General features: G+C 42.8%; 1 protein-coding gene across 1 annotated transcript; it reads left to right on the top strand.

Annotated features, from left to right (window-relative positions):
- Nucleotides 1–15,424: 15,424 nt before the first annotated feature.
- Nucleotides 15,425–116,067, top strand: Usp5 (ubiquitin specific protease 5). The gene is made up of 15 exons (XM_068385738.1): nucleotides 15,425–15,601; nucleotides 30,853–30,978; nucleotides 40,671–40,850; nucleotides 41,173–41,319; nucleotides 41,451–41,598; nucleotides 42,655–42,767; nucleotides 43,362–43,509; nucleotides 54,695–54,881; nucleotides 66,003–66,222; nucleotides 66,379–66,542; nucleotides 76,248–76,410; nucleotides 85,185–85,344; nucleotides 97,612–97,794; nucleotides 99,250–99,478; nucleotides 113,504–116,067. Exons 1-15 carry the CDS (start codon nucleotides 15,506–15,508, stop codon nucleotides 113,679–113,681), a joined length of 2,442 nt encoding a protein of 813 aa, XP_068241839.1. The 5' UTR covers nucleotides 15,425–15,505; the 3' UTR covers nucleotides 113,682–116,067.
- Nucleotides 116,068–125,000: the final 8,933 nt, after the last annotated feature.

The following is a 125,000-nucleotide window of genomic DNA, read 5'->3' as shown; positions in this document are numbered from 1 at the left end:
CAATCGTTTCTAGTACAGTGCAGGACAAAGGCCTCAGACATTTCTTGGTCATGTCTGAGGTTTGTCCATTTTTATCACTACGTCGGCTAATGCGGATTGGTGATAGTGGGAGACTTTGGTCAGCTCGCTCACAGCAAACCAACCTATTGATCATGGCCATACATGAACATTACCACTGCGTATTTTATGTCCCTAGAGATTACAAAAGAAGCAGGGGGAGGAAGAGAAGACGATAGATTGACAAACTAAGAAAATTGACGGAAACTGAATGATATAAAAAGACCATAAACAGGCGTGAGTGGAAGGACATGTCTGAGGCCTTATTCTGCTGTTATATATATATATATATATATATATATATATATATATATATATATATATATATATATATATATATATATATATATATATATATATATAAGTGTGTATATATATGAAGAGAGAGAGAGAGAGAGAGAGAGAGAGAGAGAGGTTATTCACCAATGCGGATTGCCTTTGTATAGGTAGTAGGTTGGCCAGGGCACCAGCCACCCGTTGAGATACTACCGCGAGAGAGTTATGGGGTCCTTTGACTGGCCAGACAGTACTACATTGGATTAATCTCTGGTTACGATTCATTTTCCTTTTGCCTACACAAACACTGAATAGTCTGGTCTATGCTTTTTCCTCTGTCCTCATACACATGACAACACTGACATTACCAAACAATTCTTCTTCACCCAAGGGGTTAACTACTGCAATGTAATTGTTCAGTGGTTACTTTCCTCTTGGTAAGGGTAGAAGAGACTCTTTAGCTATGGTAAGCAGCTCTTCCAGGACACTCCAAAATCAAACCTTTGTTCTCTAGTCTTGGGTAGTGCCATAATCTCTGTACCATGGTCTTCCACTGTCTTGGGTTAGATTTCTCTTACTTGAGGGTACACTCGGGCACACTATTCTATCTTATTTCTCTTCGTCTTGTTTTGTTAAAGTTTATATACTTTCCATAGGAGATATTTATTTCAATGTTGTTACTCTTCTTAAAATATTTTATTTTTCCTCTTTTCCCTTCCTCATTGGCTATTTTCCCTATTGGAGCCCCTGAGCTTATAGCATCCTACTTTTCCAACTAGGGTTGTGGTTTAGCAAGTAATAATAATAATAATAATAATGATAATAATAATAATAATAATAATAATAATAATAATAATAATAATAATAATAATACTCAACAGAATTCTTATCATCCGTATATGGAGCACCTCTAAACATTAATTACTTTTCTAGGTCTACTTTTAAAATACTCCTGAAATAGGCCTACACTCCCTACAAAGGCCTAAAATAACAATCTTCTTAGACAACGAGAGGAATGCACCCAGACCCTTACATGCTACATTTGAACACATGGACTAGTGGCTTTCTAGGCCTAGGCTACCATTTTGTCTATTTTAGTTTCCATAAGACAATCAACTATTAAGCTTCATTATTATTATTATTATTATTATTATTATTATTATTATTATTATTATTATTATTATTAATATTACTTGCTAAGCTACAACCCTAGTTGGAAAAGTAGGGGCTAGGCTCCAACAGGGAAAATAGCCCAGTGAGGAAAGGAAACAAGGAAAAATTTAATTTTTGAGAAGAGTAACAACATTGAAATAAATATCCTATAACTATAAAAGAAAATAATGAAACAAGACAGAAAAGCGTGCCCGAGTGTACCCTCAAGCAAGAGAACTCTAATCTAAGACAGTGGAAGACCATGGTACAGAGGCTATGGCACTACCCAAGACTAGAGAACAATAGTTTGATTTTGGAGTGTCATCCTCCTAGAAGAGCTGGTGACCATAGCTAAAGAGTCTCTTCTACCCTTACCAAGAGGAAAGTGGCCACTGAACAATTATAGTGCAGTAACCTCTTGGGTAAAGAAGAATTGTTTGGTAATCTTTGTGTTGTCAGGTGTATGAGGACAGGGGAGAATGTGTAAAGAATAGGCCAGACTATTCGCTGTGTGTGTGTGTGTAGGAAAGGGAAAATGAATCGTAACCAGAGAGAAGGATCCAAGGTAGTACTGTCTAGCCAGTCAAAAGACCCCATAACTCTCTAGCGGTAGTATCTCAACGAGTGTCTGGTGCCCTGGCCAACCTACCACCTATTGATTTGTCAGAAGCAATAAAATATCTATTTTAAATTGTCCAGATCAAGAAACATGTCAGTAACTAGGACTAGTTTAGATGATATTGTTGAATTTCTGCAGTTGCTTTTGTAATTACAGGATCTATTCATTTCAGCTATTAAGGGTTTATAGATCCATGCTTGATACTGCACTCAAGCATCTATGATTGGATTTATCTCTGTGTCGAGCATTATTGCAGAAATCAGAGCAGGCTGTAGGCCTACCACTTTTTTTTCAGATTCCCTCTTTTAAAAAGGAAGTTAGGATTACATCGGAGATCTTTGCATTGGCAATCTCTCTCTCTCTCTCTCTCTCTCTCTCTCTCTCTCTCTCTCTCTCTCTCTCTCTCTCTCTCTCTCTCTCTCTTTATATATATATATATATATATATATATATATATATATATATATATATATATATATATATATATATATATATATATATATATACACATATATATATATATATATATATATATATATATATATATATATATATATATATATATATATATATATGTGTGTGTGTGTGTGTGTGTGTGTGTGTGTGTGTGTGTGTGCCTATATACAACTCATTTAAAATTCTAGGTGTGATCTTTTATTACAAATCTAATTTTGAGAAGTCTATTAAGTCTATTCCATAAATTGTAAAAAAAAAAAAAATGCTTATTGCGAAAGTCTATTTACAACAAACACATATAGCACAGCAGAAAGGGAGGGAAATAGGAGCGGTAAAAGAAAACAAAAAAGCTATTTGGTCGTCTGTTCGCCATTTAGAGGTATTTATGGGTAAACCAATTTTCGTTGACCTCTACTGGACGCATCCCATTTTTCATGAGGACCGACACGCGCCTCTCACGATAACTACAAAAAAAAAAAAAATAATAATAATAATAATGACATGTACTGTACGTGTAAGGTACGCACGTAATATTAACGTGAAGCAAAGCCCCATCCTGTTTGTTGCATTACTTATAGAATATTCTACTTGATAATTTAACAAATATATGGACAAACAATCAAGGTCTAGTATATAGGTCTAACAATCCTTGCAAGCAACCAAATACGTTCATAAGAAATCCAGGTCTCAGATTTACTATCTTGTAAAATATCAGATGTCCTCATTATGGGAATATGAAAATAAATAAATAATAGCGCAACTCCTCTTTGCTCCTATAATTGCGATACCAAGCAACAGTTAAACCAGCACACGAAGAGTGTTATAAAAAAAAAAAAAAAAGGTAAATATTGCTCATCACTCCCATGACACAACCCCCTACCACTCTCTCCTCCACCGATTATAGCATTTTATGATCACCCATTACCACTGAATCCCCCAGGGTCACCCCCCCCCCCTCTTGCTTGACCCCTGCAATCCCCCCACCCAAACAACATTCCATGCTCGTGTGAGAAAAAAAATAGCCAAACGACCAACTGATCAGTGTATGTGACAGTTGCACCGACAGAATCGTCGATGGGCAAATTATATAACATGAAAGCATTATGGGAAATAATTTGTTTGGAGGGCCACACCCAGCCAGCCACCTACTGTACTACTGGGCTGACACGGTGACGGGCAGGATTGCCAGGTTTTCTAAATGAGAAAAGGTCAATTTCTAATCAACAGAGGCTTTAAAAGGTCAATCCATTAATAGAAAAAGGTAAAAAATATAGTATTTAAGGCTCGGCTTTTTTCATATTACTAAAGGCCAACCTATTTAAATACAAAAGGTCAAATTTGAGTTTTTTTTTGGCCGGAAAAAAGGCCAAACTGGCAACCCTAGTGACGGGTGGCGTTCCCACGACTCATCCTTTTTTCGTGTGACGAGGATGGTGATGAACTGATGATCACGGCCACTCCGATTGTCTGCGCTGCCACCTGTACGTCTCTATAGGAAACGGGGTTCCCCGTATGTGGGGGGGGGAGGGGGTGTCTAAGTGAGGTTGGCGTCTGCCAGCTCTTCATTCTTTGCCTCTTTTTTGTGCGTTTATCGTCGAATTTTCGTTTATCCGCTGACTAGCGTAATCTGTATAGACCGTGTTTAGGACAACCATCAAACCGGTGCAACGGAGTGATCATGGCGTGAGTTCTGGGTCTTTTTCATAATTAGCCTTAAGCTCACGTACAGATTCTGATATGTTTATGAGCTTATTTAAGGGATTGATGGCTTGATGCATGTATTATATTCAATTGTTAATCGAAAACAGTTGTAGGCTACGTTTGATTTGGGTGTATCAACTTAGTGGACATGGTAACGAATCGTTTTCTTCCTTTACCCATTTCCCCACTGTTTCCTTTCAGCTCTTTCACACATGTCTCTTGAAGAGGAATTGCGATGAAACCCTCTCTAAAATAAGGTAAAGTTATTATCATACCATGTCAGGGCAGAAAAGTAACATATCAGCAATTTACTTCCTATCTGAAGAAATGTTTAAGAGCCTTTAGTACCAAATTCGCCATGCAGCTGGTCTCAGGTTCAGTGAATAGAAATCAAATGTAGTTATATTCAAACATGTTCCATGCACTTTTGTCGGGCATGGAAAGAAGTTTAGAACTGTTTAGTCTGTTGTTATTATTATTATTATTATTATTATTATTATTCCGCCAAGGAGATTATGCGATCGAGGCGGTATATTTATTTGTCTGTGTCTGTGGACAGGGTTCCTTCAAAACTGCCTGCCAGATTTTGATGAAATTTTCACCGAAGATAGACTTTGTGTCATGAACGACCCCATTGATTTTATTTTTGTAGCTGATCCGGATCCGGATTCCAGATCCGGATGTACATCTTTCGTGTGTCTGTGGACAGGATTGCGTCAAAGATATTAGACGGATTTTGACGAAATTTTCACCCCAAATAGATTTTAGGTCTTGGATTCCCCCATTATTTTTATTTTGGAGATAATCCGGATCCGGATTCTAGATCCGGATTTCCATTTTTCGCTATTTTAAAGATAACGCCAAAACTACTCGATGGATTTTGACGAAATTATCACCACAGATCTTAGATCATGGACGACCCCATTAAATTTTGGAGATGATCCAGATCCAGATTCTAGTTTATTTATCTATTTATCTGTCTGTGGATAGATCTTAGGTCATGGACGACCCCAGCGAGTTTTAGAGATGATCCGGATCCGGATTTGCATTTTTCGCCATTTTAAAGGTAGCGTCTAAACTGCTCAATAGATTTTGACAAAACTTTAACCAATGTTAGATCTTAGGCTATGGATGACTCTCATTGATATTCTTATTTTGGAGGTGACCCTGATCCAGATTCTAGATCCGGATTAGCATTTTTCGCCATTTTAAAGATAACGTCAAAATAACTCGACGGATTTTGACGAAATTTTGACCAAGGAGAGATCTTAGGTCATGGACGACCGCATTAAATTTTGGAGAGGATCCGGATCCAGATTCTAGTTTATTTATTTATTTATCTGTGTACAGGATTACCTCGAAACTACAGAACGGATTTTGACGAAAATTTCACTACAGATAAATCTTACGACATGGACGACCCCATTACATTTTGGAGACGATCCAGATCCGGATTAGCATTTTTCGCCATTTTAAAGGTAACGTCTAAACTGCTCAATAGATGTTGACAAAACTTTAACCAATGTTAGATCTTGGGCCATGGACGACTCTCATTGATATTCTTATTTTGGAGGTGATCCTGATGCTGACCCAGATTCTAGATCCGGATTAGCATTTTTCGCCATTTTAAAGCTAACGTCAAAACAACTCGGCGGATTTTGACGAAATTTTGACCAAGGAGGGATCTTAGGTCATGGACGACTCCCTTATATTTTGGAGATGATCCGGAGTCTTGTTTATCTATTAATTGTCTGTATCTGTGGACAGGATTACGTCAAAACTACTCGACGGATTTGGACAAAAGTTACACCAAGGATGGATTTAAGGTCATGGACATCCCCATTGAATATTAGAGATGATCCAGATCCGGTATTTGCATTTTTCCCAACTTTAAAGATAACTTCATAACAAATTGGCAGATTTTGACAAAATTTCCACCACAGATAGATCTAAGGCAATGGACGACTCCATTAACCATTAGAGGAAGTCAGGAATTTCTGATTGCTCTTATTATTATTATTATTATTATTATTATTATTATTATTATTGTTATTTTATTATTATTATCATTATTATGAGTATTATTATTATTATTATTATTATTATTATTATTGTTATTTTATTATTATTATCATTATTATGAGTATTATTATTATTATTATTATTATTATTATTATTATTATTATTATGTAGATTTGTACTTCTGTACCAAAGGATATTTCATCGTAAAAGAAATCCATTTTCTCTCCTTCCATAGTCAAATAATTTCATCTTTCTAACTGCATTCGTCCTTTACCCGATGACGTAGAGCTTGTACCTTATGCATCAAAGGATATTTTCATCCTCAAAAAAATCCTTTTTCTCTCCTTCTATCATAATCCATCACCTTGATCCTTCCAGCTGAGTCCACCTTTTATCCTATGATGTAGACCTTGTATTTCTGCATCAAAGGATATTTCCTACTAACAATTTTTTTTTTTTTTTTTTTTTTTTTTTTTTTTTTTTTTTTTTTTTTTTTTTTTTTTTTTCCCACAGTCCAACTTGATCCTTCCAGCTGAGTCCACCTTTTATCCTATGATGTGGACCTTATGCTTCTACATTAAAGGATATTTTCTGATATTTTTTTTCTCACCCTTCATAGTCTTTAAAGGTAGTATGTTGGCCGGGGCACCAACCACCCGTTGAAATACTACTGCTAGAGAGTTATTATTATTATTATTATTATTATTATTATTATTATTATTATTATTATTTGCTACGCTACAAGTATGCTATAATCCCAGGGCCCCAACAGGGAAAATAGCCCATTGAGGAAAGGACACAAGGAAACAAAATGTTTCAAGAACAGTAACAACATTGAAATAAATATTTCCTATATAAACTATAAAAACTTTAACAAAACAAGAGGAAGAGAAATTAGAATAATGTGCTTGAGTGTACCCTCAAGCAAGAGAACTCTAACCTAAAACAGTGGAAGACAATAGTACAGAGGCTATGGTACCATCCAAGACTAAAGAACAATGGTTTGATTTTGGAGTGTCCTCCTAGAAGAGGAAATAAGTTGAAATTATAAAAAAAAAACCTATGAAATTAGAAAAAAATCTATCCTGGTTTCCTCACTAAACGACCTGGAACTGACATCGTCAACATAGTTCGTGATGCCAGCATATGTGGACACCTTTGAGTAATTACTCCATTTTTAATTTATATATTTTGAATATATATCAAACGAAAGCTGGCATCACTAATTTCTGTTTGGTTGACTATGCTGACGTTGTCAGTTCCAGGTCGTTTAGTGAGGAAACCAGGCTATTTTTTTTTTTTTTTTATAATTCTATAGTTTTTTTATAATTTCATCTTTTCCAATGTGGTGAATTGTTTTAAACTATGAAAAATTAATAGAGGATAACAACAGTTTTGCATAATTTGGCAGTATATGGAGAGCGTGGTCATATAAACAAATACTTTGTATTTCTATTTTTTTTATCAATTTTTATGGTTTTTTTATTTTTTATTTTTTTTTCATTTTTTTAGATTTTCAAAGTCTGTCAACGTCATCCCTCCAAATGAGTCCATCCTTTACCTTTGCTGCGGTTTCTGTCTTTTTGGGGTGGTTTACTTTTTATATTTAATTTTTTTTAGTATTGATATTTTTTGTATTTTTTAGTTTTTATATTTTTATATTTTCTTCAATTTTTTTGTATTTTTTTTTTTTTTTTTTTTTTTTTTTTTTTTTTTTTTTTTTTTTTTTTTTTTTAGATTATCATAGTCTATCAACGCCATCCCTCCAACTGAGTCCATCCTTTACCTTTGCTGCGGTTTCTTTTTAGTTTGGGGGCTGGGGGTTAGTTTATTTTTTTATTTATATATATATATATATATATATATATATATATATATATATATATATATATATATATATATATATATATATATATATATATATATATATATATATATACATATATATATATATATATATATATATATATATATATATATATATATATATATATATATATATATATATGTGTGTGTGTGTGTGTGTGTGTGTGTGTGTGTGTATCTGTTTATGTGCTCCAATAAAGTTCTAAAATCTGTCTTTTGGTCCAAATCTGCTTTTTCTAGTCTTACTTGATATTTGATTATTCACTTACCAACACAAATACAATCTCAGGAGATGAGGGGTAAAATAAGCACCGTGTGGTTTCTTTTCTATACTAACATACTTGGAAATAATTTCTTAGAAATATAAGTATTTAAGAATAGGCTGCACTTAGGCAACAAAAACCAATTTAATTTGGGTGGGGAGAGTCCGTAGAGTTTCTAGTTTCTTCTTTGACCGGATCTTCGTTCCCTCTCTTGCTATACAGTAGTTCTATCGGGTTGGTTCTCTCTGTCCAAGGTTTCTTGTTTCTTCTTTGACCGGACCTCATGTTCTAAGCATCTAAGGGTTTAGTAAGGCTCTAAGCTTCTGATGCATAAGTTAATCCTGGCAAGACCATCCTATTAAATACTTTTTCTTTTCATTTGACTTTTCAGAATCTCATTTGTTTACCAAAAGTTCTCCATGCCATGCTTATCCTTCTTTTAATTTCGGTCTCGTGTACTGGGGAAATACTGTCTACCCTAAGTAGGCTACATATATTCATTGACAATCTCTAGATGTTCGTCCAAATCCCTTATTTATTTCTTTACATCATTATCTTAGTTTTACTCATATTCACTTTCAGTCCTACATTTCTACTTTCTCTTTTTTCAAATCTTCTGTCACCTTTTACAGTTCCTCCCATGATTCACTAAACAGAACTATGCCATCTGCAAATCTTAAGTTTTTAATACATATATATATATATATATATATATATATATATATATATATATATATATATATATATATATATATATATATGTGTGTGTGTGTGTGTGTGTATAAATATATATATATATATATATATATATATATATATATATATATATATATATATATATATATATATATATATATATATATATATATATATATATATATATATATATATATAATATGCATTAATATTGTATGTGTGTATGTTAAGAGAGAGAGAGAGAGAGAGAGAGAGAGAGAGAGAGAGAGAGAGAGAGAGAGAGAGAGAGAGAGATTGTACTCCCTTCAACATGTATGAATTGGTAGCCTACATTCGGTAACTCATAGCCTTTTAAGTCATCGTGAAAAAACTCACGATAAACATTGCCATCTCTCATTACCACTATATGACCCTCCCTCTAACTCTTATTGTTCTTTCATTGTTCGTAGCAGGTGTGGGGTTGCGATGTTCATTTGTCAATTTCGAGGGGTAAACGATGTGAAATGGAGAGAGTAAGAAGACAGAGGGGAAGCCAGGTAATGATACGCAGAGGAAAATGAACGAGTGTAAGCTGGGATCTTTGAAATCTGACAAGAAAAGAGAAAGATTTACAGATACGCATTAACAGTATAGACTCATAAACAACGTCTCTCTCTCTCTCTCTCTCTCTCTCTCTCTCTCTCTCTCTCTCTCTCTCTCTCTCTCTCTCTGCTGTGTACAAATTGCTTTAATGATTTACCAGATCATCCAACTGATTCCTCTTTGCCCATCGCCACCGTTACAACTTACGAGCAGTTGGTAAGTCGCGTGATTCGGGAAAATCGAGGTAGGGAGAGGTACTGTACTGGTGAGCTTACCTAGATTGAGGCTTTTATAATAAAGAAGATTTACGGGACGGATAGCAAAGTGCTCGCTTATCATTGTTATGATGGCCGCGTTGCTAGCAATTGTTGGCGATAGTTTTGTATCTACGATAGTTTTTTTTCTGTTTCATAAGTCCCAAATGAACATTTAAAAGATATATAAATAAGTATGAAGTGGCTAAAAACAAAATTAAATGATTGATCAATGTTAGGTCATATAATACCGTCAAATGACAGATTTTAGACAGACTTTGTCAGGAAAGAACGGCACTAAAGAGGGTCAATCGATGATCATGGTGCGTGCAATACATTATTCATCTTTGGTATTAATGGCACTTACCTTCCCCCTCATAATGATATTATGGATGTTTATGAAAAGGTTTCTAGAGTGGTTTATGCTTCAGTGCACCATACTACGGGAATTGGTCAGTAAAATACGATTTACATATTACAAGTTGACATCATCGTCCTCAAGCGTCAATGACCTCAGATGTCAGGATGCCTGAAAACTTTGAATCAATCAATCAATCAATCATCGTCCTCAAAATTTGAAAGTAGATAAATATAACAAATGAAAAATTGACAAGAAAATCCTTGATAAAATAATATGAAAATCTTGAATCCTATTTAATTCTTTGAGGATAAGAGGTCCTCATAAGATGCGTCCCCATGTTAGAAAATGTCGCTGCAGAGGTCATTTCGCCTAAAAGTTGTGATCAATCGAAACTCTGTAATAAGAATAGTTGACCATAGCATCAGATCAGTTAAGTCTCTTCAACATCAGTGAATGAATATCTTCAAGAAGAATTTATACAAAGGACCTGTTTCAAAAAGCAATCAACGTAATAAACAATTGACCATTTTATTCTGACCAACATTAAGATTAGACATATCTCCACACGAGCTACTGCTATTTTATAAGTTATTACCTGAAGATGAATGTAATACTTAAGGTTTTGCTAGTGTAAAGATACTGGATTATCATCATCATCATCATCATCTTCTTCTTCTTCTTCTTCTTCTTCTTCTTCTTCTTCTTCTTCTTCTTCTTCTATTAAACACAACATACTTAAGTCGCCGAAACGCAAGTATTATTAAATACTGGTATGTGTCGGATATAGGCATCGTATGCATTTCTTATGTATACTTTATACATACATATATATACCAAGGCACTTTCCCCAATTTTAGGGGTTAGCTGACATCAAAACAAATGAAAAAAGGGGACCTTTCCTCTCTACGTTCCTCCCAGCTTGACAAGGGACTCAACCGAGTTCGGCTGGTACTACTTTATACTTTACACTTTACATTTTCTAATTTTCTTTAAGTGGTCTTACTCCACCGAAGGTATGCTGCAGGACCCACAAACGTCTTTTTATTATTTACACATAAACTGATACCTTATATGAATCCTGCATTGCAGCCTATATTGATTGTTAATTCTACGCTATCATAACGGTAAAAAAAAGAAATAACTTGAGTTTTGAAGTCATGTTTTAACATCATTATCTTTAACATTACTAGTTTACTGAAATATGCAAAGGCTGATTACACTGGTAAACTAGAAAAGCCCTCTGAGGGTGAAGACCTCCACCACGGCAGCTTATTTCTCGAAACCAGCCTGCCTTTCCCAGAATCAATTTAGACCGTAGGCTATTTGAAGTCTGTGTGACAACCATGTGCGAACTTGGGGTTAAGGTTAGAGTTAACTCGGTTGACCTTTTGCTCGATCTTGGCCTTTGACCTAGGACTTTCAAAAATTTAATCAATTCTATGTCACAATATAACTAATTCCTGAAAGTTTCACTTTGAGTATATATAATTCTTGAATAGTTATTTAGTTACTTAGAAAGAATCGAAGCATTGTCAGATAACCTGTCAATATACTGACAATTATATTCTACGGAGACAGCTATTTGCTTTGTTGTAAATGACATGGAACAGAAATAAAATAAAAGGAAAAGAGAGTTTATGGTGGCTGGTAAAAAAAAAAAAAAAATCTTAAGAAACTGGGGTAACATCAAAATGAATATTGATAATAACTTGGTCCCGATAAAGTTCGTGACCTTGACTGTAATTTTATCTCAATTCTCAAATAAATAATGTCGTAAGCATCGCTGGATTTCATATTTGAAATATTTTGTAAAGAAGTTTCCGGATTAATTTTCTGTCAAGCGACTTGTGATAAACTGTGCTATTACCAGGATTGACTATTGTAACTTCATCCACTACAATCTACCCAAAGTGCAACTTGAGACATTACAAAACATAATAAACAGGAGCAAGATAGATAAAATGTCTCTGCTCGAGAGAGGATGAGTGTGCCCATAAACTAATTGAATTACAGTGGCTTCCCATTAAAGCTAAAATAGAGTTAAGATAGGTGCAATAACCCATCAAGCTAGAACCGGATGTCCAAAATATCTAAGAGAATTGCTGCAACATCGTGCAGCCAACAAATCGTGTCGACACGAGAATAGATACAGATGGTTTCAAATTATTGGAGCCAAGACGTATGTCTACTGTAGATTGTAGAGCTATCAAATAAGTGGCTCCAAGACAAGCTTCAACTATACATCCAAATGGTTAAAGATATTAAGGTTTTCAAGAAGAAACTGAAGACTTTCTTGTTTACTAAGTGCTTCGATAATAAGGATTAACAATAAACACGCAATATGCTTTGCGATACGCTAAATATCTAAGAATGTATACGACAATCAGGTCTGGTCGTCCCCTGTGTGATAAGACCAGGAAAATAGCCTGCAAACGAGAAACACATTAAATTCGCTCTGCCACTGGATCCCAGGCTCAGGACAATTCCTCTATTTGTGTATTTTTGTCCAACGAATATCACTCATATTAGTTGGTACATTAAAGGAGGAAAATTCTATTTTTGTATTGATGGTAATTTTCCTCTACAACTTCAAGTACAGCCTACTTCGCGAAGTACCGCAGTCTAGTACTGAAGATACATCATCATCATTATCATCTCCTACTTCCCGCTTCATAGCCCTCAGCCATATAGGCCTGGGTCTTCCAACTCTCCTAGTGCCTTGTGGAGCCCAGCTGAACGATTTGTGAACTAATCTCTCTTGGGGAGTACGAAGAGCATGCCCAAACCATCTCAATTTACCCATCACCATGATTTCTTCCACATATGGCACTCAAGTAATCTCTCTTACAGTTTCATTTCCAATCCTGTCCTGCCATTTAACTTCCAATATCCTTCTGAGGGTTTTGTTTTCAAATCAACTAAATCTATTGGAGATTGTTTCATTGCCATAGCATGACTCATGTCTATATAGTAACACAGATCTCACTAATCTAATATATAACCTGATTCTTATATGTAATTTCAGGTGATATGATTCACAAATTTTACTTAGCCTAGCCATTGTCTGATTTTTCTTTTTTTTTAATCTTTCACTAAACTCTAATTCTAAAGACCCTGTTTTGGAGCTCAAAGTTCCTAAATACTTAAATGATTCTACCTCATTAATCCTTTCTCCTTCCAGTGATATTTCATCTTCCATTGCATACTCCGTCCTCATCGTTTTTGTCATCCCTCTAGATATCATCAGCCTAACTTCGTGTGATATTCCATGCATTCTGGTAAGCAAGCATTGCAAATCCTGTGGTGTTCTGCTAACAAGGACAGTAACATCAGCATACTCTAGTTCTTCTAAATTCCTATCACCAATCCAGTCCAATCCTTCTCCACCATCTCTGACTATTCTACGCATTACAAAATCCATGAGGAGGATAAATAACTTTGGTGACAACACATTCCCTAGGAGTACTCCTCTGTTCACTGGAAACTCATTTGATAAGAGCCCTTTAATATTAACTTTGCACTTGCTATGCTCATGAGCAGACTTAATCAAATTCACATATTTATGAGGAATTCCATAATAACGCGTGACTCTCCACAAAATTGGCCGGGGCTTTTTCATAGTCCACAAATGCCATCAAAAGGAGATTTCTATATTCTACGCATTGCCGTACAACATGTCTCAAAATGAAAATCTGGTCAGTGAAACTTCTACCTTTTCTAAATCCTGCTTTTTCATCTCTCAGCTTTTCATCAATCTTTCTCTCCAGTCTCTTCAGAATAAGCATACTATATATTTTCATAACAACTGACGTAAGTGCTATGCTTCTGTAATCATTGCAATTAGTCAGGTCTCGCCCCCCCCCCCTTTTTTTTTTTTTTTTTTTTGCTATTTTCACCAACACTCCTAACTCCCATTCAGCAGGCTTTACCTCTTCGTGCCACATTCTACTAAATAATCTTGTAATTAGTCTGGGAGTCACTTCATTTTCAGCCAGTATCATCTCGGCAGTTATTCCATCGTATCCCGGGGCTTTCCATCTCTTTAGTCGTATTTTAGGATAGCTTCGACTTCAAACACACTGAATTCCTTCATGGACACCTCAAGGTTTTCATGAGCTTCAGGTATTTCAATAAAACTATTCCCTTCATATCTCCTATTCATAACCTCACTAAAATGTCCCATCTAACGTTTGTCTTTCGTCACATTCTATTGCTACAACAGAACCATCTCTCTTTTTGATGGGTATATGCTTCTTTGTCCCAGTCGAGATATCATTGATAATTCTATGAGCAATTCTTACAACATAGCCCCTTCCTGAATTCATAGCTTTGTCAGCCTCATCTTCTTTATTGTCTAAATATTCTCTCCAGTCATTCCTGGCTTTTCTTTTGACCTCATTGTCAATACTGGAATGAAAATTATAAGGTAGAGCGTGTTAAGGCACTCTCTACTTTCAGTATTGTAAATTGTATAAAAGAAATAATATTGAATATAGCTGTATTTAAAACATAACTAAGCTACAATGAAATAGTTTATATTTCATTTTTTCTCTCATCCACACCGTTCCATTAACTCACATGGGAGGCATTCCTTACACAGAAACACATAAGTATCTAATGTAACCATAAAAAACTTGTATATTTGATATAAAAATGATTTTATACATAAGAAGAATATTATATAAAGGATTTTTTAAAGTTATCTTACGGTAAAATTTTCACTGCTATAAGAAATTTATAAGAAACATTGCTACATAACTCCTTACGCGTTCCATCGAATTAGGGCTCGTGCGAGTTTTGCTTTATGCCAAAATATGTGAATCTTTGGCAAACGATATACAATAAATAGCATAGTAATAAAAATTAAATCCAAACTCAAAATGTAATGTATGAAATTTTTTATGCTCATATCTATATATCAAATTTGGGATAAAAAAGAACTTTTCTCTATACGATAATTTATAAGTCTACTCACGAATTTATATACAGAAGGAATATTGAATTGAATAGTATTTATGAACATAATATTGATACATATATATACTATTTTGTAAATATTTTAGGCAAAATATTCTAAAGTTGCAATATTATCATAGAAAACACTGCTACATAGCTCTTCTTGAACAGCGTTGCGAGTGGAGTTTTGTTTGTGTGTGTCATACTCATACAACCACAACAAGAAAACCTTTAGTACACTACCATGGAGAAGTTAAAGCAACATTTTAGTAAAATACGAGTCCCTATGGGAGGTGATAAAGTGTACAAAGATGAATGTATGTTTTCGTTTGACACCCCGGTAAGTATAATGACCAAAATGTGCAAAGGGGTGATTAATTTTTTAGGCGACTCTAGACTATCCCGCCTATCCTAGCCTGTTCCGTTATTACGTATTTTACCTGTTTTATTTTACGCATTTTGTCTAATATAGTCGGCTCTATGGCCATAATTTAACCTATTACCAAAAACTGGAAGGGATTAATTGTTCGGGTTTTAGCTATATCACATTGATAGCCTAGGTCAGGTTAGATGTTCCATTTTAAAGGCCGCTCATGAATGGCAGAGGTAAGGGACAATGACACTGCCTTAGCAGGACAATTCCCTTGAGACTGATTAGTGCCCAAGCCTCCTATCCACCTAAGCTATGACCAAGGAGGGCCAGGAAATGGCTGCCGATGACTCGGAATATAGACCTGTAGGCTACCCCAAACCCCCCATCCTTAGCTCACAATAATAGTGAGGTTGCAGACGCTACAGGAAACTATGGAGTTTAAGCGAGTCTTGAACCCCAGTCCAGCAGATCACAAGGCAGAGAATGTTCCAATAGGCTTTCATAACCATAGACTCCTATTCTGGGACATCAGATCCTAGTCTGGTGTATCCAAGGAAGGCTAGTTAGACGTATGATAGTCTGAATTATATATTAAGGGAAGCTGCAAGGTGTATGTATCATAGCGGCCACTGCAAATATGATTACGGTTAACTTGGAATACGGCAGTGTAACGGGGGTTGCAGGGCATCCCCCCCTTAGGTAAGTAGGTAAGGGCATGGCTTGTAGGTTAGGTTAGGGGGAAAGTTTAGGTTAGTTGATGTCCAATTTTAATCCACATGGGAGGAGCTGGCCGCTGATATACAAAGGCTCCGAAACTGCTTGCCTACCAGTCAAAATACCCACATTGTGGTAAACATTTATTGCATTACCTGTATCACAAGACCAAAGTTACCCAGGACCAGAAATTGGGAAAACATCAACTAGCATTTAGCACTAGTGTGAACAAACTTAAAACTGCATGTAGACTTCTTATACCACCTTTGTTCGGAATGTGGATCGAACTAGCGAATAACTTACCTGATTAAAGTCAAATGCTTCAATTTAATTGTTGTGTGAATTGAAAGATAAATTGTTTATTGATCATCAATTATATAATTATTTATAGCCTTGACAACTGCTTTTTTTGTTTTAGAAAGTGCAGGTAGAGGGAAGATACCTGTAGATAAATTGTTTAGCTTGTTTGCCTCTGCATTCTGTAAGGACAACTCTTATTAAAAAGAGGGCTACATGTAGTTTTCCGATTATCGATTTTTCAGAGGTATATTCAATTAGGCCTGTTAGTTCCAATTTCATAACAAATATTTTAAAACAGTTTTACCTCTTAGCTTAGAATGCCATGTCCCTGCACTTACCAGAACTGATTAGCATGCTGTGTTCTTATTCACTGAACATCTTAATATCTGAACGGAGGATGGATAAATATGTACCCACAAGGCTTGCTGATATACCAACGTCATAGTGGAAGATACAAATTTTTTTTAAGTGTTACGAAAAAAAAATTATTACTCCATATAGATCCTATAGGCTGAGATTTTTCATATTGTTTTTCAATTTCTTGCATCTTGAAGGTCTTATAGCCCTGTCCCAATGTTCTTCAAAGTGGAAAAATAGCTTACCCTTTAAAATGAAATAGGAAATCTCCATAAACAGATAAATTTCAGGCTTCAACATCTGTAATGTAAATAACATCTTTCCTCGCTTTATCTTATAGGAGGTGTAACCCTGTAATTTTGGACGTTTTGATTTTATGTTTTTACCTAGACACTTGTTTAATTTTTAGATGTCTGGTCACAATTGACAAATGTTTTTCTCCACCATATATTGCAGTTAGTCAAGAATTTTGAATAGGGCTACCTGTAGATTAGTTTGTTCTACTCGAATACCAACCTCCACCTGTTGATAGGATATTGATTCAAGTGCCGCTGGAACTTGGCAGTTGGAAACTTATTAATGAAGTGTCGGTAGTTACCGGCCAATGTTGGTAGTTACAGTACCGCCCGCCCACTACTGCCAGTACACTCGAGTCCCTTTGCCTCCTGCCGCTGAATAACACACACGTTAAATAGGCTTCTTTTAAAACTTGGCTTTTGAAATTTTCTTTCTTAACTCCTGAATAAGTATCTTGTTCCTGTTAACTACGCTGTGCTATGCCTTTTGACTTAATCCTTAGAAAGAGAATAAACTTAAGCTTCTCATGACATTGTCATTGGGTTTGAACTTGAGCGGCTGGCTAATATTCCGCCCTTGAGTCAGACTTCATTGATTGTGTAACCACTCCTTACGAATACGAAAGAAGATGGTTTCGGGAGGGAACAGTTCTTCTTAAAAAAAGAGACAATAGTCCTCCTATGTTTGGTGCATGCACTCGTGAGTAATATGTGTCCGAGCGCACAGGGGTCTTGGTCTCCGCACCGTCATTTACCCAGGAACACGCTGCTTCTCGCATGTAATTTTCTCCGACTAGATTGAAAAACCCTGCCTTGCCAGATCTTGTATGGCCTCAGCGCACTCCTGATAAGCACACACAACCAATCTCTCAATAAGCTCACACAACCACTCTCATACTAGCACCCTTAACATTAGCAAGCCTAGCGTCTGAATGCCGACAACACCCTAACATCTCACTACACCAAAAAAGGTAAAATGTAAAGAATGAACTGGGCAGTGGGCACCACCCCTTGATTTTGTACTGGGCAAGGTGACACAGCTAGTACCTTAGGATATCCTAATACTGTAATATATATTGAGTATACTATCTCACTTTCACTGGTACTCTGTACAGTACTGAGTTCTAAATAAATAAAGCAGTATACTTTCCAGGCAAGATTTTTTTTTCCCTGGATCAACATGGTGATCACTAGACTCTAACATTCACTGTCTAGTACAGTATTGCACAGGTTAACCATAACCTGATCCCTGCTGGGTGCAGGTTGCTGTTACTCTGTAAAAACAAAGAAAGGGGTTATGAGACAAAGGAGATGGACATGAGCTCAATAGGTTGCAGAAAATAAAAACAAAATTTTAAAAAAATACTTGAAATAATTTGTATTTCCCCTAACTATTTTTTTTCACAAGTGCGCGTTCAATGATTGCAAAGCTAGCGATGATGACTGGTGAGCATTTGAAATCCTGTACTCGTTTGGCCCCCTCTTATTCCCTTCCCAGATGGACAGAAGATAGACGATAAAAAAGCGCACTTGGGCGAAACTTCCTCTTGCATTTGGCCAAGATCATAATGCTTTTTCAATGAAAGGAAACTACTCTTGTACGTATGAGTGTTTGTTAATACCTCTAAGTGCACTCTGTCTAGGCACGTAGTCAGCTGACTTTGTACACTCTGCCGGTCAGAAGAAAACAGGGCTGCTGCTCTTCCTTTTTCCCTATTAGAAGATTAGTATTTGGTAGGAGTTTCATGAATTACTCCTACTGTTTCACTCCCTGTGGGAGAAACAGTGTTACCCAATCTTTCACCAAAGGCAAAGTAAGAGATGACAAGACCTCGCTACTTGCTACTTTTTAATCAAAGTTGTCTGTAATTGTGCTTTTTAGGAGAGTGCCACCACACATGCTTGCAATTGCTTATCCGCCGGAGCGCCATTTCACCTGTTTGCACGCCCATTGAAGCGATACAGAATTAGGCATTTACTAAGTGTGCACACACTCTTAAGAGAGCGCCATCTTACCTATTGGTGATCACATGACGTGGCCTTAACTGCCATTGGTCACGCACCATCTAACCTGCTTACAATCGATCGCAAACCATCTCGCTCGTCAGTGATGACGCACCATCTCACATTCTCGCAATTGATCACGCACCCACTCACCTGCTTGCTAAGCGCGCTCCTCTGGGAGCACCTCCACTGTCATTCTCATTTTTATTTTTGGTCTTATAGTAGGGAGATGGCCTATCTATTCACACTCATTCGTCTAAGTAGAACTGTCTCATACTGGTGCGTTCCTTTCGATTCGCTCACAAGCTTGCTTCTGGTCTCAATGTGCTCTCACCCCTTTATGAAACAAAGCCGTTGGAAACTCACCAATTCCGTACTCCTTGTCCTCGATGAGGGTGTTAACGACCTTGGCGAAGCCCCTAGACTGCTGATTAAAGGCAGGAAAGCGGCAATAAACTGGCTGTGCCGCACTCCCCATGGTTCAAGACAAATACTAAAACTCCTCTGATCTGAGCTGGCTAAGGAGGCATTCAACATGGTCGTTATGCAGGTTTGTTCCGTAACCGAAATAAAAACCATGCTATTTACATAGGGGTTACTTTCGGTGTTGCTGAAAATGACGAGCCATTAGATTTTAACGAGGGTTAACTACCCCCGCACTAGTTAGCAAGGGGGTAGGGGAAGGGGTAGCTTGCTACCCCTCCCCCCACACACCGGTGAATTGTCTCACTTCACTTTTAGCTCGGACGATGAGCAGACGTGTCTGTCGTTCGTCCTCGCTTTTGACAGCCTTAATTTGTAGTGAGTGCAGGGAGTGGTCTACCTCCCAGTGGGAGAGGTTTGCCCGGCGGCGTAAGAAGTCCAAGAGAGACCTTTCTCCTTCAAGGGCTGCCTTGAAGAAGGAAGGCTCCAAGGACTCTTTTTCTGCCGCCCAAACCTTCTCCGAAGCTCCCACACGGTCGGTCTCTCGTGAGAGGCCGTCGAGTGGTAGCGCAGGCCTTTGTTCTGTTTCCCGACCTCGGGATGCGGGAGAGGGCGTTGCCTCCCATAGCGGGGCAGCTCCCCCTCCTCCTCCGGGGGATGATTTTGATTCTCATTACGATGATGACCATGCTGTGTCTAATGATGATCTCTTTCAGCTTTGGGCTTCCTTGGGCTTAAGGGCTTGCCCTCCAAGGAAGCCCTGTTTGACCTGATCCAGTTGGGGGCTGCTGTCAAGCAATCGCCGGTAATAGCAGAGGTAGACCCTCTGTGTATTGTCGACGTGGTTGTGGCAGAGGCTTCCGACGGGTCTGGTCAAACCTCTGCTGCTGTTGCTGTTGCGGACGTTGCTGAAGGCTCAGCCTCCCCTTCCGAACATCCTTCGAGGGGGAAGTTGAGTCCCACGGTCTCTCCTGCGGGTGCGTCTCCTCCTCGGGGGAGCGCCTTCGCCGTAAGGCTCGTCCTCCTCTTCACCGTAGGGGCCTTCCTTCTCCCTACAAGGGAGTTAAGAGGTGCCTCTTCGGGTCGTCTTCGCCGCCTTCCCCTGCAGAGGATTCATCTCGTCGGGAGCAGACCGTAGCAGCCACGTCCTTGGACCTCTCCGCAGATCACTCATGATCTCCTACGCCTGCCAGACCTTCCTGTCCTTCTGGCCTACCTTCACCCCTGGATGCAGATGCGCAGCAGGCGCCTTCTCACCCCATCACCCGATGGGCACCGGTCCCTTCGGGGCATAGGGATGTCTCCCACGGTGTGGGTAAATCCCTTGCGCGTCAGGTTTCCCCTACGCGCTCAGCAGTAGCGCACATACGCTCTCCTGAGCTGCAGCCTTCAGACTCGCCTCGCCAGCGCTCTCCTGCTCACCAGCGCTTGCCTTCTCGCCAACTCTCTCCTGAGCGCCCATGATCTCCTGCTCGTCAACGCGCACCTGCGCACCTTGTTCCTGATGCGCGCCAACGCTCTCCCACGCGCCCTAGATCTTCGGATCTGGACGCAGGCAAGGACCTTACTCCTTCGCCTCGCTCTCGCGCTCCTGTGCACCCATGTTCACCTGTGCAACAGCACGCACGCACTCCGGTGCGCACTTCAAGAGTTCCTGTGCGCTCGCGCGCCCACGAGTCTTCTTCTGAGCCCGACCGCGAGCGTTCGCCCTTGCGCGTTTCCTCGCCATCTGATCCTGCGCCCCAGCTGACTGCACGTCGACACCCTCTTGCATGCTAACGATCTCCTAAGCGCCTGCGCGCCCATGACTCGGATCGTCACAGGTCTCCGACGCGCGCACGCGCTAAATCTCCTGCGCGCGGTCGATCACCTGCACGTACTACGCGCCATCGTTCGCCAACGCGCCATCGCTCGCCCACTCGCCATCGCTTGCCCACGCGTCATCGCTCGCCCACGCGCCATCGCTCGCCCACGCGCCATCGCTCGCCCACGCGCCATCGATCTCCAGTGCGCCGTCGATCTCCTGCGCTTCATCATTCTCCTGACCGATCTCCTCTACCCTCGCGCGCTCATTCACCTGCGCGCCCGTGTGCACCTTCACCTGCGCGCTGACGCGCCCGCGCTACAGCAGCCGCCCGCGCGCGCGACCCTCTGAATGCTCCATCGCGCGAGCGCCAGCGCGATCCCCGTTCTCGCCGGGTCCCGCAGCTCGTGCCTAACGACAAGGACGCATACTTCCAGATCGCCATCAGGATTGCCACTGCGCAAGCGCAGGGCTCTCACCCAGGACCAGGAAGAGTCACCGGAGAGGTCCAGGCAACATTCTTCCCTTTCTTCTTTTCAGGTAGGGCCCGTTGCGTCCACTCCAAAGAATCAGGAGATCCCCTTCCCTCCAGCGGGGATTACTGACACTGCGTCCGTCACTCGTCAGTCTTGGTTTGGTCACCTGATGAAAGCGGTGGTGCAGGATATGAAGCCGGCCCTCGCTGATCTGGGAGTCAGACCAAAGACAGACTCACCCCCGCTGAAGAGAAGGAGAGGAGTGGACTTCGTGGTGACTTCTCCCAGGGAGAAGTTGGCTCCTAAGAGGTCCGTCAGGAAGGCTCCATCTCTTTCGCAGTCGTTTTCTCCTTCTCCTGTGGACGAAACCTTTCCGTCCTCAGGAGAGTCCAGCGAGGTGAGGGCCTCTCCCACGGCACCAATGGGGGGAATCCCACCTCCAGGAAGAGAAACGTCTAACGTGGAAGGTACCTTCCAGACCTCTTTGCTGGAGTCCTGTATCCCGCCCAGGAGGGAACCCAAGGACTCAACGACGATTCCTTAGTCGTCTTCACGGATCCGTCCAGAGCCAACCAGACCCCGGGAGAACGTCCACTTGTCTCCCCAAGAAGAGCCTCTAGGGACGGGAGACTTAGCTGCCAGTCCACAGGGAGGAGAGCAGCATGAGTCTGAGCATGCCCTCTGGCAGGTCTTGAATCTGATGAGGCAACTCAACAGGTTCAAGGACCCGGAGATCGCCCCTCGCGAAGGCAAGGATACGGTCCTAGACCAAGTCTACGGTACCCAGAAAGCCCCAAGGGTCAGTGCAGCTTTGCCTTTGTCCCAGGGGGTGAAGAGTGCCAGAGACAAGGCCGAAGCCCAACTCTTGGAACTTGCCTCCTCCAGCCGTTCTTCTGCCGGGAACAAACTCCTCCCACCTCCTCGTTTACAGCAGAGGAGGTATTTTGAGATCATGGGGGAGTCCAGAGTAGCTCTTCCCCTCCACCACTCGGTGGAAGAGCTCACAAGGGGAACTCCTCTTGAGAAGCTCTCCTCCCGGCAGGTGACGTTCTCGGCTTCGGAGATCCTTAGCCAGGAGAAGGTCGCGAAGTGTGCCATTCAGGCCACTTCGTGGCTGGACGTCTGACTGGGTTCTCAGGGCATCCTATTGCGCTCCGAGGACTTGTCTAAGGAGAGCAATAGGAAGGCCCTGGAGACCTTCCTCCTCTCGGGCACTCGCTCCATCGAGTTCCTGGACCACTAGGTTACCAACCTGTGGGCCAACTCAATCTTAAAGCGACGCAATGCGGTGACCGAGAAGTTTCATCCGAAGGTCCCCGCCGTGGATGTCTGCAGGCTCAGACACTCCTCCATCCTTGGAGGAAGCTTGTTTGAGCCCAAGGATGTAGAACGCACAGCTGAGAGGTGGCGGAAGTCGAATCATGATTCGCTCCTCTAAAGAGCCCTCTCATCTCAGCCCTACAAGCCTCCAGCTCCACAACAGCATCAACAGCAGCCTCGCAGGACACCGAAGCAGGCTCCGGCAGCTAAGACGAAGGTGTCTAAGACCCAGCCCTTTCCTGTCAAGGACAAGAGGGGTGGAAAGTCCTCCAGGGGAGGCAGGAATCCTAGAGGGAGCGGCCGTGGCCGTAATTGCTAGGATTGGCAGTCCCCCTGCGTGTCCACCTGGGGGGGATGCCTAAAAAGTTGCGTGCACAGGTGGCAGCAACATGGGGCCGATTCCTGGACGGTCTCTGTGATCGGCCAAGGATATCGCGTCCCATTCACAACATCTCAACCTCCCCTGACAGCGAATCCAGTGGCATTGAGCTCCTATGCCATGGGATCGGCAAAGGGGCTAGCCCTTCGGGCAGAAGTCGAGACCATGCTCAAGAAGGATGCTCTCCAAGAGGTCGTCGACGGCTCCCCAGGCTTCTTCAGTCGACTCTTTCTTGTAAAGGAGGCGTCTGGAGGCTGGAGACCCGTCATCGATCTCTCAGCTCTGAACAAGTTTGTCAAACAAACTTCGTTCAGCATGGAGACAGCGGACACGGTCAGACTTGCAGTGAGACCACAAGACTTCATGTGCACACAAGACTTCATGTGCACACAAGACTTCATGTGCACACTGGATCTGAAGGATGCGTACTTCCAGATCCCAATCCATTCGTCTTTCAGGAAGTACTTGAGATTCAGCCTAGACAGCAAGACCTACCAGTTCAAGGTACTGTGCTTCAGTCTCTCCACAGCACCTCAGGTGTTCATCAGAGTGTTCACCCTGATTTTGTCGTGGGCGCACAGGAACGGTATCCGTCTCCTCCGATATCTGGACGACTGGCTGACCCTGGCAGACTCGAAGTCGACCCTTCTTCGACACTGAGACAGGCTTCTGGGACTTTGCCAAGATCTGGGGATCATGGTAAATCTCGAGAAGTCCTCTCTGCAGCCGACCTAACGACTGGTATATCTAGGCATGTTATTAGACACCAATCTCCACAAAGCCTTTCCATCAGACGACAGGATAGCAAGGCTGAGGAGGGTTGCAGAGCCCTTCCTCAGGCGGGAAGAGCTTCCATCCCAATCATGGTTACGTCTTTTAGCTCACTTAGCCTCCCTGGCCCGTCTGGTCCCGAACGGCCGTCTCAGGATGAGATCCCTGCAATGGCGGCTCAAGTCCCGGTGGAATCAGGGCACCGATTCCCCGGACTCTCTGGTCCCTATAGGACCCACGGAACAGGCGGACCTGTGGTGGTGGCTGATCGACGAAAACCTATGAAAGCGAGTGGATCTTCTCGTCCTTCCCCCGGATTTGACACTGTTCTCGAACGCGTCAAAAGAAGAATGGGGGGCCCACATTCTGAACCAGAGGGTCTCAGGCCTTTGGTCAGAATCAAAAAAGTACCCATACATTAACCGCTAGAGAGGAAGGCTGTGTATCTGGCCCTTCAACAGTTCCAACGGACCCTGGCGGGCCACTCCGGGGTGGTGATGAGCGACAACACCACGGTAGTGGCTTCTATCATCAAGCAGGGAGGTACCTTTTCACAACAGCTATCCCATCTTGCAGTAGAGATTCTGAGGTGGTCCGAAGTCCACTCGATAAGACTATCAGCTCACTTCATTCCTGGCAAGAGGAATGTGCTCGCCGACAATGTGAGCGGAGCTTCGCAGATAGTGAGTACCGAGTGGTCTTTGGATCCTCAGATAGCCAACTAAGTCCGGACTTTGTGGGGTTCCCCGACAGTGGACCTGTTCGCGACGGCCTTGAATTTCAAGCTGCCTCTGTACTGCTCCCCAGTCCCGGACCCCAAGGCTCTCTGGCAAGATGCCTTCCAACAACGGTGGGACAACATCAACGTGTACGCCTTCCCACCGTTTTGTCTGATGAGAAGGGTGCTCAACAGGACCAGACTATCGGTTAACCTGTCTTATGACCTTAGTAGCTCCGCTATGGCATCACGCGGAATGGTTCTTGGACCTTCTGCAACTCCTAACAGAACCTCCGAGAGAACTTCCCCCACGACACGAGCTACTCAGACAACCACATTGCAACATTTTCCACAAAGCCGTAGCCTCGCTTCAACTTCACGCCTGGAGACTATCCAGCGTCTCCTCACGGAGAGAGGCTTCTGTGGTTGGTGTCGTGGAAGGGGTATCTCCACTCGATGCCACTATTCCAGCAATAGCGGAGTTCCTCGTGTATTTGCGAGAGGAAATGCGCCTTTCTGTCTCGGCGGTGAAAGGCTATCGCTCAGCCTTAAGCCTGGCCTTTAGGCTGAAAGGAGTAGACATTTCTTCCTCGCTAGAACTCTTTTTACTCATACGTAGCTATGAGCTTACCTGCCCTCAGTCGGAAGTGAGACCACCTCCATGGAACGTGGTTCGGGTCCTCAGGGCTCTGAAGAGACCCCCCTTCGAACCATTACGCCAGACCTCTGATCGCCACCTGACTTGGAAGACGGCTTTCCTACTCGCGTTGGCCTCATCCAAACGTGTTAGTGAACTTCATGGTCTCTCATACGACATCGCCCATTCAAGGGGATGGGGGGAGGTAACGTTCAGGTTCGTCCCTGAGTTTGTTTCCAAGACTCAGAACACTGGAGTGCCGGACCCACGGTTCGACTCCTTGAGGGTCACGAGTCTCCGTTCCGTAACAAGTGACTCAGACCATCTGCTATTATGCCCAGTGAGGAGTCTGAGGCGTTACTTGAAGAGAACAGCTTCAGTTCGTCCCCGCGTGCAGGCGCTGTTCGTAAGCACGGGAAGGACTAAGAGGAGGGTCACCAAGAACACCATCTCGGCCTGGATTCGAAGGGTAATCCTTCGTTATCCATCACGCTTTGAATCCTGACCCTCCTCCGTCACGTCGCCCCAGAGCACACGACGTCAGGGGCATCGCTACGTCCCTGGCCTTTAAGAGAAACTTCTCTGTGACGCAGGTGCTACAAGCTGGGGTCTGGAAGCGTCAAACGACCTTCACAGCCCACTACCTGCAGGACGTGACCCACAGGAGCCTCGATACTTTTTCTATTGGCCCCGTGGTGGCTGCACAACAGCTGGTCTAACCTCAGGCTCCTTATTGGACAGGTAGCAGAAGGTTGAGGGCATTGTTACCCGGTCTCAGTCTGCGTGAATGAAAGAGTATATCTGGCCCTTACTTCTTTCTTCATCCTCCCCTCTCTTGGGGAAAGCAGCATCCTGGTCTCTGCATAGCTGACCTCAACCTCTGCAGGTAAACCATGCTCCCTTGTGTTCCTAGTATTAATTTAATACTGTCACGTCCCCCATACCCTGACGAGGATTGGGAACGTCCTAGCCTAGAATTCCATCTAAAGGACTCCAGGTCAACTTCCTAGGATGAGTCACACACTATTCCTCCACACATAAGCTTATGTAGGCCACATGTTCCTTGCAGAGCAAGGAACTTGTGAGGTGCAGGGACTCTTTTTCTCGAGTGCTGCTCGCTCGGATTCTGAGTCCCCGGGTAAAGCCAAAGCCAGTAAGGCTGGGGACTTTCCACCCTTCCTAAGGGGTAAGTCACCCTATGTAAATAGCGTGGTTTGTATTTCGGTTACGAAACAAATGACAAATTCGGAGACAATTTGTATTTTTCCTAACCATACAAACCTTAGCTATTTACACATATTTGCCCACCAGCCCTGTCCCCCAAGACAAGTCCTACCTCTAAGTGAAGTGAGAGAATTCACCGGTGTGTGGGGGGGAGGGGTAGCAAGCTACCCCTTCCCCTACCCCCTTGCTAACTAGCGCGGGGGTAGTTAACCCTCGTTAAAATCTAATGGCTCGTCATTTTCAGCTACGCCGAAAGTAAACCCCTATGTAAATAGCTAAGGTTTGTATTGTTAGGAAAAGTACAAATTATGTCCGAATTTGTCATATTAGTTCAAAAAGATTCCCTGAAAGCAGGCCAAACATCTAAAATCCTGTTACCAGTTTTTCCAGCTATTACATGACAAAGGACTTTTATCCATCTGTGCCCAACGCATATGTTCACGGCTTTGGAGGCCTGTATCCTGGAAGCCGCAGCATTGTCTACTCTGCACCATCCTCCTGGTTAGACCACTGATCATGTACCGTGGGATACTTGGCCTTGAACTCGGAAGTCTCCAATGCAGAGAAGAGGCAGTTAAAGACCTTGGAGCAGAACGTGTGAAATTTTGATTCACCAGAAAGTTACCCAGTTAACCAACTGGATTTTAAAGAAGCAAGACGCGGTTGCTTCCAAGTTCGCAAGGCAAATAGGCCAGAGGGAGTTACTGAATCATGGGAATTCCTCACTTAAGGGTCCTCTGTACCCCCTAGAAAAGTAGAACTGACTGTAGATAAATGGAATAAATCCAATTAGGATTCCCTTCCCTATGGGGCAGTGTTTACAACCGTACTAGCCACCTCCTCTGTCTAGTCAAGCTTCCAAGCTAGCCCCTAGAGCAGAGACACGTAGACATGACCCTCAGAAGCACACCATGGGCATCTCGAAAGCCCTCTGATTCTGATCAACCGTTTTGTCAACAAAGGGGTCATAACCAGAATCGCATAGGAAAACGTTGGCAAGTCCCTCGATCATGATAGGGTCGGAAATTCCCCCACTTGACTACCACACCAGTGGGAGCTATATCTAGCAGAGAAATGGATGAGTTGGTAGTTTCACAGGGAAGAGCAGTGGAGGGTGGACATGCTTCAATTCAGAATCCACCTACCGTTCACCAGTGGAGGCTGTTCATCAGCTCTCCCCTTCCCCTCATTCCAGCTTGTACAACGTGGTCTTACTATCAACCTAGAAGGGAGAAACCTTCCCCTCCAGTCAGAGGTGCAGACTATCCTCTAAAGGGAACAATTGAAATCCAAGACGAGTTTCAGGGCTTCTTTAACTGTCTGTTTCTGGTCAAAAAGTTTTCAGGGGATTGGAGACTAGTAATAGATCACTCAGCCCTGAATGATTTCATGCATTAGATTCAATTTAGGATGGAAATACCATGCACAGTCAGACACACTAAGGAAGAACGGCTTTATGATTTCATTCGGTCTCAGGGACACATACTTCCAGATCCCTGTAAATCATTCATCATGAAAGTATCTATGCTTTGTCATATGGAACAAAGTCTTCCAATTATAATTGCTTCACTTCGGTTTGTCCAAGAACCCCCAGGTCTTCATTAGTGTTCATTATATTGTTGGTACTGTTCCATGCCATTGGAATTTGTGTAATCCGGTACTTACGAGGATAAGACGGATATACTTGGTCATGGACATAGACACAGCAGTAGGGCAAGTCTATCTATCCCAAGACAGGGTAACCCAATTCCGGAAAGTGTCTCATCCCTTCTTTCATCAGGCAAAACTACTAGCACAACAATGGCTACAGCTACAAGGCTACTTGACCTCTCTAGAGAAACTTGTTCCTCACGGTCGCCTCTGCCTTCAATTATTACAATGGTGTCTAAAGTGACATTAGTCACAGACCACAGAATCCTTGCAATCCCCGGTACTGATCAAGCAAGACACCAAATACAACCTACTTCTGTGGCTAGATGAGGCAAATCTGATTCAGAGGCCTCCTTGATACCAGGATTTCCTTATTACAGATGTGTTAGAGACAGTATGAGGGCCCTTTCTCAAGAACCATCTGGCATCAGGACAGTAATCACTAGGGGACAAGTCACTGATGAGTAACAATGCAACCATACTGGCATATATCAATAAGGAAAGCATCACAGTCACAGCTCTGCCAGTTAGCTGTACAGTATTGATACACAATTGGGCAGTTTGCAACGCAGTAAACCTCTCAGCCTGGTTCATTCCCAACAAAAGGCATGTCATGACAGACAAGTTGAATTGCTGTGGTCAGATAGTTGGATCAGAATGGTCTTTACATCCCCAAGCAGTGATAAGGCTCAGGATTTTATGGGGTTCCCCTACAATACACGTAGACATGTTCGCCACAAGGGTCAACAGGAACTGCTAGTTCATTGATCACTAGAGCCAGACCTGGCAACAGCGCTCGAGGACGTGTTCCAGCATCCCTGGGAAGGCCTTAATGTTAATGCTTTTCCGCCTTTTTGCCTTCTGCGAATGCTGAAAAACCAAGTGTTATCATCCCTAGTAGCTCTGAAAGGGCCTCAATCACTAGGGTATCTTGCAGAGGTTTCACAACTCGATGAAGTCTTTCACTTTGTGGGTGGAGGTTATCCAGCACACACACACACACACACACACACACACACACACACACACACACACACAGAGAGAGAGAGAGAGAGAGAGAGAGAGAGACTCTCTCTCTCTACTCTTCTTTTAGGACTCTCTCTCTCTCTACTCTTCTTTTAGTGTTTTTTTCTGGTGTCCCAAGGAAAGGGAAAATGCCTCTCAGTCCCAGTGTAAAAGGGCATCATTGGGTCTTGAGGCAGGTGTGGAGACTGATAGGAGGGGATATTTCCTCTCTGTGGAATTATAAATGCTCATTAGAAGTATAGACCAGACCTGTCCTCATGAGTTTCAACCTCCGGCCTTGGATGTGACCATGGTATTGCGGTCCTTAAAAAGAGCTCCCTATGAACGCTTGAGACTAGCCTGAGATAGGGCTTATGTTTTTTTTTGTGTGTTTGCGTGGGTGTGTGTGTGTGTTTGTCAGTCACCAAAAGCACAATCTTCTTTTAACTGTTTTAGATAGTTGGGTTCCGGCTCCACTTGAATCGATCTTCTATTAAAGAACTCAGGTTTGTGAAGTTAGAAAAAAATACAAATTACTTTTAGAATTTGTGACATTTTGATAGGCATTTATGTGAATTCCATAAGTACTGTACGTATAACATTCCAGTAAGAATTGCTTGGTTAAGACCTCCTTTGTCTAAGAATAATAGGGGACCACAGTTATGTAATGTGGCATTGATATTAGGAAACCGGTGTTATTTTGGAGATGATGTGAAGAAATGTAGGATATGGGAAGGCCTCCTAGGCTAATGAAACCTAACTCAGGGGGCCCCATCAGAGCTGTTAACCCTCTCCAAGATAACCTGAGATAGGGTGCTGTAAATTATCCAGTGAAATATTGAGATACATCCTTGCTAATTTTCCCAATTCCTAACTGACAGGGAACACCACATCCCACCTTACAGTGGGTACATCTCATAGATGGCTGATAATCAGAAACTAAACAGCACTGTACTTGCCTTTAATTAATTGCTACCCCCCCCCCCTTATAAGAATGGGTAGCCCCTGCCCTCCTTTCTATAATCTGACCTCAAGGCCTGAGATACTGATAACCTAATCTTTATTACCTAACTTTTCATTGCAGTTCCAATTATCGATAGTATACTTAAGTGTGTTAAAATACCCTCTCTTTAATTGCAGGAAAGTGAATTGGGCCTCTATATTTGTCTTAATACATTCAGGGGATGGAGTAAGGAACATGTCGTGAAATACTCAGAGAAGACTGGAAATTGCGTCTTTTTGCATCAGAAACGGATAAAGAAGTTTGTAAGTTTCTCTATATTTTGATATATGATACTTCTTACTGTTTATGCATAAAATGTAACCTTTAATTTATTTTCTGTAGCTGTCATACATTAAAAATATTCAAGAAAAAAACTCGATGTACATTTTAGGCTATTCAATTTTTATAAGAGATTGTTTGAGTACTGTACCTGTATTGTTGAAATATTCAATTCTAAAAGTTTAACAATTATTAATAACATTACGATAACCTGTGTTCTTGTAATTTATAAACCCATGCACGCTACTTTTATGAAAACCTATGTGTCACTAAATATGGTTAGACATGGTGGTGAATACATAATGGTGAATGAGGAAAGTGATAGTTAGGTGATGGACAAGATCTCACTCTCTGAGGGAAGTATCTTTTCTATACGCCTGACTAAAAGCTCTTTCTTATTTTATTTTATTATTTTTATTGCTGCAAAGTAAATTTTTATCTTTTTTTCTCTACTGTACTTTCATTTGTTTTTTTTATTGTTAATATCCATTTATTTTTTAGTACAATAATCTTTGGCTCTTAAATTCTTAAATTAGTCATGTTCTACTGAAAACTTGCAATGCAGATGTTTGAGACTTTGAAAGGGTTTCATATTTTGTTAATGATGTGGCAGGCCTATTGATGGCACTTAAAGTTGCCCCATACTTCTGCCTATCACTTTGATGTCTATGTTACTTTTATACTCAGAACCTTAGGTCAATGAGTAATTGGACAGTCCATGCAATGAAAGTAATGTTCAGTCAGTGTTCTTATATGCTGTCTTAAAACTACTTGTCCATACAAAATCCATTGTTTGTAAAAACCTTTCCCTAAACCATTGTGTGCTTCAGTTTCCCAGGCTGAATCTCTCCTTAGTACTTTAAAGCTTTGGTTTTTGCTTTTATTTTTTATAATAGAAAATTTTTACTCGCACAAGTAATGTAAAGGGAAAAGTAGAATGAAATTTTTGTTCAAGCTTCCCAAGTCTACTTTCTTCTGTCCATAATTCCTCTACTGAAAGTTTTTCTAAAGAAATTTTTCATGTTTAAACCACAGTTTGGGAACCACTGGTCTACCCTAACTAAATTTGTTCCTACACAAATACAAAACCTCACCCTCCGTTACATAGGATAGAATATCAAAGAAACTAAAGTACAGTACACTGTAGTTAAGGTTTCATAATGAGGGGTAAACAGGTGGCCAGGAGCGATGAAGCCTCGTTCGCCTTCTTTTCACTGAGCACTCACTTTGAATTCAGCTGTCAGTGAGAACAATGTTCTCACCCTGGCTGGAGTATTTTGGCAAATTTCAATTTTATTTTTATTTTTCTCATTCCAGCATATAAGCGAGTGTTTTATGTGGTGATGCTTGCTGATATGAGGACTTGGCATGGGGGTGTCTGGACGACGTTGCGGCACCTTTATGAGAGTAAGGAAGAAGGATCCCCACATGTTGTGTCCTGCCTGCAGAAAAAACTCCTACTGAGAGGAATCTCCTTGTAAATAGTGTCGGTAGTAGTCACAATCTTAGTGGCTTACAAATGGTGGTAGGAGAAAGGTGAGGGCCAAAAGGGATTCTTTCCCCTCGGATTCATTCTTAACGTAGAAGGAATTCCGACCACTTCCTGATTCCCGGTATACCTCCCTCTGACCCTTCCAGGGTGGATCGCAATGCAGATATCACTTGAGAGAGAGATCATACGCATTCGAGCACTAGAGCGAGCCTCCCTCAAGCCTATGCTCAAGATCTTGATTTCTAGGTAGACTGCCCTTACCGACTGAGACGTGACCATCAAATTCAAGTCATTCATCTTGGTGACCCTTGTCTTTGAACCCATCATGGTTCTAGATCACCTATAGAGTAATATCATACATACAATAGACAACTATCAGCTGTCTCCCATTGAATTCGTTTCGACCTTATGCTCTCTCTCTCTCGACCTCATGCTCTTCCTCTCTTGTACATACAACTATCAGCTGTCTCCCATTGAATTCGTTCTCTCTCTCTCTCTCTCTCTCTCTCTCTCTCTCTCTCTCTCTCTCTCTCTCTCTCTCTCTCTCTCTCTCTCTCTCTCTTGTGGAAGAGTTCCCTATTGGAACATGTCCTGTCTTCTTCATAACGGAGCAAATTCTGTTCAGATTCTGTGTCTCCTGATGCCACAGAATATGTGAGCTTACTACTTAACCCCCTTTCACCTTTATCTGATGGCTCATGCCTCGGAGAAACCAAGGATCTTCTGTTCATACCTAAGAACAAGGCTCCCTATATCCCAGAAAAGAATCATTGAGCTTCCCGGGGAGTTCAAGACTCCATATCCAAACCTGATCCTAGAAGGGGTACTGTGAGCAGTCCCTCTCATTTTTAAGGAGAGGAGAGTGTTACCAAATTATCTCTCGACCCCTCCCTACATCGGGCGGGTACGGTGTCGAAGAGGGAAGACATTACCCCTGACCTGGAGTAGGAACAAATTCCAAGTTGGGATTTCCCTCCATCACCTATCCCCTAGAAAGTCCCGGCTGCAATAAAAGTGAGGGCTCTTCCTCTTGTTATTTTGAAGTGTTTATACTTTATATATGAAAGATTTATTTGTTCCAACACGAATACTTAACTCGAACTACTTTCTTAGGAGTTACATGTAATCTCCTCTCTACCGACCAGAGTTTTGTGTAGGATACCCTAAAACCCGTTTTCTATGGAGGGCTATCTCGGGCGTAAGAGAACGTGCCCTGAGGGTAGCTTTTGCGCTAGGTCGAGGTCCGCCTGGGTCGTGACCGTCAGTAAGTTCTCTGGTCGCGACGTGTCACCACGTCGCTCTCGTTCTCTCTCGACCCTTTGTGTGCGCCGCGTGTGTCCCACGTGTTTACCGCGTGGTAACTTGTGCTCATCCCTTATGTTCCTGGGTGTTCACTACCCGTCCTTGTGCTTCCCAAGTGTATTCCTTTGATTCCCTGCATTCCTGTGTCTCGTGTTTGTGCGTTATGGAGCAGATCCGCCGTTGTCCTGGGCCTAGAGCCGGAAAATCGTGTGGAGCGTTCCTCTCCAAGCCTGAAGTGGACCCTCACTCCCTTTGCTCTTCCTGTAGGGGCAAAGTTTGTTCGTCTTCGGATACATGCCTCGAGTGAGTTGGTTGCAGTGATATTCAGTGGGTGCGTTATGGCACGAAGAAGAAGAAAGCGTCGAAGCATTCACCCAGGAAAGCTAGTGTTTCTTCGCCGCTACCGTCTCCCAGTGAATGGTCCGACGGGGCTTCTGTCTCTCCTTCCCCTACCCAGAGTAGGGGACGAGGTAAGTCCATCGTGGGGAAAGAACCAAGCGTTCTTCCCCAGGAGCCTGGTGAATGTGAAGTGGGGGTTGCGGGGCCTTCTCGGGCTAGTGAGGAGCCCGGTAGTGCTGTGTCAGGGAGCTCTGGAGACTCAGCCCTTGTGCTTGGGGGGCACGTTTCCTCCGATGACCCCTTGTGGGGTAGCAATGTTGTTTCTGTGTCTTCACCCCCTTCGTGGGCCTGTGTTTCAGGTTCTTCGGCAGGCGGCGACAACCAGGGTAAGTTAGGTTCCGCAGGGAGTGATGCCTTCGGTTGGAAGCTTCCTAAGACACCAGGTAGGTCCCCTATGCGGATGGAAGAGGGCCTGGATTCCTGGTTCCCTAGTGTTGGGCACCAACCCTCGTTTCCAACCCCTCTCACGGAAGTCCCTGAAGCCTTCCTGCAACCCTCTACCTCGGGTACACAACAAGTCGCGAAGTCCCCCGCGGTCCCCGCTCCCGCCCGCCGTACGGTAGGTACAGTGACGTCGGGCTATTCGGAGGAGTCTTTCTCATCGGGAGAAGAAGCCAGAAGGAGACATCGGCGTTGGAGGGAGCGGTCCAGAAGCAGGCGTTTCCACTCAAGATCACGTTCCAGGTACAGCAGGAAGCGCTCCCGTTCTCCACGAAGGAAACACAGGAGGAGTAGGTCACCCGATGGCGATTGGGTTTTCGTACCCCGTGAATCGGAGATACAGTGTTCTCCGGACCGGCGGTCCAGGGAGTTCTCGCCAAGGAGACCATCCTCCAAGCATAGTTATGACCCTCGCAGGGAGAAACGCGAGAAGGACTCGGCAGGAAGGCATAAGACCGCGAAGCCGCCGGTTCACTCCGCCCAGCGGGGGGAACCGCGCTTCCTTACGGGCAGCCTGACCGAACCAGCCCAGCTGGTGCGGCCCTCGGACTTTAAGGAACGGTTCCCGCTGTCGGGTCAGCCCACGGGAGCCGCGTCCTCGTCCTCCAGGGAACTGGATCGGACACTAGTCCTCGCCGGTTCGGCGATGCCTGTCCTAACCCCCCCCCTGGTGCGGAGACCTCCGCCGGGGAGGACCAGTACCTCTGCAGGGGAGTTCCTGTTGTGCCAGAACCAAGGTGCCCGGTGGGGGTGCCCGGTGACCCGGCTCCCCGGGCTCAAGCCGAAGCTTCGGCCGACGGTAGAGAGGGTTCCCCGACGGAGGACTCGGCCTATAGAAGAGTGATTGGCCTAATCAGGAGGCATCACAAGATTGAAGAACCGGCAGCTACCGACGAGGACTATTGGAGGTCCAGCCTTATCCGGCTGATGCAGGCCCCTGCCCAGCCAAAAACCTCCCTGGCTCTTCCTGTAGCCCGGGATCTCGTCCTGGGACAGGAGCACGTGGATAGAGTGGTGGCAGGTAATGCCGAATCCCCCAAGACTCAGAGCTCTTCTAAGTTACTCCAGGGGCTCAAAACGCAGAGCAAGGTCTATGAACCAGAAGGACGACGGCCGGGAGCCTGCAAAGTAGAACCTTCTCTCGACATTCTGGGACAGGGCGTCTCGGAAGACAGAGCCTCTTCAGCCCCAGTCTGTTTTTCTCCATCGGAGGCTGCGATGATGGAGGAAATGTCTAGGGACCTGGTACTCGTCTCCTCTTGGCTAGACTGGTGGGCTTCAACCTTAGTAGGTGTGCAAGCTACCTTTGACCCCACAGACCCTGAACAGCAAAGCCTCCTGAGGGAACTTATCACCTCCGGGGGCAAGACTCTTTAAGTTCTTGACTTACTAGTCCCTAGCCCTGACCGCGAATTGGGTGCTTCGCAAGAGAGACACCATCCTGGCGAAGGTGTCCCGGAAGGTCCCAGACAGAGAGGCGCGGGCCATGAGGAGCCTTCCTTTGTGGGGTGACTCCTTGTTCCCCTTAAAGGACTTGGAAACGATCATGGAGAAAGTGTCCAAAAGGAAAGATTTAAACACTCCCAGGCCTACGCCAGTAAGGAGACCGCCCTACAAGAGGTCAGTCTCAGACAGTGCCGCGACGTCTCAGGCCTCTCCTAGCATGACGAAGCGAGAAGCTCCTTCTTCCTCCTGGGCCTCAGCGCCTCAGCCCCCCCGTAGAGGAGTCCCAGCAGCTTCAGCCTCCTTTAGAACATGTTATTCTTCCTCCAGGAGAGGCCATTCAGGCCGCTCCTCCAGGAGGAGATAGAGTGAGAGGCCCTCTATCCCTGCCCAAGCCACAGGTTGGGGGATGCCTCGGACTATATTGGCAAGCATGGAAAGCTCACGGAGCAGAGCCCTGGACAGTGTCCGTACTGAAGGAGGGCTACAGGCTACCGTTCTTAGCAGAACCCCCCCCCCTCTAATTCCGGCCAGCCGGTCGGAGTGGCTGGTTCCCAAGGATCCGTTGAAGAGAGCCGCCCTTCAAGAGGAGGTGTCCTCCATGTTGGAGAAGGGCGCCATGGAAGAGATCCTACACCCAGGTCCAGGTTTCTACAGTCGTCTGTTCCTGGTGGAAAAAGCGACAGGGGGGTGGAGGCCGGTTATAGATCTGTCGGCCCTCAACAAATTCGTAAGGAAGACAGACTTCAAAATGGACACCCCGAAGTCAGTCATGCTGTCTTGAGGGAGAAAGATTACATGATGACCATAGACCTCAAGGACGCTTACTTCCAAATTCCGGTCCACCCCTCGAGTCGAAAGTTTCTACGGGTGAAATGGGGTTCCCAGATCCTGCAATTCAAGACCCTTTGCTTCGGATTGTCAACAGCGCCCCAGGTATTCACGAGAGTCTTCACGACAGTCTCAGTGTGGGCTCACGAACGAGGCATTCGCCTCATCCGGTACCTGGACGACTGGTTGCTTCTTTCCTCCTCGAAGGACGTCTTGAAAGAGCAAGGGATGAAACTTCTCCAGTTTTGCAAGGATCTGGGTATCGTGATCAACCCGGAAAAATTGAACCTATCCCCCTCCACCAGAATGACCTATTTGGGGATGACACTAGATACCCTTCTGGGAAAAGCATTTCCTTCGGAAGACAGAATAAGCAATCTGAGGGAGATCCTTCGTCCGTTCCTGTAGGGGCAACCCAGGAGAGCGAAGGACTGGCAAAGACTAATAGGGCATCTGGTGTCGTTGGAGAAACTGGTTCCCCAGGGGAGAATCAGGCTCAGAGCCGTCCAATGAACCTGAAGAACCTCTGGCGCCAACTGGACTCGCAACAAGATCTAATCCCAGTCCTACCAAACACAATGCCCTCCCTGGAATGGTGGCATTGCCGATCGAACTCGCTCAAGGGGATGCCCTTCGCGAACGACCCTCCCGAGTTACTTCTGTTCACAGATGCCTCCAACCAGGGATGGGGAGCCCATCTCCTCGACGAGACAGCGAGAGGAACCTGGATGGACGGTGAAAAAAGCCTACACATCAATGTCCTAGAGTTGAAGGCAGTCCAGAAAGCTTGCCTACACTTCGTAGATCTACTAAGGGGAAACACTGTGGCGTTGATGTGCGACAACGCCACAGTGGTAACGTTCTTGAAGAAACAAGGAGGTTTGAAGTCAAGGGAATTGTGCGATCTCGCCCTAGAGATTCTAGATTGGGCAGAAACGAACCAGGTTGTGTCATTAGCAAGGTTCATCCCCGGGAAAAAGAACGTGCTGGCCGACGGTCTCAGCAGGATGGGTCAAATAGTAGGGACAGAATGGTCCCTCCTTCCAGAAGTAGCCAAGCTCATCATCCAACGTTGGGGTTCCCCGGTGTTGGACCTCTTTGCAACCTAACTGAACGCGCAACTTCCCGTGTATTGTTCTCCTGTCCCAGACCCGAAGGCAGCTTTGGAGGATGCCTTTCAGCACAGGGGGGACAACCTAGACATGTACGCTTTTTCCCCCTTCACGTTGATAAGGCAAGTACTCAACAGAGTAAGGACTGCCCAGAACTTAAGGATGACTTTGGTAGCGGCCTGGTGGCCGGAGAGAGAGTGGTTCGCAGACCTAAAAGACCTGGCGAGTCAACCTCCGTGGCCACTCCCCGACAGGGCAGACCTTCTACAACAACCGCATTTTCTCAGATTTCACGACAACCCACAGTCTCTGCGTCTTCACGCCTGGAGACTATCGAGCGACTCCTGAAGAATGAGGGGTATTCATCAGCTACTGCTAAGAGGATGTCACTATACCTGAGAAGGTCGTCGGCAGCGGTCTACCAAGCTAAGTGGGCCTCCTTCACGAAGTGGTGCGCTTCGAGGCTCATTAAACCCCTCAAAGCCTCGGTCCCAGACATAGCGGATTTTCTGGTATATCTCAGGGACAAAATAGGAATGTGGATCCCAGCCATAAAAGGAGTACGAGCCGCCTTGGGTCAAGTCTTCCTCCTGAAGGGCATCGACCTGGGTTCCTCTAGGCACATCTCGATGCTTATCAGGAACTTCGAGCAGTCCTGCCCCCCACAGGCAGTTAGGGTACCTCAGTGGGACTTAGCTAGGGGTCCTGAAGATGTTAAGTGGCCCCCCCTTCGAACCAATGAAAGATATCGTAGACAGGGATCTCACTCTCAAGACAGTCTTTTTGCTAGCCTTGGCTTCCGCTAAAAGAGTAGGGGAGATCCATGGGCTGTCTTATGACCTCTCTCATTCGAGGGGGTGGAAAGAAATATCTTTCAAGTTCGTTCCCTCTTTTGTGGCAAAGACCCAGAATCCAGCTGTCTGGGATCCTAAATTCGAAGGTTTCTCTCTGCCAGCCATCCCTAGGACGGGGAAGGCTGAGGATTTGAAATCATGCCCGGTCCGTGCCATTAGAAAATACCTTGAAAGGATGGCTCATCTCCGGCCAGGCATCAAGAGCCTTTTCGTCTCCACGGGTGTTACTAAGAAACAGGTATCCAAGAACACCATTTCCTTCTGGTTGAGACAAGTTATTGCCAGGGCCTACAGGGAAGAAGCTCTGGCCTTGCCAGGCGTCCCCAAACCCCATGACATCAGGGGTCTGAGTACGTCCGCAGCCTTTGAGAAAAACATGGCAGTGGGTCAGATTCTTCGAGCAGGTACCTGGTCTAACCAGTCAACCTTTACTGCCCATTACCTCAAGGACTACTCGAGGAAGTCCTTAGACGAGTTCTCCATTGGAACAGTCATCTCCGCTCTCCAAGTGGTTTAACGGTAAAAGCCCCAGGCTCAATCGTGGATAGCAAACCGGGAGACACAGGTTCGTTCCCTTTCACCCTATTCCCCGTTTTTCCCTATCCTTATCGGAGATAACCCTCTTGTAACCATTGGATAACACGTTTCTCCTCAACTACGTTACTGGATTCAACATCAGAAGAAGTTTTTCAAAGGGTGAGTACTTAAACACTAACGTGAGCTCTTTGTGTAGTTACCCTATCGTCCGTTTTCCTAGTATGTTTCGTTTATACCTAGGCCTCTTGGCTTCCGCTTACTGGGTCTGAAAGTCAGAAAGGCACTCCCGCCTCCTAAAGTGTAAGTCTCCCAAGAAAGTAGTTCGAGGTAAGTATTCGTGTTGGAACAAATCAAAAATTTTAAGTAATTTTTATTTTTCCTAACATACTTACCGAGAACTACTTTCGGGTAATGGCCCTCCCTTCCTTCCCCGAGTGCCTCTCTGCCCTTGCGAGTATTGTGCAACATCCAAAGAACTTACTGACGGTCACGACCCAGGCGGACCTCGACCTAGCGCAAAAGCTACCCTCGGGGCACGTTCTCTTACGCCCGAGATAGCCCTCCATAGAAAACGGGTTTTAGGGTATCCTACACAAAACTCTGGTCGGTAGAGAGGAGATTACAGGTAACTCCTAAGAAAGTAGTTCTCGGTAAGTATGTTAGGAAAAATAAAAATTACTTAAAATTTTTGATTTTTGTGTTATTTTTCTTCTTAAAATTCTCTTGTAGTTCATGTTATTTCTTTTCCTTACTGTACTATTTTCCCTGTTGGAGACCTTGGGCTTATAGCTTCCTGCTTTTCCAATTAGGCTTGTAGCTTGGCAAGTAATATTAATAATGATGATAATAATAATAATCAGTAAGAAATCAGTGTTGGGGGTGGGGGTGGGGCAGGACTTCCCCATTCCCAGCTGGCATCTACTGGCTACCTGATTACACTTCGTTATGAAAGTTTTACTAGTGTGTACTCCAGCTTCATTGATATTCTATCCTATGTAAAGGAATCAGGTTTGCATAGTTAGGGAAAATACAAATTACCTCCAAACAAGAGGTCCTTACATTTTGAAAAATTTATCAAGATATTACATGCCTTGAATTAAATGTTTTCTTTTGTTTTTCCTTAGTTATTCTCTGATTTTGTGTAAAAAAAATATTTTTTATGAATTTCACAAAGTTTGTATTTCAGCATTCAAACTTTTATAAGGTAAATAAAAGTTCTTGTATGTTATTCTTATGGTTATGAGTGCTCTTTCTTGGTGTTGCAGCTCCCACCAGAGAAAGAATTAGAGCCTGAAAAGAAGATAGCTCGTCTAGCAATTGGGATAGAAGGAGGATTCAATGTAGATGCAAACAAAAAGCGATATGAATTTGAAGAAACCAACTCTGTTGTCGTATTGCCGGCCTTCGATGTCATACCTTTCCCTAATGCAGATCTTCCAGAAATTGTAAGTTATTCTTTTACATGTATTGGTCTATCAGTGTATCGAAGCTAGTTTTTATTTCAGGGTAAGTAAAGTAGAAAAGATTTTGTTATTTCTTTGATTCCCTGAAAATATTTTTGTGAAGCAAAAATATCATCTTTTCAGTAATTTGGAATTTTCTGGATGAAAAGCTACTTGTAAATATATGATTTACTAGAAGTATTTATAACTGTTTTGATCTACAGCATAATGATGTATTCCTCCTTAGAGTCCACTAAGATTCTGCCGGTTCAGCTCTCATTTAGTTAAAGGGTTTTATAAAGATTTGCAATGATTTCTTTTGTAGGTGCGACAGTCTGTAGAGGGCATTTTAAAAGCCGAATCAGCTTTGCACTTGGCTGAAATAGAAGCTGCAGCTGGTGCTTGGGATGGAGAAGTACGTCAGGTGACAAAACATGCAGACACACTTCAGCAACTTGATAATGGAGTTAAGGTTAGAATATTTCCAAGTTACTGTAAAACTATAGGCAAAGTTTCATTATGAATTTGAACATAGCTGATTTCAAGTAGCTAAATGTTGCTGTCTTCTTTATAGTCTTTTATAGCCTTTTTGTTTTTTATTAGGTTCCACCAAGTGGTTGGAAATGTGAAGAATGTGACAAAACAGACAATTTATGGCTAAACCTGACTGATGGAAGAATTCTCTGTGGGCGAAGACAGTTGGCAGGATCTGGGGGCAATAATCATGCTGTTGAACATTACTACAAATCAAGTAAGTACTTAAGTAGATTTACTTGGAAGGAAAATACAGCATGTTGATCAAGTGTCAACGTAGAATATGTGATTACAGTATTGCTTGATCCTCATCAGTCAGGAAAGTTTAATGGTAACCTTTATTCTTGAGGGTACACTCGGGCACACTATTCTATGTTATTTCTCTTCCTCTGGTTTTGTTGATAGTTTGTATAGGGGATATTTGTTTTAATGTTACTGTTTTCAAAATATTTTATTTTTCCTTGTTTCCTTTCCTCACTGGGCTATTTTCCCTGTTGGAGCCCCTGGGGTTATAGTATTCTGCTTTTACAACTAGGGTTGCAGCTAGTAATTAATAATAATAATAATAAAAGAGTAAGAGAAAACAGATATAATAGTGTGCCTGAGTGTACCCTCAAGTAAGAGAACTCAAATCCATGACAGTGGAAGACCATAGTACAGAGGCTATGGCACTATCCAAGGCTCAAGGGACATTGGTTTGATTTTGGAGTGTTCTTGTAGATGAGAGGCATACTGTAGCTAAATAATTAATTCTACCCATAAGAAGGGGAAAGTAGGCACTGAACAATTACAGTAGTTAACCAATTGAGTGAAGAAGAATGTTGTGGTTTGTATGGTGTAGTCAAGTGTATGAGGAAAGAAGAGAATGTGTAAAGGATATATGAGATTATGTGGTATACTGTACATGAAGACAAAGGAAAGATGAGTCACATCTAGAGAGTGATCCAAGGTTCTATCATCTGGCTAGTCAAAGGACCCAATGATTCTCTAGTGGTAGTATTATAAAACTAGGAAAATCTTATTTAAACCGTATCAAAATTGCACTTTCGGGCCAAGGTTAAACTTCCGAAGTACTTCATTTTCCTCATGTGGCAATTTCCATTTAGTATGATTGGTGCCGATTTGGTGGATAAAAGTAGAAATGAATACAGGTGTGTATGTTATAAACTTTTAAGGAATTTTTTACGTTAGATTTTTCAGTTTTGATAACATTTTCACTTTAGTTAGCCATTTATGAGACGGTGACATTGATTTTCTTTTTTGAAATTTTCAGAGCATCCCCTGGCTGTGAAATTAGGTACCATCACTCAAGACGGCAATGCTGATGTCTACAGTTATGATGAAGATGATATGGTCATAGACCCTAATCTGGTTAAACATTTAGCTGTAAGTTGATTTGTTCAGAAGTTATTTTACTTTTATAATAACAGAACCTTACTATCTATGCAGTTGGATTGTGTATGTACAAATACAATTTTTTTTTATTGGGTAATAAATAGAAATACTGTAAAAGCAAAATGATGAGACCATGGTTTTTTCAAATGGTTATTAATATGTTTGTGTTACAAGAACACTTTCTCGTTACCAGAGTATATTGTGGGTAATTGAATGTTTGTCACTGCCAGCAGCCTAAGGAATACAGTACAGTATTTAAACAAAAAAAAATTGCGTATTGGGAATGTTAATTTTATTTGTTCAAAATCTAGATCTATTATTTTGAAAAAATCTCATTGACTTCAGTAGTGAGAATACAGTTTTATTAATGATATGTTGGTAGTTAAGTATTAGATTTTTTTTTTATATGACTTTTTTTTTACAATTTAGCTGCATAGGCTACAGTCTGGTGATTAGTTCGTAGTGGTTCAGTATTTAAGATTTAAATTGTACTATATCTCAAAGTGATTCACAAGTTACAGATGTAGCTACAGTATAACTGGATTATGCTTAATTTTTTAATGATTTTTTCTTTTTTTCAATTAGCATTTTGGAATTAACGTCAAAGTCATGGAGAAGACGGAAAAGACCATGCTGGAACTTGAGATTGACTGCAACCAGAGAGCTTGGGAATGGTCAAGATTGACCGAGTCAGGCAATAAACTCATCCCAAAATATGGTCCGGGTTATACAGGTATGAATTTCTTTTATCATAAAATTCTTATAGAGAATTCATATGGTGATAATTTGTAATAAAATCTTTACCTCTAATTATATCATCTGTTAAGGTAATTAACAGAAATCCTGGTTCCACAAGTTTTTTGTGGAATAGATTTTCATATGGAGTTTTCACTGACCTCTATAACCAAGGTAAATACGTTCGAAGACCCTGAGTGGTTGCGGAATTCCGTGGATAATAATCAAGATAAACTTAATGGTGGTTTGTGGTTTGAAAATTCCCTTTATAAAACAGATACAGTATTCTCTCTCTCTCTCTCTCTCTCTCTCTCTCTCTCTCTCTCTCTCTCTCTCTCTCTCTCTCTCTCTCTCTCTCTCTCTCTCTCTCATAGTACAGTACATTTATACTATACAGTAGTACAGTTGAAGTACACTAGTACTGTATTGTACATGTACAAATATTTGCAGTACACATAGCACTACATAGTAGTAACAACATAATGTATGCTTTATGCTTCTCAGGTATTCACCAATTGCTCCATTCTTTTTTTTTCAATGCTCCATAAACAATGACATTTTTCGAATGCTTTCACTGTTAAGATGAGGAGATTATGGCATAGGCATCACAGCAAGTTCTAATCACTTGATGAAACGGCATAAGGCTCACCTAGATTTGTGTCACTTGACTGAAGTTTGTAAGACATAGGTGGCAATGGAGACAAGTGGAAGCAAGTCAAGCAGAGACTTTTGGCATGACAGCAGATGACGTTGATGATGCTGGTTTGGCAGTAGACGATGTTAATGGTGATGAGTCCTTTTTTCTATCTTAGAGGAAAAAATGGTGGTTGACAACTGTTTTTGTTTGCTTTTTCATTTTGTCATTGGTCTGCTACAAAGGTAGTATTGCATCTGGTATTCCTCCAGTCGCCAAAATGGACTGTTCTTAATGTGAGTCATATTCTGTTGTTAAGGTTTTAATTCCCGGGATTTTAAAGACCTTGTCGAGTTTGTCCAAAGTCCAGTTTTAGAGCTTGAGTCGTCGTCATCATCCTCTTCTGTCAACAACTTAATGAGCTTATCTAAATCCTCATTTGTTATCTCTTCTTGATGCTCCTCTATTTTCAGTGATATACAAAATGTAAGCTATTCTATTGCCATAGAGCTGTGTAGCTGTTTCTGAAAGTTTTTCAACTTGCCCATCTATTGCTAGGAATCTAGTAAAGCTGTTAATGGCTGCTAACCAAACATTTTCCAGCATGCATTAACTAACTGTGGTTACAACTCGTCCATTGTGCCTTAAATGAACATAATGGTATTGGTGACTGTAAATGTCTTCCTGCAGTTCATTACCTTCATACTGAGTTCTGCATCCAAAACCATTTGTATTCTCACTGACACCTGTAAGTGGTAGATGGAATAAGAAATATATTTTTACACTGTACTATGAAACATTTGGTCAAAGTAGGATAACTGTCTATACTCATACATACAAACTAATCCAAGACAGCGGAAGACCATGGTACAGAGACTATGGCACTACCCAAGACTTACCAAGAGGAAAGTAGCCACTAAACAAATACAGTGCAGTAGTTAACCCTTAAGAGAAGCATTATTTGGTAATCTCAGTGCTGTCAGATGTATGTTATGTTTACAAATACGACATGCAACAAAAATCAACTTCCTACGGGCGTAGAAATGTATCCTCATCATAACCCAATGACCTACTTTATTGACAGAAAATAGGATGCCCATCTTTATTCTTCAAGGCGAGTAGATTCTTAGGCCAATAGAGAACCCTAGCCTTACCATATGATCCACTGCATTGCCACAGGATACCAGGTGGGCCAATCTTTCTATCCCTTGAACCGGATGCCTGTTTGGCATAAGATCTTTTTTTCTCATGATTGATTCCAAGTATTTCTCCCTTTGCTATCAGGAAAAACAACATATGAGCTCATTTAGCCTTTTGGCCAGAATTGGCTGAACTTTTAAACATATTTAGGTTTGTACATTACACAATCATGTGGTTACTTTGCTATCTCCGTACGAATAACGCCATGACACTCAAATTAAAAGCTGCAGCAGAAGACTGAGAATGATGCAGACTAAATAGCGGGTATCTCAACGCTGGGCTGGCAGAAGATGCTTAGTACGTGCATACACATTGAGCGGTGAGCAGATCAGCGGTTGGCTGTCTTGGTAGGCTATGCAGTTTTAAAAGTTTGCTTGGTGCTTCCAGTTTAGCGGCCCAGGTTAAAAGATGTTTCATAGTATATTTTTAGGAATGGTAATAAAGATTCAATTGTTATAGTCAAAATAGCAGTTGAGGAGGTTTGACTATAATGTATATACCTTTTATACAGCATTGTCAATGATGGGTAAATCAAATTTATAAATAGTATTTAATAAATACCGAGGAAGTATGACAAGAAAATATGGGGGTTAATCAGTGGAGTCCTATCAAATAAATTTCAGTGAACAGTGTGGTACTCCAAGGGAATGTGTTGTCACCTATGTTGTTTATTCTTTTTGTGGATTTTGTAATGCATAGAACAGTTGGAGATGATGGAGAAGAATTGAACTAGATTGTTAATAGGAAATTAGATGACCTAGAGTATGCTGATGATGCTGTCCTTATTAGCAGAGCACCACATGATTAGCAATGCTTGCTTACCAGAATGCATGAAATATCACAGGAGGTTGAGCTCAAGATAAACTGAAGAAAGTCAGAGGTGATGCAGATGGAATATTTAGTAGAAGATGAAATATCATTGGAAGGAGAAAGGATTAATGAGGTAGAATCATTTAAGTATTTAGGAACTATGATATCCAATACAGGGTCTTTTAGATTAGATTTTAGTGAAAGATTGAAAAAAGCAAATCATACAAGGCTAGGTTAAGTAAAATTTGGAAATAAAATCGCCTGAAATTACATATAAAATTCAGGCTATAAATCAGTTTAGTGAGATCTGTGTTACTGTATAGACATGAGTCATGGTATGACACTGAAACAATCTCCAACAGATTTAGTAGATTTGAGAACAAATCCCTCAGAAGAATATTGGAAGTTGAATGGCAGGACAGGATTTGAAATGAAAGTACTGTATAAGAAATTACTTGAGTGCCATATGTGGATGACATCATGTTGAGGGGTAGATGAAGATGGTTTGGATAGAACAGTTCCCCAAACATTCAACTGGGATCCTCAAGGTACTAGAAGAGGTGGAAGACCCAGTCCTCTATGGCTGAGGACTATGAAGCATGAAGTAGATGAATGGAGAAGTATTGAATTAAAAGCTCTAGATAAAGATGACTGGCAAAATCTAACCGAGGCCCTTTGCGTCAATAGGCATGGAAGGAGATGATGATGAATCAGTCAAGAAGTTATAACTTGCTGTAGCGATTATCATTGATAGGAAGGGGTTTATGTTGATTTGTGTATATAAAATAACACAAGCACTAAGTTATATGATTTTTTTTTTGTAAAAGGAAAGTTTAAAATTGTATCTAAACAAAATTGAATAGGTAGGAAGAGACAAAAGGAAACTGATGAGAAAATAAGGGCAAAAACTGATCTAAGAAAGTGTTCATGTTTAAAGTTTAAAAGCCGCTTATGAACGGCAGAGGCAAGGCACAGTAATATTGCCCTATCAAGCAGGACAATGCCATAAAAACGGACCATAATATACATATGATCAGTGCCCAAGCCCCCTTTCCACACAAGATAGGACTAAGGAGGGTCAGGCAGTGGCTACTGATAACTCAGCAGATAGATCTATAGGCTCTCCCAAACTCCCATCCTTAGCTCACAAGGGTGGTGAGGTTGTAACGACTAAAGGAGCTAACGAGTTTGAGCAGAACTCAAACTCCAGACTGGCAATCACCAGTCAGGGACGTTAATGTACAGTGTATTTTTTATCGTAAGACCATACAAAGTGCAAAGTATCCCAGAGACATTGTGCTTACTCTTAAATAAGAGATGTAACTTGCTGGTCTGATCAGCTTGATTTTTCAATATTTAACTTAGCCGGTGATTATAATAGCTGCAACTCTGTTGCTCGACAGACAAACTCTACGGAAAAATTCGCCAGCGATAGCTACACAGGTAGGGGGTGTACTCAACAGCGCCATCTGTCGTTCAGATACCCAGTACTCATTGTAAACAAAGAACTCAATTTTCTCTCTGTCGGGCTACCAGCAAGACCTACTAATTTGCTGTTGCTAACTGGATTTGTTTTCACAACTATTTGGTGAAGTACACTATTCTAGTTTTGAGCTTTCGCTATGCAGGTGTTTTATCTTCATCTTAAAATTTGAACTCGTTTTGGATAGATTTAATTATGGTGACAAAGAGAGTATGGACTTTCTTTCACTTTTAAATGGCTGACCCTTCCCTTAGACGGAAGTGTGTTTAGGCTTTTAGTAATTATCTTATCACGTTATAGATTTTCCTCTATATATTTTATATCTCTCCGCCTTTATTAGGCCCCTTCGATTAACTTTCCATTTTTTATAAACATATAAAAATAAATTTTAATGCTTTGTTTATATAGACCTTTCCTGAGAGTAGGCGGTCCTAACTTGGAAACCGAAGTTAATCAACGTTGAGCCCTTTATATCGTCTTTAGCTTTTAAAGAGCTAAGGATTTAAAACTTTTTAAATGTAATATTTTATGAAAGAATTTCTTTGATAGTCTTCGTACTGTTTTCAAAGATGAACTAACGTTTAGTTTTTTATGCTACGCAGTTGTTGACGTTCAGGACGTTCAACATGCGCTCTATCGTTACGATAGAGAGAGAGTGTATCACGGTTTCACTTTGCAGTAAGAGTAAATCGATTCTGACGTTTTGTTCATTCTTTCTTAGCTTAAATGTTTTAAATTCTAATTTAAAGGAACTTTTTATTTGAAAAACCTTTCAGTTTTTTCCTTTAGTCAAATAACATGTTTTTTTGACGATATATAATTGGGCTCTTCTCTTAGGTGCGAAATCAAGAGAGAAAGAGAGAGAGAGATAGAGACGGAGGGAGAGAGAGGAGAGTAAACGTTCCGTTCAAGCGGGTAACGTTGTTCTCGTGTTACTCACGTCCTTAGTCGCTGTACGGGGAGGAAGGATAAAACGTTTTTAGGTTTTTATTCTCGTCCCCAGGCTATGTGCGGTGAGAGATTGAAAACGTAGTTATATGAACTAGTGTTTAGTCTTTTTCCCAGCCACTGATTTTTCTTTTTATCTTAAAATATGTTTTCTGTTTTTTGCTGGTATTATGAGCTTGCATTATACGACTAATTTCGCAATTACTACCTTTTAATGAAGGGTAGAATTGCGTGTTTCAGGTAGAAACAGAAAATCGAAGTGATAAAGTGATATGCGCAAAGTGTTACAGTGTTGCGTCCGAGGCGCAAAGTGTTACAGTGTTGCGTCCGAGGGTTCGTCTGTTCGTGCCTGTCGTTCACCTAGTCCGGGACCTCTTACATGCTCCCAAGCCCAGGGGAGAAGTAATGTCAAACGACTTATGGGTTCGAGAGGCCTTGACCAACGAACAGATGTTTTCCCTCTATGGTATCGGGTGTATCTTACCAAGATCTCCCCTACCATAAGACGAGAGAGACTTTGTTTCTCCTCGCCATCCGTAGGCTTTTCGCATAAGAAACCTGTCACAAGGTTTCGAAGCCCTTAAGCGAAAGTCAGTCCTTTCAGGACAGGTCCAGCGTCCTGGTTACAGCCATTAGGACAGCTCTGACCCTATGCAGTCATCGGATAACTGCTCGCCGCCTAACAAAAGCGTAACACAGACTCCGAGAGTTTTTTTGTAGGCAAAGTGTTGCGGTCACAGACGTTACCCTCGTCTATTACCACAACCATTTCCGTTGATCCTTAAGGGGTTGTATGGCAAAACATGCAGTATATGCTTGCCTCCCTTATGGAAGACTATTCTGCCGATTAGTCCGTTGAGTCTAGCCGTTTATCTCATCGATATCCTGGCTTTCAGCCAACCTAACGTTCCTTTGTGCTTACTGTTGACGTTGGCGTAGCTAAGTCACGTCAGTCAGGTTGTTTAGAACCACACTCGATGCGGTCTCGTGTGGTTTTTCAGCCGCATTTGGACGTTAGGCCACTGGCTGATGCTCCTGTTGACGTTCAAGACGTTCACTAACAATCGGAGTTGACTTGTTTTGACGCTGTGCGTCAACCTCCGCATTCTAGAGTTGTTTTGACTGCTCAATCTAGGCAGTCAAAGCAGTCTCGAGTGGACGCTGTGCGTCCTCACGCACCTGTTGTGGTTGACAGTTCAGTTGTTGACAGTTCACAGACTGTCAAGCAGTTACATGACGTTGCGTTCTGGTCCGCTACTAATGCACCAGTGAGAGACTCAGCTTTTATCGGACAAGGTTCCTGTAGATGAGGAAGTTGCTGTTCTCCCTCCTACTGATATTCCCTTGAGGACTCTGTCAGATGGAGAGGAGCCTTAAGCTGCTTAGCCTCCTATGGACTTTAATTAAATCATGATGATTTTTTTAAGGATCTTCGTCCGGATCTTTTTGTAACTGCTGCTCCTCGTTTGCCTAAACGTCAGAGCTTACACTAGGCCTAGCTACTTCGAAGCCGTTGTTTTTAAGCTAGTGCTCTCTCGCTCTCCTAGAGAGCGTTACGTTGGCTAGGCGACTGGTTTTTCACCAGGAGGAGTTTGGGGGATACAGCCTTTGCTTTCCCTTCTTTTAAACTGGTTTATAGAGCGAGAGTCTGATATGACACGAGAGAAGTTCTCGGCTTGGGAGTTCATGCCTCTGCCCAGATAGACTTTTCAATTCTGGTAGACTCTCCCTGGCGCCTAGCCAGGAGACGCTCCAAGTTGTTTACAGGTCAACTTCACAGCTGTTGTCGAGCCTTTGAAGTTTTGCTGTACTATTATGTCACGCATAACAAGGCTTTCAGGGATGGTAAACGGTTCCGCCTCAGTCGCTAACCCCGTCTGTTGCCACACCTGCTCCCGTAGACCCTAAATGGGCTTTGCTGCAAGACATGCAGTCCAAGCTTGCGTCCTTGATAGAGGACTTAAATGCGGAGAAGAACCTTCTGGCCAACAACCTTCCAACCGGTCGGTTGTGCGCCCTGTTGACGCTGAGGTAACCTACTCGCGTCTGCCAGTTGAGGTGGTTCCTCCACCGATGCGACCCAGTGTGGGTTGCCAGCCGCACGTTGACGTTAAGCGACGCTCGGAGGTGGTTGTTGACGTTCAGGACGTTCAACAACCAGCAGAGGTGACTTGTTTTGACGCAGTGCGTCAACCTCAGCAACCCGGTAGGGTGTTGACTGCACAACCCAGACGGTCTAGACAGTCTCGGGTTGACGCTGTGCTTCCTCGCGCACCCATAGTTGTTGACAGTTCACAGACTGTGCAGCAGTTCCATGATATTGCGTCCGGCTCCGTCACGCATCCACCAGTGCGACCGGATTCAGCGAGCCAGACGTTGCCCACTCCGTTGCCGTTTCCTCATCAGTTTCGGATGAGGAAACCTCTGATAAGGACGTTGCTGAACAACAAGACGATCAGCCCCCAGCCCTGCTATCCATCCAGAAGATGCTGAAGAAGGAACGCTGCTCAGTCAGGCTGTGGATGAGTCTGGTAGGGACGCTGTCATCCGTGGATCAATTTGTGTCACTAGGAAGACTACACCTCCGTCCTCTTCAATACCATCTAGCTTTTCACTGGAAAAAGGACAAGACGCTAGAAGCGGTCTCGATCCCGGTTTCCGAAAAGATAAAGTCTTGTCTGACTTGGTGAAAGGACAATATCAACCTAAGAGAGGGTCTTCCCCTGGCTGTTCAGACTCCCAACCACGTTCTCTTCTCGGACGCATCGGACGTAGGCTGGGGTGCGACATTAGACGGTCGGGAATGCTCGGGAATATGGAACTCGAGTCAAAGGACAATGCATTTCAACTGCAAGGAGCTACTGGCACTACGTCTGGCCTGGAAAAGCTTCAGGTCTCTCCTTCAAGGCAAAGTGGTGGAGGTGAACTCGGACAACACCACGGCTTTGGCCTACATCTCCAAGCAAGGAGGGACCTACTCTCTGACGTTGTACGAGATCGCAAGGGACCTCCTCACCTGGTCAAAAGGTCTAAACATATCTCTAGTAACGAGGTTCATCCAAGGCAACTTGAATGTCATGGCAGATTGTCTCAGTCGGAAGGGACAAATAATTCCAACAGAATGGACTCTCCACAAGGATGTATGCAAGAGACTTTGGGCCACCTGGGGCCAGCCAACCATAGATCTCTTCGCAACCTCGATGACCAAGAGGCTCCCGATATTTTGCTCACCAATCCCGGACCCAGCAGCAGTTCATATAGATGCCTTTCTCCTAGATTGGTCACATCTAGATCTATATGCATTCCCTCCGTTCAAGATTGTCAACAAGGTACTGCAGAAGTTCGCCTCTCACGAAGGGACAAGGTTGACGCTAGTTGCTCCCCTCTGGCCCGCGAGAGAGTGGTTCACAGAGGTACTTCGATGGCTAGTAGACGTTCCCAGAACACTTCCCCTAAGGGTGGACCTTCTACGTCAGCCACACGTAAAGAAGGTACACCAAGGCCTCCACGCTCTTCGTCTGACTGCCTTCAGACTATCGAAAGACTCTCGAGAGCTAGAGGCTTTTCGAAGGAGGCAGCCAGAGCGATTGCTAGAGCAAGGAGAACATCCACCCTTAGAGTCTACCAATCGAAGTGGGAAATCTTCCGAAACTGGTGCAAGTCAGTATCCGTATCCTCGACCAGTACCTCTGTAACTCAAATAGCTGACTTCCTCTTATATCTGAGGAAAGAACGATCTCTTTCAGCTCCCACTATCAAGGGTTACAGAAGCATGTTGGCATCAGTCTTCCGTCACAGAGGCTTAGATCTTTCCAACAATAAAGATCTACAGGACCTCCTTAAGTCTTTTGAGACCACGAAGGAGCGTCGTTTGGTTACACCTGGTTGGAATTTAGACGTGGTACTAAGATTCCTTATGTCAGACAGGTTCGAGCCGCTACAATCAGCCTCCCCGAAAGATCTCACCTTAAAGACTCTTTTCCTGGTATGCTTAGCCACAGCTAAAAGAGTCAGTGAGATTCATGCCTTCAGCAAGAACATCGGATTCTCATCTGAAACGGCTACATGTTCTCTACAACTGGGTTTTCTAGCCAAAAACGAGCTGCCTTCTCGACCTTGGCCAAAATCGTTCGATATTCCAAGCTTATCGTATGGTTGGAAATGAACTAGAAAGAGTCTTATGCCCTGTAAGAGCTCTTAAGTTCTATTTAAAACGAACTAAACCTTTACGAGGCCCGTCTGAAGCTTTATGGTGTTCAGTTAAGAAACCATCTTTGCCTATGTCAAAGAATGCTTTATCCTATTTTATCAGACTGTTAATACGAGAAGCTCATTCCCATCTGAATGAGGAAGACCAAGCTTTGCTGAAGGTAAGGACACACGAAGTTAGAGCTGTCGCAACTTCCGTGGCCTTTAAACAAAGTAGATCTCTGCGAAGTATAATCGACGCAACCTATTGGAAAAGCAAGTCAGTGTTCGCGTCTTTTTATCTTAAGGATGTCCAGTCTCTTTACGAGACCTGCTACACTCTGGGACCATTCGTAGCAGCGAGTGCAGTAGTGGGTGAGGGCTCAACCACTACAATTCCCTAATTCCATAACCTTTTTAATCTTTCTCTTGAAATGTTTTTATTGTTGTTTTTGGGTTGTCCGGAAGGCTAAGAAGCCTTTCGCATCCTAGTTGATTTGGCGGGTGGTCAAAGTCATTTCTTGAGAAGCGCCTAGATTAGAGGTTTTGATGAGGTCCTGTTGTATGGGTTGCAACCCTTGATACTTCAGCTCCTAGGGGTCGCTCAGCATCCTAAGAGGATCGTGAGGCTCCGTGAGGAAGACGTACTTAAAAAGGCAGAGTAATTGTTCAAGTCGACTTCCTTACCAGGTACCTATTTATTTTGTTTAGTTATTTTGATAACTTCTAAAATGAAATAAAAATTCTTAGCTCATATGATGTAAACATATTTTGCTGGTCTCTACCCACCCCCCTGGGTGTGAATCAGCTTATATAATCACCGGCTAAGTTAAATATTGAAAAATGTTATTTTGATAATAAAATAAATTTTTGAATATACTTACCCGGTGATTATAAATTAAAGGACCCTCCCTTCCTCCCCAATAGAGACACAGTGGACCGAGGAGAAAATTGAGCTCTTTGTTTACAATGAGTACTGGGTATCTGAACGACAGATGGCGCTGTTGAGTACACCCCCTACCTGTGTAGCGATCGCTGGCGAATTTTTCCGTAGAGTTTTTCTGTCGAGCAACAGAGTTGCAGCTATTATAATCACCGGGTAAGTATATTCAAAAATTTATTTTATTATCAAAATAACATTTTATAAGGAACAAACATGTGTAATGCACTCTTACCTTGTAATATACAGTATGCTGCTTAAAGTATGCCTCTTGTGGTACAATGTACCTGTTTCCTTTACTCTTCTCAGTCAATGTTTTTAACTTAACTCTCTTCCATTTTCAAATCTCATTAAATACCAAGTCCTTTTAGAAAACTACATGGAAAACTACTTAAGTGACTCAGTGGTCTTGTTAATCGATAATTTAATTATAATTTTGAGGAAACATTTAAACAATGAAATATCAAGTCATTTGTAATTATTTTTTTTTTATGTTTGTGTTTTATAATGACATGATTATAAGTTGGACTGTGGTTTTTCTTTGGTAACACGAGTATAAACTGGACTGAGGAATTAAAATTTTCTTAATCTTTATTTGTTCCAACACGGAGTACTTACCTCGAACTACTTTCTTAGGAGTATCTGGGATCTCCTCCTAACCAACCAGAGTTTTGTGTAGTTTACCCTACTCCCGTTTTCTGTGAGGGTTAACCTCAGGCGGAGTGATACTCGCCCTAAGGCTAACCCCGGGTCAGGGAGCATGCTTTCTCAGGTCTCGACCTCCAGTAAGTTCTCTGGTCGCGTCGCGATAACATCTCGACAAAACTCTGGTCGGTTGGGAGGAGATCCCAGATACTCCTAAGAAAGTAGTTCGAGGTAAGTACTGTTAGGAAAAATACAAATTACTTAAAATTTGTGATTTTGCTAAGTAACATCCATATTAGTATATTGATGTACATCCAGTCACTTTTCTTTTCCAGGTCTAAAAAATCTTGGTAATTCCTGCTACATTAATTCAGTCATGCAAGTGCTGTTTACAATGCCCAGCTTTTTGGAGAGATACAGTCTGAGTGGACCAGGAATACTAGACAGCTATAGTAACGGTAATGTTGCTGAAGACTTCAATATACAGATGTCCAAGCTTGCTCATGGATTACTCTCAGGGAGGTAGGAATATTCTGTTACATTATAGCAATGGTTATCTTAATTCTTTCATATACAGTGCTAACATGAAGATTGCAAATAAGATCTGAATTTGATTATAGCAAAGTTTGATTTTATTCTTTCATATTCTAAAATAAAGATTACAAATAAAATCTGTATAACTTCTTTTGCGAGGTTTTATTTTAGCAATGTCACTTTAAAAAAAATGTTCTATATAATATATTACAAAGATCACCCCTTGGATTTGGATGATACATTTTGTGATGTAACTTATTGAAGAGCTAATCATAGATGTTTCATGTGTCAGTCCTTGAAATTAGGTGCCATATTATTGCCATGAAATTTACTTAACATTCATGTGTTATTTCTTATAAGAAGTAAGAGATTCGACAATCACTTGAAAAGTACAGGAAACTTTTCTCTTAATAGTTCAATAGCCTTGTGTTTCCAGTGGCAAGGTGAGTTGGTGTAAGAATCTGATGAGAACAAATGGATTGGCTTCATCTTAATTGCCATTAAAAGAATTTCATTTCTTTTGAATTTCAACTTTCAGGAAGTCAATTTATGTTTCTAGGTTTTTTTATTCAGTGTATGGAAATTAACATAGTGTGTTAAGTTGAATTAATGATGTATAGTTATACAGTATAATCTCACAATAACAGACCCTTTTACGGAAGATTATGGACGTAACAGACCAAATCCAAATAACCCAAGTCACATGTGGGTGGCGTTGTAAAGGTCACTTAAGAAGTACATTTATTCCAAGATATTTATATTTATTGACCCTGAATTTATTTATGTTAAGTGATAAAACCATTTTTACCTCTTTTATTTTTGGTATATTTTCATGATAAATTGTTATTCTTAATACAAGCTAAGCTACAACTCTAGTTCAAAAAGCAGATGGCTTTAAGCCCAAGGACTCCATTAAGGAAAAGTAGTACAGTTAGGAAAGGAAATAAACTATATATGAAGTAATGAATAAAGAATATAGACTATCTTAACATCAGTAACAACATTAAAAGTTACATCATATATAAACTATGAAGATATGAAGACAGACTCCTCTCAGCCTGTTCAAGATAAAGACATATGCTGCAAGTTTGAACTTTTGAAGTTCTACCGATTTCCTCAATCTGGAATAAAACTTCTAAAATACTGTGTATGATGGAGAAGACAAGACTGTTAGAACTAATTTCATATAGTACTATATACCGTATGGTACAGTCTGGGAAGATCCAAACGCAAAGGATGGTCAGAATTATGTAAAATCATATGCAAAATGCACAAAGAACTTACTGAACAATGGTACCAGAGATTAATGTCCATATGAATTAGTTATTTATGCATGTTGCATAAGATTTTTTATGATTCTTACCATCCTTTACATTCAGATCCTCCCAGACAGTCCCATCCTGTTCGTAATACTAGGCATGCTGTTAATTCTAATAGTCAGGCCTTCTCCATCATGAGGCTCAATACTACACAGCATTCTAGAAGTTTTATTTCAGCTGTGACCAAGTTGTGGAATGATCTAACTAATCGGGTAGTTGAATCAGTAGAACTTCAAAAGTTCAAACTTGCAGCAAATGTTTTTATGTTGAACAGGCTGACATAAGTCCTTTTATATGAAATCTGTTTTAATGTTTTTAAAATGTTTTATTTTATTTGTTCATTACTACTTATATTGTTTATTTATTTCCAAACCTCACTGGGCTATTTTTCCCTGTTGGAGCCCTTGGGCTTATAGCATCGTGCTTTTCTAACTTAGGTTGTAGCATAGCTAGTGATAATAATGATAATGATATCAGGAATAAGAAATTTGATGGACTGCAAGTTTTTTTTCCCCTAAATTAAGAGAGTCAGCCGCTGAAGACCAGACAGGAGAACAATACTCAAAACAAAGTATAATGAAAGAATTCCAAAATTTCTTCAGAATAAATTGATCACCAAAATTGTAAAAGACCTGCTCAATAAGCCAGTATTTAGTTCAACTGAAAAAAAAACACCATCTCAAAAGTAAATTTAAAATTAAAAATCTCACCATGAATTTTTCAATATTAAACTTAGCCGGTGATTATATAAGCTGCAACTCTGTTGCTCGACAGAAAACTCTACGTTAAAAATCCGCCAGCAATCGCTATACAGGTAGGGGGTGTACATCAACAGCGCCATCTGTCGGGCAGGTACTCAGTACTCAATGTAAACACAGAACTCAATTTTCTCTCTGTTGGGCTACCGGCAAGACCTACTAATTCGCTGTGCTAACTGGATTTGTTTTCACAACTATTGGTGAAGTACACTATTCTAGTTTTGAGCTTTCGCTATGCAGGTGTTTTATCTTCATCTCAAAACTTGAACTCGTTTTGGATAGATTTAATTATGGTGACAAAGATAATATGGACTTTCTTTCACTTTTAAATGGCCGACCCTTCCCTTAGACGGAAGTATGTTTAGGCTTTTAGTAATTATATCACGTTATAGATTTTCCTCTATATATTTTATATCTCTCCGCCTTTATTAGGCCTCTTCGATTAACTTTCCATTTATTATAAACATATAAAATAATTTTAATGTTTTGTTTATATAGACCTTTCCTGAGAGTAGGCGGTCCTAACTTGGAAACCGAAGTTAATCAACGTTGAGCCCTTTATATCGTAGTTAGCTTTTAAAGAGCTAAGGATTTAAAACTTTGTAAATGTAATATTTTATGAAAGATTTTCTTTGATAGTCTTTGTACTGTTTTCAAAGATGAACTAACGTTTAGTTTTTTATGCTACGCAGTTGTTGACGTTCAGGACGTTCAACATGCGCTCTATCGTTACGATAGAGAGAGAGTGTATCACGGTTTCACTTTGCAGTAAGAGTAAATCGATTCTGACGTTTTGTTCATTCTTTCTTAGCTTAAATGTTTTAAATTCTAATTTAAAGGAACTTTTTATTTGAAAATCCTTTCAGTTTTTTCCTTTAGTCAATTAACATGTTTTTTTTTTGACGATATATAATTGGGCTCTTCTCTTAGGTGCGAAATCAAGAGAGAAAGAGAGAGAGAGATAGAGACGGAGGGAGAGAGAGGAGAGTAAACGTTCCGTTCAAGCGGGTAACGTTGTTCTCGTGTTACTCTCGTCCCTAGTCTCTCCACGGGGAGGAAGAATAAAACGTTTTTAGGTTTTTATTCTCGTCCCCAGGCTATGTGCGGTGAGAGATTGAAAACGTAGTTATATGAACTAGTGTTTAGTCTCTTTCCCAGCCACGATTTTTCTTTTTATCTTAAATATGTTTTCTGTTTTTTGCTGGTATTATGAGCTTGCATTATACGACTAATTTTGCAATTACTACCTTTTAATAAAGGGTAGAATTGCGTGTTTCAGGTAGAAATAAGTGCAAAACAGAAAATTGAAGTGATAAAGTGATATACGCAAAGTGTTACAGTGTTGCGTCCGAGGCGCAAAGTGTTACAGTGTTGCGTCCGAGGGTTCGTCTGTTCGTGCCTGTCGTCATCCCAGTCCGGGACCTCTTGCAAGCTCCCAAGCCCAGGGGAGAAGCAATGTCGTACGACCAGAGGGTTCGAGAGGCTTTAATCAGCGAACAGACGTTCCCTCCGTGGTTTCGGGCGTATCTACCCAAGATCGCCCCACCCACACAAAGACGAGAGAGCCCATTTATTCCTTGTCTGCGGAAGAGGTTTCTCGTAAGAAACCATGGACCAAGGTCTCGCGGCCTCTTAAGCGCAAGTCGGTCCCTTCCGCGCAAGTCCAACGGCCCAGTTGTAGCCACTGGGTCAGTTCGGACTCGCTGCAGTCTTCCGACGACTGATCACCTCCTAAGAGAGGCAAAGCGGTACCGCATCAGGCAGTCACACCGTCTGTTGCCGCACCTGCTCCTGTAGACCCTAAGTGGTCTTTGCTGCAGACCATGCAGTCTCAGTTAACGTCATTGATGCAGGACTTTCGTGCGGAGAAGGTTGACTCTGCACCAACCTCTAGCCTACAACCAACCACGGTTGTGCGTCCTGTGGACGCTGAGGCGACCTTCTGCCGCACTCCAGCTGAGAGAGTCCCGCCACCCATGCGTTCCAGTGTACCCTGCCGGCCGCATGTTGACGTTCAGCGACGCACGGAACCTTCCATTGACGTTCGCGAGGTACAACAACAGTCTAAGTTGTTTTGTTTTGACGCGGTGCGTCAACCTCCGCATTCTAGAGTTGTTTTGACTGCTCAGTCTAGGCAGTCAAAGCAGTCTCGAGTGGACGCTGTACGTCCTCACGCACCTGTTGTGGTTGACAGTTCAGTTTTTGACAGTTCACAGACTGTCAAGCAGTTACATGACGTTGCGTTCTGGTCCGCTACTAATGCACCAGTGAGAGACTCAGCTTTTATCGGACAAGGTTCCTGTAGATGAGGAAGTTGCTGTTCTCCCTCCTACTGATATTCCCTTGAGGACTCTGTCAGATGGAGAGGAGCCTTAAGCTGCTTAGCCTCCTATGGACTTTAATTAAATCATGATGATTTTTTAAGGATCTTCGTCCGGATCTTGTCTCTGCTGCTCCTCGTTCGCCTAAACGTCAGAACTTACACTAGGCCTAGCTACTTCGAAGCCGTTGTTTTTAAGCTAGTGCTCTCTCGCTCTCCTAGAGAGCGTTACGTTGGCTAGGCGACTGGTTTTTTCACCAGGAGGAGTTTGGGGGATACAGCCTTTGCTTTCCCTTCTTTTAAACTGGTTTATAGAGCTAGAGTCTGATATGACACGAGAGAAGTTCTCGGCTTGGGAGTTCATGCCTCTGCCCAGATAGACTTTTCAATTCTGGTAGACTCTCCCTGGCGCCTAGCCAGGAGACGCTCCAAGTTGTTTACAGGTCAACTTCTCAGCTGTTGTCGAGCCTTTGAAGTTTTGCTGTACTATTATGTCACGCATAACAAGGCTTTCAGGGATGGTAAACGGTTCCGCCTCAGTCGCTAACCCCGTCTGTTGCCACACCTGCTCCCGTAGACCCTAAATGGGCTTTGCTGCAAGACATGCAGTCCAAGCTTGCGTCCTTGATAGAGGACTTAAATGCGGAGAAGAACCTTCTGGCCAACAACCTTCCAACCGGTCGGTTGTGCGCCCTGTTGACGCTGAGGTAACCTACTCGCGTCTGCCAGTTGATGTGGTTCCTCCACCGATGCGACCCAGTGTGGGTTGCCAGCCGCACGTTGACGTTAAGCGACGCTCGGAGGTGGTTGTTGACGTTCAGGACGTTCGACAACCAGCAGAGGTGACTTGTTGTGACGCAGTGCGTCAACCTCAGCAACCCGGTAGGGTGTTGACTGCACAACCCAGACGGTCTAGACAGTTTCGGGTTGACGCTGTACTTCCTCGCGCTCCCATGGTTGTTGACAGTTCACAGACTGTGCAGCAGTTCCATGATATTGCGTCCGGCTCCGTCACGCATCCACCAGTGCGACCGGATTCAGCGAGTCAGACGTTGCCCACTCCGTTGCCGTTTCCTCATCAGTTTCGGATGAGGAACCCTCTGATGAGGACGTTGCTGAACAAGACGATCAGCCCCCAGCCCTGCTATCCATCCAGAAGATGCTGAAGAAGGAACGCTGCTCAGTCAGGCTGTGGATGAGTCTGGTAGGGACGCTGTCATCCGTGGATCAATTTGTGTCACTAGGAAGACTACACCTCCGTCCTCTTCTATACCATCTAGCTTTTCACTGGAAAAAGGACAAGACGCTAGAAGCGGTCTCGATCCCGGTTTCCGAAAAGATAAAGTTTTGTCTGACTTGGTGAAAGGACTATATCAACCTAAGAGAGGGTCTTCCCCTGACTGTTCAGACTCCCAACCACGTTCTCTTCTCGGACGCATCGGACGTAGGCTGGGGTGCGACATTAGACGGTCGGGAATGCTCGGGATTATGGAACTCGAGTCAAAGGACAATGCATTTCAACTGCAAGGAGCTACTGGCAGTACGTCTGGCCTGGAAAGCTTCAGGTCTCTCCTTCAAGGCAAAGTGGTGGAGGTGAACTCGGACAACACCACGGCTTTGGCGTACATCTCCAAGCAAGGAGGGACCTACTCTCTGACGTTGTACGAGATCGCAAGGAACCTCTTCACCTGGTCAAAAGGTCTAGACATTTCACTAGTAACGAGGTTCATCCAAGGCAACTTGAATGTCATGGCAGATTGTCTCAGTCGGAAGGGACAAATAATTCCAACAGAATGGACCCTCCACAAGGATGTATGCAAGAGACTTTGGGCCACCTGGGGCCAGCCAACCATAGATCTCTTCGCAACCTCGATGACCAAGAGGCTCCCAATATTTTGCTCACCAATCCCGGACCCAGCAGCAGTTCATATAGATGCCTTTCTCCTAGATTGGTCACATCTAGATCTATATGCATTCCCTCCGTTCAAGATTGTCAACAAGGTACTGCAGAAGTTCGCCTCTCACGAAGGGACAAGGTTGACGCTAGTTGCTTCCCTCTGGCCCGCGAGAGAATGGTTCACAGAGGTACTTCGAGGGCTTGTAGACGTTCCCAGAACACTTCCCCTAAGGGTGGACCTTCTACGTCAGCCACACGTAAAGAAGGTACACCAAGGCCTCCACGCTCTTCGTCTGACTGCCTTCAGACTATCGAAAGACTCTCGAGAGCTAGAGGCTTTTCGAAGGAGGCAGCCAGAGCGATTGCTAGAGCAAGGAGAACATCCACCCTTAGAGTCTACCAATCGAAGTGGGAAATCTTCCGAAACTGGTGCAAGTCAGTATCCGTATCTTCGACCAGTACCTCTGTAACTCAAATAGCTGACTTCCTCTTATATCTGAGGAATGAACGATCTCTTTCAGCTCCCTCTATCAAGGGTTACAGAAGCATGTTGGCATCAGTCTTCCGTCACAGAGGCTTAGATCTTTCCAACAATAAAGATCTACAGGACCTCCTTAAGTCTTTTGAGACCACGAAGGAGCGTCGTTTGGTTACACCTGGTTGGAATTTAGACGTGGTACTAAGATTCCTTATGTCAGACAGGTTCGAACCGCTACAATCAGCCTCCCTGAAAGATCTCACCTTAAAGACTCTTTTCCTGGTACAGTGATACCTCGGTACTCGACCATAATCCGTTCGAGATCCGTGTTCGACCTCCGATTTGTTCGAGTACCGAATTTTTTTTCCCCATAAGAAATAATGGTATATATTCTATTCCGTTCCCAAGCACTCGAACAGGCCCAAAATATTAATAAAACGTGTACCTAAACAACAATAATTATCTAAATGTGTATGAAATTGGTCAGAAAATCCTATAAAACAATTTTAAACCATTTACTGTACTAAAATAAAACAATTTTAAACCATTTTCTGTACTGTAGTGAACATACCTTTGAGCAGCGGTTCGATGGCATACAGGGATGGATGTGGAGAGGATGGAAGGGGGAGGTTACTGCTTGGAAGGAGAGTCCCCTTCCATGATGTGGCGGGGTAGTTCTCCTTCAGGAGTTGTTTCTCTCTCCAATGAAAGGGTGGGCAGATCTATTTCAGGGGTTTCTTCTCTTCTTTGTCTCTTCTTTGGAGGAGAAACAGGCTTTGATGTAGCAGCTTTCTTTTCTTTTGTGAAAAACTGGTCTATTGTTAATTGTTTCTTCCTCCTCTGCAGTATTCTTCGAAAATGATACATGACACTATCATTAAACATATGCACTGCCCGGTTTGCTACTGCAATTTCTGGGTGGTATTTTTCAGCAAAAGCCTGCACATCTGCCCACTTGGAACAAATTTCATTGATGAGAGAACTTGGAACATCCTCCCTTACCTCATCCTCTTCTGAAGATTCCTGCTCCACAATCAGATCCTGCTGCTGTTGTTGTTGCAGGTGCAACAATTCCTCCACAGTCAACTCGGTAGAATGGCTTTCTACAAGCTCATCAATATCATCCTTGTCGACCTCAAGCCCCAAACTCCTGCCCATGACAACAATTTCCTCAACGACATCAGTGTCATCAGAAATTACAGGGGTAGCAGTGCTTGGACCCGCCTCTGGTTGGAAACCTTCAAACTCCCTCTCTGTGACACATGATGGCCACAGCTTACGCCAGGCAGAGTTCAATGTCCTATAGGTCACACCTCGCCAAGCTTGGTCAATCATGTTAACAGAGTTGAGGATGCTGAAGTGTTCCTTCCAGAATTCCTTTAGGGTCAACTTCGTGTCACTGGTCACTTCAAAACACTTTCTGAAAAGGGCCTTGGTATAGAGTTTTTTGAAGTTTGAAATGACCTGTTGGTCCATGGGCTGGAGTATGGGAGTAGTATTGGGGGGCAAGAATTTGATTTTGATAAAGCTGTATTCTTCTTTCAAGTCATCCTCGAGACCTGGAGGATGTGCAGGAGCATTGTCCATAACCAGAAGACATTTCATTGGCAAGCTCTTTTCAATGAGGTAAGCCTTAACCTGGGGGGCAAACACTTCGTTTATCCACTCAGTAAAGAATTGTCTTGTGACCCAAGATTTAGTGTTCGAGCGCCACATAACTGGTAGTGCACTTTTACAAATATTATTTCGTTTGAACACCCGGGGGTTGTCCGAGTGGTACACTAACAAGGGTTTGATCTTGCAATCGCCACTTGCATTTGCACACAGCAACAATGTTAGCCTATCTTTCATTGGCTTGTGACCTGGCATCTTCGTCTCGTCCTTGGTAATGTACGTATTGGCTGGCATTTTCTTCCAAAATAACCCAGTCTCATCACAATTAAAGACTTGTTGTGCGATCAAATTTTGTTCATTTATGTACCGATCGAATTCCCCCACGTATTTATCGGCTGCAATTTGATCCGAACTAGCTGCCTCCCCATGCCTAGTAACACGATGAATACCTGTTCTATTACGAAACTTTTCAAACCAACCCCTGCTCGCTTTAAATGTAAATGAATCACTTTCACTGGTACTCGGACTTTTCTTCACTAATTCTTCATAGATATGCAACGCTTTTTCACAAATGAACGCTTCACTAACACTTTCCCCGGCCAACTGTTTTTCTTTAATAAATATTAAAAGCAACTTTTCCATCTCCTCAATCACTTGTGGCCTTTGCTTAGTTACCGCCGTAACTCCCGTTGCAACATTCGCCTTCTTAATCATTTCTTTATGCTTTAAAAACGTAGAAATGGTCGACTTCGCCATTCCGTATTCTACCGCTAAATCGGACACTCGTACACCATTCTCATATTTCGCTATAATTTCCTTCTTCAACTCGATCGTTGTTCGCACTGTTTTCCTCTTCTCCTTCCCCTTAACACTCATTACTTTCTTGGGACTCATTATGAAAGCTAAAAAAGCAATTAAAAGCACTGAAAATCACTAAATCACAACGAATGCTGATCGCGCGTTGTCTGAGTGACGCTCTCGAGAGAACTGATGCTTCCCGAACAAGCGAGAGTGGCCGAGATGGCGCGATCATCACAAAGCCCATGCGGTCGTCACGTGTTCGGCTGGTCGAGTACCGAATTTTTGGTCGAGCACCGCAGCAAAAATTTCTCGAAAATTTTGGTCGAACTCCGAATTGTTCGAGTATAGAGTCGTTCGACTACCGAGGTATCACTGTATGCTTAGCCACAGCTAAAAGAGTCAGTGAGATTCATGCCTTCAGCAAGAACATCGGATTCTCATCCAAAACGGCTACATGTTCTACAACTTGGTTTTCTAGCCAAAACGAGCTGCCTTCTCGGCCTTGGCCAATATCGTTCGATATTCCAAACTTATCGTATGGTTGGAAATGAACTAGAAAGAGTCTTATGCCCTGTAAGAGCTCTTAAGTTCTATTTAAAACGAACTAAACCTTTACGAGGCCCGTCTGAAGCTTTATGGTGTTCAGTTAAGAAACCATCTTTGCCTATGTCAAAGAATGCTTTATCCTATTTTATCAGACTGTTAATACGAGAAGCTCATTCCCATCTGAATGAGGAAGACCAAGCTTTGCTGAAGGTAAGGACACACGAAGTTAGAGCTGTCGCAACTTCCGTGGCCTTTAAACAAAATAGATCTCTGCAAAGTATAATCGACGCAACCTATTGGAAAAGCAAGTCAGTGTTCGCGTCTTTTTATCTTAAGAATGTCCAGTCTCTTTACGAGAACTGCTACACTCTGGGACCATTCGTAGCAACGAGTGCAGTAGTGGGTGAGGGCTCAACCACTACAATTCCCTAATTCCATAACCTTTTTAATCTTTCTCTTGAAATGTTTTATTATTGTTTTTGGGTTGTCCGGAAGGCTAAGAAGCCTTTCGCATCCTACTTGATTTGGCGGGTGGTCAAAGTCATTTCTTGAGAAGCGCCTAGATTAGAGGTTTTGATGAGGTCCTGTTGTATGGGTTGCAACCCTTGATACTTCAGCTCCTAGGGGTCGCTCAGCATCCTAAGAGGATCGCGAGGCTCCGTAAGGAAGACGTACTTAAAAAGGCAGAGTAATTGTTCAAGTCGACTTCCTTACCAGGTACTTATTTATTTTATGTTTGTTATTTTGAATAACTGCTAAAATGAAATAAAAAATCCTTAGCTCATAATAATGTAAACAATTATTGCTGGTCTCTACCCACCCCCCTGGGTGTGAATCAGCTTATATAATCACCGGCTAAGTTTAATATTGAAAAATGTTATTTTTATAATAAAATAAATTTTTGAATATACTTACCCGGTGATTATATATTAAAGGACCCTCCCTTCCTCCCCAATAGAGACCCAGTGGACCGAGGAGAAAATTGAGTTCTGTGTTTACATTGAGTACTGAGTACCTGCCCGACAGATGGCGCTGTTGATGTACACCCCCTACCTGTATAGCGATCGCTGGCGGATTTTTAACGTAGAGTTTTCTGTCGAGCAACAGAGTTGCAGCTTATATAATCACCGGGTAAGTATATTCAAAAATTTATTTTATTATAAAAATAACATTTTAAAGGAGTTCTGTATAGTTAAAGAAACATCAATGCAAAGATCTGGATGTTGAGGAGCCATTATCCTTGACCTACTACAATCATACTTTTAGCTTTGTTAAGGTTTAATTTCTTACCCTATAATTTGCATCTTGCACTAATTTTAGCTTGATCTTTATTAAGTATTACTGTACCACTTGTTTACTTCTTGTTTTGCGTGCAGGTATTCCACTCCACCTGCTAATTCTACAGGTGATGAAGATGTTGATGATTTGCAGCCAGGTATATCCCCACTGATGTTCCGAACACTAGTGGGTAGAGGTCATGCTGAATTTTCAACAAAAAAGCAACAAGATGCAATGGAATTCTTGGAGCACATTTTGAAATTATGTTCATGTAATTCTGCTGGTGCTGTTGATCCAGGAAATGTTCTGAAGTTTGAGGTTTGTTTTCTTTTTTATCTATATTGAACCATCGTTTATTTATATTATGAAATTGCTAAAAAAATAAATTTAATCTACCACTTGGAACATATTTTTAATCATAAGTAAAACAAATTTCATGCAATAAATTTTAGTGGGAATTAATGCACGTTTTAGGTGGAAGACAAATTTATATGCAGTGAAAGCGGAAAGGTGCGCTATGTTACTCGACCAGACCAGTACTTGCCTCTCCCAGTTCCTATGGAGGAAGCTATAAACAAAGAAGAGGTTGCTGCTTATCAAGCTCAGAAAGCAGAGGCCCAGGCATCTCAGAAAGTCTTGTAAGTTTTTTATAGGAACACATCATTTTTCTTTTAAGAAAGCTTTAAATCTTGTGTGATTCGTGTTTTACTTAAGCTTCAATAATCAAAGAGGCAGAAAGAAGATCAATCAATGTACATTAAATAAAGATGTAGAGCAAATTGTGAGGGTCAGCTGTAATTCCAAAAAGAAAAGAGGGAGCCCCTTCAGTCACCGCGTGTAGGTAATTCCCGTCGTCTTCTTCTTCTTCTTCTTCTTCTTCTTCTTCTTCTTCTTCTTCTTCTTCTTCTTCTTCTTCTTCTTCTTTTTTTTTTGCACCATCAAAGTGGTAACCATTTTGTTTGTTTGCACATGTTTCTAATTGACCGCTGGGCCCCCTTGTATCTTTTTTTAAGAATAGTCCTGAAAAAGAGTGTTTGGTTGTCAGAGTGGCTGTTATAGTAATCCTTCCTCTTGATCTCACTTATTAAATAAATTTGTGCTAAAGAAACCCTACTCTGATATTTAACTTATGACATTAAAATATGCGATGTTTTACGGTGGCTGGGCAAACTCGTCAGCCTGGCTTTTTTTTCTCTTGCATACAAAACAGGGACAGTGCTTTCAAGAAAATGTCAGAAATAGGACTTTCTGAAGTTCATAACAGTGCTTTAATACTATCATTATTTTGATTATTGGTATTGATATTATTGTTATATGGGATAACCAGACCATAAAACTCAATCCTGATTTTTTTCTTGAAAGTAAAGACTTCACATCTCTTCAATTATTTTATTCAGTGATTTGTGGTAGAGTTCTACATTAACTTGGTTCTTTTCTCATTAAGAGTCTAGTGTTTTTGCTCTGAAAAATTACAAATAGCGTTTATCTTTCTTTTTTCATGTCTGAGATCAAGTTTTGCCTTTATCAATCAATTGTAGTAAATAACAAAAATTTGCACTTTGAAGTATATCATTTTATTTTGATATTTTTTTTAGTTTTTTCAGATGCAATTGTCTTTTACTTCCCTAAATACCTTCCAGAATTGCAACCTTTTTCATCCTGTGTCTCTGTTTGGTTCAAGAGATTTAGCTTTTGACCAAATGCTCTGCTTTTTATAATCTTGAGGGATTAATAGTCCGCATCAACTCAGCAGCATATCCAGTACTTTGAGATTATGAGTTACCTTGCTAGTCTAAATCTAAGCCAATATTTTCGGGCAGAATCAGGCAGTATCCCAGATTCTTCCTAGTGGTGATTGATCTGTCGAACCTTATCATTGTCAAGCCAAGAAATTAAATCTTACAACTGTTTCTTACAGTATCGAGACCATTTGACATTCCAGCTTATGTTATATCTCTTGCTTAGTGCACTAGATGCAATAAATTTATACAGTAAATCTTTGCCATCTAAAATGTTTGTATCCATTGCTTGGTATGCCAAACTTCATAACTTTAGCTAATGAATATGGATAAGGCTGGAATAAGTAAAAGATATTACATTTATTAAATAGTACAACATACTAAAAGAGTTGAAAGCAGTCAAGTAACAAAACCATAGGTGGCCAAGAAGGCTTTTTCACTTCATACCATTCAAGTATATGAGGTTAGGTTTAGTGTTATTACAATAAACAAATGTTTGGTTAGAGTGGATTCCCTACTCAGCATAAAAGAAAGTACTGTATTCTTAAATTTTATAAGCCACAGACTTCTCCAGACATCCTACGGTCTCACTTTATTTCATTGCCCATTGTATAGTACATGAGTTTTGTACAGTATTGTTTTCTCTCTTTGAGATCTATTCATGCTTTGATCCCTTCATTAATTAACAGATCTTTTGGGCCATCCTTGTGAGAGTATGAAAGTGTAACATTTTTCAGATTTATCTACTTTATAAAAGATAACGATACGCTGTCACCCACACTACCACAGATTATCCTCTGAGGTGTAATGGTTTCAGTGCCACTACATTGTCACGCTAAGCACTTGTGAGATATGTGTAATGTTTTTTTTGTGTACTGTATATTATTTGGGAGAGATAATATATCAGAAATGATGGAGTTGTGTTACAGAATTTTGCACACGTCTATGAAGGTTAGTGTGTTTTTGATAAAATCATGCTTAGTAATACTTCAAAATACTGTATACAAATATTGTAGACAGTTGGTGAATCATAGCTATCCTCTGAAATTTCATTGACAAAAGCAAAATTAATTTGCTTTTGGAACAAAACTTTTGTTAATATTAATGTTAAAGATTTTTTTCCATATTTTTATTGCTACTGCCTATAATATGGAAATACTGTTAGGAAAAATACAATTTTCAATATTAATCTTACCCGATGATCATGTAGCTGTCAACTCCGTTGCCCGACAGAAATCTACGGTCGGGATACGCCAGCGATCGCTATCCAGGTGGGGGTGTACTCAACAGCGCCATCTGTGGTCAGGTACTCAAGTACTTCTTGTCAACAAGAACTCAATTTTTCCTCTGTCGTGCCGCCGGCAAGACCTACTTGGATACGCTGTTGATTTTGGAGTCTTTTGTTCACGATTTGGTGATGTATTTGCTCTAAAGTTTAGCCTTCGCTGTTCAGGAAGCTTTATCCTTAGCTTAGCAAGCTTTTGGAATTAATTTGATTCATTGGCTAACGAACTTTGCTTAATTTTGGAATTCCCCCTTGACTACCTCTAAATTCAAGATGTCTGACCATTCCCAAGTTCCTAAATACAGGCAGTGTAGTGTTAGGACTTGTACTAGGCGTCTTCCGAAGGCCTCTATAGATCCTCACACCGTATGTTCCAATTGTAGGGGTAAATCCTGTCAATTGGAAGATCGATGTGGGGAATGTGCTGGGCTTTCGGAATTCGATTTTAACGAATTCCTCAGATATGCACGTAGGTTAGAGAAGGAGAGAGATAGGAGGAGTTCTTCTCGCTCTGTGGATTTTTCCTCTCCCCATGCCCCTCAACCTTTTCCTTCCCCTGTGGTGGTGACTCCCGAACCTGCAACGAGTGCTCAGCCTGCAATGGCTGATATGTTGCGTGCCATTCAGGCTCTCGGTGAGAAGGTGGAGTCGTTGGTTTGTGACCGCAATCAGCTCTTGGCAGATGTCAGAGAGCTGAAAGCGAAGAGTGCAGTGGGAAGTGTTAGTGCTAGTGATGTGCATAGTGTCAGTGTCAGTGTTGCGCATGAGGGTACATCTGTGCGTGCCAGTCGTCCTCCCAGTCCGGGACCTCTTGCAAGCTCCCAAGCCCAGGGGAGAAGCAATGTCGAAGGACCAAAGGGTTCGGCAGGCCTTGATCGGCGCACGGATGTATCCTCAGTGGTTGCGGACGTATCTGTTAAGGATCGTCCCATCCACATACAGACGAATGAGCCCTTACATTCCTCGTCTGTGGAAGAAGTTTCCAGGAGGAAACGGTGGACCAAGGTCTCACGACCGCTCAAACGTAAGGTCCCTTCCGAGCTAGTCCAACGGCCCAGGTGTAGCCACTGGGTCAGTTCGGACTCGCCACAGTCATCTGATGACTGCACACCTCCCAAGAGAGGTAGAGTGGTCCCTCAACAGGCTACTGCTCCGTCTGTTGTTGCTCCAACCACAGTAGACCCTAAGTGGTCCATGCTGCAGACTATGCAGTCTCAGCTTGCGGCATTCATGCAGGAGTATCATGCCGAGAAGGTTAACACCTCTCCTGTTAACCTACAACCCGCAGAGGTTGTGCGCTCAGCAGATACTGCGGCTGCCTGCTCCCACACCCCACCTGTGAGAGCTCCTCCACCGATGCGCAGTCCTCCCTGCCAGACGCATGTTCTTGCTGCACCATCTGCTAACATGCGTGAGCTGCCGCATCAGGAGTTGCCGGGTTCCAGCACTATGCGGCATTCTCCTCAGCCCATGCAGCATGCTCTGCAGACCTTACAGCATGCTCCGCATACCATGCAGCATGAGCCGCATACCTTACAGCATGCTCTGCATACCATACCGCATGCTCCTCAGCCCACCGCAGACCCTCCCACACACCAGACCTCTGCTTTTGTTGTTGCCAGCTCGCAGACTGTCCAGCAGAGGCATGATGTTGGATCCGCAGGTACGCATGCACCCGTTCTGCAGGATTCAGCCGTTCAGCTTGCTGCTCTGCCTTTGCCACTCACAACTCAACTTTCGGATGATGATGTATCGGATGATGAAGCTGCTCATCTGGATGAACCTCACTCTGATGTTGAAGGACACAAGTCTTCGCCACCCTCCTTAGACTTTCGCAAAGTCCTTAATTTGTTCAGGGACTTGTATCCTGAGCATTTTGTGTCTGCAACCCCTCGTTCTCCTCCCTCCGAGTTTGCTCTGGGCATGCAGTCTGCTGCGCCTGCCTTCACCAAGCTTGTTCTCGCCAGATCATCTAGGAGAGCTTTGAGGGTTATGGGGGACTGGTTGCATTCCAAGAAGCAACTGGGAAGGACCTCTTTTGTGTTTCCTCCTCCCAAGCTGGCTTCTAAGTCGAGCGTCTGGTATGCCACGGGAGAGGAACCTGGCTTGGGGGTTCCTGCCTCTGCCCAGGCCGACTTCTCAAGTCTGGTTGACTCTCCCCGCAGGTTGGCTATGAGGCGTTCGAAGATCTGCTGGTCCTTTTCTGATCTAGATCATATGTTGAAGGGAGTCTTTCGTGCCTTCGAGATATTCAACTTCCTCGATTGGTGTTTGGGAGCCTTAAGCAGGAAGACTTCCCCTTCAGATAAGGACTCGGCCATGCTGATCATGTCTAGCATGGACAAGGCAATTCGGGATGGGTCTGGTGAACTTGCGGCTTCATATGTATCAGGAGTCCTCAAGAAGAGAGAACATCTTTGCTCCTTCTTATCTGCTGGTATCACTCCTTGCCAGAAGTCAGAGTTGTTGTTTGCTCCTCTCTCCAAGTGTCTGTTTCCGGAGGAGTTGATTAAGGGGATGGCTGCCTCACTTATCCAGAAGGATACTCATGATCTAATGGCTTCTTCTGCACGTAAGGCTAAAACCTTACCTTCCGTGCCTAGACCCTTCCGCCCTGCAGCAGTTGATACACCTGCTTCTAGGTTCATCCCGCCCTTTCGTGGCAGAACCTCCAGCAGAGGAGGTACCCGTGCAGACAGTCACCGTGGCAAGTCCAAGAAGGGTTCCAAGTCCGCAAAAGGCAAGTTTTGACTGCCTTCCTCTCCAGACAGCAGTAGGAGCCAGACTCAAGACCTTCTGGCAAGCTTGGGAGAGCAGAGGTGCAGACGCTCAGTCTGTGAAGTGGCTAAGGGAGGGATACAGAATTCCGTTCTGCCGCAATCCCCCTCTAGCTACATCTCCCATCAACCTCTCTCCCAACTACAAGGAGAAGGACAAGAGGTGTCGCTCTTGCTACAAAAGGAAGCAGTGGTCATAGTCCGGGATCATCAATCCCCGGGCTTTTACAACCGTCTCTTCCTGGTAGCCAAGAAGACAGGAGGTTGGAGACCGGTGCTGGACGTCAGTGCTCTCAATGCTTTTGTCACCAAGCAGACGTTCACGATGGAGACGACGAAGTCGGTCCTAGCAGCGGTCAGGCAGGAGGACTGGATGGTCTCGTTAGACCTGAAAGACGCATACTTTCACGTCCCCATCCATCCAGACTCCCAACCTTTCCTAAGATTCGTCTTTGGAAAGGTTGTGTACCAGTTCCAAGCCCTGTGCTTTGGCCTAAGTACGGCACCTCTTGTGTTTACGCGACTGATGAGGAATATTGCGAAATTCCTTCACTTGGCAGACATCAGAGCCTCCCTCTATTTAGACGACTGGCTTTTAAGAGCTCCCACAAGTCGTCGCTGTCTGGAGAATCTCAGATGGACTATGGATCTGACCAAGGAACTGGGCCTCCTGGTCAATTTAGAGAAGTCCCAGCTCGTTCCATCCCAGACCATTGTCTACCTGGGTATGGAGATTCAGAGTTGAGCTTTTCGGGCTTTTCCGTCGGCCCCAAGGATCAACCAAGCCCTAGAATGCATCCAGAGCATGCTGAGAAGGAACTGATGCTCAGTCAGGCAGTGGATGAGTCTTACAGGGACACTTTCATCGCTGGCCCTGTTCATCGAGTTAGGGAGACTCCACCTCCGCCCCCTTCAGTATCATCTAGCTGCTCACTGGATAAAGGACATGACGCTAGAGACGGTCTCAGTTCCTGTTTCCGAAGAGATGAGGTCTACTCTAACGTGGTGGAAGAACAGCATTCTTCTCAAGGAAGGTCTACCTTTGGCTGTTCAGACCCCCGACCACCGTCTCTTCTCGGACGCATCAGACTCGGGCTGGGGTGCGACATTGGACGGACAGGAATGCTCGGGAACATGGAATCAGGAGCAAAGGACACTTCACATCAATTGCAAGGAGTTGTTGGCGGTTCATCTGGCCTTGATAAACTTCAAGTCCCTCCAGCTAAACAAGGTGGTGGAGGTGAACTCCGACAACACCACAGCCTTGGCTTACATCTCCAAGCAGGGAGGGACTCATTCGAGGAAGTTGTTCGAGATCGCAAGGGACCTCCTCATTTGGTCAAAAGATCGAAAGCTCACGCTGGTAACGAGGTTCATTCAGGGCGATATGAATGTCATGGCAGATCGCCTCAGCCAGAAGGGTCAGGTCATCCCCACAGAGTGGACCCTTCACAAGAATGTTTGCAGCAGACTTTGGGCCCTGTGGGGTCAGCCAACCATAGATCTGTTCGCTACCTCGATGACCAAGAGGCTCCCGTTGTATTGTTCTCCGATTCCAGACCCAGCAGCAGTTCACGTGGATGCCTTTCTGCTGGATTGGTCCCATCTCGACCTGTATGCATTCCCGCCGTTCAAGATTGTCAACAGGGTACTTCAGAAGTTCGCCTCTCACAAAGGGACACGGCTGACGTTTGTTGCTCCCCTCTGGCCCGCGAGAGAATGGTTCACAGAGGTACTGCAATGGCTGGTCGACGTTCCCAGGACTCTTCCTCTAAGAGTGGACCTTCTGCGTCAACCTCACGTAAAGAAGGTGCACCCAAACCTCCACGCTCTTCGTCTGACTGCCTTCAGACTATCGAAAGACTCTCAAGAGCTAGAGGCTTTTCGAAGGAGGCAGCCAGAGCGATTGCCAGAGCAAGGAGGACATCCACTCTCAGAGTCTATCAGTCTAAATGGGAAGTCTTCCGAAGCTGGTGCAAGGCCAATGCAGTTTCCTCAACCAGTACCACTGTAACCCAGATTGCTGACTTCCTGTTACATCTAAGGAACGTAAGATCCCTATCAGCTCCGACGATCAAGGGTTACAGAAGTATGTTGGCAGCGGTTTTCCGCCACAGAGGCTTGGATCTTTCCACCAACAAAGATCTACAGGACCTCCTTAGGTCTTTTGAGACCTCAAAGGAACGTCGGTTGTCCACTCCAGGCTGGAATCTAGACGTGGTCCTAAGGTTCCTTATGTCATCAAGATTTGAACTGCTCCAATCAGCCTCTTTTAAGGACCTCACATTAAAAACTCTTTTCCTCGTGTGCTTAGCAACAGCTAAAAGAGTAAGTGAGATCCACGCCTTCAGCAGGAACATAGGTTTCACATCTGAAACGGCTACATGTTCCTTGCAGCTCGGTTTTTTGGCTAAAAACGAGCTTCCTTCACGTCCTTGGCCTAAGTCGTTCGAGATCCCAAGCCTGTCCAACTTGGTGGGGAACGAACTGGAGAGAGTACTTTGCCCAGTTAGAGCTCTTAGGTACTATCTAAGAAGGTCAAAACCTTTACGAGGACAATCAGAAGCCTTATGGTGTGCTATCAAGAAGCCTTCGCTACCAATGTCTAAGAACGCAGTTTCTTACTACATCAGGCTTCTGATTAGAGAAGCACATTCTCATCTGAAGGAAGAAGACCTTGCTTTGCTGAAGGTAAGGACACATGAAGTGAGAGCTGTGGCTACTTCAGTGGCCTTCAAACAGAACCGTTCTCTGCAGAGTGTTATGGATGCAACCTATTGGAGAAGCAAGTCAGTGTTCGCATCATTCTATCTCAAAGATGTCCAGTCTCTTTACGAGAACTGCTATACCCTGGGACCATTCGTAGCAGCGAGTGCAGTAGTAGGTGAGGGCTCAGCCACTACATTCCCATAATCCCATAACCTTTTTAACCTTTTTCTTGAATACTTTTTATTGTTGTTTTTGGGTTGTACGGTCGGCTAAGAAGCCTTCCGCATCCTGGTTGATTTGGCGGGTGGTCAATTCTTTCTTGAGAAGCGCCTAGGTTAGAGGTTGTGATGAGGTCCTTTAGTATGGGTTGCAGCCCTTTATACTTCAGCACCTAAGAGTCGTTCAGCATCCTAAGAGGACCGCTACGCTCAGTAAGGAAGACGTACTTAATAAAGGCAGAGTAATGGTTCAAGTCGACTTCCTTACCAAGTACTTATTTATTTTATGTTTGTTATTTTGAATAACTAATAAAATGAAATACGGGATACTTAGCTTCTTTGTTAACATGTATGCTGGTCTCCACCCACCACCCTGGGTGTGAATCAGCTACATGATCATCGGGTAAGATTAATATTGAAAAATGTTATTTTCATTAGTAAAATAAATTTTTGAATATACTTACCCGATGATCATGAATTAAAGAACCCGCCCTTCCTCCCCATAGAGAACCAGTGGACCGAGGAGAAAATTGAGTTCTTGTTGACAAGAAATACTTGAGTACCTGACCACAGATGGCGCTGTTGAGTACACCCCCACCTGGATAGCGATCGCTGGCGTATCCCGACCGTAGATTTCTGTCGAGCAACGGAGTTGACAGCTACATGATCATCGGGTAAGTATATTAAAAAATTTATTTTACTAATGAAAATAACATATTACTTAAAATTTGTGATATTCTTACTTTTGGGATACTAGTGCAATGGTTTCCGAAAGTCCCTGTATATAAATAACTGGCACAGTTACTGCAATTTTTCTTGGGATACATACACTGGAGTCTAGGATTTTGAACTAATTTGTCCCAGAAGGCTGTTTGAAAACTGATTTAATTTTTCCTATAAAAATTGAAGTAAGTTGGATTAATCTACCCCAGACCCCTCAAAAATCACTTGTAAAGCAATTAAATAGATGAAATTGAGGAAAATCTATTTTAACTTCACCTTTATTAAGGAGGATTGATGGCCTAAGTGGAAGGTGAAGAGTTGCATTTCACAATTTTTCTTTTTAACTCAACACTATCACTGTATCACCAACCAAGGTAGGCCCCATGGTGTATTTATGGGTACCAAAAACATAACAAAATAAGCAAAGATAATTTATAGCAATGTTTAGAAGTATGCACTGGAAGAGTTATACGTTAAGCAACTGGTGTCACACAACTGATCTCTTTAAAATTTCAATCAAGGTGCACCTTCTGTTTGAATACTTGTTGTTTGTTCTCCAACTGAGACAATATTTTTGCACTTACTTTTTTTTTTTTTGAGATAGGAGGCATTTGACAGTTGAGGTTCTACCATACTGTACACTTTCTCACATGACCTTTTGGAAAAGCCCTAATTGTGAAAATAGCTGAGGGAAGGAGTGCAGAAAAACTGAAAATTATGTAGAAAGTTGGTAGATGAAAACCTTAGTCGTTCAGGCTAAAAAGTAACTGACAAGAGAAGGTGAAGAGATCTCCTTTCATTTCCAACCCCATAAAGAAGCAAGCCATAATAAATAGATGTCCATGATGATGATTACACTCATTCTGTCAATTAATTTCAATTTCCACAACAGGCCACCAGATGAACAGGTGAGAGCAAAAATTCCATTTGATATTTGTCTGTCAAAACTGGCAGCCCCAGAGGAAATTCTTGCATTTAGTTCTGCTGCTGGAAAAGAAGTTACCATGCAGAAGATCACTCGTCTCCGTACCTTCCCTGATTACTTGTTTATCCAGGTGAGCATTTTATACTATGCTTAGTATCTTTGAAATCTTGGCAGTGGAAATTCATTAATTGCATATGATTAACCCTTGATTCTAGAGTTGTGTATCTTAAACTGTTAGGAAAGTACAATTTACTCTATTTAGAAGATGAGCGTTTAGTTTCATTGTGAGTCAAGTTTTTAAAAGTTATGAGGCTTAATATAAATTAATTTTCTGTACTGTAATGTTATCCTTTAAAGTTCCTGTAATGGAATCATCTGCATCTAGTATTCCATAATTCATATTTTCTTACTTAGAAACATGACTGTAAAACTAATTACTGTACCTCATAAACAATGATTTGTTCCGTAACCGAAATACAAACCACGCTATTTACAAAGGGTTTACTTTTAGCGCAGCTGAAATGACGAGCCAATAGTTTTTAACGAGGGTTAATTACCCCCGCGCTAGTTAGCGGGGGGTGGGGAAGGGTAGCTTGCTACCCCTCCCCCCTCCACACACCGGTGACTTGCTTCACTTCACTTTTGGCTCGGCGGTGATCAGACGTGTCTGTTCATCGCCTTCGCTGACAGCCTTTAATTTTCTTCTTTTTCTTTACAGCTTGTGTGATTGGTTGGAAGTTGACCTTCAGTTATTTTCTTTTATTTAATATGCGGACATGCCCTGGAGTTGCCGGCCGTCCTTGTGGGACTTTCATGTCGGACGTGAGTACGGATCCTCACACCCTCTGCCCTCAATGTCGGGGCCGACGGTGCGACCAGGATAACATGTGCCGTGAGTGTAGGGAGTGGTCTGCCTCCCAGTGGGAGAGGTTTGGCCGTCGGCGTAAGAAGAAGTCCAAGAGAGACCGTTCTCCTCCGGGGTTAGCCTTGAAGGAGGAAGGTTCTCGGGACTCTTCTTCCGCCGCCCAAACCTCCTCCGAAGCTCCCCCTCGTCCGCCTCCTAAGGAGAGTCGTCCGAGTGGGAGCGCAGGCCCTTGTTCTGTTTCCCTACCTTCGGTGGGGGGAGAGGGCGTCGCCTCCCATAGCGAGGCGGTTCCCCCTCCTCCTCCGGGGGAGGTTATTGATAATAATACTTTATCCAGTGATGATCTGTTGCAGATTTGGTCGTCCCTGGGGCTTAAGGGCTTGCCCTCCAGGGTCGCTCTTATTGACCTTGTCTCGTTGGGGGCCGCTGTTAAACAGTCGCCGGTGGTAGCGGAGGTAGACCCTCTGTCTATTGTCGACGTCGTGGTGACAGAGGCCTCCGACGTGGCTGGGCCTTCCGACGCAGGTGCTGTTGCTGGTGATGGTGCTCTAGGCTCTCCTCCTCCTTCCGTGCATCCTTCGAAGGGGGAAGTGAGTCCTTCGGTCTCGACTGCTGCCCAGCTTCCTTCTGAGGGAAGTGTTTTGAAGGAGACTCCCCTTCGGAGGACCGATGGTCCCGACGATCTCCCCCGAGGCCGCCTCCGCCGTAAGGCTCACCGCCCTCTACGCCACAAGGGCCTCCCTTCCCCTTACAGGGGGACTAAGAGGCGCCTTTTTGGGTCTTCGTCCTCCGGGGGGGACTCTCCTCGTCAGCCTCAACCGACTACTCCGCCCTCCTTGAACCTCTCTGCGGACCGCTCTCCATCTCCTGCCGGATCTTCGCCTTCTGGAGAACTCGTCACCCGACGGGCAACGGTCCCTTCGGGGCTAAGGGATTCTTCCCTTACGCGAGCAGGGCCAGCGCACAAGCGCTCTCCTGCTCGCCAGCGATCTCCTGCTCGTCGACGATCTCCTGCTCGCCAAGACTCTCCTGCTCGCCGACGCTCACCTGCTCGTCGGCTCTCTCCTGAGGTTCGCCCCCCTCGCCAGCGCTCTCCTGCTCGTCAGCTCTCTTCCGAGCGTCAGCGCTCATTTGAGGACCATCGCCCTGCGGTCTCTGACCACCCTTTAGTTCCTGCTGAACTCCCTGCTCACCATCGTGTGTCAGAAACACATGTTCGCCAACGCGCCAGCGATCTTCCCGTTCCTGCTCGTGAACCTATCCTCTCACAGGACACGCGTCGACCTTCTGCTCGCCAGCGATCACCAGCTCGCCAGCGATCACCAGCTCGCCAGCGATCACCAGCTCGCCAGCGATCACCAGTTCGCCAGCGATCACCTTCACATGCTGCCCGCCATCGCACGAACCTGCATGATCGCCCGCTTACGCATGCTGCTCCTCATCGCAATACCCTGAACGATCGCCCTCCTGCGGATGCTGATCACCATCGCACAACCCTGCACGATCGCCCGCTTACGCATGCTGCTCGCCATCGCACAACCCTGCACGATCGCCCGCTTTCGCATGCTGCTCCTCATCGCAATACCCTGAACGATCGCCCTCCTGCGGATGCTGATCACCATCGCACCCTTTCACGCGATCATTCACCTGCGCATGCTGCTCGCCATCGCACAACCCTGCACGATCGCCCGCTTACGCATGCTGCTCCTCATCGCACAACCCTGAACGATCGCCTTCCTGCGGATGCTGATCACCATCGCACCCTTTCACGCGATCATTCACCTACGCATGCTGCTCGCCATCGCACAACCCTGAACGATCGCCCGCTTACGCATGCTGCTCCTCATCGCTCAACCCTGAACGACCGCCCTCTTGCGCGCAATCATTCACCTTCACATGCCGCTTGCCATCGCTTACCATCACGTGATCATTATCGCCAGCGATCTTCTTCACCTACGCGGCAGCACGATCCCTCGCCGTCGCGCCATCGCTTGCGTTCGTCGCCTCGGACACGTGTTCCTTTACCTGCCCACCCTCACGCCCACTCGCCTGCGCGCCCGCGTGATCGCTCGCCTGCGCGCCCGCGCGATCGCTCGCCTGCGCGCCCGCGCGACCGCTCGCCTGCGCGCCCGCGCGACCGCTCGCCTGCGCGCCCGCGCGACCGCTCGCCTGCGCGCCCGCGCGACCGCTCGCCTGTACGCCCGCGCGATCACCCGCGCGATCACCCGCGCAACCATTCGCCTTTGCGCGACCGTTCACCCTCGCGCGACCATAGTTCGCGGCGAATTCCACAGCCGGTGGTAGCAGCAGGGACGCGTGCTCCTAGACGGCACTCGAGATCACCTCCATCCAAGCACAGGTTGGTATTGCAGGACGAGGACAGGTCATTACAGCATTCTTCCCCACCTTCTTTTCAGGCAGGTACCGTCGTGTCCACTCCAAAGGATCGCCCGATCCCTTTCACCTTAGCGAGGATTTCGGACTCTGTGTCCTTTGAGCAGCAGACTTGGTTTGGTCCGCTGGCACGGGCGTTAGTGAGGGTTATGAAACCAGCACTCGCCGGCCAGGGTAACAAACCAGCGGCTGTCTCTCCTTCGCTGAAGAGAAAGAGAGGAGTGGACTTCGTGGTGACTTCCCCCAGGGCGAAGTTGGTTCCCAAGAGGTCGGTTTCGAGGGTCCCCTCTCCTGCACGAGTACTCTCTCCTTCTCCCGTGGACGAGGCCTTTCCGTCCTCAGGTGAGTCCAGTGGACCGGTAGTCTTCCCCCCGGCACCAGGGGGGGAGACTTCGCTTCAGGCAGGAGAATTGTCTCGTGAGGAAGGGGCCCCTCGAACCTCGTTGTTGGGATCCTGTATCCCTCCTAGGAGGGAGCCCAAGGATTCCAAGACCATCCCTAAATCCTCTGCAAGGATTCGACAGGAACCCATGACTACCCAGGGGAATGTCCACGTATCACCCCAGGAAGAGATTCCTGGGGCAGGAGACTTAGCTGCCAGCCCACAGGGAGGAGAACAGCAAGAGTCCGAACATGCCTTCTGGCAGGTCCTAAGCCTGATAAGGCAACTTAACAGTCTTACGGATCCAGTCATCCCCCCCCGTGAAGGCAAAGACACAATTCTGGATGAAGTGTTCGACGTTCGGAAGGCCCCTAAGACCAGTGCAGCTCTGCCCTGGTCTCGGGGGCTGAAGAGTGCCAGAGCTAGGGCCAATGCTCAGCTCGCACTTCTTGCCTCCTCCAGTCGTTCCACTGCCGGGAACAAACTCATCCCTCCTCCTCGCCTTCAGCAGAGGAGGTATTTCGAGATCCTGGGTGAGCACAACCTCGCTCTTCCGCTCCATCACTCTGTGGAGGAGCTGGCGAAGGGAGTTCCCTTGGAGAAACTCTCTGCCCGGCAGGTGTCGTTCTCGGCGGCAGAGATCCTTAACCACGAGAAGGTCGCTAAGTGTGCCATGCAGGCCACTTCGTGGCTGGACTTCTGGTTAGGATCTCTGGGCATCCTATTGCGATCTGAGGACTTGTCCAAGGAGACCAATAGGAAGGCCCTAGAGACCTTCTTGCTCTCGGGCACCCGCTCCATCGAGTTCTTGGCGCACCAGGTTACCACCCTGTGGGCCAACTCGGTGTTGAAGCGTCGCGATGCTGTGTCCGAGAGATTCCATCCGAAGGTCCCCGCCGTAGATGTGTGTAGGCTCCGACATGCCTCCCTCCTGGGGGAGAGCCTGTTTGAGCCTCAAGACTTGGAGCGAACGGCTGAGAGGTGGAGGAAATCCAGCACGGACTCCCTCCTCCACAGGGCCCTTACAACTCGGCCCTATAAGCCTCCAGCCCCGCCACAACAGCAGCAACAGCCTCGTAAGGCTCCAAAACAGGCACCGGCAGCTAAGAAAGTGGTGTCTAAGCCCCAGCCCTTTCCAGCCAAGGTCAAGAGGGGTGGTAAGTCCTCCAGGGGAGGCAAGACTTCTAGGGGTGGCGGCCGCGGCCGCAAGCCCTAGGGGTGGCAGTCCCCCTGCGTGTCCACCTGTGGGGGGATGCCTTCAGCGTTGCGTCCGCAGGTGGCAACATCTCGGGGCCGATGCTTGGACGATCTCGGTGATCGGCCAAGGTTATCGCGTCCCGTTCACGTCATCTCAACCTCCCCTGACAGCGAATCCAGTGTCGTTGAGCTCCTATGCCATGGGATCGGCAAAGGGGCTGGCCCTTCAGGCCGAAGTCAAGACCATGTTCGAGAAGGGTGCTCTCCAGGAGGTCGTGGACGGCTCTCCAGGCTTCTTCAGTCGACTCTTTCTTGTAAAGAAGGCTACTGGAGACTGGAGACCCGTCATCGATCTCTCGGCTCTGAACAGGTTTGTCAAACAAACCCGGTTCAGCATGGAGACAGCAGACACAGTCAGACTTGCGGTGAGACCACAAGACTTCATGTGTACACTGGATCTAAAGGATGCGTACTTCCAGATCCCAATCCATCCGTCTTCCAGGAAGTACCTGAGATTCTGCCTAGACAACAAGATCTACCAGTTCAAGGTGCTGTGTTTCGGTCTCTCCACAGCTCCTCAGGTGTTCACCAGAGTGTTCACCCTGATTTCGACTTGGGCGCACAGGAACGGCATTCGTCTCCTTCGTTACCTAGACGATTGGCTGATCCTAGCAGACTCGGAGTCGACCCTTCTTCGACACCGAGACAGGCTTCTAGATCTTTGCCAGGATCTGGGGATCGTGGTAAACCTCGAGAAGTCCTCTCTGCAGCCGTCCCAGCGACTGGTTTATCTAGGCATGCTAATAGACACCAATCTCCACAAAGCCTTTCCATCAGACGACCGGATAGCAAGGCTGAGGAGGGTGGCGGAACCTTTCCTCAGGCGAAAAGAACTCCCCGCCCAATCGTGGTTGCGTCTCTTGGGCCACCTATCCTCCCTGGCCCGTCTGGTTCCAAACAGCCGCCTCAGGATGAGATCCCTTCAATGGCGGCTCAAGTCCCGGTGGAATCAAGGATCCGATTCCCCGGACACTCTGATCCCAATGGGGTCTCTGGAACAGACGGACTTGCGGTGGTGGCTGGCCGACGAGAACCTGCGAAAGGGAGTGAGTCTTCTCGTCCTTCCCCCGGAATTGACTCTGTTTTCGGACGCGTCAAAAGAAGGGTGGGGGGCGCACGTTCTGAACCAGAGGGCCTCAGGCCTTTGGTCAGAATCAGAAAAGTGCCTACACATCAACCTGCTAGAATTGAAGGCCGTCTTTCTGGCCCTTCAACAGTTCCAACGGTTCCTGGCGGGTCACTCCGTGGTGGTGATGAGCGACAACACCACGGTAGTGGCTTATATCAACAAGCAGGGAGGCACTTTTTCGCAACAGCTATCCCATCTTGCAGTAGAGACTCTGAGGTGGACCGAAACCCACTCGATAACACTATCAGCTCGCTTCATTCCTGGCAAGAGGAATGTGCTCGCCGACAGTCTGAGCAGGGCTTCGCAGATAGTGAGTACCGAGTGGTCTTTGGATCCTCAGATAGCCAACAAAGTCCTGACTTTGTGGGGTTCCCCGACGGTGGACTTGTTCGCGACAGCCTTGAACTTCAAGCTGCCCCTGTACTGCTCACCAGTCCCGGACCCCAAGGCACTCTGGCAAGATGCTTTCCAGCAACGGTGGGACAACATCGACGTGTACGCCTTCCCACCATTCTGTCTGATGAGAAGGGTGCTCAACAGGACCAGACTATCGGTCAACTGTTCCATGACTCTAGTAGCTCCGCTATGGCATCACGCGGAATGGTTTCCGGACCTTCTGCAACTCCTGACGGAACTCCCAAGGGAGCTTCCTCCACGACACGAGCTTCTCAGACAACCCCACTCCGGTGTCCCTCACAGGGCTGTAGCCTCGCTTCGACTTCACGCCTGGAGACTATCCAGCGTCTCCTCGCGGAGAGAGGCTTTTCGCAACAGGTTGCGGAGAGAATGTCTCGGCACCTGCGAAGGTCCTCTGAGGGAGTCTACCAAGCGAAGTGGAGAGTCTTTTGTGGTTGGTGTCGTGGAAGGGGTATCTCTCCACTCGATGCCACTATTCCAGCAATAGCGGACTTCCTTGTGTATCTGCGAGAAGAAATGCGCCTTTCTGTCTCGGCAGTGAAAGGCTATCGCTCAGCCTTAAGCTTGGCCTTCAGATTGAAGGGCGTGGATATTTCTTCATCGCTAGAACTCTCTTTACTCATACGTAGCTATGAGCTTACCTGCCCCCAGTCGGAAGTGAGACCCCCTCCTTGGAACGTGGTTCGAGTTCTCAGGTCTCTCAAGAGACCTCCCTTCGAGCCATTACGCCAGGCCTCCGATCGCCACCTGTCTTGGAAGACGGCTTTCCTACTCGCCTTGGCCTCGGCCAAGCGAGTTAGTGAACTTCATGGTCTCTCGTACGACATCGCCCATTCAAGGGGATGGGGGGAGGTAACGTTCAGGTTCGTCCCTGAGTTTGTGGCCAAGACTCAGAATCCTGGAGTGCCGGATCCTCGGTTCGACTCTTTCAGGATCGCGAGTCTCCGTTCTGTAACAAACGACCCAGACCAGCTGCTACTATGCCCAGTGAGGTGTCTGAGGTACTACTTGAAGAGAACGGCTGCAGTCCGTCCTCATGTGCGAGCTTTGTTTGTGAGCACAGGCAGGACAAAGAGGAGGGTCACAAGGAACACCATCTCTGCTTGGATTCGAAGGGTTATCCACCATGCCCTGAATCCTGACCCTCCTCCGTCACGTCGCCCTCGGGCCCACGATGTCAGGGGTATTGCTACATCCCTGGCCTTCAAGAGAAACTTCTCTGTGACGCAGGTACTTCAAGCGGGGGTCTGGAAGCGTCAAACGACCTTCACAGCCCACTACCTGCAAGACGTGACCCACAGGAGCCTCGATACGTTCTCTATCGGCCCTGTGGTGGCTGCACAACAGCTGGTCTAACCTCAGGCTCCTTTTTGGACAAGTAGCAGTAGGTTGAGGGCGTTGTTACCCGGTCTTAGTCTGTGTGAATGAAAGAGTATGTCTGACCCTTACTTCTTTCTTCATTCTCCCCTCTCTTGGGGAAGCAGCATCCTGGTCCTCGCATAGCTGACCTCGACCTCTGCAGGTAACCCATGCTTCTTTGTGCTCCTAGTATTAAGCTTAATACTGTTGCGTCTCCCATACCCTGACGAGGTGGTATGGGGAACGTCCTATCCTAGAATTCCTATCTGAAGGTCTCAAGGTCAACTTCATAGGACGAGTCACACTCTCCTCCTCACACTACTTATGTAGGCCACTCGTTCCTAGCGATGCTAGGAACCTGTGAGGTACAGGGGCTCCCTCTCTCTAGTGCTGCTCACTAAGGGATCGAGCCCCCGGGCAAGCCGAAGTCAGTAAGGCTGGGGACTTTCCACCCTTCCTAAGGGGTAAGTCACCCTTTGTAAATAGCGTGGTTTGTATTTCGGTTACGGAACAAATGACAAATTCGAAGATAATTTGTATTTTTCCTAACCATACAAACCTTAGCTATTTACACATATGTGCCCGCCATCCCTGACCCCCAAGTCAAGTCCTACCTCTAAGTGAAGTGAAGCAAGTCACCGGTGTGTGGAGGGGGGAGGGGTAGCAAGCTACCCTTCCCCACCCCCCGCTAACTAGCGCGGGGGTAATTAACCCTCGTTAAAAACTATTGGCTCGTCATTTCAGCTGCGCTAAAAGTAAACCCTTTGTAAATAGCTAAGGTTTGTATGGTTAGGAAAAATACAAATTATCTTCGAATTTGTCATTTTTGAAGCTACCAGTTTTTTTCAAGTGCTTATATTAGCTCAGTATTACACCAGACATAGTTTATTATTTCACAAACAATTTCAAGTTCCTATGTCTCCTCTTCTTAGTAGATATTGTTTACTAAACTGTAGAGGCAGCTATTAATTACTGTACTGCCATACACAAATTATATCCCTCCTGGCGAGTTATTTTTTTGTTAGACAACTGTTGTTCCTAGCTTTCATTTCTTGTGCTTAGAAGGACTTTTGATATTTTTATGCTTGTCAATTTTTGCAGCTTGTGAAATTTGGCATTGGACAAGATTGGGTGCCAATGAAGTATGATGTTTCGATTAACATGCCAGAAGTTTTAGACTTGACGGTTTTGAAGGGATTCGGACTTCAGCCAGGAGAAGAAGAGCTACCAGAAACACCAGCAGCAGCACCACAACCAAAAGGTCAGATTCATGAGGGTAAAGCGGTTGGGGTTGAACTGTTCGTCGAACCTGCTTGTCATACGGTTCAAAGAGGTGGAGTCAGTCACAAATGCATAAGGTTTGTGGACAATGAAGCCCTGCCCACAAAAGTCAAGCTAGATCTGACTTTCTTCAAACCGTTCAACGAACGTGGTCACATGCTCGAACATCACTACACTACTTGTTTGTCAAGTGGCATTCGACAAACCGTTCGACCGTGTAAACCCCGCCTAATAGTTAAAGTATTCCAATATATAAGAACAATTCTGTTTAATAGTAATCCACTCCATTGTTTTCACAGGTTTTATGGCTTATAAGGAACACTATAGTCTATTTTTTATAGCGGTGCATATTTGCACTTGACTCACAGGGGTGCCCTTTTAGCTCGGAAAGGTTCCTGATACCTGATTGGTCGGAAGTATTTTTGTCCGAACACCTTCATTGTTCTCGAATGATTACCAAGTAATGTGAATCGAAACTTATTTATCGACCTATATTTCTCCATCATATATATGTTTTGTCAATAAACAATGTGAAAGAATAAATATTTTTCAATATTAAACTTACCCGATAATCATGTAGCTGTCAACTCCGTTGCCCGACAGAATTCTATGGAGGGATACGCCAGCTATCACAATACTAGAAGGGGGTGTATTTACCAGCGCCACCTGTGGCCAGGTACTCAAGTACTTCTTGTTGACACCTCCTCAATTATTCCTCTGTCGTGCTTCTGGCAAGACGTTCTGGGATACGCTTATGTTCTTGGAGTATTTTCACGACTTTGGTGAAGTATTTCTCTTTGATTTCGGCTGTCGCTTTACTGGAAACTTCTATATTAGCTTAGTTAGCTTTTGGAATTAATTTGATTAATTTTGGTGACGAGAGAGTATGAACTCTCGTTCACTTTTCTATGGCCGACCCTTCCCTTAGACGGAAGTGTTGGTGTCTAAGAGAGTATAGACTCTCTTTCTTAATTTTGCTTAACAAAAGTTATAGATTTATTTTATATCTCTCCGCCTCTTATAGGCCTCTTCGATTAACTTCCTTTTATTATAAACTCATTAAAATTAATTTTTATATTTGTTTATATTCGACCTTCCTAATAGTAGGCGGTCTTTTACCGAAGTTAATAAACTTTGAGCCCGTCATTTCGGTTTTACCTGTTAACATATTATGCTATTTCCGCCACAGAGTTTGAAAGATTTTCTTTGACAGTCTCGTACTGTTTTCAAAGCTGAACTAACGTTTTGTTTTGTCTCTGCAGTTGTTGACGTTCAGAACGTTCAACTTGCACTCTATCGTTACGATAGAGAAAGAATGTTCACGGTTTCACGTTGCAGTAAGAGTAACCGTGTCTAGCGTTTTGTTCATTCTTTCTTAACTTAATGGTTTTGATCCTAATAAAGGAACTTTTCAGTTTTTTTCCTTTAACAATAATATGTTTTAACGATATATATGATTGGGCTCTTCTCTCAGGTTCTAAGTCAAGAGAGAGAGAGAGAGAGAGAGAGATAGAGACGGAGGGAGAAAGAGGATAAACGTTTCATTCAAGCCTGCCAGGCGTACGAGTAACGTCGTTATCGTTTTTTGCTCTTCTCCCTAGTCTCTTTAGGGGAAGAAACTAAACGTTTCTAGAGTGATCTAGTGTTTAGTCTCTTTCCAACCACTGAATTATCTTTCATTAGATTTTTCTGTTACATTGTAATTCTGTTTTCGCAATTACTAACTTTGAGAAAGGATAGAATTGCGTATTTCAGGTACAAACCACTTAAAGTTTCGAGTTCAGTGAAATAAGTGCAAACAGAAATCAAAGTGATAAGTGATAAGTGATTAGTGCGTGAGGGTACTTTTGTGCGCGCCAGTCGTCCTCCCAGTCCGGGACCTCTTGCAAGCTCCCAAGCCCAGGGGAGAAGCAATGTCGAAGGGCATAAGGGTTCAGCAGGCCTTGATCGGTGCACAGAAGTATTCTCGGTGGTTGTGGGCGTGTCTTACCGAGACCGTCACTCCCACCCGCAGACGATTGAGCCCTTATTTTGCTCGTCTGCAGAAGAGATTAGGGGAGAAAATAAAGGCAGAGTAACGCTGGTCTCAGGTCTCAAGACTTCTTAAACGTTAAGTCCAGACCTATGCCAGACGTACGAAGTTAAAGTTCACAACCCGAATGCAGTCATTGGGTTAGCTCTGACTCTCCTCAGTCATCAGTTGATTACACTCCGCCTAAGAGGAGTAAGGTTCTGCCACAACAGATCTCTGCTGTTAAGGCTTTACCTCAGCAGAACTTAGTGTCTGCCGACCCCAAGTTAACTCTACTGCAGTCCATACAGTCACAACTTTCGGTCTTGATGCGTGAGTGTCGGGCTGAGAGTGTTGCACCTCCTCCTCCGCCTACACTCCCTCCACCTGTTCTCGCTCCGCCTGTGCTCGCCCAGCCTGCACCTGCTCCGCCTGGTCGCAGCACCATCTGCCAGGCGTACGATGTTGTGAACTCTACTACAGTCCATGCAAGCACAGCTTTCGGACTTGATGAGTGAGTGTCGGGCTGAGAGTGTTGCTCCTCCGCCTCCGCCTACACTCCCTCCTCCTACACTCGCTCCGCCTGATCACAGTACCATCTGCCAGGCGTACGATGTTGTGGACTCTACTACAGTCCATGCAAGCACAGCTTTCGGACTTGATGAGTGAGTGTCGGGCTGAGAGTGTTGCTCCTCCGCCTCCGCCTACACTCCCTCCTCCTACACTTGCTCCGCCTGATCACAGTACCATCTGCCAGGCGTATGATGTTGTGGACTCTACTACAGTCCATGCAAGCACAGCTTTCGGACTTGATGCGTGAGTGTCGGGCTGAGAGTGTTGCTCCTCCGCCTCCGCCTACACTCCCTCCACCTACACTTGCTCCGCCTGATCGCAGTACCACCTGCCAGCAGTTCCACCTGCCAGGCGTACGATGTTGAGACACGTGCTGAGTTTGCTGTTCCCTGTGGTGTTCAGCCTCCGCCTTTCTTAAGGCAACCTTTACATTGGGATCAGGAGGATTATACCTCTCTTCCTCCGCCTCCACTTGCTGCTCCACCAGTGATGCAACACTCGGTTGAGGTACAACAACCTCTCCCGTCCATGAGTCAGTTTCCTCAGCTCTTGCTGCAGCGAGCTCAACCCTCCATAAGGCAAGCACCACAACACCTTAGCCTTGCGCCTCAGGAGCCTCAGCTTGCGAGACATTTACCTTGTTCTGCGCAGCCTCTTCCTCATTGCGCTCCGCTCACACCACAGGAACTGGAACTTGCTACTCCGCTTCCGCCAACCGCTCAGCAAGCGCAACCCTTGGGTTCAACCACTCATGCTAGGAGTCAGCCTCCTCCACCCATGCGCCTTCCTTCTGCTTGTCTTTTATTCAGCCTTTGCAGACTGAGCCTCAGGTGTTCCCTCATCGGAGTCTTGAAGAGGAAACCACACTATTGTTGTTCCAGCTCGTTCTGACTCTGCTGTTCAGCATACCATGGTTTAAACCCCATGCAAGCATGCATAAAGCACTCTAGCACTGGTCATGGAATTTCTGAGAAATGTTAAACGCCATGCACACGCTCTGCTTTCCTTTCAGCAGGCTCTGCTTACAGCAGGCTCTGCTTACTACATGCTCAGCATTCAGCATGCTCTGCATTCAGCATGCTCTGCATACAACATGCTCTGCATACAGCATGCTCTGCATACAGCATGCTCTGCATTCAGCATGCTCTGCATACAACATGCTCTACATACAGCATGCTCTGCATACAGCATACTCTGCATACATCATGCTCTGCATACCTTACCGCATGCTTCTCAACACATCTTGGGTTGTTGCCAACTCACTAGACTGTCAAGCAGTTTCATAACGTTGCCTTCTAGTCTGCTGCTTTGCACCAGTGAACCCTCACTCAGAGAACTTAGCTTTTCTAGGATAAGGTCCCTGTAGATGAGAAAGTTCTTTTCTCCCTCCTTCTGATATTCCCTTGAGGACTCTGTCATTTGGAGGGAGCCTTTAGCTGCATAACCTCTTATGGACTTTTATTTAAGCATAACATGCTTACAGGGAAGGTAATGGTTACACTTCAGCCGCTAATCCCGTCTGTTACCACACCTGCTCCCATAAACCTTGAGCTGTGTTGCATGACATGCAGTCCAAGCTTAGTCCTTGTTAGAGGATTTTTTGTTTACGGAGTCAATGTGTCACGGGGAAGACGTTCAACAACCAACAGAAGGGACTTGTTGTGACGCAGTGCGGCAACCTCAGCAACCCGTTAAGGAGTTGTCTGTACGACCCAGACAGTCTAGACAGATTCGGGTTGTCACTGTACTTCCTCGCTTGCCCATGATTGACAGTTTACAGACTGTGCAGCAGTATCATGATCTTGTGTCCGGCTCCGTCAGACGACTGGCTTTTAAGAGCTCCCTCAAGTCGTCGCTGTCTGGAGATTTTCAAATGGACTATGGATCTGACCAAGGAACTGGGCCTCCTGGTCAATTTTGAGGAGTCTCAGCTCGTTCCATCCCAGACCATTGTCTCCTTGGGTATGGATCTTCAGAGTCGAGCTTTTCGGACTTGTCCGTCGGCCCCAAGGATCTTCCAAGCCCTAGAATGCATCCAGAGCATGCTGAGAAGGAACCGATGCTTAGTCAGGCAGTGGATGAGTCTAACAGGGACACTTTCATCGCTGGCCCTGTTCATCGAGTTAGGGAGACTCCACCTCCGCCCCCTTCAGTATCATCTAGCTGCTCACTGGATAAAGGACATGACGCTAGAGACGGGCTCAGTTCCTGTTTCCGAAGAGATGAGGTCTACTCTAACGTGGTGGAAGAACAGCATTCTTCTCAAGGAAGGTCTACCTTTGGCTGTTCAGACCTCCGACCACCGTCTCTTCTCGGACGCATCGGACACGGGCTGGGGTGCGACACTGGACGGACAGGAATGCTCGGGAACATGGAATCAGGAGCAAAGGACACTTCACATCTATTGCAAGGAGTTGTTGGCAGTTCATTTGGCCTTGATAAACTTCAAGTCCCTCCAGCTTAACAAGGTGGTGGAGGTGAACTCCGACTACACCACAGCCTTGTCTTACATCTCCAAGCAGGGAGGGACTCATTCGAGGAAGTTGTTCGAGATCGCAAGGGACCTCCTCATTTGGTCAAAAGATCGAAAGCTCACGCTGGTAACGAGGCTCATTCAGGGCGATATGAATGTCATGGCAGATCGCCTCAGCCGGAAGGGTCAGGTCTTCCCCACAGAGTGGACCCTTCACAAGAATGTTTGCAGCAGACTTTGGGCCCTGTGGGGTCAGCCAACCATAGATCTATTCGCTACCTCGATGACCAAGAGGCTCCTCTTGTATTGTTCTCCGATTCCAGACCCAGCAGCAGTTCGCGTGGATGCCTTTCTGCTGGATTGGTCCCATCTCAACCTGTATGCATTCCCGCCGTTCAAGATTGTCAACAGGGTACTTCAGAAGTTCGCCTCTCACAAAGGGACACGGCTGACGTTGGTTGCTCCCCTCTGGCCCGCGAGAGAATGGTTCACTGAGGTACTGCAATGGCTGGTCGACGTTCCCAGGACTCTTCCTCCTAGAGTGGACCTTCTGCGTCAACCTCACGTAAAGAAGGTACACCCAACCTCCACGCTCTTCGTCTGACTGCCTTCAGACTATCGAAAGACTCTCAAGAGCTAGAGGCTTTTCGAAGGAGGCAGCCAGAGCGATTGCCAGAGCAAGGACGACATCCACTCTCAGAGTCTATCAGTCTTAATGGGAAGTCTTCCGAAGCTGGTGCAAGGCCAATGCAGTTTTTCCTCAACCAGTACCAATGTAACCCAGATTGCTGACTTCCTGTTACATCTAAGGAACGTAAGATCCCTATCAGCTCCTACGATCAAGGGTTACAGAAGTTTGTTGGCAGCGGTTTTCCGCCACAGAGGCTTGGATCTTTCCTCCAACAAAGATCTACAGGACCTCCTTAGGTCTTTTGAGACCTCAAAGGAACGTCGGTTGTCCACTCCAGGCTGGAATCTAGACGTGGTCCTAAGGTTCCTAATGTCATCAGGATTTGAACCGCTCCAATCAGCCTCTTTTAAGGACCTCACATTAAAAACTCTTTTCCTCGTGTGCTTAGCAACAGGTAAAAGAGTAAGTGAGATCCACGCCTTCAGCAGGAACATAGGTTTCACATCTGAAACGGCTACATGTTCCTTGCAGCTCGGTTTTTTGGCTAAAAACGAGCTTCCTTCCCGTCCTTGGCCTAAGTCGTTCGAGATCCCAAGCCTGTCCAACATGGTGGGGAACGAACTGGAGAGAGTACTTTGCCCAGTTAGAGCTCTTAAGTACTATCTAAGAAGGTCAAAACCATTACGAGGACAATCAGAAGCCTTATGGTGTGCTATCAAGAAGCCTTCTCTACCAATGTCTAAGAACTCAGTTTCTTACTACATCAGGCTTCTGATTAGAGAAGCAAATTCTCATCTGAAGGAAGAAGACCTTGCTTTGCTGAAGGTAAGGACACATGAAGTGAGAGCTGTGGCTACTTCAGTGGCCTTCAAACAGAACCGTTCTCTGCAGAGTGTTATGGATGCAACCTATTGGAGAAACAAGTCAGTGTTCGCATCATTCTATCTCAAAGATGTCCAGTCTCTTTACGAGTACTGCTACACCCTGGGTCCATTCGTAGCAACGAATGCAGTAGTAGGCGAGGGCTCAGCCACTACATTCCCATAATCCCATAACTTTTTAACCTTTCTCTTGAATACTTTTTATGGGTTGTACGGTCGGCTAAGAAGCCTTCCACATCCTTGTTGATTTGGCGGGTGGTCAATTCTTTCTTGAGAAGCGCCAAGGTTAAAGGTTGTGATGAGGTCCTTTAGTATGGGTTGCAGCCCTGTATACTTTAGCACCTTTGAGTTGATTCAGCCTCCCAAGAGGAACGCTGCGCTCAGTAAGGAAGACGATCTTATTAAAGGCAGAGTAACGGTTCAAGTCGACTTCCTTACCAGGTACTTATTATTTCATTGTTATTGTGGATAACTGATTATATGAAATATGGGATACTTAGCTATCCTTTAATCTTGTACACTGGTTTTCACCCACCCCCCTGGGTGTGAATCAGCTACATGATTATCGGGTAAGTTTAATATTGAAAAATGTTATTTTTATTAATAAAATAAATTTTTGAATATACTTACCCGATAATCATGATTTAATCGACCCTCCCTTCCTCCCCATAGAGAACCAGTGGACCGAGGAATAATTGAGGAGGTGTCAACAAGAAGTACTTGAGTACCTAGCCACAGGTGGCGCTGGTAAATACACCCCCTTCTAGTATTGTGATAGCTGGCGTATCCCTCCATAGAATTCTGTTGGGCAACGGAGTTGACAGCTACATGATTATCGGGTAAGTATATTCAAAAATTTATTTTATTAATAAAAATAACATATTATAAAGAATCGTCTTGGTAAGTCTAGATTTAATAACACAATCCGCCGAAGTCAACGACAGCAGCTGGTTTTCGGATGCACGCTTTGTAATTTTGTAATTTTTCACATATTTTAACGCAAATTGGGATAGATTACACTCAGCATAAGTTAAACATGTTATTATAAACTTTCTTTGAATCCCAGAACTTACCAAAAACATAGAATTAATAAAACCAGATATTTGTGAAAACTTATGGGGAGGTGAAAGAACAGCCTCTAGCGGCCTGGCGGAAAAACGATCCCTTCTGAGTTGTAGACGCAGTTTGTTTTTTTTCTTTCGTAATATAGTTCGGCCTATTCCTTTCAGTTTAAATAGTCTTACATTGTTTCTTTTCGTATTATTTTGCTTAGTATTTTCCCACATTCCTGTTCCTCACCGAATATCTATCTATTTTCCCCGATATCCCTTCTTTCATATAGGCCTATGTGATATCCGCACTACGATTCCTATGTTTTGCACCTTACGTCAGTAAGTATGTAAATAATAACAACAACATAAATTATATTCGGTGAGGAACAGGAATGTGGGAAAATACTAAGCAAAATAATACGAAGAGAAACAATGTAAGACTATCTAAACTGAAAGGAATAGCCCGAACTATATTACGAAAGAAAAAAACAAACTGCGTCTACGAGTCAGAAGGGATCGTTTTTTCCGCCAGGCCGCTAGAGGCTGTTCTTTTACTTCCCCATAAGTTTTCACAAATATTGGGTTTTATTAATTCCATGTGTTTGGTAAGTTCTGGTATTCAAAGAAAGTTTATAATAACATGTTTAACTTATGCTGAGTGTAATCTATCCCAATTTGCGTTAAAATATGTGAAAAATTACAAAATTACAAAGCGTGCATCCGAAAACCAGCTGCTGTCGTTGACTTCGGCGGATTGTGTTATTAAATTTAGACTTACCAAGACGATTCTTTATAATATATTTATTCTTTCACATTGTTTATTGACTAAACATCTATCTGATGGAGAAATATAGGTTAATAAATAAGTTTCGATTCATATTACTTGGTAATCATTCGAGATCAATGAAGGTGTTCGGACGAAAATACTTCCGACCAATCAGGTATCAGGAACCTTTCCGAGCTAAAAGGGCATCCCTGTGAGTCAAGTGCAAATATGCACCGCTATAAAAAATAGAGTATAGCAAAGTACTATATGGTACTGTATTCTTTTTCCCCAAAAGCTTAGGTTGTATTATAAATCCACTATATTTGAATTGAATATATAATGACCAAGATTCATTAAGATGGGAAGTGAGTGGTAACTACTGTATAAGTACAGCAATAGGTTATTTTTTCTTTTCTTTCTTTTTCTATTAAACTACTGGTTAGTACAGTATTATATAAGTATAGAAATAGATGTGTGAAAAAGGTTCTTTTAAATAACTTAGAATTTTCAATAGGAAAATTGTTTATGGGAACCTAGTATGTAAAATAAGAAACTCCACCTCTCATGACCTCTGTTTCTCACAACTTATTGTTCAGACAACATGAATTACATCTTGTTTCCTGAAAGCTTTGGTTAGCCCTGTGCCTGCACAATGTTATTGGCCATCTAAATTTTTCTCTGTTTAAAGAGGGATTGAAGCATCTTGGTTTGAATTATTTTTTGGAAATTTATGATTTTATTTTTATTTATAAATACCAATGATATGCCCGGTACCACTGTTATTGACCAGCAATGCCCTGTCATTGACTTTTTGATATTTTTAGTGGCTGGGATGATGTAAGACATCATATACCCAGGCTATGAATAGACAATGATTAGCAAAGTCTTGTTTACATTCTAATATAAGTTTGTTCCAACACAGAGACTTACCTCGAAACACTTTCTTAGGAGTTACCTGGAACCTCCTCTCAAACGACCAGAGTTTTGTGTAGTTTACCCTACTCCCATATTCTATAATGGTAGGCCTAGCAGAGGAAAACGTGCCCTGAGGGCAAACCAAGGTAGGCCGCATGCTCTCTCGGGTCGTAAGCTTCAGTAAGTTTTCTGGTCGCATCGGGATATCATCTCGACGCTCCTCTTATCTCAGTGCGACCCCCGTGCATGTGTAGAGTCAACACGAGCACCTCCGCTCTGACGAGTCTCGCGGTTAAGCCTTTCAGGAGAGACGGGTGCCTCCGTCAATATAAGTTTTTTTTTTGTAGTGATACACAAGGAGAATCTAAACTAAATCTTCATCAGTATTAATGGGCGTTGGCAAGACTTTATACGGTGTTTGATATGCTTTGCTTTATAGTGTTCTTATCCTTGGAAAGATAGGTTTATTTCAGTTCTTATTCCTTAGTAAATTGCCACTTCATACATATCAGAACTTATTTATTTGAGTAACCACTATTATCAATTATTTTTCTAAGCTCCCCAGAGAACTTTATGATAGCTTTTGACATAATAAGCAATCTATTCACTTGGGCTGTGTAATTAGCCTTGTTTCATATGATATGCAAGCGTATTTTTTCATCACTGTTGAAGGATGACCAAACTTTGTACATTCAACAGTATTTTCATATAACCAACAAAAGCAGATTTTTATCCTTTCAGTATTTGAAATATGACGATATTACACTACCTCTACTGTACTATATTTTGGTATTAGTTGACCCTACAATGATTCCAGATATTCTTTAGATTATTTTTCTTTGGAAGGTAGATGGGTCTCTTAGTGATTGCTGGCTCATTTGATAGGTATAATTTCCTAATTTCATACATCTTGGTTAACATGTTTCAAGAACATCTGCTCTTACAATTTAATAGCAGCAAGGTCGCAATTTTTCAGAAAAATTTTGCTGTAGAATACATAGAAATTCTCCTAAGAAAGTTAGGAACTTTAATGTGATGATATGGTTAAGGGGCACTACTTAGCCTTATTAAAACCATTACTTTTGGGTAGAAAATATTAATTTATGGCTTCCATATGTCATTTTGGAAAACTGATAATCTAGTCCTTGGGAAATCATAGAATATGATGGAATTTATGTATACTGTATGGGATACTAAAATGAATAGTTTTCCTTGGAATTTTTGAAGAAAAAGTTTGATAATTATGTACCCAGTTCAGAAAAGGGTTGCGTACGGGACTGGGTGTACTTGCACGAATATACAGAAAGGATTTTTTAGCATTAACACATTTTTTTTTTCCATTAAAAAAAAAACTTTGAAATTCGAAAGACAGGCACATTCTTTTAGCCAAAAAGGCAATAACCTGAGTTTCCAAAACTCCAACCAGAGGTTGTGAGTCATGCTCTTTTAGCTGCCTAATAATGATACTAGTATCTCCATGAGCTTTGGTATTATCAAATGGGTTGAAATAACTCTGTTTAGAGAGATTTGGGTAAAAGTTGCCTTTGTCATATAAAACATTTTAAATAGTCGTTGTTTTAAGCTGTAGAGTGTAGTGTTAGGCGTAGAAAAAGTGTTCCAGCCATTACTCTACTAAAAGAAGATTCACCTATATTAGCTTTCCCCAGGGGATTAGTGCTGCCAGTGCACCAGATAAGGTGCACTATAGGCAAGGGCCGTCTATGCACCGGATGAGGTGAACTTTAGGCAAAGACTGCTAATGCACTGGATGATGTGTACTGCAGGCACGTCTGTGCACCGGATGAGGTATACTGTAGGAATTACCTTTGAGTTTCTGCAATGACCATTCAGCCACTAGCTGCACCAACTTTTTAACCCTCTACTTTACCTATACTCCTACTTCCTTTCTTCCATCAGACTATGCAACCTCTTTTGAATTTTACTTCTTAGTGAATCTACGGTTTCTTTCAGCTTCTCCTTGGAGCTGAATGGCCTCACCGGCCCCAATGCTGGACTATATCACCCTAATATAGACCCCATATTTGTTAGTTTTATATAAACTATAATTTTCTTATGTAGAGAATTGTAGAATGTGATGTAAACATATACAAGCAGACAGAGGAATAAGAACATGCTTGTAACTAGAGGGACACTCAGTAGAACGCAGACCTACACTGCAGCAGCTTATTTTTCGACCTTTTGCTCGACCTTGACCTTGGACCTTAACCCTTTTACCCCCAAAAGGACGTACTGGTACGTTTCACAAAAGCCATCCCTTTACCCCCATGGACGTACCGGTACGTCCTTGCAAAAAAATGCTATAAAAATATTTTTTTTTTTCATATTTTTGATAATTTTTTGAGAAAATTCAGGCGTTTTCCAAGAGAATGAGACCAACATGACCTCTCTATGACAAAAATTAAGCCTGTTAGAGCAATTTAAAAAATATATACTGCAAAATGTGATAAGAAAAAAATAACCCCTTGGGGGTTAAGGGTTGGAAATTTCCAAATAGCCTGGGGGTAAAAAGGTTAACATGCATTAATTTGCGTGGATTTTCATACACTCAACTATGAACCAAGTTTGAGGTCTCTGTGACAACGATCGTGACCGTGGCCTTCAAAAATTAATCATTTCAGGCTTTTTACATAATAGTTAATCCCTATAAGTTTTATTACTCTACAATTAAAATTGTGGCTAGGAAGCTGTTCACAAAAAACACACACAAAGAGGGGGATAAAACATAACCTCCTTCCAACTTTGTTGGCGGAGGTAAAAAGAAAACATGTAGAAGTTTTAGAGTGTGTTTAGCCTAAACTGGCACTCATAACCCTGTGATGAAAATGGCATGATTATTTTAGTGATCTGTTTATAAATTATACGTTTTCCTCCAAATTATAAATTATTTCAGTGAATTGCAAATGCAAATTATATTCTCATTTCAGAACCAGAAATAGACCTGGCTGTAGTTCAGCAATTGACAGAAATGGGATTCCCTTGGGAGGCTTGTAGGAAAGCTGTCCATTTCACGGGAAATACGGGTTCCGAGACAGCTATGAATTGGGTCATGGAGCATATGGGAGATGCAGACTTTGCTGAACCTCTTGTTTTGCAGAACAAACCAGCAGGTAAATGTTTATCAGATTTGAGTCTTTCATTCAGTTCTATATGTTTAACATAGTAAAAATAACATGTATGCGTAAAATTTTATTGTGTACACTTGAAATTTTTCTGTACTCCAGAATTTTTTCATAACTTTAATTCACATAGTTGTATGTTGTAGATTGTTGACTGTATTTCTGTAAATACAGTGCTGTGTAGTATAGCAGATAGGATAGTGAATAAATATTGTAGGTATTTGCAGGTAAGTTTTGAGCTAAATGATAGCATACACAAGTTCATTCTTTTGTAAAAAGGACAGAATTTAAGTAAAATTTTCAAACATTTAAAAACTATAAATGAGATTTGACAGAATCATCAAATCTGTGTATATTTATGCTCTTTAATGTTCAATGAAATTCCAATTTTGTAGCATAAAATGTGTTCTAATTTATGGGTTTCCTAAAGCAACAACTATCTGTTAATGAAATATAGTTCTTCTAAGATGTCAGACATTGTTAGTGGTACCCCTTACTATGGGCATGGCACTTTCCTTATCAACATACATACAGTAAATTGTCCAGTATTGTTGTTCTCTAGTCAACTCCTTTTATTTCTTATATATTATTCAATAGTGAATTTATTAAATTTTTCATCCTCATCAAATTTCCCAGCGTGTGGAGTATTAAAACAATCTTTTTTATGATCCATCAACAGCTTGTCTTAATCCTTGACAAATTTAAAGGATTTGAGCTTAGATTCTCGACTATGTCTGTCTTTCAAGATATCAGATAGTGTCAGGGGACATTGCACTGTGAATAAGGGCTCTCCATGATTTACGAGTTGGTATGATTTATGTGGGTATTGCTAATTGCTGATTCTTAATTGGTTAACAAATGAAATACACAGGTGAAATTTTTGTTGGTGGAACTTTCCATGGGTGAAATTTTCTCTCGCTGAATTTTCTCAATCGGAAATTTTTGGAATCTTTGTTACATCCCTTTAGTCATACATAGCAAATGCTTTTTATGTCTTTGAGAAACAATTTTGGCTATTGCAGGGTCACTTAGATAAATGTTTTTGACTTTGTTCATTTCATAATGAATGATCAGTTTATTTTTCCAGAACCTACACCTTTTTGTGGGAAAGGCATGAACAATGTTAAAACATATATGGTTTTGTGTTTCTTGAGAGTAATTACTATTTACTTTATACTATACCACTGTATACTGTAGAGACTTTAGGTTCATTTAATTTATTTTTAGAAGACATTTTTTTTAGAGCCAAGTTACTATCAACACCTCGTTATGAATTTTAAGAGCCAAGTATCAGCTAAGCTGAAATCATACTCGTATTAAAGGACTCATGTCATGATTATTAAAGATGCTTATTACTTATAAGATTTGAGATTTTTTTTCATTAATTAAAAATTTTTACGTACACCATAAACACTGGATGCTAATGTAACAACTTATCCATTTCAGGGAGTAGTGATTTTACACCAAATGAAGATGGGTTGGGTATGCTGATGTCCATGGGTTTCAATAAGGAGCAAGCCACTCTTGCTTTGAAGGAAACCAGCAACAATTTGGAAAGAGCTGCAGACTGGATATTTTCCCATCAGCATGAACTAGATGCTTTATTGGCAGCACAGATAGGAGCGTGTGTTGTTCCTCCACCACAGAAACCCAGCTATACCGATGGAACACCCAAGTAAATATTTCAAATATGTTTGATTTTATGTATTTTTTATTGGGATTTTGGCAAAATATAGAGATAGAGGAATCTAGTGGGTGCCCTTTCATGTCTCATGGTATTGGAGTTTTTAGTTAGTTTGCTTTTACAATGTAAGCCTATGCTACCTAAACCTTAGCATAACCTATTTATTTGCCTAACCTTCCTTTGAAAATCTCATTAAATCAATAAAACCTATAGATTACGTAGAGGAGCAAAAAATGTAGCACAAAGTTATGATTATAGCCTGATGAAAATATTTTTATTGATATACTAAGTGATAGCGTTAGCAAAAAGTAATAGGATATGGTATATTTATTTAAACAAAGACTGGTCAAGTAAGACACACAAAAGCTCCAAGCAATCAAGGTAGAAAAATTAATACATGTGGACTGTACTTAAACCAAGTACAGTACCGTATTGAATTAAGAGCCTAGTTTTGTGTAGGGCTAATCTTCCTCAATCGACTGCAGTTCACAATTCATATGTTGAATCATTATTAAGCATGGTAGGCTCATGAATTTTGTAGAGTAGAATATTTCAACCAAAACCATGGTCTTGATACCCATAATATTGGTTGACTATACTCGTCTCTCAGTTTCATAGTTTTTGTTGGTTCACTCTCTATACAATAGTGAATATTCACTATTAGCTATCATTCATTTGATCACAGATTTGGCTGGAAGGTCAGGGTTAATTTAAGTTGATGGTTTGTATGTTAGAAAGTATTGACATTGTTTTCAAAATTTATTTTATATTCTAGAATAGGATTATTCATACTTTATGTGATATTGCTTAATTTTTATTATATTTTTATACTTTAAAATGAAATTTATATTAAGATAGAATTGAAAAAATATGAATAACCCTTATTCCTATTTACCTCCTCTGGTGTTCATATTGCTTCTTCTCCAGAAGCTCAATTTAGTAATGTTTACCCCTTATATTTAAGAAAATTTCTGATTTTCTTTCCTTTCTTATACACATGCCTCTAGTAAAGTAATGAGTCACACAGTAGCAGTTAAAGAAAGAAGCAAAGTGCCAAGGTTTCATTGCCAATCAGTCTTTCCGTCAACTCAGCAGTTATAAGACACATCCCCTTCTAGTTAATTTTTTAAGTTTTATTGTATTTCAAGTTGTCTTCTTCCATTTGTTAGTATTACTGCACATGGATATAAGCTAGTTGTTCATAGCGAAGTTGATGATATGACACGCCAGCACTTTTTTCTAATACTGTACACACATAATAAGCCTTAAAAGCTGTTAACTTATTTAGTTTCCTTTGTTAATCTCAGAAGGCCAGTGAGTCTCCATTTTAAGGCGTTAACTCTGACTTACGTGCCCGCTTGCTTACCTACCACCGGAACCTGGTTTCCATAGTAGGATCTAGGGGTAATAGTGCTTCATTTTGTAAAGGGTCTGATGAATATGCAGTGAGCCTGACAGACTTGAGATCATCTCGCAGATAATCAATTTCTTCAAATGCTTTGAGCCTTCTGCTGTTAAACCCTTGCATTCCCGCATTCCTAGTTGCACTTTGAGGCATCTAGATTGTGAGGCAGAAGACAGAGTTGATAGGCTAGATCGTTACGTGCATTGCGATCTTAGAATCCTTACAGGTTCTTTCAATCTTTAAACAAAATGAATTCAAGAGTAGCAGTTGAAGTATTGGAAATCATTATTAAAATGAAACTCATAAAAAACAACATTTTTATTACCAAACTTATTTGCTAAGAAAACTAAATGTTGCTTCTTTTTAATTTCAATGAGGAGTCAAATCGGTTCAAAATATTGATAGATAGGGGAACAGACTGAAAATTAGAGCAACAGAATACTTAAATGGTGAGTTAGCGGGTAATTCTCAGCTGCTGAGATGGTGCTGGTACGTTGATTTTGGGCTTTATAATGTCGCAGAAGGGTGGCTGAAGTGCAGCTGAAAAGATGAAGCTGGTATGATGACTTCAGACTCGAAGACGTCACCTAAGGGGTGGCTTCTAGATGGGAAAGCAAATGTTTTCTCCTAGAATTCAGTGTACAAATGGAAGGGCAGGCAGTGTTAACTACTACTTATTACTGACAGGAAGGACTTGACTATGTCTTGCTACAAGGAGGAAGGGTTAGCTGCATATCTGCATCACTGGCCAGACGTGACAAGATTTTGGAGATAGGTTTTTGTCGTCTGAAAGGAAGACTCTTGGTGGAACATGGTTCTGTCTGACCTGTAGTACAGTGATTTCTATCGCATCCGGACAGTCTCTTATTTAAGCTTGTATACCCCGTATAGGCGAGGCGGAGCTAATTACAAGGGGCAAACATCTTTTCCCATACTGTATAAAAAGTTTTTTTATAATCTGCCCACTTCAGTCACTAAATAGGAGCTCCTAGAATAAATTTCCTTATGCAATCTGGATCCAATGTTGTGCCATATAACAAGAGCATGGCATGGGCGGCCACATGGTGATGTTTAAATAAAAAAGGATTTTCATCAAAGCTCGGTTTGACCCTGAACTGCTGCTGACTGATTTTACTGAGGGCTTACACCTCAGAGTACAGTAAGGATCCTCAGTTAGTAGAGAAGTTTGGGAGATCATGACTCTGTATCCAGACCCTATTCTAGAAGGGTTACTGAGAGACGTATTTGTGTCTCTACCCTACTACACCGGCCATGTCGTTATCCCCAGTGGGAGATATATCATTAAGTCCTGAACAAATGCATTCGATTATTGCAAAACTAGCAATGATATCAGGTTTGCTTATTTAGAGCACTCGCTTCCCAGACTGACATAGCTGATGAAGAAGTGCCCCAGAGTACAACCTCACATGCATTCATTCTTACTTTGATGTTTTCTAAATATAGAGAAACTTCTGTACGAGCATCTGTTTGTACCTTAAGTTCCCTTGGTCTCAGACACTGTCAGTCAGCTGATATTGTACACACTGCCAATCAAAAAGAAAAAAAAAAGAGCCCACTGCTCTTCCTTTTTTCCTGTTGTAAAATTTTTCCTGTAAGACCGATCAATAAGAGTTTGATATAAATCACTCTTGTCATTTCTCTCTCTGTGGGAGTGACAGTGTTGACCAATCCTTCACCAAGGATGAAGAAAGCAGTGGCTAGATTGCATGCTACTTTGCCTTCTATTCAGCTGTTCGCAATCCCTATCATCTACAGGTAGTCATCGAATTACAACCGAGATAGAGATTGAGAGATACGTCGTAAGTTGATTTGGATGTATGTCAAACTTAAAAAATTAAGTTTCCGTAGATTTATTATGATGTGTCATGATTCGGCAATCGTGTAAGCCATATTTTATCAATATTTTCTTACTGGAAATCATTATTTCATTTTCTCATTTCTTAGGATATCATATGCTCCATTAAGGGATTTTGACGAAGGAAAAATCTATTTCTGGGCGAGGAACCTGTGTCGCCCAGTGAAATGCTCCTCTAGCACCATTTCTAAGGCATAGTTATTGCTGAATATACCAGAGAAAAAAAGAGATGCATGGAATGCCAGGAATAAACCTAGCTCGCTTACTCTTTGAGTGTCGATATAGGAAACTGGGGCGTGATTGAACCACGACCATAGGTCCCTCACCAATTAGACCTCTCCTTCATCAACATCCCCTGGAACAACGAGGTGCCGTCCTACACCTGTCTGCTGCCTCCTACTACGACTATCCCTCTCCACCCCTACATCTCCCCACCCCCTATCCTCATTCCTCAAGAGCACCTGCGTTGGTCAGACGTGTTTTATTTTGCTCTGTGTTGTTTTGTGTTTTTGAAGATGTCCGACATTTATAAGATCCCTGCTCCCAAGTTGAGTACTGTATTATATTTGTTTGTTTGGAATTTCTAGGTAGCAACACTCATTTGATCTTTTATCGTGTTTGGTTTTTTGTTATCGCCACTTGTTGTTCCCTTTCGGGGGTTCGCCGCGGCCATTTTGATGTTGCTTCCTAGTGATCTCTTTGTTTATCGGGCTTTCATTTAGTTCCTCATACTATTTGTAAGCCCTTGTTTATGTTTTGGCCATCTAATTTGATATTTTGGCATGATAATTTTTTATCATTATTATTTCTAGGGGGCTACACCCTTAAGGTTTTATTAGAGCTGTGCTTGTTAGCCTACTTGGCCGATCTGTAAGCGGTTTTCCTGCCGGCCTTTACGTTTTGAGTTCTTTTCGGGGAGAAGAACACGTTCTCACTTTGTTGTTCTGGATCGTTATTTTCCCGATTTCGGAAGCCTTTTTGGTGTTTATTTTCTTTGTGCCCTTTCCGTTTCGGCTTTTTCCCGATTCAGAAAGGTTTAGTTTTATTTTATTTCCCCGTGTTCTTTTCCCCCTAATGTTCTCATTTTGCGTGTTAGCATTTATTTCAGTCATTATTTACGTCGGCCATTATATATTGCGTTATTATATACATTCACAGGAGCTACATGCTTGCCGCCATTTCGGGTTTTTCCTTTGTGTTTCGGTGGGTGGCCTCCCCCTCCCTTCGATCACAATGGTCACCTGATTTTGTTCTGGTCTCCCCCCCCCTCCCCTCTTGGGTCCTTCCCCTTACGCCTTCGCCTCCCTCTTCTTAGGAGGAGGTTGGCTTAGGTCATGTGCTCTCTGGTAGAAAACGGGAAGTTCCTCGAGGTGGGGGGCTGGCCCATACGCTCCCTACGTCGGTGCGGGTAGCGCTCTCTTCTCGTTTTGTATTTTATTTTTCAATTTCAGAAGCATTTTAACAATCTAGAATTACTTAATATTTTGTTTACCTTTGGTTATGATCAGCTGATGTGAAGGTCCTGCTACCGTATTGAAAGTTTGCACATATACAAATGGCGAATTTTTTATATAATTTCTTAATTTTTTTTAAATATCTTCATGATGAATTATCAGCACCCATATATTACAGGATGTCACAGTTTTCATACAGTTCCTCGATAGCGATTATTTTTTTTTATCGTGCAAGCTTTGGCTTATGTTGCGCTCTCGCCTTTACTCTCTGAAATACATGGGACAGATGATAAAGGTACAATGAAGGTCGCCAATTCCTCACACCTTCAGTACAGTCCAAGGATGGTTGCTGAATACAAGGAAAGTGATGGATCCCCAGAGTGTCATTCCCCATAATCCTTACCGTGGGAAGTGTGTTGTAACCAGGCAAACTCATTGGTATATAAATACCTCATTATTACAACACACATTTTCTGCTCTGTACCCTTTATTGCATGGGCCATGGACCTGCTGGTATTGCTAAACCACTGTTTCATGAGGTGTAAAGAACCTTAACTCTACACCACTTACAAGGGTCTGAATTTTCAGTATCCCGTGATAAGTATCCTGCCAGTTTGAATAGGAACTTCCTCCCACCTTTGGATGATTCCCTTATGTAAAGGACAAAGGTTTGTATTAGTGTAGGAACAAATTGCAAATTTTTTAAATCAATTTGTAATTTTCCCAGACATACAAACCTGACTTTACTCAAACTTTCCCGCCATCACCTACCCCCTAGAAGTCCTGACTACAGTCAGAGTGAGTGCTCAGTGAGCAAGCAGGGACCCTGCTCCTAGCTAGTGACTATCAGCCACCTGTTTACACCTCGTTATAAAAGTCTGACTGCTGCGTTCCCCAGCTTCGTTGGTATCTATCCCATGTAAAGGACTCAAGTTTGTATGTTGAGGAAAAATGCAAATCTTTTTCCAAAATTTGCAATTTTTGTGTATTCGCACAAGCACACAAAGTCCATTATGGAACTATTTTCCTAACCTGGTTATGTATCTATTTGCTTTATCTTCAACAAATTTAGGGGAAACTATTTTAGTATCCTATATGCCCTATATGGTAACACCACAATATTGTATAATTCTCAAGAACTAAATAATGTTTTCTTTTATTCAATATGGCATTCATAAAATATATATATATATATATATATATATATATATATATATATATATATATATATATATATATATATATATATATATATATATATATATATATATATATATATATATATATATATATATATATATATATATATATATATATATATATATACAATTTTTATGTCATGATTGTGCTGAAAGATGCATGAAATTTCAGATATGACAGCTAAATAGGCCAGAAGCATAAAATTTGCAAAAAAATAAGTTACAGACAATAGATTATGCTAGCCATGTCGTCTTATCTTGAGCTTTCAAATCAATGTTTTTCAATATTAAACTTACCCGATAATCATGTAGCTGTCAACTCCGTTGCCCGACAGAATTCTACGGGAGGGATACGCCAGCTATCACTATACTAGAAGGGGGTGTACTCACCAGCGCCACCTGTGGCCAGGTACTGCAGTACTTCTTGTTGACACCACCTCAATTTTTCCTCTGTCGTGCTTCCGGCAAGACGTTCTGGGATACGCTTATAATTTTGGAGTATTGTTCACGGCTTTTGGTGAAGTATTTCACTAAGATTTCGGCTTTCGCTATACTGGAAACTTCTCTATTAGCTTAGATAGCTTTTATTTAGTTTTGATTAATGGTTAACGATCTTTTTGCTTGATTTGGAATCCCCCTTGACTAGCTCTTTGATTCAAGATGTCTGACCTTTCACAAGCCCCACCCCATAGACGATGTAGGTCTTGTAATAGGCGTATTCCGAAGGCCTCGGTTGATCCTCACACCGCTTGTTCTGACTGTAGGGAAAGACCCTGTCAGTTGGAAGATCGATGTGAGGAATGCGCCGGACTTTCGGAACTTGAATTTGTTCGATTCCTTAAATATTCAACCAAGTTAGAGAGAGAGAGAGTTAGGAGGAGTTCTTCTCGCTCTTCGCTTTTTTCCTCACCTCATGATCCTCAACCTTTTCCTCCCCCTGTAGTGGCTACCCCCGAACCTACTATTTGTGCTCAACCTGATATGTCCGATGTTTTGCGTGCCATTCAGGCTTTAGGTGACAAAGTGGAATCGGTGGTTAGTGACCATAAGTCTCTTATGGCAGAAGTCAAAGAACTTAAGGTCAAAAGTGCAGTGGGAGGTGATAGTGCCAGTGCTGTGCCAAGTGCTAGTGTCAGTGCGGTGCCAAGTGCTAGTGTCAGTGTCAGTGTTGTGCGTGAGGGTACTTCTATGCGTGCCAGTCGTCCTCCCAGTCCGGGACCTCTTGCAAGCTCCCAAGCCCAGGGGAGAAGCAATGTCGAAGGGCAAAAGGGTTCGGCAGGCCTTGATCGGCGCACAGAAGTATCCTCGGTGGTTGCGGGCGTGTCTTACAGAGACCGTCACTCCCACCCGCAGACGATTGAGCCCGTCTTTTACTCGTCTGCAGAAGAAATGTCGGGGAGAAAACGCTGGACTCAGGTCTCAAGACCTCTCAAACGCAAAGTCCAGACCTCAAGAGTTCTACAACCTGGTTGCAGTCATTGGATTAGCTCTGACTCTCCGCAGTCATCAGGTGACTGCACACCTCCTAAGAGAGGTAAGGTGATGCCGCAACAGACCTCATCTTCTGTTAAGGCTTTGCCTCAGCAGACCTTAGCGTCTGTTGACCCCAAGATGACTTTGCTGCAGTCCATGCAGTCACAGCTTGCGGTCTTAATGCGTGAGTTTCAGGCTGAGAAGGTTACACCTCCTCCTGCGAGGGCTCCGCCTCACCGCAGTCCAGTCTGCCAGGCGTACGAAGTTGAGGTTCCTCAGGCTACCTTACCGCGTTCTGAGTTGCCAGTTACCAGCGGTGTGCAGCAACCTCCGCCTTCCTTAAGGCAACCTCAGCAATGGGAGCAGGAGTCTTATGCCTTACTTCCTCCGCTTCCTCTTGCGGTTAAACCAGCGAGGCAACAACCTCTTGAGGTACGACAACCCTCCTCAAGGCGAGAGCCTCAACTTCTTAGGCTAGCACCTCAGGAACCTCAACTCGCGAGACAGGAACTGCGTTCTGCGCAGCCGCTACCTCAACTCTCGCAGCTCACACCTCAGGAACCTCAACTCGTTCCTCAGGAACCTGCTACTGCGCATCCGCAACCCTTACAGCAAGCGCAACTCTTGAGACAAGAAACTCATGCTAGGAGTCAGCCACCTCAACCCATGCGCCTACCTTCCTCTACTCTTCTTGACCAGTCTTTGCAGCCTGAACCTCAGGTTTTAACTCAGCAACAGAGACTTGAGGATGAAACCACAAGTGTTTATGCACCCGCTTGTTCAGATTCTGCTGTTCAGCATACCGGTGTTACATTACCTCTCACTTCGCTACACTCTGGTGATGAGGTTTCTGAGGAGGAAGCTGCGCACCTGGATCCCTCATCAGACGTGGAAGAACCCAAGTCTTCTCCTCTACCCATTGACTTTCGTAAGGTCCTGGCTCTTTTCAGAGAGGTATACCCGGACCATTTTGTTTCTGCTACCCCCCTCTCTCCTCCATCTGAGTTTTCGCTGGGCATGCAACCTGTTAAGTCAACTTATACTAAGCTCGTCTTTGCTAGGTCCTCTAAGAGAGCTTTAAGAATATTAGGGGAGTGGTTGCAGTCCAAACAGCAACTAGGGAAGACTTCCTTTATGTTCCCACCTACTAAGCTCACTTCTAAGGCGGGCGTATGGTATGCCACAGGAGAGGAACCAGGCTTGGGAGTCCCTGCCTCTGCCCAGGCTGACTTCTCAAGTTTGGTCGACTCTCCTCGTAGATCAGCAATGAGGCGCTCTAAGGTTTGCTGGACCTTTTCCGATTTAGACCACTTCTTAAAGGGTGTATTTCGTGCCTTTGAGATTTTTAATTTTCTAGACTGGTGCCTGGGGGCCTTGAGCAAGAAGACCTCCCCTGCGGACAAGGACTCAGCCATGCTTTTAATGTCCTGCATGGATAAAGCAATTCGGGATGGGTCTGGCGAGCTTGCTTCAATGTTTGTGTCAGGAGTTCTTAAGAAAAGGGAGCAACTTTGCACCTTTCTTTCTTCCAGCATCACACCTTGTCAAAGGTCTCAACTCCTTTTTGCTCCGCTTTCTAAGTTCTTGTTTCCCGAAGAGCTTATCAAGGATTTGTCTGCGGCCCTGATTCAGAAGGACACTCATGATCTTGTGGCCTCTTCAGCTCGTAAGACTAAGGTTACTCCCTCAGTTCCCAGGACTTACCGCACCCCAGTGGCTGATACTCCTGCTACAAGGTTTATTCCGCCCTTTCGTGGCAGAGCCCCCAGCCGAGGAAGCTCCCGTCCAGACTCTTCCAGGAGCAGGTCTAGGAAAGGTCCCAAGACTTCAAAAGGCAAACACTGACTCTCCTCCTCTCCAGACAGCAGTAGGAGCCAGACTCAAGACCTTCTGGCAAGCTTGGGAAAGGAGAGGTGCAGACGCCCAGTCTGTCAGGTGGCTAAGGGAGGGTTACAGGATACCATTCTGCCGCAAACCCCCTCTGACCACTTCTCCCATCAACCTCTCTCCCAACTACAAGGAAAAGGACAAGAGGCTAGCGTTGCACCAGGAGGTGTCGCTCCTGTTACAGAAGAAGGCAGTGGTTATAGTCCGGGACCATCAATCCCCGGGCTTCTACAACCGTCTCTTTCTGGTGGCCAAGAAGACAGGAGGTTGGAGACCGGTGCTGGACGTCAGCGCGCTCAATGCTTATGTCACCAAGCAGACGTTCACTATGGAGACGACGAAGTCGGTCCTAGCAGCGGTCAGGCAGGAGGACTGGATGGTCTCGTTGGATCTGAAAGACGCTTACTTTCACGTTCCTATTCATCCAGACTCCCAACCTTTCCTGAGATTCGTTTTTGGAAAGGTTGTGTACCAATTCCAAGCCCTGTGTTTTGGCCTAAGCACAGCTCCTATGGTGTTTACGCATCTGATGAGGAATATTGCAAAATTCCTCCACTTATCGGACATCAGAGCCTCCCTTTATTTAGACGACTGGCTGTTGAGAGCCTCCACGAGTCGTCGCTGTCTGGAGAGTCTCAACTGGACTTTGGACTTGATCAAGGAACTGGGTCTGTTAGTCAACTTAGAAAAGTCCCAGCTCATTCCCTCCCAATCCATAGTTTACCTGGGAATGGAGATTCGGAGTCAGGATTTTCGGGCTTTTCCATCGGCCCCAAGGATAAGCCAAGCCCTAGATTGCATCCTGAGCATGCTGAAGAGGAACAGTTGCTCGGTGAGACAGTGGATGAGTCTCACAGGGACCCTGTCATCGTTAGCCCTGTTCGTCGAGTTAGGGAGACTCCACCTCCGTCCTCTCCAATTCCATCTAGCAGCTCATTGGGACAAGGATTTGACGCTCGAAGCAGTCTCTATCCCTGTCACCAAAGAGATGAAGACCACTCTCTTGTGGTGGAAGACCAACCTCCTTCTCAAGGAGGGCCTATCGTTAGCGATTCAGACCCCCAATCTTCATCTCTTCTCGGATGCATCAGACTCGGGCTGGGGCGCGACCTTGAACGGACAGGAATGCTCGGGAACGTGGAACAGGGAACAGGAAACGCTCCACATCAACTGCAAGGAGCTACTGGCAGTTCATATGGCCCTAATGAACTTCAAGTCCCTCCTGCTAGGCAAGGTGGTGGAGGTGAACTCCGACAACACCACAGCCTTGGCTTACATCTCCAAGCAGGGAGGGACCCATTCGAGGAACCTGTACGAGATAGCAAGGGACCCCCTCATTTGGTCAAGAAGTCTAAACCTCACTCTAGTAACGAGGTTCATTCAGGGCAACATGAACGTCTCAGCAGATCGCCTAAGCAGAAAAGATCAAGTCATCCCCACGGAATGGACCCTTCACAAGAGCGTGTGCAACAGACTTTGGACCTTGTGGGGTCAGCCTACGATAGATCTGTTTGCCACCTCCATGACCAAGAGGCTTCCTTTGTACTGTTCCCCAGTTCCAGACCCAGCAGCAGTTCATGTGGATGCTTTTCTGCTGAATTGGTCCCATCTCGACCTTTACGCATTCCCACCGTTCAAGATCATCAACAGAGTCATTCAGAAGTTCGTCTCGCACGAAGGGACACGGCTGACGCTGGTTGCTCCCCTTTGGCCTGCAAGAGAATGGTTCACAGAGGTACTACAATGGCTGGTCGACGTCCCCAGGACTCTCCCTCTAAGAGTGGACCTTCTACGTCAACCTCACGTAGACAAGGTGCACCCAAACCTCCACGCTCTTCGTCTGACTGCCTTCAGACTGTCGAAAGATTCGCTAGAGCTAGAGGCTTTTCGAAGGAGGCAGCCAGTGCGATTGCCAGAGCAAGGAGGGTATCCACTCGTAGAGTCTACCAATCCAAGTGGGAAGTCTTCCGAAGCTGGTGTAGAGCCAATGCAGTTTCCTCTACCAATACCTCTGTAACCCAAATAGCTGACTTCCTATTACATCTAAGGAATGAGAGATCCCTTTCGGCTCCTACGATTAAAGGGTACAGAAGTATGTTGGCTTCAGTTCTCCGCCAGAGGTTTGGACCTTTCTTCCAACAAGGACCTTCAAGACATCCTTAAGTCTTTTGAGACTTCTAAAGAACGTCGTTTACCCACTCCAGGCTGGAATCTAGACGTAGTCTTAAGGTTCCTTATGTCTCCTAGGTTCGAACCTCTCCAGTCAGCTTCCTTCAAGGACCTTACCCTCAAGACTCTTTTCCTCGTCTGCCTTGCAACAGCTAAAAGAGTCAGTGAGGTTCATGCCTTCAGCAAGAACATTGGGTTCACATCCAAATCTGCAACATGTTCTTTACAGCTCGGATTTTTAGCTAAGAATGAACTTCCTTCACGTCCTTGGCCTAGATCGTTTGAAATTCCTAGCCTTTCCAACATGGTAGGTAACGAGCTAGAAAGAGTTCTTTGCCCTGTCAGAGCTCTGAAATATTATCTTAATAGGTCAAAACCTATACGAGGACAGTCAGAAGCCTTATGGTGTGCAATCAAGAAACCTTCGATGCCCATGTCCAAAAACGGAGTTTCGTATTATATAAGGCTTCTGATTAGAGAAGCCCATTCTCACATGAAGGATGAAGACCTTGCTTTGCTGAAGGTAAGGACCCACGAAGTGAGAGCCGTAGCCACTTCGATGGCCTTTAATAAGAACCGTTCTCTGCAGAGCATTATGGATGCAACTTATTGGAGGAGCAAGTCAGTGTTTGCATCATTTTATCTTAAAGATGTCCAGTCTCTTTACGAGAACTGCTACACCCTGGGACCATTCGTAGCAGCGAGTGCAGTAGTAGATGAGGGCTCAGCCACTACATTCCCTTAATCCCATAACCTTTTTTAACCTTTCTCTTGAATGCTTTTCTTGTTGTTTTTTGGGTTGTTACGGTAGGCTAAGAAGCCTTCCGCATTCTTTTTTGATTTGGCGGGTGGTCAATTCATTCTTGAGAAGCGCCTGGGTTAGAGGTTGTGTAGAGGTCCTTTAGTATGGGTTGCAGCCCTGTATACTTTAGCACCTTAGAGTTGATTCAGCCTCCTAAGAGGAACGCTGCGCTCAGTAAGGAAGACGAACTTAATAAAGGCAGAGTAACGGTTCAAGTCGACTTCCTTACCAGGTACTTATTATTTCATTGTTATTCTGAAATAACTGATTATATGAAATACGGGATACTTAGCTATCCTTTAGTCATGTACACTGGTTTTCACCCACCCCCCTGGGTGTGAATCAGCTACATGATTATCGGGTAAGTTTAATATTGAAAAATGTTATTTTCATTAGTAAAATAAATTTTTGAATATACTTACCCGATAATCATGATTTAATTGACCCACCCTTCCTCCCCATAGAGAACCAGTGGACCGAGGAAAAATTGAGGTGGTGTCAACAAGAAGTACTGCAGTACCTGGCCACAGGTGGCGCTGGTGAGTACACCCCCTTCTAGTATAGTGATAGCTGGCGTATCCCTCCCGTAGAATTCTGTCGGGCAACGGAGTTGACAGCTACATGATTATCGGGTAAGTATATTCAAAAATTTATTTTACTAATGAAAATAACATTTCTCCATTCATCATCTACTTCACACTTTATATTCCTCTTCTAGTGCCTTGTGAAGCCCAGGTGCTCTCTTGACAGTGCAAAGAGATGCCCAAACTATCTTCGTCTACCTCTCAACATGATCTCATCCACATATGGCACTCGAGTAATCTCTTATAGTTTCATTTCTAATCTTGTTCTGCCATTTGTTCTCAAATCTACAAAATCTGTCTATATTTTTTCATTGTTATACCATGATTCATGTCCATACAGTAACACTGGTCTCACTAAACCGATATACATTATAGCTTGAATTTTATATGTAATTTCAGGCGATTTGATTTCCAAATTTTATTTAACCTAGCCATTTTAAGATATGGTTTTTGCAATCTTTCATTGTACTCTAATTCTAAAACCCTATGTCAGTTCCTAAATATTTAAATGATTCTACCTCATTAATCCCTTCTCCTTCCAATGATATTTCATCTTCCATTGCATATTCCATTCTCATTATCTTTGTCTTTCTTCTATATATCTTGAGCTCAACCTCATATGATATTTCATGCATTCTGGTAAGCAAGCATGCATTGCGAATCCTGTGGTGTTCTGTTAATAAGGACAGCATATGCATACTAAAGTGTATTCCGTCAATCACGAAAAAAATTCTGAAGCCCTTATTTTAAAATCTTGAAATTTTCGTAGAAAAATTGCACCTACTTTTTCCAATATTGACCAATTTTTATCTTTCAAATATGAAACTAGAGGAAATTTTATTGCCTGTAATCTATAAAGTCACTTTTGAAGATCAAAAACTTTCATATGAAAAATAGTTACAATTGAAACTGTCTCTTATACATTGATAAGATAATACATATAGAAATAAAATTACCCAGATTTTGTATTTCTAATTCTTTTTAAAAAAAATTATGAAGAAGAAGCACTATGAACATCGGGTGAGAATAGAAATAACAAATTTTATTACTATTAAAATTCCTTTTATCAAGGAGAATTTCTATAGCTATCAATAAAGCCTACCAAAACTGTACAAAGAGTTAATTAAACAATGTTAATGTTATATATCCATTTCTTTCCAATTTCAGGTATGAACTTACTGCATTCATCAGTCACATGGGAACATCTATTTTCGTCGGCCATTATGTGTGTCACATAAAGAAGGATGGTGAATGGACCATTTTCAATGATAACAAGGTCTCAAAATCTGTCACCCCACCTCTAGATCTAGGTTATATATATCTATACAAAAGAGTATCAAATTAGTGCTCAGCTGATGCCTCCTTTCTAAAGAACAGTGTGATGTAGAAATTCTTATTTAATGACTTTTATAAATCAAAATGCAGCTGCGGGACTGTGGAACATTTCGAGCAAATTCGCAGCACGAGAGAATGTGTGGAACTCACGATCATTACTTGTTGCCTGTGATCTTTTAGTGTAACGGGATAATCTTGAGCAGAAAGGGAATTAAGACACTTTTAGCAGATAACTAGAGATGCAATAGTCAGTCAGGCTCATATTCCCATGTTTTACCATTTGAATCTCTCTGCAGGGATGAATACTGCATAGAATCACAACAGAGGATTTCTTTTCTTTTTTCAGCGTATCTCTTAGGAATTAGGAGCTTTGGGACCATCGTAATTTTTTTTGTTTTTCTTCTTGTTTTGTTAAGGGTTTGCCTCTCATGGGTTTCTTGTAACATATTACCAGACGACTTATGCAATTAGATCACTCATATGTTGACGAAGAGGCCTTATATTTTCTGTAATGTATTATTATGCAACTAATGTAATATCTAATCTCTGGACTCCAAAAATGTTTGTCCAGAAAATTTTTAATTGTGTATTTTGTTTAATAGTGACATGCTACTTTTCTTTTTTTGGAGTAGGATGTCTTTAGAAAGCGGGGAATATTTAGGAATCACTGTTTGTTAAATGCCAATTTTCTTGAATAGATTAATGTGACTCTATGCTGAGAATTTGATTCTTGGTTAAATGGTGACATGGGTTTGAATCAAGCCTATAATTCACTTTGCCGTGATTTATTGTTAGAGTGTATTTATGACTCCAGCCTAAGTGGCCAATAACATAGTTGATATAGTGCAATGAAGTAGTTTGGTATTATTTTATAAGGCTTTTTAGAGTGTCTTTTTAAAACTTGAGCATATTTATAGTCTTGAAGCCTTGTACATAACATTATTGCCAGTTAACATTTGTTTTTGGGGTTAATACTCATACAATTGCTAATTAATCTACAGTATTTTTAAGACTAAGAGCATTTCCAGAATCCTTCAGGCAATCCATGTAAGAGTCTCGAAGTGCAACTCTCATCACAATAAACTTACTAATAATATTAATAATAATCCAGAATTTATTAGCCAAGATACAGGTGACATGAGTGATCTGGTAGACATGTCACTTCATCTTAATCTAATTTAGCAAGCTGCTAATTTTGATAGTTTCCAGCCAAATTTACTCATGCTACATGTTTAAATCCTTAAAAACGTTTCCTCAAATTTTTAGATAATTGAGCACTATAGTCTGTCCATGAGTAGTAACTTGGGTCATGTTAGAAAATTATGAAATATATCTGCTGTGTTGGTTTGTGTTGGATTTTGATGGGACGATTAGAATATACAAGTGTACTAACCCTTGCACAGCAATGGATTTTATAAAGTACAGAGTTCACTCATGAAAAAATGTTTTTCTATCACTTGTATTGACAACAGTTGAAGTGTGATGTACCATACACCAATCCAAAGTGGAATGTACCTGAGTTCATAATAGTATTCTGTGAATTGGTATGCAAGTGGCATAATTTTTTTTTCCTAGCTAAAATAATTACCAATATCAAATTTTTAGTTCTCTTAACCTGTTAAGCGTCCCCCCACCCCAGAACACCTCGCTGCTAACGTACCTTCATGCTTTTTTGCAGTTAACGGTCATTTCACTAATGATAGTTTTTCAAAGTTGATATTAATTTTCATGCTTATAATTTGTATTTATAGTTAAATGTAGGAATATTAATTAAATAGTGGAATAAAAAACAATTAATATTACAATTATTTTATTTCAAAAGGCTACATAATACTGAATGGAAAACATACATTTATGTATTATTATTCTTTAGTTATCACTATCAGACTTCTTATCTAGTAATTCATTTATTTCATCTAAAGAAATACACCTCCTCTTTAGGCAGCTCGTTGTGAAAGAAATAAAATAAATCACCTTATCTACACAGACGCACTGAAAGGAAACCATTTTTCTAACGTCAAGCGACCTCCAGAAGAAGTTGCCAGACAGCATATAAGTTTCCATTTACAGCTTACATATGCTGAGAGTGTTGCCAATTAGTGTTCTTACACTTACCAAACGAGTAAACCTATTATTATGGATCTGACGACTTAAGACAGGCGTTTAAAGTCATGAGCGTAATATCCCGTTGAAGGCGGTACCGATTAGATCGTGGGGAACGCTTAACAGGTCAAGGAATGTTGTTGATAATTATGAACGTTAAATAGAACAGCTCTCTATGAAATACCTCAACAGAGCAGTGTTTGTGGAAAAATGTTATCACAGTATAACAAATGCTTTTGTACCTGAGGTGTTGGTCTTTTTCATGTTTGAGTAAAATCTCTCTTTGCAAGACACTGATCTTTTTCAGCAGCCCTGAAAAGTGAAATACTGTAGGCCATGATCCTCTGGACTGTACTGTACTAGGTACCATTCAGGAATGGAAAGCAAAATGTTGACAATATACCGACATATTTCCTCATTTTTGTTTTGTATCATTCCTAAGACTTTTGTTCTGTTTTAAATAGATTAATGGAGCACAATACTGAAACGTGAAAAATTGCTATAATGCAAGTTCAGTTGATAAATATGGATTGATCATTTTAGACAATTAACTTACATGTTGAAAGTTCTTATGCATGCAGATTTGTGTGGAGTAAATTCCTTGAACAACTACTGTATTGAAAGAAATGTTTGGAGAAGATGATAGATCTTAAAAGTTTATGTTTAAGAAATTTTACTTTGTTTAATTGAAGTTTTTTCCGATATTTCATCAGCCTGAATACTGGATGTTTATGGAATCTGACACAAAGATTTTTCCTTACGGACAAAATTACTTTTAGGTCTAAAGAATGCTCCTCTGTACAGTATATGGAATCTTAGCTAAAATACTCCGAGAATGAACTGGTTGGACCATTGAAAAACAGAAATTTGAATTGTTATTCAGATTTATATAGCTTCCTTTTAGCCCTTTGATATCCCGTCATGGCTGATCTCAAAATAATGACCCAATTTTGTGTTTTCTCTGGACACTCTAGCTATAGTAAGAAGCTCTTCTAGGAGAAGGACACAACAAAATCAAACCATTGTTCTCTAGTCTTAGGTAGTGCCATAGCCTCTGTCTGGGGTTAGAGTTCTCTTGCTTGAAGGTACTGTACGTACACTCAGGCACGCTATTCTATCCGTTTCCTTATTTCCTTTCATTCCTGGGCTATTATCCCTGTTGGAGTCCTTGGGTTTACAGTATCATGCTTTTCCATCTAGGGTTGTAGCTTCGCTTGTAATGATAATGAAGAACATTTAGATTGAATGCCTCCTTACATTAAGAATTTGGTCAGCATACATAGTTGAGTGAGGGAAATTATTGGCTTTTTACGCATAGAAAATTAAATCTAGTGTAGTATCAATCGATGGAAATGGAAATCAGTTAAAAAACTGATGTTCATTTTGCTTTGTCCTGAAAACTGTCTCAATATCAATGCCAACTCAAAAATCTAAACTTTTTTTTTTTCTTTTGTCCACCAAAGGTGATATCTGGTAGCTAAAGTCAACTTAATTTTGTACTCTTCGTTGCGAGATACTCGATGAATATTTTTTTACACCCCTGTAGAAACTCCTTGTAAAGAGAATTTGGAAACCATAGATTTTCTATTTTACTGGTGTTTACCTAAAGTAACATATCCTCCCAGTCCAGTTTCTTAAAATAAGTAGCCCAGAACTAAAGATGAAAACTGTGTTAGGTTTTTCAAGATGCTCAGCACCAAATATTGATAGTGGTTACTATATTTGGAATCTCTCAGCGATGTTTAGAGTATTTCTATTGTGGTTTAGTTAATCTAGCTGTTAATTAGGGATGTCTTCTAGAACTGCTATGTATGTAGGAAAGTAGTCCACTTGTTTGTTAAAGTTTTTTTTTTCTATTTGAGAGAAGTAGTAACTTTTCAGCTTTGAAAGTTTTGCAGTTACTAAGGTGGCTGCTGTACATCATGATGCATAAGTAATTCACTTATTTACTTATTTTTCTTTGCATTTAGTTAAGGGGAATCTAGAAAGACTGAATAAATTTTTTCTACTTATCCTTCACTATTTCCGACAGATAATTGGTTATAGAGTACGGAGCTGAAAACTCCAATAATTGAAGTAGTGTCCAAAGATGAAGTTGGGATAGTAGTTAGGCTTTCATCATTAACCATTTATTAGCTATAATAGTGGCATTGAATATTTTATGGTTTTGGTAATACAGTGTAGAAGAAAATTTTTCTAAACATTTTTTTATAAACTAGTAATCTTTCGGTTAAGACTTGTTTCAAATGACATTGAGCCCGGTTCATAGTACAGTAGATGCAAGTAGGAACCACTCATTTCTCATTTTATGGGGTGGCATATCATTTGGTCCATATTTATGATGACTTGCATTAGCCTGGAAGGTCTGCTTATAGGTTCGGCCACCACCTCATCAGAAATTTTTATTAATTGATGTTTGTGTGAGTGCTAGTACGGTCATTTTCATGTCAAAACGAGTCTCTTTACCATCCTCAGGACAATTTTTCCATTAAAAGTAAACAAACAGGAATGACAGTTTGATATACAGTATTTTTGCCTGATCTTAATTTGGATTTGTTGAGATTTGAATTGATAAATTAACAAGGTGAATATACCGTACATTATTCTGAGAAAAAATTTTCCTCCAGCCTACCAAAATAAATTCTGTAAGAAACTTTATCTTGGCTGTATACATATGGAGCCACCTACTAAAATTGAAAGTAAGAGCTATATCTTGTATAGGGTTTGGAGAACATAAGAGGATCGTATTGCATTTCCCTGCTTTGTAAGAATAATTTTAAGACAAAAATTTACCACAGTTTTTTCAAATCCCTGATTTTGGTAAAAGTAATTACAATTATATCAGAGTCAATTTCTTTGGCTGATTATGCCTATTATGTATTAATTGACCTTGCAGGATTAGATTGTCAAATTTTCCTTAGTCAAAATACTGTACTTAATATTTCTGGTTAAAAGATTGGTAATAGAGGGTCACAAGGAGTTGCTTACAACTCAGAGGAGAGATATGCAAGTTAGATATTAGAATTGTGGTAGTAATTTGTTTTTAGAAAGTTTTAGCTGCAGATCAGAGTTTACCAAATTAGTATTTGCTAAACATTATCTTGAAGAATCCTTATTCTCTTATAAACTTGCTGGGGTTTAGTTACCATAGTAGCGACTGTTTTGATAAAAGAAATTCTTTTATTTTTATTAATGGATGAATTTTATTAGTCTGAGAGGTATTTAAAATTTTAGCTTTTAACAGTTTAGTAACGAGACAGCACTACACTGAGGTGAGTCTAATGTACAAATGAGCATTTTCTTTTGGACTTTAAATTTCCTATCTCTTTTCCATCTTAACCCATCTCCTTCAGAGTTCGATTCTGCAACATTAACATTACAGGAGGTTTGTAAACATAAATTGAATTTTGATGATAAAACTTAGTTCTATGCTCACCTGATGATTGTATACATGCCCACTCTCCTTCCCACTGACTAATTAAGTCAGGAGGATAGGAGATTAGTTTCAACATCAAAACTGAATCAAGTGGACTATTTAAAGGAGAATCACTGGAAATATTTATTTTTTGTATAACAGCAATGTTGAGTTGGCTTCAGGGACAAAGTAGAGATGTAGCAAATTTTATTAAAATTCTATTTTTTTTATAGATCTGACTTGAAATTTGAACTAATGATATAAGGTAAAGATCTGAGAACATAATTTACTGTCAAAAAGGAATGCTGCTATAGTGCAATCTCCAAATGTGATGTCCATCCATGAGTATAAAATTGAAACAGTAAGATTGTTTCATACAGAGAAAATATGTCTAACTGCAGCTATATCAGAAAGCTAGTTGCCCCATTGATTCTTAACCCTGTAGGGGTAGTACATATGGTGCACAGTAGGCAACATTTGAAGGCCTTGGTAGCGTTCTTTTGGACCATAGCTACAATTACTTTATATCCTCTACATTTCTCAGATTCCATCATTCCTTCTTCCATCTTGCTCTCCAACCTCTTTTATTTCATAGTGTAATTGGAGAGTTTTTCACAGTTGCGCTTGGACATTCAATGGCCTCACAAGATCCTGCTGTGTTATATACCCCAACTTCCATAAATTCAATCAAATAATTCTTATAGATTACATATATCTAAGAGTGAATAGATGATGCCCCAAGTTCAAGAGAAAGAAATAAATGTAATAGAAATAACTTATAAGAGACTGAGCACTGTAGGTGAACATGAGGGGCACAAGGTATCAGTTCAGAATTTTTGTGGTCTCTCTTCAGCCAGTAGATGCGGCAACTTTTCAGCCTTCTACTTGACCAATGTCCCCATTTCCTTTCTTACAATTTGCTATCCAACCTCCCTGGCCTAAACACTTGGACATTTGGCCAAAATTCTATAAATTCGATCCAGCCCATGAGAGAATTTACCAATAGGCCTACACCATATTTACTCCATAAACAAAATGTACACACTGGAAAAATGAACTTCATACTGTAAATAAAATTATCAATATTACTTGCTAAGCTACAACCCTAGTTGGAAAAGCAGAATGCTATAAGCCCAATGGTGCCGCAAAGGGAAAATAGCCCAGAGAGGAAAGAAAATAGGGAAACTCAGGAGAAGTAATTAACAATTAAAATAAAATATTTTAAGAACAGTAACAACATTAAGATCAATCTATCACATACAAACTATAGAAATTTGAAAAAGTACAATATCAAGTGTTTCTTCCAGATAGGATCAATATAGGAGGGGGGATCCTGAATGAATTTAGTAGCTTATCATGGTTATGAAGAAAAGATCCCAACCCCCTAATGATGATGAACGAAAAGGCACGCCATTGGTGGTGAGTTACCCACTAGCGATTAGTGCTGCTAGTGAACCTCTAGTTACGGGGTTGTTAGTACTGTCGGTATAACTCATATGACAGCGAAGGTTAGTTCTGTCAATACAACTAATGCCACCAGGGCTTAGCGCTGTCAATACAACTCGTGCCACTGGTGATAAGTCTTATCAGTACAACTCATGCCACCAACAGTTAGTGTTGTCAGTGCAACTCACGCCCCCAGGGATTAGTGCTGTCATTGCAACTCCTGCTATTCACCAGGGGCTAGTACTGTCAGTGCAATGCATGCCACCAAGATTAGTGCTGTCAGCACAAATCCTGCCACCAGTGGTTTAGTGCTGTCAGTAAATATTCTGCCATCAGGGATTACTGCTGTCATCGTAATGTTTGTGGCTCACCTGGGGTAGTGCTCTCAGTACAACTCATGCCATCAATAGTTAGTGCTGTCAGTACAACTCATGACATCAGTAGTTAATGCTGTCACTACAACTCATTCCACCTGGGGTTGGTCCTGTCAGTAAAAGCTCTTTTCTACTCACTATGGGTTAGTGCTGTCAGTGCAACTCATGCCACCAGGGATTAGTGCTGTCAGTACAACTCATGCCACCAGGGGTTAGTGCTGTCAGTACAACTCATGGTCATGCCATCAGTAGTTAGTGCTGTCAGTACAACTCATGCCATCAGTAGTTAGTGCTGTCAGTACAACTCATGCCACCAGGGGTTAGTGCTGTCAGTACAACTCGTGCCACCAGGGGTTAGTGCTGTCAGTGCAACTCATGGTCATGCCATCAGTAGTTAGTGCTGTCAGTACAACTCATGCCACCAGGGGTTAGTGCTGTCAGTGCAACTCATGGTCATGCCATCAGTAGTTAGTGCTGTCAGTACAACTCATGCCACCAGGGGTTAGTGCTGTCAGTGCAACTCATGGTCATGCCATCAGTAGTTAGTGCTGTCAGTACAACTCATGCCACCAGGGGTTAGTGCTGTCAGTGCAACTCATGCCATCAGTAGTTAATGCTGTCAGTACAACTCATGGCACCAGGGGTTAGTGCTGTCAGTACAACTCATGGTCATGCCATCAGTAGTTAGTGCTGTCAGTACAACTCATGCCACCAGGGGTTAGTGTTGTCAGTGCAACTCATGCCATCAGTAGTTAGTGCTGTCAGTGCAACTCATGCCACCAGTAGTTAGTGCTGTCAGTACAACTCATGCCACCTGGGGTTAGTGCTGTCAGTGCAACTCATGCCACCATTAGTTAGTGCTGTCAGTACAACTCATGCCATCAGTAGTTAGTGCTGTCAGTACAACTCCTGCCATCAGTAGTTAGCGCTGTCAGTACAACTCATGCCATCAGTAGTTAATGCTGTCAGTACAATTCATACCACCAGGGGTTAGTGCTGTCAGTGGAACTCTTGGTACTCTCCAGGATAGTGTTGTCTATGTAACTCTTACCACCAGGGGTCAGTGCAGGTCCTACTCACTACTCACTAGGGACTCGTCACTCGTGTTGTCAGTGCAACTCTGGCTACTCACTAGGGTTAGAGCTGCCAGTGCAACTCATGTCACTTAATGTAAAGTAGATACTATACTGTAACATATACCATAGAATTTTTTTTTTTTTTTTACGGGCCTTAATGACCTCCATAGACTAAATGCTACGCCTTATGGGCCAAATTCATATATCCAAACCAAATATTCCTTAAACATGCATTAAGCTAAAGACATTGTTGCAATAACTTTTACCTCAAAATTATTTTTATTCATACTGTGACTATCAAGCATGCAAGTCATTCCAATGTCTTTTTTTTAGAACACAAGATAACATGGCTCACCGTCTGTTTGTTTGTTTTCATTTCTCATTTCTCTGTCTCCACCCAGAAGCCAAAGGGACTTTGATATTGGCTCCAAAAATGGGAATAATTTATTTCAAACTCCTAAGCAAAGAAAAAGTAGTGTAGGCTACATACAGCTGGTTATATGCAATGCAGTAGTCTACAAGTCATGTGACTCCCTTGCATAGGGGAGTAATCATGCGTAACTCCTGAGACACAACTCCACAGTCAGGTTATCTTATCTTTAAAGTGCTACAAAGTAAACAGAAAGATTATATTTACCATAACACAGCAAAGATATAACTCGATCAGTATTAGCTTTTTTATAGAGAGAGAGATAGGAATAGTATTCCAGTCACTTATTTATTGTATTACCTTTATTATTACTGCACATTAATTTCTATCATTCATTTCATATGTCACCCATTTTCCCACAGGTTAGTCCATCTATTAATTTCCCACGAGTCACGATGGGCAGTATTCAAGTAGGCTACAATTACTCAGGTAAGGTTCAAGTATAAGTACACGTACAGAGGATTTTCTAGGTACTAAAGTCCAGTAGGCTACAAATACTTCACAATGGACTTGAGTACAATTAAATTTTGACATGTTACTTACTGTTACACTTTGACTTGTTTATTTTTGTTTTAAAACAATTTCCTTTGGCATAACTTCCCATAATCACTCTACCCTGAGCAAACACTGGCTTCAGAGATGAACTTGGGCTCTTATTTCCTCAACTCTACTTTGCACGATCATCAATTTCTTGACAATCAAGTTATCAGCGCAGGACTCTCAAACGTTACATAAGATGGGTTGACTTAACTCACTAGGTATACAGCCTAACTACTGTATTAAAGTACTCTTTTTACCTATCTTCGCACTCCCACCCTCTTATTTCACAAAAACCAGCAACCCTCTAGAACTTCCCGACTCTTCGGTATTCCCAAAGTCTATTTATCTACATCTGTAGACCTTGGGTATTCCTACACACCAACACTCACATGCTCTTACACGGAAAATGTGTATACATCCAAACATATCATGGGTCAGGTCAACGCTATTGTTATTTTCTCATTTCTTCCTTTCCCAATTAACATCACTCCCCTTCATTTCCTATATATGCCTATCTAAATATGAATATATATATATATATATATATATATATATATAGCTTTGTGTGAGATTGTTTCTCTACGCTTTTATGTCACTAGTTTTGACTACACTATAGGCTACATCTGTAGGGGCAGACTGCAGCCTTTTGACAATGAACAGTGCTGACTGAATCTGTGCTGAGCGAACTTGTCAAGTATAGGCTACCTACCCAAGATGGCTGTTGTCTCCATACATGTGGGCTTTATTCCTTCGTCATCTCTTGATACGATATCTATTGTAATTTGCTCAAATTCAGTAGGTTAATTGCTTATACGCCGGTATACCTATGCGCAAATGGTCCATAGAGTACAGGTATGGAAATATAGAATAATTTGGGAATTTTATCTTTCACCATTAAGAGAGTATACGGGCCGTACAGAAACTGCAGATATAGTACATACGTATGAACAGTATGGACACATTGGCTGAAAATGAATGAGAAGCATTAGTACTTCTATCTATGACGGTTATACCAACAAAGATTACTGCTAACAGCATATTCAAAACTGATGTAGTCTAGTCGTTATTCTCCGTAGATGTAGTCTATATCATAACTCACAGCCCGCATATTCATAAGTATGTAAAAAAATATACGATAAATAAGAATATTTACTTGCAATGGTTGTCAGGTGTATTCATTTGAACATAAGAGTTAATTAAACTTACCAGGTTGAAGTTTTTCCCTGAATTGATGAATTAAACATGTGAGAGAGAGAGAGAGAGAGAGAGAGAGAGAGAGAGAGACAGAGAGAGAGAGAGAGAGGCTAAAGAAATTCAGTCGGAATTTTTACTTATAAATCCTCTTAAATATGGTCAATTATATTTACTTTTCTTTTGTATGCATATATTGATTTAAAGAGAGAGAGTAGTGCCAAGTTGAAAAGACCAGAACGATCTTTTTACTTATAAATGCCCTTATTAAAGATAGAAAATACGTGTATTTCTTTCATATGCAGTATTTGACATGTACGAGTGAGCTGCTTTATATTGTTTTTTCCAAGCTCCTGAACTACCAAAAATCGGAATTATCCCATCCATGGCGTCTCAAGTAATGTTGCCCAATAGGAGAACGTTCAAATGCATTTGTTTAATTAACTAAATTTATATTACTTCTCTCTCTCTCTCTCTCTCTCTCTCTCTCTCTCTCTCTCTCTCAAATGTTTATAGATATAAGTAAATGCATGGCGGAGCAGACACTGTTACCAATTTTGTATTATGGCCTGTGATCACGAGTGTTTATGGCGTCATATACGAGGAAACCACAGACAAACCATCATCAAAGACTTCGTAACCTTTGTTGAGGCATTGGATGGGCATCTGACTAGGGACCACGTTACCCATCAACTGTGGCTGTAGCGGTACCGGTACGACGTCTAGGCGGTCTAGCCCATGTCATACGTTCACC

Source organism: Palaemon carinicauda, chromosome 13, assembly GCF_036898095.1.
Source record: "Palaemon carinicauda isolate YSFRI2023 chromosome 13, ASM3689809v2, whole genome shotgun sequence".
In the NCBI taxonomy this organism is placed as follows: Eukaryota; Metazoa; Arthropoda; class Malacostraca; order Decapoda; family Palaemonidae; genus Palaemon; species Palaemon carinicauda.
The sequence above is the reverse complement of the archived record's forward strand: the minus strand, read 5'-3'. Positions and strand labels throughout refer to the sequence as shown.

Coding starts and splice junctions, on each gene's coding strand:
- Usp5 (XM_068385738.1), top strand. CDS start 15,506: ATGGAGAAGTTAAAGCAACATTTTAGTAAAATACGAGTCCCTATGGGA. Junction 42,768..43,361: donor ATCTGGTTAAACATTTAGCT/GTAAGTTGATTT, acceptor TTTTTCAATTAG/CATTTTGGAATTAACGTCAA. Junction 76,411..85,184: donor CTGATTACTTGTTTATCCAG/GTGAGCATTTTA, acceptor CAATTTTTGCAG/CTTGTGAAATTTGGCATTGG.